Raw genomic sequence first — 144,179 nt, 5'->3', positions numbered from 1 at the left:
GCATTTCACCCTTTTCCTGACAGCTTTCTTCAGCTGGCTTTCATGGGTGCTGGCATCTGAACTTCCTGAGTCATTGCACAGCATCACCTGCTCCTCTGTCTTGCGGTTCTCCTGAATCAGTCCCTGGTAGCTTACAGACCTGAATCAGTGACAGCTTCCCACATGAGCATGAGGATGTTTCCTTTGTCTCAGTTTGGACTCACTCTGAACATTGCCTAATCCCAGTCCATTAGTGAATATATTGTAATTTAAACTAGCTGTTCACTAAAATTATATCAAAGGTGGTGCTACCTCCTGATATAACAGAGATACATGCTTCTCATGACAAAATGCCTGTGGAAGAGCTTTCTATGCTTAAAACCAAACAGGAAATAGGCAACAGATTAATTAAATAAGTAGGCATTTGTACAGTTTACTGTCAGAGTGTCATCTGGTTGACCATGATCTTTTTTTGGAATTACGAGAAAGCAATTGTGACATACTGGAGATGCTGAGGTTCTGTTACATGGCAGCTACACTTTTTGTACATAGAATGATTGAATCAACCAGGTTGGCTCTCCTGGCCACCTGGGCACACTGCTGGCTCATGTTCAGCCTATCAACCAGCACCCCCAGGTCCCTTTCTGTCTGGCTGCTCTCCAGCCACTCTGTCCCCAGCCTGTAGTGCTGCATGGGGTTGTTGTGGCCAAAGTGTAGAATAGAACCCTGCACTTAGCCTTGTTAAATCTCATCCCATTGGCCTCTGCCCACCCATCCAGCCTGTCTAGGTCCCTCTGCAGGGCCCTCCTGCCCTCCAACAGATCAACACCTGCTCCTAACTTGATGTCATCTGCAAACTTACTGATGCTGTGCTCAGTCACATCATCCAGATCATCAATAGAGATATTGAATAGGATGGGGCCTGGGTAGTTATTTGTAAACCTTTTTTTTCCCCCTCTTCCGGAGTTTCCTATGTTGCCTTAGTGTCTCTTTAAGGCTATTTTGTGGGAATAAAATGTTTAGTGCTGAAGGACCAGATCCAAAAATAGAAAAATAGTTCTGAACATAAGCAGCCATGTGAATTACAAAGCCTAATGATGACTATCATTATTAAAAATAGGAAATTATGGTAGAATGATAGTGAAGTATTAATTTTTAGTAACAACTTATTTGTTCTGTCAACTCTATGAAAAGATGTGAAATTGAAGGTGGTAAATTAAAAGTTTCCCACCACCAGGTTTTAAAAGCAGTACTCTGTGTGCACTCCATTACAGCAGAAAGTCTAGAGTATCCTTCCTTCTGGTTATTCTCATGACCAAATTATTTTACAAAAATAAATGCAAAATATGCAGAAGGGGACATCTGGAATTTATAAGCAATACCAGCAAAACCCCCTATTAATAAACTTGTGGGAGGTTTGATCCAATATTTATAGCCAATGCTGTGACTTGAAGGCAGCTCTTCCTAAACAATATGTAAGAATATTTCTGATGACGTTTCAGCCTGTGTGTCCTCTTTCTGGAGGGGTGGTATCTGGGGCAGATGTTGACGTTTCATTTTACAAGGCAAAGGGTCATGGAATGTTTTGAGTCTTGATTTAGGCCCTGGAATGAGCCCTGCAGCTGCTTGGGAAGAATATTCTCAGCTGAGAAGCAAAACAGTCTGTGGTCCTTAACCAACTCAAACATCAACATCTGATCTTCACACACTGGCATGAATGAAAGATTTTAAATCCAAGAATTGTACCATTTTAGAACTGAGTTCTCCAATGTGCCTTGCATTGTCATGTGGTTACTTCATAATTTTTAGTTACAAGTTGTACTAGGGATATTGTATTTACTTGACAAGAAAGGGGAAAAATAATTTTCCAAAGGGTTATAATTCCTTTTATATAGCAAGCATGTAAATAGCTACAGGGGTTTGGGTCAAAGACGTTAATAAAACTTTGTTTTATAGTAGATGAAAATTCAAAGAAAATTTTCTTAAAGATACTCCTAAAACTGATTAAACTTATGCAGTTTCAGAGTAACTACTTTGAAGCATGAATTTATCAAGTGTTAAAATCAGATTTATCATAGCTTTTCTTTGTTTTTTTACAATTACAATTGTTGAAGTTGTTGTAAATGTTGATATTAATTCCACTATCAGAACAGCTCAGAATCTGTCTAATGCATACTACAGATATGAATAACTGTTTGTCCAAAATATATTTTAATAATTTATTAAACCTTCTTCTGTTGCCTTTCGTAACTCTTCTGTGTTCCACAAGGGAAGAGTTTGCGAGCTAAGTCGATTTTCTGGATGACATACTAAGAGTCTTCCTACTTCATTTAGGCATGTCTAAATCTAAGCAAATCAATGTCAGTGTCCCTTTCAGTCCCCAAGATCTCCAGGAGAAGTTAAATGTGATCTTAAAGGAGGCATTTAAGATACATACAAGGAATCTTCTCAGTAGCTGCCTGTTTCACTACACTGGCTGTGAAGGAGGACTCCTCTTAGTTAATCAACTAAATTTAACTAAGCCTACTGTAAACAACTAAATTTAGACAACCAAATTTAGGTGGGAGGAATTCCTCCACAACAGTTTATATGCCAGTTAGAAATTATGATCTCACTGTCTTGGGCAAAAATGAAACAGGCTTGTTTGTCTTGGTGGAAGTGAAGGTATAGCATAAGGACATGTAGAAGCTTTCACAATTGCCCCATTCTGTGTCTGTTTGAGAAGCTATTGGAGACAGGCATTAGTCACTCCAATATGTTCTTCCTGTAATTCACTTTAAAATTGGTTGATAGTCATTACATTGGCACCTTGTCATGAGTAGATGATTTTCTTTGCCTGCATCCTCTCACTTAGGTTGGAATAGTTTGGTTTACTCTTAAACTGCACAGCCCTGTGTATACTTGCAGTGTGAATTAATGGCCAGGGATCAGGAAAAGTATGGAAATATTGCAGTTCTCCTTTCCAAGTGTGTTGACACTGGGCATGTATTGCTTGCTTTTTCTCACATATTATCTCTTACATTCCAAAGTAACTTTTGTAATAACTACCATGATGGCTTTGTATTTTAGGGTTTAGCTTCCAGGTATTCCAATAAGACAAATTATATATTTATATAAGTAACGTTTTTTTTTAAAATTTGTCAACTAGATCATTATGGAAGGTGTTGTTCAAAACATCTTGTTTTAGTTACCATTTTTTTTATTTACAAGCCTGGGATAGAGGAGTTAGAAGTGCTCACCAGTTGGCTGACAAAAGCTTAGAATTTTGCATTTGGCAACTGATCTGTTTGAGATGGAGAGTGATGATCTTATGGGAGTGTTAATTAATTATAGTGCATTACCTTGATACAAAGTGACAGCCTTTTCTTTTTAATGTTGTATTGCAAGTTTGATGGAATAGTCCTTGAAATTTCATTCTGCAAATGTTCAGCTATTTAAAAAGTCATGACTGGATCCACTTTAAAGGTTGTTTTAGCAGCAGGAATCGTCTTGCATCTCCTTTACCTGGCAACCTACCAGACTGCTTGACATCTCTGTCTTCATCTTCCAACTGCATTTACAAACTATGCAAGTAGAAGATTCAAGCCACATGAATGCATTTCAGAGGAAACAATCCATGCTGAAGATATATTTGATCTATATGATCCCTGTAATTTAGAATACTGCCATGTCTACTGAATCAAACATAAAAAAGAGCACAGCTCTCTCATGTGAGGATCTCTTTTCTTAGGTTTATTTTAGTAATAATCAGAAATAGTATCACAATACAATGTAGCTCCATTTAGGCATTTGTAGGTGGTGTGTAGAGAACATTATCTTAAGAAAAAGAATATACAAAGCATCTTTATTCAGACTCAACCTAGTGGTAATAACTAAGCAGATTTTATTCTAAAAAGGCCAGGTGGTACTACTTTTACAGATCTGTAGTTCCATCCAAAATGGAATGACCTTTCCTTGTTTGATGGTTATATTCTGCTTACTTGATCTGTACTGTATAATGTTTAAAATGCACAAATCCAAAATCTTTTCAATGCATGTTCAGAATCAAGATTACAGTCTGGCAAAGCAATGCTTTGCTATGGCCAGTTATAAGTGAAGAGTTTATAGGATATTGGTTTCTTGCCTTCCTTGCCTGATTTCTTCACCTAGGGATTGAGAGTTCTGTGCTTTATGGAATACATCTTTAAAGATCTGCCAGCTCTGTTCTGCTCCCTTCTCCATGAGGACAGTTTCCCAGGGGGTTCTACTGAGTAATTCCTTGAAGGGCTGGAAGTTTGCTTTCATAGAATCATAAAATCATAGAATTATTAACGTTGGAAAAAACCTTTAAATCATCAAGTCCAACTGTTAACCCAACACTACCACAACCATTAAACCATGTCTTGAAGTGCCATGTCTACACATTTTTTTAACACCTCCAGGGGTGGTTACTCCACCACTTCCATAAGCAGCTTGTTCCAATGCCTGGCCACTCTTTCAGTAAATATTTTTTTCCTAATATCCAATCTAAGTCTCCTGTGGTTCAACTTGAATCCATTTTCTCTTATCCTACTGCTAGCTATGTGACAGAAGAGACCAACACCCACCTCATTACAACCTACTTTCAGGTAGTCATAGAGAGAAATACGGTCTCTCATTAGCCTTTTCTTCTCCAAACTAAAAAATTCCATCTCCCTCAGCCACTCATTATAAGGCTTGTCTTCAGAACCTTCACCATCTTCATTGCCCTTCTTTTGTCCCTTTCTAGCACATCAATGTGTAACTAACACTGTGGTGTTCTGCTGGGCATGTAACAACAGACAGTGTGTTCCTGTTTCTTCCAGTATCCCCATCCAACTGAAAAAAATAGAGGAAAAAATTATATGTGCTCCAGATTCTCTTACCAACTGTCCCAAGGCTCTGAAGTGTCTTTATTTGCCCTTGGGCTACATGTTGCAGCTCCATTGCCACCCACAAGGAAGAGTAATAATGGGTAATACTCCAAGGGCCATATCAGGCTAGAATGTTTCCTGGTGATGCCCTTAACCCAAGTCCCAGGGAGACAGCAGACTTCCCTAAGAGGAGGGTCTGTCCAGTATATTGGACCCTTTGTTCTTCTCAGGAGGGATTCACCTACAACTATAATCCTTCTTTTTTTTCCTCATGGAGGTGGTTGTGATATGGGAGGTAGTTCCTGCTGACATTTGCAACACCTCTGGTGTAGACAAACCATCACCCACATCATTCATTGACTGACCTTCCAAATCCAGAGCCTCATACCTGTTGTACAGAGGCACCTGGTAAGGCAAAGAGGGCATTCTCCTGTCACCCTGAGCATGGACTTGCCTCCATTCACTCCTTTTGTTTAAGTTACTGGTTTCTGCCTGATGGGGGAAGGATACAAGATCCCCTTGGTCTTCTTGTGTCGAGGTGTTCTGGTTTTGGGGCTTTTTTTTTCATAAGTTCCTGCTTCTGTCTCAGGGAGGGAGAACATGGTTCCATCACTCAGTCTCTTTTCTTAGACTTCCCAATGGTCCTTAGCCTCTCTACTTCCTCTCAAGGCTCTGCCACCAAGCTAAGCAGACCATCTATTTTGTCACAGCTCACATAAGTGTTCTTGCTACTGCCATCATTTACTAGCTAAAGGCTCTGGCACTCCCTGCAGCCTGTGACCTGGATGACTGCATGTGTGGGAGGGTTGTGTGCACTGCCACATCAGTTCTTACAAAAAAAATACCTTTCTGAAAGTTAAGCTGCTCCTGGGAGAATAATGGCCACCTATTAAACTCACCTTTTAAGCTGGTAGAGTAGCAACACCATTCCTGTGCATCATTCCATCTATGTACTCTTCTTGGCTCTATTCTTTTTGAAATGCTGTCATTTTGAAACTTCTTCCTGAAGGATTTAAGTGTTGCAATACACAGAGGAAGAACCTATTCATACACTAAAGATCATATTGTCCTTTGATCAAGCCAAGTACTTCTTGAAAATGAACTCCATGTACCAGCCCCCAGAGCCTGTGAAAACAACTGCAATACTCTCAAGTACCAATGACCCAGGAGGGATGTTCTTACGTATTTAATGATCAGAGCAATTTCTGTCAGTGCTAGAGTTTCAACTCTGAAAACAATAAATTCAGTTTGTTGTAGCTGCATCTACTTTAGCCTGGTATCATATCAGCAGACTACCACCTAATTGAACCTCCTAATTTTCCTCCTTACATCATGCTTTGTTTGGCACTATGGAGCAGCCTAGAGCACGTGGACTATATTTCCCCACAGGACCCAAAGCTAGAGCATACACTCCAGTGATGTGCCTTCCACACTGCAGGTGCTAACACTCAGTTCTCAGGACCAGGATAGAGCTCATCTGAGGTAAATCTCCTGAAATACAGGGCTCTCAGCAATTTTGGTGTCATTCTTAGGTATCTGCTCCTACTGTTCTGCATTATTTGCTGAGGCAGATGCAGTCTCAGTGTGCCTATTCCTTTAGGCATCACAGCAAGAAAAAATAATGCTGAATCTCCAGTGCATTGTTGTGATCACAGAATGTTAGGGGCTGGAAGGGACCTCGAGAGATCATCCAGTCCAACCCCCCTGCCAGAACAGGATCACCTACACCAGATCACACAGGAACTCATCCAGCCGGGTCTTGAATATCTCCAGAGAGGGAGACTGCACAACCCTCCTGGGCAGTGTTCTGTCACCCTCACAGTGAAATAATTCTTCCCCCTGTTTCCATGGAACTTCCTATGTCTCAACTTCCACCCATTGCCCCTCATCCTGTCATTGGGCATCGCCAAGAAGAGCCTGGCTCTATCCTCTTGGCACTTACCCTTCACATATTCATAAGCATTCATTTACAAACATCGACTGGTGATCCACTGAAGACTTGCAGGTACTTAAAACAAGCACAAAGCAAGTCTCTGGCAAACTGGTGCCTATGCCTTGATTCTGTCACATGCAGATCTGCAGAAGGTGGTTTTCTGAATATACCCTGAAAAGCAGGGCTGTGGTCATGGCAGGCACAGGTACAGCTGCTCCTGCTTCCTCTTTGATAATTGCTCTTGATCAGGCTTGTTTTTACAGTTAAAAGAAATGTTGCAGTGTTTAGCTGTTTTAGCAGTTGCTCAGCTAGTGTCATCAAATCAAACTGAACTTGTAGAGTAGAAGTAGCTCTGGTCACCAGCCAATTTGATTCTTCACTTATACCTTCTCACCTGACACAAACTGAAGTTTGGTAGATAGGCTGCTAACAGTTTTTCTCAAGAAGACTGGCTTGGTTTCCTTTACACTTTCTATTTTTGGTTTAGTCTGGTTTTGGGTTCTGGTGGGGTTTTTTAGGAGATGAGATGTAGATGAAAGGAAAAGTTGGTTGAAGGTAAAGGTAAGGATAAAGACTCTTTCTTCAGAGGTGGCACATGAAACAGAAGTCATCTTTTGCTATCACCCCTGAAAACATGACAAGAAAACTCTGTGAATGCACTAGAAAGCTTGGCCCAGCATCCTTTAGCAGACAAGTAGTCAGTATGCCTCAAAACTTTCTAGTTTATAGATGTCATAGATGGAAACAACTTGGATGAATGTTTGTCAATAAGCAGGCTGTTAGTAAAATTTACTTAAGTAGGTCAATGTGAGTATAATTATAAGTAATGAGGTGAAAGCAAAGTAAGATATCAGCTAAATATCGGGAAAACATTTTGAATAGTGAAGTGTGTTGGGCTGTGAAAATTTCTCTTCTGGTGTTGAAATACTTGCATATGTGTTCATCATTTCTATTTTGTACTGTTTTGACTTTCTAATGTGGTATCATTATCACAGAATCACAGACTAGTTTGGGTTGGAAGGGACCTTAAAAGGTCATCTAGTCATGTATCTATGAAAATTATTGGGAAATCTCGGCACATCTGAGTTAGTCCTGGCAGCCTATATCTCTACTGGGGTAAATAGTGAGCTAAATATCATAGATCATAAATAACCAGATGGCAGCCCAGAAGGGCTCTGATGTCTGCTCAAATGTGAAGTAACAGGGTAGCAAACTGTGTGGGATGATGACACCCGCTTCCCTGCTAGCTCTTTGTGTCAAGGCAAAGCTTTAATTGCCCCAAAGTGGAGCAGTGCCTGCAACAGCCTCATACATACCAAGTGATGACTGATAATGTATTACCTCTTAATTTCCTCATGAGATATGGATTTAAGGGGAAACATTCTTGACCTTACTATTAGTAACAAGAAGTGCATGGCAAACTCTAAAATGAGTTGCATCTAGTATGTTGCTGGCATCTTTGAAGTCTCAGTCTTTGCCAACCTTCTGACACTAGGAAGACTTGCTCCTTGCAATCCCTCTGACCCAGTAAGTGGCTTTTTGTAGACTACACATCCAGGGAGCAGTTTGACAGTAACACCCCTGGTGTTGCAGCTGCCTTGCTGCACATAGTGTGTGTTCCTCCTTCCCTAGCAGACACCTAAATTCAGGGTGCTCCTTGGCTCTTACTAACAATTTATCTGACAGAGGATGCCTGCTATAGAGGCAGCCAGTTTCCTGCCTGGCATGATGTTCAGGTGAATTGACCCTTCTTTCCCCACCCTTCTTTTCGCAGCAGCCACTAACTAGAGGTGTTTGTAGTCAGCCACAGATAGTCTGTGAGCTGGAGCTTGGACTGCTGATCTAAGACACAGGATAGCTTACCAGCATCCCTGGTCCTTGGGCAGGTCCACACTCTGGATGTATGAAGCACAGAGCATGCCTTGCCTATCACTCTAGGAGGACACAGGTCTTCCACTGGGCTTGTATCGTAACTATTCGTTCCTTGTGGACATCTCTGACACCCTAATGTATTATCTGATACCTTTATGCACCAATATTCAGGTAGCTGAATTCTGCTCAGCATGTGGGGTTTGTCTCCAGAGCCACAGAGGCCCTACATGCAGGTGTCCAAAAGTATACTAGTTGGCAACATAGCCCAGAAGTGTTACAGCTGACTGGTGTGTAGACACCTAAGGTGAGTTGAATCACTTTGCAAGTGCTGCTAATTCTACAGACTAAAGCTGTGATGAAGTTGCCTAAAGGTAAGTGTCTCGTGACATATGAGATAGCATCCTGCTTGTCTCCTACCTGCGGACATAGAAGGGTGTACGCTTTTCAGCCAGTCCCAAGGGATATCTCAGGAATGTAGGATATCTCAATTTCATTAGACTCTCTGTTTAGAAAAATCTAATCCCATCCTGGCTATCCACTGACAACAGAGGGAGTTTAGGGATTTACCTCAAATGTCGATGCCTGCATTTAGACATTGAACGTGGGTGTCTTAACCCTGCACTGAATCCCACCCACAGTTTTTCCTCCAAAACCAAGTAGTCTAAGGACATGAGATTGCTTGAAGCAAAATGCCAAGAACTTGCCAGTAAGTGAATTTCAAATATATGCAGCACTTTGACACAGCTCTCATCCAAACAGTTGGTTGCTTTTCAGAGATAAATATGAATATACTTCTGGGGTCCCCTGACACTAGGTGTGATTCTCAGTTCTGTGTAATTTAGCATATTCAAGTGGACACATTCTGTTCCTTGATCCACTGCCCATTAGCTGCTGTTATTTTGTTACAATTTCTTTTCTGGTCCAATCCTGTCAGTTGCTAAGCCACTGCTAAAAATGGTGGATATTTTTTACTCTTACTAGTCACCACAATTTGCAGGATCAGGATAACCTTGTTCAGTCAAACTGAGCAATTGTTCCTGAGAAGAGGTTTTTATTACCAACTGTTTTTTTCTCCCTTGAGGTTGACCTTATGTTTTCAGACAATTAGCTTGATTAAGTTCTGCTTGACATGCCACTGTGCCGTGAGCATAATCTGCAAAGGTGATGTCCAGATTACACTACCCTTGAGTTAGTCCCACTTGCCTCAGAGTCTAAGCAACAGAGTGTGATTAGGTTAGAAAAGGTTTGACCCCTGATAAACAAAGTTGCTAATTTTTACTATAAGAATGGTTACTGCCAGTGACATTAAAGCTGCTTCCATAATTTTTTTACCCAACTGGATTTGAGTAAGCACTCAAGCAAAACACTTATAGTGGCAATTTAATTTCCTCCCTTATTCCAGGCAGTGAGTGTAGAGGATGGAGGGATGTGTGCATCAGTAACATGCTATCCTAGGCATCTGATAGCCCTAAATTGTTGCTGCTGTAAAAAAGATCACTTTGAATGTTTCAATTCTTAAGTTTTCTGAAAGGGAATCTTCTTTCTATTCACAAGCCTTAATTTTAAATGGAATGACTTTAATTTATTTGTCTGCTTTTCTCCTCAGAGCTCTGGTAGAAGAGTATCAACTATTTTTGTAATGGCTGATGTTACGTTAGGAATTCCTGATTATTTGCTAAAGGGTATTGCATATCTGGAGCTGCAGCTCTTGATGGAAAAAATGTCATTGGATAGTTTTAGATTTCCTTGAATAGAAATAGCTGGTGTTGGCCAGAACATCAGAGCACTAACCCACTTCAGTGGTGTGCAGTCTTCAACATAGCTGGCTGTGTCAGGCCTGATGATGGTATATGTCATATGGGACAGCACAGCCTATCAGGGACCAATGAAAATCTCTGCTGGGGTCACCAGTTCAGTTGTAAGGAAGCAATAGCTGGAGGGCATGTTGCTATAATGATGATACAAAACTGGAGGGGGTTGGCTGACACCCCTTCAGGCTGTGCAGCCATCCAATGTGACCTGGACAGGCTGGAGAGCTGGATGCAGGCAAACCTCAGGAAGTTTAATAAGGACAAGTGCAGGGTCCTGCATCTAGGGAGAAATAACAACAGGCACCAGTACAGGTTAGGGGCTGCCCTGCTGGAAAGCAGCTCCACAGAGAAAGATCTTCGAGTGCTGGTGGACAGCAAGTTCATGGAACAACAATGTGCTCTTGTGGCCAAGAGAGACAATGGGATCCTGGGATGCATCAGGAAGGGTGTGTCCAGCAGGTCTAGGGAAGTTCTTCTACCTCTCTACTCTGCCCTGGTGAGACAACACCTGAAATACTGTGTCCAGTTTTGGGCTTCCCAGTTCAAGAGAGACAGAGACCTGCTGGAGAGAATCCAACAGAGAGCCACGAGGATGATTAGGGGACTTGAGCATCTGCCTTATGAAGAGAGACTGAGATCCCTGGGGCTGTTTAGTCTTTGAAAGGGAAGACTGAGAGGGGATCTGATCAATGTCTATAAATATCTGAGGGGTGGGTGTCAAGTGGAGGGGGGCAGGCTCTTTTGAGTGGTTCACAGTGATAAGACAAGGAACTTGTCAAGGTTCAAACTTGAACATAGAAGATTTCACCTCAACATGAGGAGAAACTTTACAGTGAGGGTGACAGAGCACTGGAACAGACTGCCAGGGGGGTTGTGGAGTCTCCTTCTCTGGAGACTTTCAAAACCCACCTGGATGCATTCCTGTGCAGACTAACCTAAGTGATCCTTCTCTGGCAGGGGGGTTGCACCTGATGATTTCTTGAGGTCCCTTCTAACCTCTGATATACTGTGATACTGTGATGTAAGGGAAGATGTTACTGTCAGGCCACAGTAATGTTCCTTGATTAGTTAATGCACCTTCTGCACATGGAATTTCTAACAGAATCATCATTAGTTTTTCAGCATTTTCTTTGCAGTTTCATTTGTTCCCTGCTGTTCTCCCTATGTATCTACCTGTGATACTTGTGGGTTTTTTTCATCAGATCCTGATATGTCCACTCTCATCTACTTTGTAGACAGTTTCCTCTCATACTTTGCCTCTCCCTTTCACTCTAGCAAGTTTCCCTGGCAACTAAAATTCGTCTTGGCCTGGATTTTTGTTTTCTGTCTTGCATTTATTTGGAACCTCAAGACAGTTTGATTCTGTCGATCTCCCAAGTTCCAAAATCTATGTGTAAACACTTTGAGATACGTTCTGCTTTTACAAAATGGAGTTTTTTAAAAGTCTACACCAACTTGGATGGAACCTGATGTTATTCTTAAATATCATGTTAAAAGGTGCTTAAATGAATGTTTAGAACCATGATGCTTTGGAAAATGTGCTGATTATTCAAAACATTGTTCTGATGTCATATTAACACGTCAGTCTAAATCAGTGAGAAGTTACAGCTGTTAAATAATATCTAAACATATATTCTCTTCACAAACTTGCTGTTTTTTATAGGTACACCAAACTGTTCTCATTCATGTTAGTAATACTACTTTATCCCTTGCTCACAGGAATAAGGATTTTTGGTGGTTTGGGGTTTTGTTTTGTTTTTCACAAATGCAGTATCAAAACAGCATTATTTCAATTTCTTCCTGTTCCCTAAAGCCAGAAAAAAAGTTGGATTCCTTCTAAAAGGAAAAATGACAATGTAGGTAGCCTGTCTGTGTTCACTAAATATAACTTTAATCTTTCTTTTAAGCTGAATCCCAGAGTGACTCAGAAATCCAGTCAAAGAGCCTAAGATATTATTGTTTCCCACAAACGCATCATGAAAGTCTGTTGGGGAGTTAGACAAGTTATTCTATAAGCAGGTGCTAGAACAAGAAAAAAATTATATGAATTGTCTATCAGTAATTGTGGACTGAAAATCAGGATTTAAAAAAAGTTTTATTTTGCAATAATATGCTAGCAGATGCATGGAGCCAAAAAATGAATTACTTTTAAGACAGAGCACAAAGTTCACTTAGAAGTATGTAACAGTGTTACTAATATCTGGTTTTATCTTTCATTAACATGCATTGTGCTCAGCCTCATTTATTACACTCTTATCTTTAGAAGAAAAACAAGAATTTCAAGTAAAAATCCCATCACTAGCAATTGGGTTGGAAAGACTATATCTGTGTAATGTTAGTAGGCAGGGACTATGGAAATACTGGATGCATCTGCACAGTGATGATTAATTGTAGTGACTTGCACATATGTATTTGAAAGTCAACTCATTTATGAAGCTTATGGTCAGTTTCACCTCTTAGAAAACTAGGGATTCCTTCCCTTACCAAGCATAATGGTTCTACATATATATCCCTTGGACATGGGTGAGCTTTCATCTTTTATGACATTTCATGAGATTTCTAGTGGTCAGCAATGGTTTATTGTGTTGGTTTAGCACGGTATGTCAAAAGGGACGTGTGCTACAAATCATGGTGAAGTCCAGTACCTGCTACTACAGGTATTCGTACTTAGAAAGGAATTAGAGTAAGAAATAGGTTTCATACAAGAGAAATCTTTTCAAAGCAAGAGTGGCCCATAGCCTACAGTTGGGTTATTGCTGTATCTGATTTACAATAGTGACAGGAACCTGCATATCTTACATGTCAGGAAGTATTTCTAATCAAGGTAGGGGAATATCTTCCTTTGTACATGTTTCTTCCTTTGTACATTCTTCTTCCTTTGTTTCTGATGAAATGCCATTTCCTATCTGAAGTTTTTTCTTTTTCAGAGTGAACTTTCTCAACAGGTTTGGTTTGGAAATTTCTTCAAATGCAGATATTTAGGTTTAGATTCATATCAATCTATGCCAGGTCAAAGAAAGAAATGGAGATTTGGCTGAGTTGCTTGCAGCAGGACTTTCCTTGTCTTTCTTCACTAGCTTTAGGAGGAGTTCAGGATAAACATACTTTAACTTAGAAACATTAACAACCTGTCTAAAATTTAGGTAGGTCAAATATAGGCACAGCACCACTGAATGTGGTTAATAGCTACGATATTTACCTCTTATGTTCACCACTGTAAGATGGATGTAGTTTCATTTACTTGAAAAAAAAAAACAATAAACACCACAAAGTACTCTTTTTAGCCACTTGATGATGGCCTCTGTTTTGCTTCACTGGCAAATCTGATAAATAAAATGAACTAAAAGAAAAGGAAAGAAAGAAATAACAAAGTAAGGGCTCATATTTATGTTCCACCTGTCTCATCCAATACAATAAAATGGTGGTAAGTATATTTAGAACAGGGTTTTTAAGAATGAAGTTCATGCTGTTCACATTTGACATTCATAGCTACAAGAGGTCACAGAGTAGAAGACTTACTGAGTACTAAGCAAGGCAGAGACCTGGGTGATACATGTAAGTAAAGAGAAAACTGACTAAAACTCAAGCACTTGGGAGGAAGCTTTTTGTTGCAAGGCTGCATCGCTGCAGAATTAAGTGCATGCATCTTTTGCTTTGCCCTTGAGACCAGTAAATTCACTACTGGAGGAAGCAAAGTAGGAAAGGTTAGTCTAATCTACCTAGCACTGCAAATTACAAGATGAACCATTTATAGAATAATTTAAAAGATGTTGGCTTTTTTCTTATGCTGGAAGCTTATTTAATGAAAACAGCTCAGGGGGCAAAAAAATGTGTTATGAGCAGACTGAAAGGGATGATTATAATGCAGCCTTGAACAAGGCGATTGTAGCTCCAGAACTTTATAAAACAAAGTATCTAAGCATGAGATAGAGAAGTATTGAAATCATTGTACAGGAAGGCAGGGAAGTGTGTGTGGAGTAACATGTGCACTTGAGGTCACTCAGAAAAAGTCATGTGGCAAATACATAGTGCAAATATGGAATGAGACAGAAGATTCAATTCAGCTGTCCACTTGTAGATGCCTATTAATAGTTGAATGTGTGAGGGTACCAGGAGTTTGGCTTGTGACACAAGAGCTGGAAGGGATCCACATCCTTTCAGGGCAGGAGCTAGGTGACAGGAAAGCACCCTGGGACATTTCAGGTGGTATCAATATGTGAGCAACAGGTGAGAGCTCTACAGGAATAGGTTTGTACAGCCTGACAAAATGAATTGTAAAAGAAGAATAGCTGTTTCTCCAGATGTTCTGAAGGGATGATAATTCCGTCAGCAGTCCTAAACAACTGAATCTAGTTCAGATTGAGGAATTTTATCTTGTGAGAGAAATGAGATTCTGTCCACTGCCACTTACAGAAGTGGGGGGGTAAGGGAGTGGGGGGGCTGGTGGTGGTATTTAAACTACTTCTAAAAGGGATTCTGAACTGTTCAAGGAAATACTGTCTGAGAGAGCTGCCCATGATAAAGACGCTGGGTTTGGTGGTCGAGGAAGCTTCTACCGGTTCTGGCTTTGCAGGTCCAGGGAGCAATGCTGATTTTCTCTTGATCTGACCTATGACAGAGTCCAGATGAAGGTATTTGTAGTAGTCCTTAAATCTGTGAATCTCTCCTAGCATCTGAGCTTCTTGATAGTGAAAATAATGTTTAGAAGAGTTCATGGTAGCCAAGTTACATTTTGGTGAAATTTTAATAGCACTCCCTGCTCTCTTCAGCTTTTGTTTGACTGTGTTGCCAAGCAGGTATTCTCAAATTGAGAACTGTGTGCAGCTCTAAATTAGGTTAGTTTGTGTTTAGATGAAGTTGCCCTATCTGGCTCTAGGTGAAGGAAACATAACACAGATGCTTACAAATAAAGTTGCTTACTCCATAGATCCAGAGGTAAATCTGAATAATTAATTTTTAAACTGAGTGAAAACCTGTGTCAAGGACCTAGATTCATTAAGTTTTTCAGGGTGAGCTGTTTTTAAAATTTCTGTGTTGGAATGTGGTAATGCACCTTCTTCTGACCTTTTCCCACCCATGGAATAAAAGACAAACTTTCTGAAGGGTACTCAAGGTATTTTAGTTTACCAAGCTCACATGATTACTGCTAGGTCAGCGACCTATAGAGCACTATAACAGACAAGCCCTTGTAAGCCAGGGAACCTGCATGACAGCTTTCTGGTTTCACCACATCTTAGCAAAGAGAATTCTCTATTGTTACTACCTACATTATTCACTCCTGTTCTCATTTAACAGGAGACATAATCCTGAATTTTGATTTAGGCATATGCATAAATGACAGCTTGGAAATGCAGGCAAATTTTTGGAAAGAAACGTTCCCCTGGATTTTTGCAGCCTTATATAATATCTTATCGAGCTATTTATTAGGGCATGTTCTGTACCACACATTTAAAGGTCCTGAGTGACCGAAGTTGTCATTTTATGACTTCTGGAGAATTTGAGTTGTCATACTTCTGGTTTTCTGTTCTTTGAAATCTTTATTGCTACAAGGGCAGGAAGGGGTTAGTCATCACATAAGAATAGAATTTCCTGAGGAAAAAAAACCCAAACATTATTTTTGTCAGGCTTTGGTCCAAATAGTATTTAGCTTTCATTGTTAAGGTAGTTAACTAACCAAATTATGTGCTTGATTGATTTTAATAAAAATATTTTCTTAGGGTTTATAGACAATGGCTAACCATATTTTCTAGATTTGTAGAACTACATTTTGTGTTATCTAACTAATTGGGTTGTGGAACATTGTCTACTATCAAGTAACTGGTTTGCTTTGATATCAGTTTGATTTCAATGCGATTGATCATTATGCTTGACTTAAAGTATTATTATTATTGGTAGCCAAGTTTAGGTAATAAATTTCCCTGACTTTTATTTTAATATGAACACTTTGAGTAAAATATTTTAAAATGCATTGACTCATTTGTTTCTGAATAAGCAGTATAAGAGCAGAACCATTAAGGATCTGGGTGAAATAGGCCAATAAATTCCAAAGACTGAACAGTTCCCCCTAACTACTCTTTATTTCCTGCCAGCTTTTGTTTTATTTTAGTTCAGCCTCTTTCAAGGCTTTCTGCAAAATACACATACCACTTTGAGGGCAGCAGCCAGTACTGAAATGTTTACATGTGCCTATATGTTTGCACACAGATCTCTTCACAGATGGCTCTCCATTGACCCTAAACATTACTAAGTGTCTTCACTTCTCCTTAGGGTGGCTTAGTTTGTATGTCTGAAAATGGACCTATGTTGAAATGCTTTTATTAGCAAGTCTTTACTAAAGGGATTTGGGCAGTCTGCCCAAAACCTCCCTTTTCTGGCCAGACTGCACACTGCCTGGAGCTTCATCATGTGAAGCATGGGGAGGCATGTAGATCTGCATGTGAATATATCCTGAAGCACAGAAAAGTCATTGCCATGTGTAGCATAACTCCCATAAGTACTGCTCCTGTTCTGTATTTTCCTAGTTACTCTGCCTTCCCTCTCCTTTCCTCCTCAAGTGAACTTGTACAGTCAGACCCTTTCTGCCCAACCAGTCTGATTTCTCAGAAGAAACTGTTTACTTTTTTTTTTTTATTCTCCCATGCTTTCTTCATTTGGAGAGACTGCCCACCCTCTGTGAGCAGAGGACAGCCGACTCCCCGCATCTCTTGAGAAATATCACTGTTTTGCATGAATGTTGCAGAAACACATCCACAGATCATAACGTCAGTGCTACTGTTGGAAATTCTGGAAGAAGGCCTTCTGCATGGCCAGATGACACTGAAATCTTGAAAATTGTTTTGGAGAGCTCCTTGAATTTACCCAGGAGAATAACATCAGCCAAGAAGACAGGGAGGTCAGTTTAACTGGATGGTGCAGTCACTCATTGAGATCATTATCTGTGTTATTGCCTTCTCTGTCCTTCCCACCCCAAACTGGCTGCCTGCTGTGTTTTCGTGCTCCATCATTTAAAAGAACAAGTTCACATCCATCAGAGGAAAGCAGTCTTTCCTTTGCTCTGGTAGCAGGCTTAAATGCTTCAGTATTCCCCTCTGAGCAAGAACAAATAAGTAAGGCTTCAGGGTCATTCCCGCAGTTCCTCAAGGATATTTGCATACTGCCACCCATCAGCAAGAGGTAACTGTGCATGTTATTTTTTTCAAAGTGTGCCTCTTTCTAGTTTAAATAAACCCAAGAAGATTAATTTAATGTATACTGCAGAGCTATTACCATCTAATGATACTTCTGTGAGCTTGTGCTCTGTTTTTGTTGTTGGGGTTTTTTTTTTTTGTGTGTGTGTGTGTGTGTAGCTATCTGATTTTTCACTTACAAGATAGGTGATATTAGGCTTAGTTTTAGCTGTATTTGAATAAGCAAGGTCTTGAATACCTCTGATTTTAATAATTGCACAGATTTGCAGTACTGTGTACCTGGCCCCAAATCATCCTCTCTCTAAAAGATCTGTCAATAATTTTAGTATGTCTCAACAATATTTTTGCCAATCTCCTAAAACTAATCTTTTGATATTTGTCAAATCTCAGGCTGATTCCAGTCCTGACCTTAAGGGTCACTATTACAAGAAGAACCTGTCATTCTCAGCTAATATCTGATGTGATGCCAGCCCTAGAAGATGAAAATTTGTTCCCATTGGGTGTAGCCTAAATGAATTTGCAGAATGTTTTTCCACTATATACGAAGTACTATACTTTAACCCCCCCGCCCCCAAATTGTTATGAAATTACATGCTGTCTTAAAATTGACAAAAACCATCTAAGCAAGTAATCTGTGTCAACCACATTAAAGGTTTATCACGTCATTGTCAGCATTTGCACTCTCCTGGGACTTGATCTCTTAAGATGTTGATGTAAGATGCTGGTAGAATTTAATCTGCCATATATCCATTGTGTCTTGGCCCCTGAAAGTTGTTCTTTCTAGCCAATGTCCTTGCCTTGCTGATTGTGAAGCTGGAACACATATAATCAAACAGCATGACAGCCTGCCTCCCCTTATCTGCTGACAGCTGTGTCCTGTGTCATGTTCTTTTCTTTATGTCAGCTTGGATTACAGGGTACTTCAAATCAGAGCACAAACAAGGTTTAGTTCTATTCCAAAATCATCAACAGCCTTGTAGGGAGCATTTACAATATTGCACTGTTCAGTTTATCTTCTGCATGCATGACTCAGTGTTAAAGTCTAAACTGCCACTTCTGCTTTTGTTAGCTTTCAAGTCTGAGTCTGATCATAATTCTAAAAATGACAAATGACTTTCATTTAAGGACACAATTGCCATCTATGTATTGCCATCTATGACAACTGTAAAATAAACAGTGCTGGAAGGCAGGGATGGCCAGTGGAGCTCCATCACCTGCATCTGAAGTTGTTAGAACAGTCTCTGGGAATGGCATTGGCTCAAGCCAGTGAACATCTTCCTTCAAAAATTTCCAAGCATAGTTTAGGAGTTCTTATGGAACCCAAATTATTCCCACTAGACAGTTCTCATTCGATTGTCCTATTTTGGGACCAAGAAAGTTTAACAGTATAGGCACAGCCTATACAGTTAGCTTATACAATTTACCTCAGTGCTAGAGACATATTTGACCTATTTGTCTAGACATTTGGTTGCCCACTAGTATCTGGACTGATGCTGGCTTTCAGAAATCAAAAGTTTATCTGCATTTCCTTTGCTCTTGTTCAAATGAAACAGTCTATCCTGGTGACTGAAAGTGAAGGAACTTCATGCTTCTTTTGGACTGGGATTTATCAGAGCTAGAGTCTTGCTTTCAAAATTTCCCTTTGAACATCATTTTTACTGTGTATCAAGCAGAATTCTATGACAGATTAAAGCTGATATGTCACAGATCTATTTTAGAAAGAAAATTTCATACTTATGACTATAACAAATGTCAGAAACTTTCCTTGGCTATGAAAAGTGTGTTCTAGAAGATCACAGAAATCAACATGTTACTCACTTGTCATAAATGTTCTGGTTCCTGAGCAGGATGCTTCAATAGTTACTTCTTATGAAGTTTCACTTTTCCCCCCCTCCCACAATCTGAAAAACTCATGAGCAACATCAGATTTGTAGTTTTTATGACATTATAGAAAAAAATATATTGTTAAAGGATGAGAGAGATGATGTCAACAAACAAGGAAAAGGCTGAGTTACTCAATAAGTTTTTTGCCTCATTCTTCACTGTCAATCTTTCTCCATTCCCCCTCCCAAGTTGATGGACCACTAGGTGCAGACCACTGGGGTAAAGTCCCTCACACCATAAGGGAAGATCAAGTTCAGGAGCCCCTGAGGAACCTGATGAGACGCATCCCAGAGTTCTGAAGGAGTTGGCTGATATAGCTGCAAAGCCACTCTCCATGATATTTGAAAAGTCATAGCAGTCAGGTGAAATCCCTGGAGACTGGAACAGGGGAAACATTACGCCCATTTTTATAAAGAGTGAAAGAGAATCCTGGAAATTACTGACCTGTCAGCCTCACCTCTATGCCTTGGAAGATGATGGAACAGATCCCCATGGAAGCTATACCAGAACACATGGAGGACAGGGAGGTTATTTGAGATATCCAGCTTCACACCAAGGGCAAGTTCTGCCTATCCAACCTAGTGGCTTTTTATGATGGTGCAAGCATATAAGTGGACAAGGGAAGACCAACAGATGCCATCTATCTGTACTTTCATAAAGCCTTTAAAACAGTTCCTCACAACACCCTTCTCTTTAATTGGAGATCTATGCCTTTGATGGGTGCACTGTTCAGTGGGTAAGGAATTGTTTGGATGGTTGCACGCAAAGGGCAGTGGTCAATGGCTCAAGATCCAGATGGAGACAGGTGACAAGTGGTGTTCCTCAGGGGTCTGTATTGAGATCAGTGCTGCTCATTATCTTCATCAATGATATAGGCAGAGAGATTCAGTGCACCCTCAGCAAGTGTGCAGGTGATACCAAGCTAAGTGGTGCTGCTAATAGGACTGAGGGACGGGATGCAGGGACATGAGCAGGCAGCCTGTGCTTGCAGCCCAGAAGGGCAATCACATCCTGGGCTGCATCAAAAGAAGGCTGGACAGTGGGTTGAGAGAAGTGATTTTGCCCCTGTACTCTGCTCTGGTGAGACTTCACCTGGAGTGTCCAGCTCTGGGGCCCCTAACACAAGAGAGACGTGGACCTGCTGGAGTGGGTTAAGAGGAGGGCAACAAAGATGATAAGAGGGAAGGGGCACCTCACCTGTGGAAACAAGCTGAAAGAATTTGGACTCTTCAACCTGGAGAGAAGGCTCTGGGGAGACCTTTAGCTACATTTCAGTATCTGAAGGGGACCTACAGGAAGGCTGGGGAAGGACTGTTTAGAAGGGCTTGTAGCAATAGGACAAGGAACAATGGTTTGAAACTGGAGCAGGGTACATTTAGGTTGGACATAAGGAAGAAGTTCTTTGCAATGAGAGTGGTAAAATACTGGAACATTAGGTTGCCCAGGGATGTGGTTGAGGCCCTGTCCCTGGAAACATTCAAAACCAGACTCAATGTGGCCATGGGCAGCCTAATCTAGTTGGAGATGCCCCTGCTGACTGCAGGGGGGTTGTTCAAGATGACCTTTGAGAGGTCCCTTCCAACCCAATTCAATCTGTGTATCTGTGAATAATAATGTTATAGTAAGTCGAACTTAGTGATCAGTGTTTGAAATAAAGTAGCTTTAGAAGGGTAGCATCAGTGAGAATTTCAGAAACTGCACATGTGGATACTGTGGAGCACATTGTGTCCCTCCAGTTTGACCATCTGCTAAAGAAGTGTTGTGATTGAGTTTCTTTTCCTGTCTCTTTAAGGTGTTACAACATGTACGCACACTTATGGTGACCAGCAATAGAAGTGGCTTCTCATATTGGTGTCTGCTTTTGGGTCACTCCAATACTGCTCCCTCCCTGTTGCTCCTGGCTATGGTAGTATTTTGGGGAAGGGGACAGCATGCAAGGGAAATGCGAGTCAAAGTCCCCTGGAAAAACAGCAAGGATATCATCATGTATGTGGGGAAAGCAAATAAGGCAAAAGCAAAGGTTGGATAAACACCAATGGACTCTGACTGCATCCTTTGTCAGCTTTAGCTTTGATGGAAAAACTGTGTACCTGTGGTAAAATAGATGTGTGCCTATACACATGATATTGCATCAGAAGAAAATCTCTAGTGATTTGGTTTAGCATCAGTAAAATTGACGGTAAGAACTTATCTTCAGAAATAAATTTAATTACCAAATGATGATAAGTAGAGTGGAAATGCTAAAGATTTGCAAAGAAGGTGGAATGTTGCTATTCTCTATGAAAAATAGAGTCCCATGTAATTTGAAATTGTGGTCTGTATCAGGTGCAAATGAAACAGCCTGTTCAGAAAGGAATCTTTTCATGTAAGAATCAATATTCTGTCAAGGTAGTATGAATTTCTTCTTTTATATGTTTCTCCTGGTCAAGTACTAAATGATATTTCCTTGACATCTGCAGAGGGCAGGATCATTTTGGCTGGAAAAGACCTTTAAGATCATAAAGTCCAACCATTATCTAACTCTGACTCCAACCATTATCTAACTCTGACAAGTCTGGTGATAAACCATGTCCCTTATCACCACATCTATCTTTTAAATACCTACAGGGATGGTGATTCAACCACCTTCCTGAGGAGCTTATTCCAGTGTTAGATAACCCTTTCTGTGAAGTTTCTTCCAATACTCAATCCCAACCTCCCCTGCTGCAACTTGAGGCCATTTCCTCTTAACACTTGTTACTAGGGAGAAAAGAGTAACACCTATCTTGCTACAACCTCTTTTCAGATCTTTCCTAAGTCTCTTTTTCTCCAGATTGAACTTCATTTCACAGAATCGCAGAATCTACTCAGAGCCTTTTCTTACCCAGGCTGAACAACCCCACCTCTCTCAGTGTTTCTTCATAGGAGAGGTGTTCCAGCCCTCTGATTATTTTTGTGTCCCTCCTCTGGACCCACTCCAGTAAGTCCATATTTTCCTTGTGCTGTGGACTCCAGAGCTCGCTGCAGTACTCTTAAGTGGGATCTCACAAGAGCAGGGAGACAGAATCACCTCTCTCAACCTGCTGACCATGTTCCTTTCAATGCAGCACAACTATGTGACCTTCTTTGATGCTGTTTTCTTGTTTGTTTTTTTTTTTTTTTTTTTTTTTTGTTGGTTGTTTTTTTTCCTAGTTGTGGAAAAGTTAGGCTGCTTTATTATTTCTTAACCATTTTTGGAGAAACGTGCACTTTGAAAATGGATATATTTTCAGCTATGACATAATTATCTAGTAAAGATTATTTTGAAGCTTTTTTTTTTTTTTTTCCCCTGGCATAAATCTTAATCCTAAAACATTTCACATCTGGGTTTACAACTAGTCACTGAAATTTCAAAATATTCTTTACGTATTGGGGCTTATTTATTCAGATAATCCAGAGACATAGTATGATATTGTCCTGAAAGGTCAAACCCCCAAACATGCCCTAGCCCAGACAGTGGGCTAAGCACCTGTGAATTTGCTTACCTGGACAGTTCCTGGGGTCCAGGTGGCCAAGGTGAATGTATAGCAGGTGTGATTAACAGTGTAAGCACCCCTGAATGTGCTAACCTGGACACTTCCTGGGGTGCAGATGAACGTGTACCATGTGTAATTAACTTTGTAACACAGCTGTGAACTGTGTGTGCCCCTGGCCATGTTTGGATATGCCCCATCCCATAGGTCCAGTTATCAGGGTTCTGTGTTACCAAAGGGCATTCATTGTCTTGGGGCAGTATTTAAACCAGCCAAGAAGTCAGGCAGCTTGCCTTGTTCTCACCCAGACAGCAACAAGAGCCAAATGCTGCCCGAGTAGCAGCTGAAGAACCTGCTCTAGCAGACCAACAACTTCACCCAGGCCTTGCACCTGGACCAAGGCAGAAAGGGGAAAAGGGAATTGAATCCCAGAAGAGGCTACAGCCCAGCAAATAGGCACAAGAGAGAGGCCCTTAGCCCTCTCTGAGCCAAGGTCTGCTCGAATCATAGCCACAGCATCTGGGAAGATACCAGGCAGAGGAGCAAGTTGTGACTACCCAGCTAATCTGCCACAGAATCCCATTTGTAGGAAACCCACACATCACAGCACCTGTATTTCCAATTTGAATTGCTGTATTGGAAACATTAGATTTGTGTTTAAATCATTTAACTGTGTTGATATGTGGAGCGCAAGACCCACAACCGAATAATTGAACCTGTGAAGGTATTTTGTAAATAAGTTATGGTGGTGTTTGAAGATACCACTGCCAGGAAATATTAATTATAAAATATATAAAAATACACATTTTTATTACAGTTATATGATCTCGTCATACAAAGTGTCTGAAAGACTAAGCTTCTACCTTTCACACTTCGATCTTATTAAGTTTTAGCTCTTTATTTTTGAAAGTGCTATAGCTAAGTCCCCTGCCTGGATTTTTAGAGCATAAATTAGCACATCAGAGTACTGACCAATGTACTATCACTTTGTAAAAGAGTAGCAATTTCCAATTCTATCAGCTGGAACAGAAAAGTCCTCAAATGTCTTTCAAATAATAGTGATAATAATTCCTTTCAAAAATGCAAACTAACACAGAGTTTGTGCAGAAAGCAGGTATTATGGTATTTTCCAAATTTATCAGAAGAATTTGTTTTTCTTTACCAAATCCATTATATCTTTTTCCTCAAGTCAGAGAGGATTCCTCCAAATTGCATTAGTTATGGCACTTTTTAAATAAACCTATTTAGTATTACGAGGATGACAGGTGAGAACAGAACAATATGGAAGATAAATTATTCTCTTTGTCTTTAACTTTCACAGTCCCTAATTACCCTCACCAAGTTCATTAAAGAGACAAAAAGAATTCTTCCCAGATATAAATTTGTGCCCCACGAGTGCATGGCTCAGGTACAATCTGTCACATGGTGTTTATTTGCTTTCTGAAGGGCAATTATATTCCTGTTTTCAGGGCAAGTTATTTCATCTTTATCTCTTCTCTGAAGTATTTTTTATTGATGTGTCAGGAGTATGAACTTTGTGGAAGCTATAATTCCATTTTTGCTGAGTTTTGCACTATCAATTATTTCATTTCCTTCCCCTTGTGCTGGTCTAACACGCTTGACCTCTTGTTTCTGTACACTCTTGTTCCTTCAGAGGAACTCAAAGAAAATGGAGGCTTCCTTACCTCTGTGGTGGCTCCTAGCTCTTACAGCTCTCATAGTGTGCCTATGTAAATCTGTCATATGCATGCATTTACATGTGACAGCACAGCATCATTTGTCACACAACAGTATGAACTGTCATCTTTGGTGTGTGTATCACCTTCAAGGAGTGCACTGTACCAGCAGTCATTCTCTACTTTCTAATGGCATGTAAATATTTTTAGTTATGACAAAACTTTATTTATGGATAATTCTTTTCAGGAAGCGGTACAGGGTGAGAGAGAAAGACTAGGAGAGGACAGCAGTTTGGAAACATGCCAGTGTGTGTTTAATGTGTCTCTTCTGAAAGAGACAAGCTAAGCTTATATTTAATTTTCCCCATTCAAGAATCATGAAAAGGTAAACACAAGAGGTTCCAGCAAGTGTTTTCCTTAGGGCTTACAGTGAATCAGTAATAGACTTGCCTCAGACATCATAAAAACAAAGAAAGAAAAGAAATAAACAAAGTCATCCTAATGAAATCATAATAGATCCCATCTGTACAGTTCTTCTACCATAAGCATCTCTGTGATGTCCAATTCCATTGGTATGAATTAATTGTGGTTTAACTCCCAGCAAATGGGAAGGCAATGATCCATTTATTTGTTCCTCTGCTTTCAAGAGAGAGGAGTTTTTAGCAATAACCTCCCCATCCCAGTTGCAGCAAATCGTTTTTCTCAAGGGGTCTTGAGTAAGTATTTATAGGTATTAAAACCCAGAATAATGTTTATGCATTGTTGTGAGTAAACATGACATCTGTCTGACAGATAAGAAGTAGACCCCTTGCAAGAGCCAAGCTGCTCTGAGATGGAGTCAGGAAGGACATGCTTCAGCACCTGGAATGGTGCCTTTTATCTCCATGGCTATAATGGCAATATCAGCCCACCTTTCTTACTGCTTGTGAACATCTGCATTTAAGTCTGTTAATTTGAAGCTGAACATACATGACACTTTTTCCCTCTTCAATCATACTTGAAATTTTGGAAAGGAAGAATGATAAGCAAACACGTAAAATACAGTGCATTCTCAATAAGAGTGTGGTACCTCTGTTCCAGAGGCACAAAATTGTGCAATGAATCCATACTTTATTTTGCTTAGAGTGAGAGTAACAAAACATAATCAGACTGTGCAACCTAGCCCAGATGAGGCTACCATTTAGGAGGCAGACTTGGGAAGCATCTTGGAAAGGATTGCAGTTGCTCAATTCCTGTGTCTGAATATGGAGGGGAATTCTTTCTTATGTATCTCCTTTGATGTCTTCTACATGCTGCAATCCCTGTTGATCTGCTCTGGAAAACTACTTGCTAGCAATCTTTATACTTACCTGTGATTGTACTGCATAAGGAGACTGAAGTAGATGAATTACTATGTACCTCATAGTATTTAATTACATTTTTAATTAATCAAAACTTAACAATAATACAAATAAATGTATCTTTTCCAAATTACGATCTCAACTAAATTTTTTTTTTAATGCCTGAAGGAGATGGTGGAAAAGGCAGTGGGTTACTGCAACTTCCATTGTCAGATAAGAAAATGACAAGAAAGTATATATTTTTTTTTCTAGTAAGCTGTTCAACCTCTAATTGAACTGCTAAAGGAAGTATTTTTGTGCCTTGTTCTTTGAAGTGGAAGGTTTTTTCTTCTCTTTTTTCATTTTGGTTTTGGTTTGTTGGTTGGTTTTGGTTGGTTTTGGGGTTTTGTGGGGAGTTTCTTTTTTGGTTTGGTTGCTTGGTTTTTGTTGTTGTTGTTGGTTGGTTGTTAAGTAGAAGACAGAGCCAAGAGAAAATCATCCTGATAAAAGGAATTATTTTTGCAAAGTCCTTGCACAGGCAGAGGCATTAAATTCTTTATTATATGTAAGACTTCAGAGTTGTTCTGTAGTTGCAGTGTTTCGGTATTAATTATAATTTAGTTCAGGATCAAATCTATGATGATTGTTTACCAGTCCTGTGGAATTTATCTCATGTGGATTTTGTTTTTCCTTTCAGGCTCTAAATTCTAATCATTACTAATGTAAGTGCTGGTTAGGAAAGCATTTTATATGGATGTTTTTCTGATAGTATATGAAATTGAATCAAAATCTTGGTAGGAAAGCTCACCACTGAACTGTGAAATCTATGCCTGCCACAGAGAAGTCTGGGTATTTCAGCAGCACTAAGAAGATGTAAATGCTAATAACTATTCCAACTCTAACATGTTCTTTCTCCCCAAGCTAAAGAAAGAGATAAGAGAAGCTGCCTTTAATTGTCCACTCACAAGCATCAAGTGACATCTGGGCAGGTGTCAATTACCAGAGACATTTGTATGGAGGTACCAAATATTCACATGTCTTGTGAAAGCCTCAAGACACGCTGGAGTGCAGATGAGATGACTAGTATGTCTGGAAGAGGCCTTAGTAGCTTAGATGGGGCACTAAGCCAATCTCTAAGTCACATAACTGTTACCACAATCAAGCTTAAAATGTCTAAGTGCCTGGTAGTATATTGAGCAGCAGTAACTGTGTATGAGTATAGGTTTAATCTGTGGGAAACATGAGGCAGTGGAACTTCATGAAGAAATTAAGTGAAGCTACACATTTGTTGCAAACTACATTGTAGCATATCATCTCACCTTTGCCACAGTTTTAAGGAAAACATGCCAAGGAATGGTATGCTGACAGATACGATTTGATTTAGTAAGTTGCAGCAACTTGGTTATATGTTTTGGTTTCTGTGTTCTGCTAGCCATAATACAAGTTTTATTGATAGAGACCATCTTTCAACATCACTTTTAACTAAGTACTTATATACTGCAAATATTAATTTGGTGCACTGTTCTCCCAAAATACGTTATTGATTGAATCTTTCTTTTCATATTGCAGAGATAAAGTATTAGAATGGCATAAAATATGGCCCAGTTCTACTACAAAAGAAGTGTCAATGCTCCCTACAGAGATCGTATCCCTCTTCGTATTGTACGGGCAGAATCTGAACTGTCTCATTCAGAGAAAGCCTATCTGAACGCCGTGGAGAAAGGAGATTATGCCAGTGTAAAGAAAGCTTTGGAGGAAGCAGAAATTTATTTCAAGATCAATATTAATTGCATTGATCCCCTGGGAAGAACTGCACTCCTTATTGCCATTGAAAATGAGAACCTGGAGCTCATTGAGCTGCTCTTAAGTTTTAATGTGTATGTAGGAGACGCTCTGCTGCATGCCATACGAAAGGAGGTAGTTGGTGCTGTGGAGCTGCTGTTGAACCACAAGAAGCCCAGTGGGGAGAAACAGGTATGTGCAAGACTTCCTCTAGATTTCTAGACTGCTTCAATCAAAAGAGAAGAGTTGTGCAAAGGGAGAAAGATAAAAAAAAAAAAAACCAAAAAAAAAAACACAACCAACCAACCAAACAAAAAAACCAAACTAACCATCATTCTTGCACACAAATATTGAAAATCAGAAAATTAATTAATTTGGTGATTTATGCATTATATTTATCCCAGTTTAGATATCATAGAGTCATGGAATAATTTGTGTCAAAAAGGAGCTTTTAATGTCATCTAGTGTAATTCACCCTGCAATGGTCAGGGACATCTTTCACTAAACCAGGTTACACAACCTCATCCAACCTAACCTTAAGCACTTCCACGAAGGAGTTGCCCACAGCTTTTCTGGGCAGCCTGCTTCAGTGTCTCACCACCCTCTTTGTAAAAATGTCTTCATTCTATCCCATCTAAATGTACCTTCTTCCAGTTTAAAACCTACTTTCGTCACCACAGGCCTTGGTAAAAAAGTATCCATCTTTCTCATGAGCTCTTTCTATACAATGAAAGGCCATCATCTTCTCCAGGCTGAACAACCTTCAACACTCTTATTTTTTTACTTAAGGAATGGTGTTCCAGCCCTCAGATTATTACTTTTGTGGCCTTCCTCTGTGCCTTTCCAATAAGGCCATGTCTTTGTTTTGCTGTGGACTCCAGAGCTGGCTACAGGACTCCAAGTGCAATCTCACAGGAGCAGAGTAGCGAAGGCGAACCACTTCCATCAATCTGCTGCTCCTAAGTCTTGGTGTGCAGCTCAGGATTCAGTTGGCTTTCTGGGCTTCAAGCACACATTGCCATGTCTGGTTTTTCATTCACCATCATCCCCAAATTTTTCTCTGCAGGGCTGCACCCACTCCCTTTGTCCCCCAGTCTATATTGATACTGGGCACTGCCCCAACCCAAATGCAGGGCCTTTCACTTGATTTGTTGAACTTCATGAGGTTCACATGATGCCCACTTCTCAAGCCTGTCAAGGTCATCTTTACCATTCGATAAAATCTGCACAGGTCCACAAGGTTTATCAGTTTAATGTAGTTAAATCATGAGATCTAACTTCCAATAAGAAAGGCTAAAAATATCCTTCTTTCCCCTAGCCTGAATAATAAGAGTTTTCACTTAAAGCTGAGCATATAAAGCCAGAGTTGAGCTCACTAATTGATCACACATAAAATCCCCTTCTGGAAGACTGTGCATGAAGGAAGGCCACTATCTACACACTCGACAAGGCAACACTGGGAGACATGACATGATCAGATCTGTCTCCAGTAGTTGTCCATGCTATAAAGTACAGCTAAAATGGTGCAAACTCCTCCCTTTCTTCCTGTGTTCTCTGAGAGGAGAAAATTGTCACATAACAGTCTCATCCATGATGAAAGTGATACCTGCTCTGCTTCTCCTTGGGCTGTCTTGTGACATCTCTATCAAGTATCTAGCCTCTTGCATATCCTCCTCATTTTAAGAAACTGGTAGAGACAGGATAACATAGTCCATAAACTTTGCTATTCCTAGGACTCTTCCAGGAAAGAATGTCTTTAAAATTGTTATGATATTGTATTACATTTTTCATCTCTTTCAATTTTCCTGTATTACAGGTACTGTATTGGTGTATTTCAATGAATAATACGTTGAAATGATTACAACCCTTTCACAGATAATGCATACAATATACTTTAATTACAGTATAATGTACTTGCTATGGATAGAATTGCAGATAATAGGTAAAGAGTATAATTTTTGCTGATAAAATAACATGAATTCTATGTTCTTTTTGTTATGGAAAAAAAGAAAGAGAGTAAGTCTTTGTACAAATGCATGTGCCTGCCTTCTCATCTAGACAGTAAGAGCAGAGCTCCTTTATAATGACAACAGATTTATGACAGAGAAAGGGAAGTAAACTAGATCTACTTTAGGTTTGGCTTGTTTCATTTTTTTCTGAACTGAATGCAGATGAGAATACAACTTGTGAGAATTTCTCAATACAATAAATATATCAGGACCTATAAGGATCAGTGCACAGCCCTGCACCAACACAGTTAAACCACCTGTGTCTCCATTCTGGAGCCTCTATAGTGGAAGGTGCCATTTGCAGAGCAGAGTTCATCTCGCTTGATGGTAGCCATCTAAAGCTGTGTCTCATCTGATCTGGCTGCCTTGGAACCCCATACCAATGAAGAAGAATGGAGATTCCTGGAGAGCAATTCTTTCCATCTTTCTCAATTATTTGTCTTAAGATGGCATAAACCACTTTTTGTGCTATCTAGAGAGTCTGCAAATTCACCTTACACCAGGTGCCTAAATTTCACGCAGGTTTTTTAGTCTTTTAAGGTTACATTTTGGTATGTGCCACAGCTACTGTAATTGAAATGCCTGAATATAAATTGTAAAGCTTGTTTTAGTTGAGTTTGATGAGATAGCAGATGAGAAATACTTATTTTTTGGGTCTATACTACAGTGTTAAATTAGCCACAAACTGCTTTGCTTCAATCTAGAGGTTAACTCTCTGGCCTGGAACTTGAGTGTGTTACTTCTGTATCAAACTCCACTGCTGGCTGGTGTGAAGACCTCTGCCTCTCCTTCTCTTCCTTGGTTTCACTGGTTGCAACTGCTGAGGGTCTTGTCAACACTGACAAGCATGAAGAAGAATCATGAGTCATTTGAATAGAGACATCTGCTTTTGTGATTGTAGATGGCTAGGCTTGTCCATTGCAAATGCAACTATTGCTTTCAAGCCAGTGCTTGCAAAAGAATGGTCTTTAAAGAGATTATTTACATGTGCATGTTGTTGTTTGCACTGGGGACAACAAGAAGTATAAAGCTTCTATGATTGTTGTACATGTAGATAATCACATTGGGTCATTTTTGGGAGCAGGTCATGCTGAAGAGAATGTAAATGTGGATTGCATTTTTTCAGTAATGCTGCAAGTAAATACTGTGCATTTAATATAATCCACTGTGTGCATTTAATATAATCCAAAATAGCTGCTGGCTGGAAAAATTATTACAAAAAGCTAAAGGTCTAAAATCTGGATGCTGGTGTTCAGGCAGAAAGATTTTTTTTTTTTTTTGCCCCTGGAGAATCAAGTTCCTTTTGAAACTTGATTTCAAACTACAGCTTGACTTTTTTTGATTACTTTTATTTGTAAACATTTGAAATATTGTTTAGATGATGATTTATTTTCAGACTCTGCTTTTAATAACATGATATTTTTGCCTGTTCGGTTTCCTTTCTTTGTATAATGATGGTCATGTGTGGTAAAATCCTGGCGTATTGAAGTTAGTGGGGATTTTGCCTTTGATTCAGTGAGGTCAAGATTTGACCCTTTTGCTGTTTGGTGTTTGTTGTTGTTGTTGTTTTGTGGGGTTTTTTGTTTGTGGTTTGTTTTTGGGTTTGGTTATGGTTTTTTGGGGTTTTTTTTGTTTGGTTTTTTTTTTTTTTTTTTTTTTTTTTTTTTTGCTTTGTTTTGGTTTTGTTTTTCCTCCCATTATAAGAACTCATTCACAGAGAAGGCGGATAATAAGGAATAAGAAAAATGCATATGCTAAATAGTGAAAAGCTCAAGAAACAGTTTAGATTCTCAAATATTTTTAGTGGTGAAAGTTTTGAACATTCAAATGCAGAAAATAACCCAATAAGACTCATGTTTTGCAAGTAAATAAATTAGCTCTCACTTTTTTTTTATATGCATGAGATAATATGCTGTGGATGATGCATAGTTAATTTTAGCTTCGCCCTTATACAATAATGTAACTTTATTTGTGAAATGAAAGAATTTTCAAACATAGGATTTCCTGCATAATTCAAGACAGTGTCAGTCAGAAAAAAAATGTCCTCAACAGAAAGCTACAGTTCTTCAGGACAGTGGAAATTTATCTCTTGAAAGAATTGATTTTTCTTTTTTGTTTTGTTATAAAAGAAAAGAATAAAATGTAAGCATGTTGATTTTGACCAAGAATTAATGCATTTTGTTAAAATAATAATTTTTTTGCATTTTTGGAAGTTTTCCAATCAATGTCTTCGAAATTAAGAGATGCAAGTGAATGTTTAATACTTCATCCTCCTCAAAGAAACCCTCCAAACGACAGTCATATCTTGTTAAAGTAAGATTTAAACTCTCCGGTTTACTGACCACTCAGCTGTTACACTGGATGTGGTATCCATTCACGATGTGCTTTGCATTTCAAAGACCACAGAGGTTACAGTGTGTTTAGGCAGATCAATACATGGATACATCTGGTGCCACCTGGTGACTACAGATGAGGCATAGGTGTTTGACAGCTTTGAATTTCCTTTGACTCCTGTTACTCAGTTTGTGGGTGAAGCTTTTGTGGTATACATTAATACAACTCAGGAAAAGGTTCTTTTGTCAATTACATTATATTTGCCACGCTTTTTTTTAGCTGCACCAGCTAATAAAGTACATGTATAAAAGAGAGTAACACAAATTAAGGTGAAAGAATTAAGGAAACTTGTCCAAGTACTTTTAAAATGCCAGTTCTTCAAAGCCTTATGTTCTGAATTATCTGCCAAGTCACTTGTTGCTTACCCTGATGGATAATTGAGCACCAGATTAAGAGAGGGGAAAAAACCTGTTCTTTAAAGTTTAATATCTGCAGAAAATATTTTTGTCTTGCTAAATTGCATACAGCATCCACAAATGGGATGGGGGTTAAGTAGCATTTTTAAAAAATGAAAATGAGTAGAACACTTTTATCTGAATGATGGCATGCTCTGCTGTGCGACGAATGTGGGAATCAGTCTCTAGCAAGGTGGTTGACTGATCAGAACTCCATGTATATACAGAGAAGACTAAAGCATAAGTCTTCTAAGAATGCTACAGAGTACCTAAGTGAAACTGGAATCCTAGTTGTTAAACTTGAATCTGTGTGGCATTGTATTAGCTGACAGTCTAGATTTAGGGCATGGGAACCTGACTGCAAAGTTTCCAGGCACTGCCTGGCTAGCAGAAGCACATAGTGATGCTTTTATTTCTCCCTGTTCATTATTACATGTCGATCTTGTGATACTGTGGATATTTTTGTTGGTGAATACCCTAGGGACAGCTTTCTGCAGATGTCTGGAAAAATTACCATGCTAACACTGGACTGGCATTTACAAACATAAAGGAATTGCTAGAAAAGGGGAAACTTTAGGGCAGGGGGAGTGATAACTGTTATGTCACTGGTTCACTCCTTCTGTGGTGTGAAAGCCAGTTGTCATGGATTGAACTGAACCATGCTGCAGTCATGCCAGCTGCAAAAAGTGAAAGTGCTAACTGGAGAAAAATATTATGGGACTTGAAGTTCAGATTGTAGAATGGGAGGCTTCCTGTTCTGGTTGCTGCTTCTGGGCTCTGGGTTCTTTGAGTGTTTCCTTTTCATCTGGGATGTCAGCAGGACAAGGAGGAATGGGGGAGTAGTTTTCTGGTTTGGGCTTTTGGCTCTCTTGCTTCTGTTTGCTGCTGCTTTCTGCAAATAGGCTAAGGTAATTATGCATCTTGTACCATGTTTACCTGATTTTTGATCAGTAAACTCTTCTCTCTCTCTCTTTTTTTTTTTTTTTTTAATCTCAATCCCTAATTTTTGCGTGCTACTTTTCCCTCACTTCTGTGTTGGGAAAATAACCAGGTTAACCCACTGGTTTGGTTTGACCTGCTCTGATTCAAACCATAACACCAATTGCTGTGAAAACACTGCTGGGCGTAGAGGGAGGGTCATGTTAAGAAGGTGGAAGCTGGCAGACTCCAGCCCTTGCAGTTTTCTTCCAGTGAGTTTGGAACCAAAAAGCTAACAGCCATCAATATCAAGTTTGGGTGATAAATATCCTATATAGCAGATGACTCAGTCTTGTGGGTGCTTTGGATGTGCAGATCAAATGTCATCCTTACAACTGGCTTCCCCAGATGTGCTAGTGTCCTCAGAGAGGCTTCTATCCCTATCTCTTGTCCACTGTCCACTGTTTCTCTGTTAACAGCAAGATCTTTCTGCCTGTAGTGTGTCAGTTCCATTGTACATCACCTTCATTTCCAGTGTGTCCCAGCAAGGTACATAATATCTAAACTTTTCTCATCTTTTTGGTCAACACTGGCAAACAGTCAATGCACAGCAGTCAGTGTATGCTTTCTGATGCCCTGGCTTAGGAAACCTGTGTAGGAATTGCTCTGACTGACTCCACCTCTGCAAGAATGCTGTGAAATGTGTATTTCATTTCCTAAAGGGGAGACAGAAGGTCTTTATGATCAGCTTGACTCCTCTCTCCTTCTGTGCACTGTGCTCTCACACCATGTGGAAAGAAAAGAAGAAATTGCTGGCATAGTGCTGGAAGTAGGAAGCTGAAAAGAGACTCCTGCAACTTTCACAGCCTTTTTTCTTTCTTTGGGAAAACTAGTGAAGTCACATCATAAACTTTTATGCAAAATCCCTGTCTCCTGCTTACTATGCTATATACGTGTTGAATTTTTCCATCTCATACTTGCAACCTCTGTTTCTGCTGGGAAACCAAAAAGTCAGGCCTCAACTTCTCAATGTGTTGGCTTCTAAAAATGCAATTCCATGGTGTGACAGTAATTTTATTATTGTTTTTTGTAGATTTCCCAGCAGTATCTCAAAGGCAAAAAAAAAAAAAAAAAAAAAAAAAAGGATAAGTTCCATATGTTGTCTAAATACTGAGGGAAAAAAAATCTGTTTACTAGAATAGACAAAACCGAAACCCCTGACATGTCTTAAAATGTACAGAAAGACATTTCTGAGGGACTGAAAGATGCAGCATATTCCTTGGTGAAGACAGTATTGCATATGGGTACTAGAGACAGGGTATATGATGATGGCATGTAGTTAGGTAGTGGTAGAAGATACAGATACTAATTATCATCTTCACACCTTCATTTGTTTACTGCCTTTTCAAGGTTAGACATTAATTAAGACAGAGATGATCAGAGTAGGGATCATCAATGCCACCTGGTTACAGTGGAGCTGGAAATATCCAGATACTCCAAAATAACATATACTCACTTAAAAAAAAAAAAGACAAAAAAGAAAAACACTTCTCCCCATATTTCCTATTTTTTTCTACAAACATGGTTGGCTACTATTTGGATTGCACTCAGAGCTAGGGATTCGAGCTTTGATTTCACTACCAGGTTCTGATATTCCCTCATGAGATTTACCATTTTCTCTCCAGATAGTCCATGAGCAACCCTTCTTCATCAACGTTCACGGGCATTTTTAGTAGTCTCCCTGGACATAGTAGGCTTTACAACTGGGATATTCCTGAGTAGCTGGGTAATAGGTATAGTATGTTCTAGCCTTTATCCCTGAGGGAATGAACGGAAATGAAAGAGATGAAGCTTTTGGTTTGGGGGTAAGGACAGAAAGCTGTGATTTTATTACAAGGAAAATGCATCTGGAAGAGATAGGTGAGAGAAGTCACATGTAAGAAGGTGGCAGCTCTGATGTGATCTAGATGCAAATCCATGAATCTGACCCACCTAAACATATCCTAATGCTGGTGTATATCACATGCAAAGTGCTTGCCAGGGACATCTTAGCCATGCGTGCACAAGAGGAGGCAGGACATTTTGGAGTTCTCAGGCTCCAGGGAACTCTTCACCTAGGGAGGTATCAGTCCACCATCACACATCTGGGTGTTGAAAGAGCTACCAGAAAGATACAAGGAGGTCTGGCCAGCCCTGAATCTGGATGATAGGCAGATCAGTACGTCAGAGCTTGCTCTAACATTTATGTGATACTCAGTATGCTAGCAGCCACTGTGAATTCTTGCACTGGAAGAGTTATCCAGGTGGATCCTTTTTGAGAGGTAGTTACAGGTTAAAGTTATATTTTATAAATCTTGGTGCATTTAGGTGATTGATAATTATTTGCAGTGTGGGAAGAGAGAAGAGGAGGTGTTAACAATACAAATTGTCTTTCACTTGAATCTGCTGGATGCAGTTCTCAACAGAATAAACAATGATTGATCTTATGTCAAAATGTGTCTCAACATCTGTTTTTTTTTAGTAGTGTTGCCATGAAGTTTTGGAGAGAATGAAAGGATGTAAGAGAAGAAACAAGAGGAGGGAGTGGTCCCATGTGAAAGTGCATTAAGAATGTTATACAGCATAGTTTTTAGGCCAGTCAGTGAGGCTGCTACATGGATATTCAGATACTCACCTAAGCTATCTGAGAAGAGATGGAGACAGCAAGGCTAGACAGCTTTGCAGGCAAAGTGCCTTCAGGCTGGCAGCATTCCCAAAAATAGATAAAAAGTCTAAAGGTGAAAAGTCAGGAAAGAGCATGAAGGCAACACAGAGCCTGAAGAGTCATTTTCTATTCCTGAAATGCTGGCAGCATTCAGATTCTGCTCTTCTGAACGAGGTCCTATCTCCATGTTAGCTTCGTCATCCACTCTGTTCATTTCATGTTTCTAAATATCTTTGGCCTTCTTGAAATTGCCCTTTGAGGAGTCCAAGGATCCTGAGATGAAGCCAGTTCTCTTTTCTGTAGCAGCACTCATATTCTGACTCCAGACTCAGTCAGACTGCTCTTAGTACATGCAGAGCATATAGTCAGCTTGGGTCCATTACTTTCCTTCCGAGATTTACGGGATGATATAATTTTCCTAGCCCTGCATTGCTCCATAATCCAGAAGTATACATGGAGAAGTTTCTATGTTAGGGTTGTACTTTCTTCTGGTAACAGTGTGGGTCATATTGGAGGAGACAAAGAAGTATATGTAGGTTCTAGGCCCAATTCTCCAATGGTTCTTTACTAAAAAGCTCTTTTTCTAAAAGAAGAAATTCTTCACAGAAAGAGTGATTGGCCATTGGAATGGGCTGCCCAGGGGGGTGGTGGAGTCACCATCCCTGGAGGTGTTTAAAATAAGACTGGATGAGGCACTTAGTGCCATGGTTTAGTTGATTAGATAGTGTTGGGTGATAGCTTGGACTTGATGATCTTGAAGGTCTTTTCCAACCTGGTTAATTCTGTGATTCTGTGAAAATGTTATTTTGGATTTTTAGCATAGTTATTGAACTGCAACTTATATTTGTGACACAGGGGCAGAAAGGACAAGAACTACTTTATGGGCACTGCATGATGCCTTGAAGTTTTTGTTATCTAAACTTCTTTCTCCAGTGACTTCATAAGTATCAGTCACAATCACTTGTATAATGCTCTTCCTCCATTGAGATTAAAACGTCATTTTTGTTTTGAAAGTGTCTCCCACAGAAGTTCATGAACTAAGTGCCTTAATTTGACTGTTCTGATTAATTACAGTCTACTAGTAATGAGTGTGGAGGAGGCAATGTAAAGCTATTTTGTAGCTTGAAGTACACAGTCTTGAAGCGGAATGTGAGGACAAGAAGTGGTTCTTCCCACTCCTAGCTGCTTGGGTGGGTAGCTGAGTGTTTTTTTCCCCAGTGGCATCTGAAAATTAGAATTTTCTGACAGGTTTTAATATTTTGATAGACAGAGATGAATGGGGGAGGCTGTAGAGGGGATGTTCCAGTCTACTGATGAAATAGATATAGTAGTATACTGGTTTTAGCTAGCCTATCCATGTGTTCAGTCTCCTCTATAATCATTTGGACACATGAAAACTACATGCAATTTTTAAGGAGAGGTATACCATAAAGGTGGAGATGAATAATTTCATATGAGATGTAGATACAGATTTATGAAAGTATTGAGAGATGCTGGTTTCGTGTTAAAAAAAAAAAATTACAAAAAAAAGAGACAACAAAACCCCAAAACCTCCACTTGTCAGTTGCATCTTGGCAATAAATCCAAAGTGTCTGTGTTTATATTCGTCAGAGGTAGGGTGGGTGGCTGTGTAGAAAAACCTGTGACAATTACTAAAAAAAGACTCCAGAAGCTGGTGTGCCGGTGCCATCAAATAGATCTGCTAGATTTCAATATTGAGGTGTGCAGTGATTTGTACAACATGCACCCATCCCCTCCTAACACATGCTAAATCAGAACATTCCAAAGTTGAAGCAGTGGTGAAAGAAACATAATAAAACACTGTGGTGGGTTGAAAATTCTGCCACCAACATTAACTTTGCCAGACCAACTCAGTGGAAGCCAATGGAAGCTGTATTTACAAGCCAAACTACAATCTACAATGGAATGCAATGAATATGTACAAATATACAGTATTTACAATATTTACAGGTATTTACAATTAACAAACAGCACAAGGACCCCCCTGGCCAAAGGACCAGGGGAGCTGTAACAGCTTCTCTCTCCCTGCCTTCCCCTGTACACAAGGGAAGAGAGAGAGAAGCAGAAATAAATTAGACTTAGCCAAAATAAAAGTGATGCAGCCAAGGTCAATAAAGCCACTTAGTATCTCCCCAGCAAAGAAGTGAGAAGAGAGAAATTGTTTTGGGGACCAAATATTACAGGAGATATCCCTCCAATAGAATTGTTTAGAATAATCATTATTTTCCTTTTTACACCCAATAGTGATTTATTTATATTTTTATTACTTTCTGCTCAAGATCTGTGAAAAATTTTAAAAGCATAGTCTAAAACTACCACAAACACAGAGAAATGTGATTATGATGAGCCACTTGCAACAACAACAAAATATCTGACCATCACAATCCTCACAAATAGATTTCTGGCAGATAGTATTATTGAGCTTACACCAAGTCTGACTATGCCTTCATTTTAGCAGTTTGCTGAAGTTCAGAAACTTACACTCTTGTGCACAAGCTGTATTTTGGATTAGCTCCCAGAGACACAGGAAGGAGAAATAAAATGCTGGAGACTTTTGTCATCAGTCATGCCCAACAAATGCATGTTCTAAATCTACCAAAGCAAATATTATTTCCTATAATTCTACCTGAAAGCAATTATTAATTCACTTTACATTTCCTTTTCCTTCTATATTTTTCTTTTTCAACTAAAGGAAATCTATACTTTTTCACACCACGGAGGATCCTGAAGAAAATAATCAAATATTCTGCTTGTAGAATGTTTGCTTGCTAGAAGAAAACATAAAAATTAATAGCAGCCCACCACAATCTATCAAAAACAAATCTTGTCATAATAATATAATTTTTTATTCATCACCAGACAGCAAGCTCTGTATGTTGGGGAAAAGAAGCTTGAGTTTTGTAAGATTTTATAAACTGTCACTCAAAATATAGTCCTAGAAAACCATACTCAGAGCAGTTGCCTACAGAACTTGGTGAAATAGGATGAATGAATCAGACAGATGAAATGAGCAATTCTGCAGGGGGCTATCCCAACCCATATATCCAGTCACAGAATAACAGAGTGTTAGGGGGTGGAAAGGACCTCCAGAGATGATCAAGTCCAACCCCATGTTAAATCTGCAGACAAAGAAAAGCTGGGAGGGATCATAAGGCTGTTGCAGAACGTAATTAGAGCTCAGGGTTGTTATGGCAAACAAGAAATTATTTCTGTTAAAATTAAAACAGTTCAATAGACTAAGCATAAGGTTCTAAATAGAGCAGAAATAATCAGCCAATATACTGGAATTGAAAACTGTGAGGATAGTAGTTCTGCAGAGGGGATTAAAGCAAGACCAATAGAAAAAGACTGGACAATATCATATTAATGTGCAAAAGTCAATATTGTATTTGGTCATATGAGGATGAGCACTGATGGTAAGATATACATGAATTTGTCCTGTTAGAAGTAATAAAGAAATTGCAGACTTAAACTGCTCAAATGTAAAGAAAAAGTAAATATCAGAATCATTGTCTGGAAATCACAGAATCACAGAATCAATAAGGTTGGAAAAGACCTGAAGGATCATCAAAGTCCAACCTGTCACCCAAGACCTCATGACTACTAAACCATGTCACCAAGTGCCACGTCCAGTCCCCTCTTGAACACCTCCAGGAATGGTGACTCCACCACCTCAATGGCTGAACAAGTCCACCCACCACTATCAGTCTTTAAGAATAGATTGATCAAATATCTGTGGATATATATAATATCTAGCTGTACTTACATCACGTTCAGGGGGGCAAATGAGATATTCTGGCAAGTTCTTTCCTCCTGTCCAGTACATTTATTGCTGAATTCTTTTACTCTGTTTGGCTCAAGTGTTCTGCAGATGTGTTAAGTATATACTGTTCTTTGTATTGTGGTTATGCAACTCATCCTCATTGTTTAGAAAAGTGATGTTGGCTTCAGTGGTTTATTAAATGCTGTTTTCTTTCTTTTTCTCGATATGTACTGTGAATGCCTTTTGTGCAGTGTGGTTTGCTCAGAGGCTGGAAGTCATCAGTCCATGCTGTGGCTATTGTGACACAAAAATTGATTCATCTGTAATAGGAAGAGCATGAAAACACATTAGAGACCATAAGCTCACGTTTTAGAGTAGGTGTAACTCGTAAAAAAAAAAAAAAACAAACACAACTTCATAATGCTTGAAAACTCAACAACTCAACTTGTACTTGAAAAAAAAAAAGAAAATAATTCAGACTTGCAAATTTATCTTGGAAAAAATTCCATTTATACAAAAAGGCAAGCACTGAAGTCTCTTAAATTTGACAGTGATTCTGTATTAACTATAGCAACATCCCTGTTGCTATCATGTCCCACCAAAGCTGAAAGTAATTTTTCAGCAAAATAAATGGACATGATATTTCATAAAGCACTATTCTGTCCAGAAGGAAGTTATCCTTTGCAAACAATAATGCCTATTAACAGCAAATGAGGACATTTAGGTCTAATCCTTTAGGTCTAATCCTTCAGGTCTAATCCTTCATGACATGTGGGATGTGCTGAGAAGGTTTTGTAAGGAGGCAAAAATTGCAGCTCCCCACCATACCAACAGGAGACAGACAAAAGTCAAACTCTTTAACAGATTTAGCATTAACTGGTCATAGCTTCTTCTCACAAACCCTGGAAAATGACCATCATGATGAATTCAGTACTTTTGAAAAATACTTATCTTGTATGCCAGGAGTACAGGTTAGGAGGCAAGAGCTATGGTTAGCTGTGGGTTAGTTTTAGCAGGAGCTAACACAGTTGTCAAGTTCTGCATTAGTTCAGCATATGACTTGTGTCTGCTGAATAAATTATATTGGTCTGTATGCCAAGAGGAGTGTTTACCTTACCCAACCTTATCTATCTAAAAATAATTACCTGGTTTGGGCCACTTATCAAAGCTTCTCTCCATTAGGCACTTTTCTTGGCTGACTCAAGATACAGTATTTTAATAAGAAAACGTTAGGGATATTTTATAAATGTAATAATTAGAATTAAATTAATAAAATAGTATCATCACTATAATTTGATCTGAAACAATATGTTAAAGAATAGGTCCTTTTTATTATTAAATTATATAAGCAAATCTTGGAACAAATCAAGGTTTCAAGATAAATAAACAAATAATCTAGAATCTGTTGTTCAAAAATGTCCACACAAAACTATCTGCTTTTTATTTAGTTAGTTAGTTAGTTATTTTTACTATATCTTACTGGCATTAATTAATAACTGGCATTTCATCCTGGACTGATAAAAAGTTTGCTCAAAAAAGTGTATCCAGCTGGGAAAAGGTGTAGAAAGAGATGGTCTACCTAGGCAATCTAGAACTACTCACAGAACTGGTAACAAACCCTGTGTTCTGAGGTCCAGAAGAGTTGTCCAGTTGTTACTGCCTTTAGTCAGATATATGTGTTTTCTTCTCTTCAAGGAATCCTCAATTTTTCTATTCATAAGATAATTTGGAATCTGACAAAAAATACTTCCCTCTCAAAGCAGAAGCCCAATTCAGTCCTTTAATTTTGCTGTGAATTGCATCCTATAATTTAGCACAAGAAGGAGGTGTTATGTCCTCATGTGTCTATAATTCAGAATTTTAGTTTGATATCTTAATACATTTTATATAAGAATCAATATTTTCCTTTTATAAGCACACTTCATTTAAGACTCGGTATTTTATATAAGAACCAATAAGGTAAGCATCACTCAACCTCAAATAGTGGCTGCCCCATTTGTATATTTTCTTTCTTTGTGGTTAGACTGCAGAGAAGATCTGGAAGATGAACACTGAACACCTTCAAACGTGAAACACCAGCATGAAACTGAAATGAATGAAAATATTAAAGGACAATGTTTGTAATGAAATCTTATCTGCTGAATTTAGATGGGCAGTGTTTCAGATATTTAATTAGTATTCAAAGTGTGTCAGCTACTCCACACAGCTTGATGTAATCTCCGAGTTTCATCTTTTTCGGTTTCCTGGGTATCTAAGGATCATCAGCAATTGATTTCTCTATTTTGATGTCATAGGGACAGAAAATGTCTCAGACCTTATTGGCATTAATTTAGCCTAGATTTTTCTTTCTGTCAGAATAAAGGGCTTTCTCTTCACACACACCATACAAGAAACTGACACACATATTGAAGAGGGCTTTTTCACTTGATCTAAGTCTTATTCCCACTTACAGTAAGTGCAGGGAAAAGGAATACAACAAAAAAATCTCATGCCATGGAGCAATGAAGTGTACAGACTTCGTGCTGTGCTTTCTTTTCCATTTTGTTTTCTCTTTTCCTGCTCATCTCCACACAGATATGCATATGAGTATACACAATCACCAAACTGCTTTGCTTAGCCCTATAACTAGTGTTAAAACAAAAACATTTCAACAAAATTTAAGGAGGCAAAATTCATAATTCATTTGACCTTCCTAGACCAGCCTCACACTTTACATATTAACTCCAAAGTGACCAGCCTCACACTTTACATATTAACTCCAAAGTGTATAATACAGTTACAGCACTGCTAAGTCTTTGGAAGTCACAGTCAATGATTGTAAGACCTAGCAGCCTGTCATCCACCCAGAGTTTCATGAACATTCATACGTGAGTGTTCTGTCAAAACTTTAGATTGTGTGGCTAAAATAAACGTGTGCTGCTTATTTGTTTTGGCTTCTTTAAAGAGAATTATTTTTCAGTAGTTTGAAAGTAAAATTTATCATTAGTCTAGTGACTTCAGAGCAAGTACTCTGGGTCAACAGTTAAATGTTGAGTTACCATGAGTGCCATGAGAGTACTCAGAACTTCAAAAGATAAGTACTTCATTATGCTGTACATGAGGGAATAATTTGACCTCATTGCTTTGACATTGTGTACCTTTTGTTTAAATGAGTCGGGAAACTTAAAATAGGAGGTAAAGAGTCAAAGGTTAAACTCATGATGTAATTAAAGTTGCAGTCTTAACGTTTGCTTTGTAAATTTAAATGCATCTGTAAGTTATGCCTGAAATTATGTCATACATACTTCTATATTTGGCCAAATTCTGATGGTATGAATTCCAAAATGTATATATGAGCCTTATAGTTGAATTACCTTAAGATGAAAGATTGTGATAAGCTATGAGAAAAACAAGCATCTTTTGAGTGACTGAATCCCATGTAGAAGGCAGTCATTGAAGTGCCCTGTTGTTTGACACTGTGCCTGGTAATTTCTCCAAGGAGACAAGTAATGACATGTTAAGATAGCCTTCAGTTCTGTCAGGGCTCAAAACAAATATTTGTTTAGTACTGTCATAAAGTACAAAGATAATTGCATGCTAAGTGACAGAAGAATACTCTCAGCAGTTGCTGATTTTGGAGTTACAGCTTTGTATCCTTGAGTTTTCTGCCTTTGCATCTCTCTCCTTTATACCATGGAACTGTTACCCTGGGGCCAAGAGGGAATCTTACTAGTAGTAAGTAAAGGCAGCCATTGCTAAAGCACAATATGTCCCTCCCTGTACATGTTTTTTAGAGCTATGGCAGCCCAAAATCTCTCTTCTACTAATGCAATGTTTGAGTCTTTACTGCCGTTTTAATCTCTTTCTAGTATCAAAAGTACTCACCACAGCTGCAATTCAGAGAGCAAGAAAACTGTCTATGCATGCATGAGCTCTTTTTTTTCCCTATATAATATGTAAATAAAAGAGAAGATAAATCTAAGACTACAGTAACTAGTGAAGTTCAGGGTTGGATATTGGTCCCATTTTCACCACTGATACCACAGATAGGTGAGAAAACAGATACAGATTTCAAGCCCCAGTCCACACTGGTCATAGGCATCCCTGGATGGACTCTGCAGTGTTTAGCCTGAAGGTGACAGATGGCCGAGAGGTACCCTGGAAGAGACATGACAGAGCAGAGTGGACATCGCCAGAGGGTCCTCTGAGAAGACATATGCCCAGATTGTGTATCTTGTCCTCACCACATCTGAGACTGGGCACAGCATACAGACTTTGTTCTTGGTTTTGTACCTGCATGTCTCCCCCATTCATATGTACCTTCAGTATATTCCAAACTGGGGTTCCTTACCTCCTGAGTAATTTTAAACCCTTAATTTTCTGTATGCCTGCGCACATTACACTTTTTGTTTGCACCCCAGAATAAACAAAGCAGAAGCACCTCTCCTATGAGGACAGGCTGAGAGAGTTGGGGTTGTTCAGTCTGGAGAAAAGAAGGCTCTAAAGAGACTTTATTGTGGCTTTCCAATATCTGAAGGGGGTGTACAAGAAAGCTGGGGAGGGACTTTTTAGGGTGCCAGGTAGTGAGAGGACTAGGGGAAATGGATCCAAGCTAGAGAAGGGTAAATTCAGATGAGGCATTAGGAAGTTCTTCACCATAAGTTTGGTGAGACACTGGAACAGTTAGCTCAGGGAGGTGGTGGAAGCCCCATCCCTGGATGTTTTTAAAGCCAGGCTGGATAGGGCTATGGGCAACGTAATCTAGTGGAAAGTCTCCCTGCCTGTGGCAGGGAGATTGGCACTAGATGATCCTCGAGGTCAATTCCAACCCTGATAATTCTGTGATTCTGTGAACTTGCTGAGTAGCTGCTTGACTGAAAACTGCTGGTTGTAAACATTCTCCTGTAAGCCTGCAGGGAGGATTGTGAGGATGGCTGCTCCCCCTGCATGGGGTTATGGGGGTGGGTGGGCTAGCTCAGACATCCCACAGTCCTGCTCTGAAACAGACTCTGTACCAGCTTTACCCAGTGCCAAACCAAACATGTGTTTGAGCGGGGGAAGGGAAAAAAGAGATTTCTGCCTGTTGACTCCACATCCACTCACCTTCTCTTAATCCAGCACAGATACTTGAGGTCAGCAACATATTATGACTGGGTGGAGTTTTGTTTCCCTGGGGATATAGAATCCCAAATGTTGGATCTCCAGTCCTGAGTTTCCACCCCATTTGACATGAATAAGTGGCCACCTCCCAAAGAAATTCTCGCATTCAACTGAGTACATCAGGTCCCTGTTTTACAGCCCACACACATAGCATCTCTTACACATTGACACAGTCTAATTGAACTGTTTTACACACAAAACAGATAAAAAATGTATGAAATACACATTGTCTTCATTAGAAAGAGGAAGAAGAAAATTCATGATCTGTGGATTTTATTCACGGATTTAAATCCACAGAGTACCATTTATTTTCAGCTTACTTTCATTCTAGTTTACCTTTCCACTAAGTTTCTGTCTGATTCTGTGCAATTTATCTTTTGTTCTGCTTTTTTTACTCCCAAGACTCTAAACATAGCTGCTTTAAACTCGTTCTTACACTGTTCTCACATGCTTCACCTGTTTCCTGTTAACTTCTATTCTTAGCTATTTGTGTTTTTTCCACCTGGCAACGAGGTCATAAGACTTCTATCAAACATTTTTCCTCCTTCCAGTGGCCATCTATTTCCCTAGCCTTCAGATACCAATGTTTTCCCCTTTCTTCCTCCTAAAGGAGCATCATGCAAAGCACCTCACTGATGTGAATTGAGTTTTCACCTGATAATTGAGCTATGAACCAAAAGCACTCCATTGACAATTGGGCAATTACACTTATATGGCTTCATCATACTAAGTCTAATGAGCTGTCTTGCTCTGGTAAAGATTTTCAGAGTCTGTTATTGAAAAAATAAAGAAATGAGTTTAAGATCTACCAGCTTCCCCATTTTCCCATAGAGTGCTCGTGCATGTAAATGTAGAATTGAGCCCTGAGACATTAATCTCTGCAGCAGGTATCTTTGTGTCTCTACACAGTTATATTCCCAGCCTTCTCTTTCAGAAAACTTCTTTTATTTCTTGTTTACATGCCTATTTTATTTTATAACTATAACTTGTCTTCTGCTTACCACTTCCTTAAAAAAAAAAAACAACAACCACAATTATGCCCCCACGTTTCTGTTTTCCCTATAAAACTGAGATTAACCAGTGAGAGTCAAGAAAGCATTTCCATCTTGCTCACAGCTGGCACTTCAAGCTAGCTGACAGGAGCTTATGTGTCTAACTCTTCCTTGTTGGTCTAATCATTTGCTCCAACAAATCATCACCCATGGGTTGTTTATGTACACAACCTGCTCATAGCAATATATTAGCTGCAAAGGTGCTATCTTAGCTAATTGAACTGTTATGTTTAAAGTTGTTCCTTCAACTCTGTTCAAAAGTAAAGATCCATTAGTAAGTGTACTGCTTGGTATAATCTATTCATAGTCTTGTTTTCTGTAGTTCTTATTCAATGAAGAGGTTTGTAAACTTATTTTTGCTATTTTCACAGGTGCCACCAGTGCTTCTGGACAAGCAGTTTTCTGAATTTACACCGGATATCACACCTATTATTCTGGCTGCCCACACCAACAATTATGAAATCATCAAGCTCCTTGTGCAGAAAGGAGTGTCTGTGCCCAGGCCACACGAGGTCCGCTGTAACTGTGTCGAATGTGTCTCAAGTTCAGATGTGGACAGCCTCCGCCACTCTCGATCCAGACTCAATATCTACAAGGCCCTGGCAAGCCCATCGTTGATTGCTTTGTCCAGTGAGGATCCTTTCCTTACTGCTTTCCAACTGAGCTGGGAGCTGCAGGAACTGAGTAAAGTGGAAAATGAATTTAAGTCGGAGTATGAGGAACTGTCACGTCAGTGCAAGCAATTTGCAAAAGATCTCCTGGATCAGACACGGAGTTCAAGGGAATTGGAAATTATTCTTAATTACAGAGATGATAATAGCTTGATAGAAGAACAAAGTGGGAATGATCTTGCAAGATTGAAACTGGCAATTAAGTACCGACAAAAAGAGGTGAGTGTGCTGGAGAATATTTAAGCATATTTAGGAGTAGCAATGTGATAACAGTCTGTAATGCATCCTTTTAACTGAGACAAATTGCTGCTTATCTTTTTTTTTTTTTTTTGTTCTACAGAGCTCTTCTTTTTTAACTTTTAATTGAATGAATTTGAGTAGCTTATAGTTTGGTGTTATCAGAGTTTAAAATGTCCTGTTATAGCACAGATCTAAAGAAATGTTTTCTCTGGTGCACCTGAAAAGACATAGTCTCCAGTGGCTGTGTCTTGAGGAGCTCTTCAACAGTGGGGTAAGAAATATGCACAATATGCTGCAAATTGTCTTTAAGTCTGACAGAAACAGGAGGCTATGTGTTTAAATATCTCTAAAATGCTACAGGTACCTCTGTAGAGAGGTTTCTTCAAAAACACCCAGCTATTATAAATAGATACTGAAACATAAGATTAGTAGTAATGCATGACTTACCAAAATTTTGATATTCAGACTCTTTTTATAAAGGATCCAAAATGGAGATACCTGGGTTTCAGTTTCCATGACAGTGAAAAGTTCATGAGTTTGTTTCACTGATACAGATACTCAATGTCTATATTTCTTTTGAAAATCTCAAGTTCTTGTGTGTATGCAAAAGCAAAAGAATCAAGATGGTAAAAATTAGGAAGACAGTTCCCTTGATCCCTGATCACCATCATGTCAGAATGTGTTCTATCATCTCATTTGAAATTTCATCCAAAATTATCTGACATGTGGATCAGGCCAGCCTGATCTAGTGTGAGGTGTCCCTGCCCATGGCAAGGGGGTTGGAACTAGGTGATCCTAGTGGTCCCTTCCAACCCTGACTGCTTCTATGATTCTATGATTCTAAGTGTATAGGCAAGACAAATGCTGTTAATAATATGGTGAATGCCAAAATAAACTGTGTTATATTGAACTATTCTTTCTATCACTGCTAAATCTCTGTTCTGCAAAACATGATAGTAAATGCCCTAATATATTAAGTATGTTTAAAAGGTTTGCAGGAACAATAACAAAACATGTAATGATTCAGTTGTCCATTTGAAATACAATTTAGTAGTGCCAAGAAGTTATCATGAAGGTAGGGACCTGCTAAGGTACTGCAGGAAAAATATCTCAATTGGTCTCTAACTTCATAAGTTTTCTAATAAGCACTTTTTTTCTACAGAAAATATATTGCATAATTTCATATTTGGTACAATAATGTTTTAGGTAACATATTCACTGTCATCATGAATTGCTTACAGCAAATACTATTCTGGTCTTTTCTTAACAGCTACTGTTTTGTTTCCTGAAAAGCCAACCCAGTCCTACACACATCTAAGACATTCTAACTTGTACTCCTGTTTTCCAAAGGATTCATGAATTGAAAAGAAATTCAGACCTCTAATGTTTGTGGGTTGGTTTTGGGTTTGGGTTTGGTTTTTTTTTTTATTATTATTTTGTGCATGTGTTTTTTTGTTTGGTTGGTTTTGTTTGTTTGTTGTTTCATTTGGTTTGTGTTTTTTAACTTAAATACAAAGCTTGAGTTTTCTTGATTTGAGATAAAAACAGTGAGAGACATCTGTGGGGTGAAATGTTTTGATTAGTTGCATCTAATTTCCATGCCTAAATAAACTGCAGTAGTACAGCTGATTACACTTCACTGATTCTTCATAATAGCAAACATTAAAGCAGTATTCATTCAGAATAACAATTCCAGATCAGTGGATCTTTTCTTTTCTATAAATATTTCCTATTATCCCTACCACTTGTGTCTCCCTGAAATAAAATCAAGTTTTGTTAGGTACTTTTGATGTGGTTTTAAATTATTGCCTACTAAATGCTGGAGTGAATAGTAGCCACTGTTTCATCAATTGTTTTATTTCTGACTATTACAACAGAATTCTGGTAGGTACAGTTCTGAGGTCAAGAACCTTACCTTAGTCCTAACAAATGCATGGATTCTGTCTGTCCTGGTGCATATAGGTCATGATGAAAAGAGATCATGTGGGTCTTTCTGTTTCTTGTGTTAAGGATGTTACTGGAGCCACTGAAATCTCTGGAGATGCTTTTGGTCTGAGTGCTGAAGCCCAGTCCAGAGCACCAGGCACAAGCATATTGACCAACTCTGCTTAAACAACACCAGCCCCTTGATTGCCTTCTCCTCTCCATTTTGCCATGCTTGTTCCTCCCAGAGTCTTCCCTACCCTTTACCCTTACATTGACGATCCCATAATAAATTTTACATGATTCCACAACACCCCTTTTATATCCCATAACTTTGAGTTTCCCATAAGTCCCACGAACTCATTCAAATGTCACATAATACTTGTGATAATGAAGTTTTTCCCTCCTTATGATCAATTACAAAGTTGAGGTGACCCTCCTTGAGGCACTCATGGCTGTTTTTTAGTGGCCCATTTGCCAGAGGCTAAAGAGTCATGGTCTTCATCATTGTCTCTATTATACTCTGGTTCTCTGTGAAACTTATCAATTTATCACTTTCTTGCTGTTTTTGCTGTTTCTGTTATACTAATTAACCCTTAACTAGATAGTTAAATGAACACATTTCATACACCCTTACATTACAACTATCCATGATAAGCTTGAGAGCAAGGAGCAGAGGCAACTTATAAATCTTTAAAATGGGAGGAAAAAAAGGGTCAGTTGGGTTTTAAGTAACCCATTAATAATGTTGAAAATACTGGTTTGAAGCTATACTTTTGCTTTTTCTTCCCTGTGTGTCTCAGCCACCAACAGTTGGTTCTCCATCAAAGACCTTTTTGTTATGACAGGAGCAAACGTATTTATGGGGTTTTGATACTATCAGTTCTAGTTATAGTCTTTCCTTCTCTTAACTTTCCTTATATGTCATGAAATAATAACAAAAACCCCAACCCAAGCCTCTCCAACAAGACAGCAAAACAAATACAGTGAATTGTTTCCCATTCTTGTCTTACCACCCATCCTTAACATCTCAACCTTTATTGAGGACATTATAATGCTGTGTTGTGGCTAAGGTTAGGGCAATCAGGTCTGGTTGTTCAGAACATTCAGTCTAAGTCCAGAAATTGCAGCTAAAAGTAACAGGACAATTAAGAATGAGGACAAATAAAAAAGGAACACTTGTTCTTTTATTTTGTTTTTACAATTAATTTCTCAGGTGTTAATGATTACTTTTTTTTTTTCTTTCAAGCAGGAAATAACAAAGAAATAATTAGCAGTAATTCCTCTTGTCATTAATAATCAAGTAGATATGAAACACGTTGGAACTAAACCTTGTAAAGGACTGGAGTAATCTTTTAATTGTATAGGTTGGTTTAATCTCAAAGTGCAAAAATGGGTAGGAACTGAGAGTACTTGAAGAACCAGACAAGTGGATGGTGAAGAAGTTCATTGTATAAAGAAGGAAAGTTGACAAGCAAGAGAAAAGATAATCATCAAGCTGGGAGCTGTTGAGGAGCTTCCAAAATGATGTGATATTTGATCAAATGTGGGTCTAGATCTACCTTGTAATGAACAGAGAAAGGCTCTCAAAAGTGTAATGATAAAGCAGTACTCAGTGTGGTGGTCTGCAAGCCCCTGGTGCCATCTCTGTATTATCATCTATGGAACTGAAGAAAGCACATTCATTCTCAGAGCTGTTTGCATTGTTCATGGTCACCAGATTGCCCTGACGTAGACCTCCACAGAACCAACAAGTTAATGCCAGTTGGATTTGCAAGGTGCTTATTTTCTACATTTCCATTTCTTTCACACTTGCCAAAATACTGTGATCCTCACTCATGTACTGCCAAAAGGCATCTCAGTGGTATCAATTCTCAGTGCATGGAGTCATGCCAGAGGGAACCTTCTATGTATTATCAAGATCATACAATCATCTATCTTCTTTCATTAATGATCAGTGACATTGGAAAAGATGTATAGTTTAAAGTTTATACTCCAAAATAATGTCTAGCAAGACTGTGGATAATATCTGTTCTCAGCTGGGTGGCAGAACCACATAGTTTCTGCCAGTACATATATTTTGTGTGCTTATCCACGTTGTTTTTTGGCATAGCACGTTGGGCAGAACACCCAAGGTACCCTTTTTTTCCTGTTCATTTTGCACCACTGCAGCTGTTTGATTATAAGCAAAGACATGCTGGCAATGCTTATGGTGCCTGTTTCTGACACCTACTGTTGCCTGGACTACAACTAGCAGCGGACAGGAGATTCCCTGAAGTCATGCAGCCACTCTGCATTGGGCATAAATATTTTGTTGTCTAATTATCTACTGTATAATATAATCTGAACTAAGGGAGAGTTTGGGTTTATGGAGGCTGTCACAATTTCATTGTGCTAGATTCTAAGCACACAATGAGCAATCAGAAATAGTTTCCTGTTTTCCTGAACCACATAAAAATGTCATCTCATTCAACTACAGCTTCATTCAAGGATGTAGAAGGGAAGTCTCCAATTCTCTGTATGATTCACAAGCAAAAGCTATTCTACCTGTGATAATAATGTGGCATTCTAAGTTCAAGTAAATTGCAAATCCCTGGTGCAACAATGCAATTAAGTATCAGAGAATAGTAGCAGTCTATAGTAATTAGCAGACAGTCATCTTTGACACTGTCTCATATACACTGGGAGCTTTTAATAAAGAAATCACAGTAAAACTCCAGTGTCTTTCACTCTTCAGTTAGCTTTGGTTTAGTTTTGGTTCCTTTTGGTATTATGCATATATCTGCACATACATGAAAAAATGCTTACTAAAATTGATTTCTAATTTTCCCATATATGTGAAATAAAGGAGTGGGATTAATAGACTGAAAAAAAAATATCCTCTGGTTTCACAGTAAGTATAATTAGTGAATTTCTCATCTTGCTTCATGCTAACTGGCCCATGACATGTAAGCTATAGCTGTATAGCCTCAAACATAGTAGCAGAATGAGGTCATAGCTGGATGTAAAGTAGGTTGACTTTAGCACATTTCAGTTTGACACTCTGGAAACATTTTAGTAAGCTTTTATTCTGCCTTTAAAAATTAAAGTAAACGTAAAAGTTCATCCATCATCCATGTATGGTTATTTATCATGTTGAGGTGCAGATAAAGAAGCAAGATCTAAATTTGCTAAAAGTTACATTCAAGAAGGACATTTTTCTTGATCCTGAATTAACATTTTCTAAGGTTTGATTTAAACCTTCAGAACCATTTCAAAATTTTTATTTCCTTTTTTCAGTACATTTCTATAGAGCTGAATAATGTTTACCAAACATTTGGCTGTTTAACTACTAAAACTTTCCCAATACCTCTAGTTGGTCTTCTAGTAGTTCCCACTTCCAAGGGACAGGCCCTGGTTTTCTGGGTCATTAGCATCTACCTGTAAGAGCCTGAACTGGCAAAGCAGCAGAGTCAAAGATGGGGAGTGTGTTTTAACAATGTTGACACAGTTGAAGACATTTAGATTTAACAGGAGTACAGGCTTTTTAATAAGAATTTTGGGGGAATAACTCAGGGAAATCAGCTTCAGACTATCTTGCTCTCTTGCTTACAAGTGGACAAGTGAGGTAGGACTCATCCACATAAGAAACACACATCATGGATGAACTGTTTTTAACCTAAACCTATATGTTCCCATAAAACACACAGCAATGATTAATGATATAAGCAATAACATATAGTATTATAGTATTAGTTGGTTGATTAAATCTTAAATGCAATGACATCATATTCACATTTCATAGACCAGTTCTTGTTTTCTAGGAAAATGGTGCTGCAGGATTAAAAAAAAAGTTGTTTATTACTGAAAATAAAAGCCATCTGCTTGCTCCTGCTCAAAAGAAGACTTTTCAAAATGCAATCATTAGCTTTCTGTGCAAAATACAACCCAGTGAAATGGAAATGTTTCACAATAATGTCATAAATTCAGTAAAATTTTCAGTGAAAACATGTCAAATCACTTTAAATCTGTCATTCCCTATTGATGTCTAAACATTTCATTTCAGGAAAGCAAAACATTTTGTTTGACTGCAGTTTCTTCTTTCTTCACTTGGACTTTAACATTTTTAACAATGCAATGCTCATACCTAATGTAAGCCATAACATATTATTATACAAAGCAGCATAAACATGATAGAAAGTAAATTTTGTTCCCTATGAAAACTTAATAGCTCAAAAACACCCAGATAAAATAATTTTAGATTACTGAAATAAAATTTCCATGCTCTTAGTAATGTTATTTTGATGTTTAAAGTGACATTTTTATTGAGAAGGTTGGCTTTTTAATCAGACATGGAATATGAAATCTGTCTGTAAATGCTGGAAATTTCTGTAGAGCTCCTTTGCCAGTAGTGTAATGAAAGAGACTAAGTCAAGCTTTGTGACTCTCAGCAAAAATTTTCCTTTTGAATCACAGATTGATTTTGACCAATCATTATAATGAATCCCTCATTAAAAGTCTTTTGGATGCAAAAAACAGAATTATTGAGTCTGCAAGCAGGAACGACTTTGGGAACACAACATCTAAGAATCACCCTGTGTTCAAAAAAAAAAGAGAACACACCTGAAAATAAACACAAACACAACAACCACTTTGTATGTGAATATTTGTCAAAAGACTGGAAAGGTGCAGTCAGAAGTCTCCATGCAGAAAATAACAAAACCCCACAAAAAAAACGGACTCTGGTAATATTTGGACATTTTTAACACCAAAGGAAGATGTGTTTAGTCTATGACTCACATAACTGAGAGGAGTGATGTATGCATGCTTTGGTCCATGTCTCCAAAAGACTCATTTCTGCAGACTCTGAGCCATAGTATTCAAAAAGTTTGATAAACATTTTTCTAGGCAAGAGCAGGTACTCTAAAACAGGTCATATGTTTGCTTTGTAAATCATGTAAAAGTCTCTGTGTTTATAGATAAAGACTCCACAGATTGTGAAATAACATAAATTATGTAAGTACCTTATGTGCTACACATTAAAGTCTTACTCTAATTGCTTATCTATTACCTTAGAACTGAATGAAAAGTAGGTGTCCCCGTGGAAGCTGCACATATTGCTGCTAGAAAAAAAAATGTTCTTTAATCATAGGGTGGGAGCACATCTGCTTAACACAGCATTTAATTGTGCCTACATTTTAAATAGATTGTGAAGCAATCCTACTAAGTATGTGAGAAAATTCCTTATTCAGTCAAAAGACAGAGACATGCACAGAGGGAGATCCTATCTGCTCAAAATAAGACATCTAAGTTAACTCTGGAGACATCTCTCTCTGCTCCCTTGGCTGGGTAAGGGAACAGGGCACTTCAGTTAAAAGAATTATTTCACTAGACTTTGAAAATGTAGATACAGGTTAGCCTGCTTATTGCAGCAGCTGCAGTTTCTACCCTCTGGTAACAGAGATTCAGATTCTGAATGCTCAGAGCCAACATAAGGGGAAATGAATCTCAGCCCTAACTTTTTAATGTTTCAGAAGGCATCAGTAACTTTTGAATGCTGTATGGCTCACATAAGTTGCAACTTATTCGTGTGTCTTTTTGTTTTGCACACTTGCCTAGAAGTAATTAACTCAAAGAGGAGACTTGCCGTTATAGAAGTACAGAGGAAATCTCTCGCTTCGGTTCCTTTTCTGCATCCTCCTTAAGAACTGTTGCTGGGATGTCTGCCTTAAGCAACCAGTAGTGCATATCCATTGCCAGCTGTTCACAGCACTTCTCTTATGATGTTAATGGAGGCAACAGAAATTGGCTTTTCATTTGAAGGAGTCACTACTCACGCTCCTATAAGCTTTACAAACCTGGGATGGATTTAGCATTATGAGCTACATTTTTCTTTTCTGCTCACAGTAACAAAACATTTGCTTAACAAACAAGTTTTTAGAGAAAAAGAAATCTTGAACAAGATGAATAGATAAGGTAGTGCACAGGATTTAATTTTGATTGGGTATCCATAACTGTAGGATACAGTTTCCTCTTTCCTCTCTCCACACACTTGCTGAGGATCTGGCTGGTCTTGCTCCCCCTGCTTCAAGAGCACCTAACCCAGAGCTCAGATTAGGTAGCTTTGCTGGGTGATGAGCCCCAGACTGAGCTGTGGTAGGATTTGCATCTACTTGTTGCCTCCATAACTTTCCTAATAATTTCACTCACATTTATATAGTGCTAAATTTACAGGACCCAGAACAACTTAAGAGCAGTGTGAACGCATGCTGAACCACAATAAAGAGAGGAGAGAACTGAAAGCATGTGTTTCTTTCAATGATGTTTTTATTAAATTTGGTCTCACAGTAATGGAAGCAGACCATTCAGGGGGTTGTATGTGCTGCACATTGTGCTTTGCAGGCACACTGAGGAACGGATCTGCTTACCTGATATATAACTGCTCTCAGTTTTCTTGCTGCTTAGGGAAATGCTTAGCAATCCCCAGACAAAGAATTGAGATCGCAGACTCTTCCACTACACATCACACCCCATGCACTCTGTGTTAACAGCTGTTTCAGGGTTTCAGCAGATCAAAATTCTCCTTTCTACAGTAATTTGCATTTCCTGTGTCATGCATCTCAGTCTTGTGTGGATGTCTTGAATATACTTCTAGATGTCAAACGGTAAGAGAGGTGTAGGAATTAAATCTGCTTTAAGGTCTGTCTGTTGTTTAAAGGTGAGTTAGGTGGGTAAGCTCCTGTTGCATTCAAATTTACAGTCAATGGATCCTAGAACATGATCCGGATAAACAGTCATTAGCAATCAAGCTGTGTGGTGAGGCAGACATGGTAGAGGGAAGGGATGCCATCCAGAGGGACCTTGACGGGCTGGAGAGGTGGGCCCATGACAACCTCATGAGGTTCAATGAGACCAAGTGCAAGGTTCTGCATCTGGGTGGGGGCAATCCCAAGCACTTATATAGGCTGGGCAGTGACTGGCTTGAGGGCAGCCCTGAAGAAAAGAACGTGGGGGTGGATGGCAAGCTCAACATGAGCCACCAGTGTGCGTCTGCAGCCCAGAAAGCAAATCACAGCCTGGGCTGCATCAAGAGAAGCATAGCCAGCAGGTCGAAGGAGGGGATTCTCCCCCTCTACTCTGCTCTGGTAAGACCCCACCTGGAGTACTGCATCCAGTTCTGGAGCCCCTATTACAGGAAAGATCTGGACGTGCTGGAGCATGTCCAGAGAAGGGCCATGAGAATGATCAGAGGGCTGGAGCACCTCTCCTGTGAGGACAGACTGAGAGAATTGGGGCTGTTCAGTCTGGAGAAGAGAAGGCTCTGAGAAGACCTTCTTGTGGCCTTCCAGTATCTGAAGGGGGCCTACAAGAAAGCTGGGGAGGGACTTCTTAGGGTGTCAGGTAGAGAAAGGACTAGGAGGAATAGAGCAGAAATAGAAATGGGTAGATCCAGATTGGATGTTAGGAAGAAGTTTTTCACCATGAGGGTGGTGAGACACTGGAACAGATTATCCAAGGAGGTAGTAGAAGCCCCATCCCTGGAGGTTTTTAAGGCCAGGCTGGATGTGGCCCTGAGCAACCTGATGTAGTGTGAGGTGTCCCTGCCCATGGCAGAGGGGTTGGAACTAGATGATCCTTGAGGTCCCTTCCAACCCTCACAATTCTATGATTCTAACCTAAGTTGACTTCCTAAGCACAGCTGTTTGGTGTTGTTTGAGACAACCAAAGCTATCTGGTATGAATAAACACAGACAGTAAAAATGGCACAATACCTACAGGAGATGTGTGCCTTTCTAGACCAGGAACCACAAGCTACAATACTTCAGCATATCTGAAACAGTACAATATGTTTGTGTGTATGTAACTGAATTGTATATGCGGATGTAAGGTAAATTTCTTCTAAGGATCCATGGACTGGATTAAGTAAATAGTCACTGATGATGGGAACTTAGTTAAGTAAGGCCCACTACTTACATGCCTAAAATTGAAGTGTTTCAATCTCAAATTAGATCCCTAGTCTGTGGTGGTCATTCATGGAGAGGAGTAGATATTTCCAGAATATGATTTTGTTCTTCTAATCTGAAATGTCATTATTTAACCTTGGCAGCTGCCTTTGGCTGGTGACGAGAGATCCTGATGACTGTTTTAGACCTCATTGTCTATAGCTAAAGTTATAATGGGATTTATTTCCACTTGGGTGTCGATTTTTGCCATATACAAAGTTGCTCAGTGATGTTGTCGTCTACTAATGGTAACACAGGAAAGAAAACGTCTCCTGGCATCACCATTTTATAGTGTCACTTTCTACTCAATACAGCAGTATCGAGGAGAACAGCAACTGGCAGTGTTTCTTAGAACTGTCACACAGCTGTGTGATTTCATAAGGATTGTTTCTTTTCTTTACTGTACAGTGACTGATCACTATTCTTGACCAGTTCATACAACTGTGTCCCCCCATTCTGGAGGGGTGGGTTGCTTTGTCCTCTGCATTTTCAGCTGAACACCTTGACTGTGCTAAGGTTTGATACCAGGGTAATGTAGTCATTTAAATTAGAGGTTATTCTAAAAAGTTATTTAAATTAGAGGTTATTCTAAAAAGTTAACTTTAAGGGCTTCATTGGAAGCCCTGTTATGGTTCACAAAAATACATGACTCAGTTACACAACATTTGACATTAAGTCAAGCTGGAAATTTAACAGAAGGTAAAAAGGTTTGAGGCATTGATAATAATATTAGTTCAAGGCTTAGACTGTTCTGCCTTCTTAATAGCATGCAGATAGAAATTAGAAATAGCTATTCCTATAGTGTGCTTCTGCTATGAGTGCCTGACTCATTCTACATAACCTCAGGTGTTTAACTAAGGGAGACACATGACAACTAAAGATTGTACAGGCTAAGAAGAAGGTAGAATCCTTTCAGAAGAGTAGTCTATAGTTTCTGGAAATCAAGTAACAGTGGCCAAATGCTAATTTTTAAAAGATTTTGTATTCCATTCTGAGAACTGGAAAAGCTCCTTAAGCTGCCACAGAAGAACCTGTTTACAGGAATTTCTTCTAATGCATTGTGTGATCTGAGGGCCTGCGTTATCAAGTGAGTTCTGAGAGAAACCCTTAGCCCTTAACACCTGTTATTATTATTGTAGCAGTACTCCAGGGATATTTCACTTCACAGATAGTTCAATGAATTTGAAATAACCAAGCACTGTGAATTTTCAAATGATTAGGAAAGGAAAAAGGTAGATCAGTATAAAATTATTTATTGTATCAGAAGATAAAATATGAAAATGATCAGCTAACAGAACTTTTTTCCCTAGAAATGAAAAACAAATATTTAGTATCAGAAATAAAAGTGGTAAAAACAACAATAACAACAATTTAATAATGGACTATTCAACAATTGTATATTATTCTTCCTCTACCAGCTTTTCAATAAATATGATGATACCACCTCAGAACACTTAGATGAAAATTATTATCCTATAATTTTCAAAAATAATAACAACATTCCCTTCTTTCTTGCTTTCCTTCATTCACAAACACAGTTAATGTAAATTGACCATAGTTGTAAAGCTGCCAACATAAATATTCTGCCAATACAAGCATAAATATTATTCTCACAGCCTTGAATCCTTTGGCTGCTATGCTCCCTCTGTTTCTGAGGAAAACCTGGGTTTTGTAACAGGTCCAGCAGTACAGTACTTCAGAAAAAGAAAAACATTTCTGCAAGGCAGTAGTAAGATATACCTGCCATCAAGTCTTCTTTTCAAACAGGAGGAGAGTTTTTGCCTCAGTGAGCTGTCAACATCAGAGAATTAAGGGATTTGTGTGTCAGATCCCTTGCTGGGATTTCTATAGTTCCCCACAAAACCCGCCCTGTTGTTGGATTATCTCTGAAGTTCTGAAATGAAGCACTAAAGGAGCTCACAGTTAAAACAGTGTACTGCTGCTGTTTCCCTATACAATTACAAAGTAATTCAGTTGGCATTATAGCTTAGTTCCCAAGTATGGATTTCTGCCTCTCACTGGGTCATTTGGATACTGAAGCAATAGCAATTTTGTTGTGTTGATGGGGGTTGAAGTCGGGAGCACAAAAACCTCTGTTGGGGTTGGGGCTAACTGACACAGAGTAGGCAGCAGTAAGTAAAGGAGAGGAACAGGGATCTCACCATTATCACCTCAGCAAGGGAGTGTTTTGAGAGGGGTGTTTGGTAAAGAAGAGGTCTAGATTCCCTGATTACAGTATTTGATAGCATGAGAACTTTACAGCTGCAAGCTGGATGTCATGGAGAAAAATAGATACTGAGCATGACTCCAGCTCAGGAGGCCAAACCCAGCCTGTCTATGGGTCAAGGCAGAAATCTTCTAGCTGGTATTTTTTTTCATTAAAGCCTGCATCTTATGTTTGAATGTAGGGGACAGGAAAGATACACATGCAATCTAATTTTAAGTTGCACCTCACATAGGAACTTAAATGTTTTTGTAGGTTTGACTGAGATTGTTTTTTTCCTCTGTATTCACTTGATCAGGATATATGTGCTTAACACTACAGAAGAATGCAAAGGAAGCAGAAGGAAATGTTCCTTCGAGCATCAGTGAGCTATTTTCCACCTGGATTAGAGAGCAGCTCTTTCTTAAAAATGTACCCTTTCTGACTTGCCAGAGCAGAAGCTAGGGCATGCATGTCATGCTGGCAGTGACAACAGCCTATGGACTGTATTTCTCTGACAGTGAACAAATTGTATGTGATCTGTTGAGGAAGAATGTAGCCTCAAATCCCCAGGAACTGAAAGACTGCCTTTGCTTGTATCATTCCACAAGTGCTTTTCCACCTCTAGCTTTTTGCAAATGGTCATTTTCTTCTACATTTTAAAATAAAATATATTCCCTTACCTGGAACTATAAGCCAATATGTTCTACTCCATCTCCATGAGCAATAAAATTGGGCAAACAAAAACATCTCCCAAGTTATACAGTTTCTAGGAGCATGCAATGAATTTTAGAAATGCCAGTCTAACATTTTGTATGACATAAATCAGGAAAATATTGTGCAGGAAACTAGTCTTGAGACACTGTTTGTACTGCTAAATGAAAGCAAACCATAGCCTGACCCAAAGACTAAGTGATGCTAAGGGATGTGTTTGCAAACACAAGTTGTAGATTTTCCTTGCATAGAGCTAATTGCAGAGGTCAAAACTGGAACCAGACAAGAGCAAATATGTAATGGGAATAATTGGTGTCTAGTGCTCAAACTCAGTTACTCTTTGGTTTCTTCGATGTAGATGTAGCCTGAACATCTCTCAAAGTGACACATATGTAAAACTCAAGTAAACCATTTTTTTTAATTCGTTCTTTCATCACTCATTCTCCATCATGGAAGATGCCAGGACATCTCTATGTATTGGAACAGTGAGAGTAGCTCCAGATTTTCATTTGAGATACTGAACTCAAATGTTTTGCTACAAATGTCAGAGCTTCATAAGGGAAAAGAAGTAGCCAAGGACTGTCATTTCTTTAGGCTGGCAGATGACGGGTGTGCAGAATTTCATTAACAGATGTTGTTGTAGACATCTTCCCATTATGGGAAAGCACACTATTTGTTAGGTCTGTTCACAATAGAGGGTCATTTTGTTCACCCACAAGCTATTCTTAACTGTGAAGGAGTTTTTGGAGAGAAAGGATTTTGAACAAGAAATTATACTCCCTGCAGTTCTTTCCAAGATTTGTATTCTGCGTTAAATCTGTAGAAGCTGTACATGGTGCTTGAACTAGCCGTTCAAGATCAGTGCCTCCAAACTCATTTAAGGAAAAACTGGGAAGATTAATTGTATAGCTCATGAAAAAATTGATAAACATCTTGTGTGAAGGCCAGAAGGAAGATTCCTGAAGGCCACACTTGACTGATACATTTGATGCATCCACTACAGACTTACATATATTTCTTCTGCAAATGGTCTCAGAATAGTACTCACTGAGCTTCACTGCCAAAGACTTGTCATTTCAACTTAGTCTTTATGCAAGAACTGCATGATTAATCTGATTTCTCAGCTTTTAACATTCTCAGATAAACACACAGCCAAGTTAAACAAGAGGAATTTAAAGATGAAAGCATTAAAGTATTTGAAGAAAAAGAAAAGCAGATCGAGTGGCTATATGCATCCTGTTCCTTAGAATTAATGAAACTACAAAGCCAGACCTCCCTACAGCATGTTGATAAAGAACATTCAAGAGAAAAAAACATGCAGTTTATTACTTCATTTAGTTTTAATTCCTTTGTAATCAGTCTGTGTTTTTATTTTTCTCTCATCCCTCCAATTCTATATTCAGTCAGCTTTCAAGTGAGCATTATGCTTTCCAAAAAAAAAAAATGGATTCACACTGATTTTTTTTGGAAATTCAACATCTTCAGCTCCAGTAAAGCTTCACATAATAAACAGCCATTCTAAAGAAAGTGGAAATCATGGAGTTCAAAATGACTGTGCTGGTTTTCTTATCAGTTGGCTAGAGCAGCATAAGCTCAGAGTCAAGAACAGTTATATCCATTTTTCACATCAGGATGCAGAATGGCATCTTGTAAAGCTAAACAAACAGTGAAACTTCAATTTGCCTGGTGCTAATGGAAGATGATTACCATTGTTTTTACAAATAAAGTTAAATAATGTGACAAAACATCAATGCTCCAAGAAAGTTTTTCTTCCCAGAAACAGACGAAGAGCCTGGAAATGGAGAAAAGAAGGGGAAAAATGTTTGTAGTCAGGTTTCTTTCAAATAGCTCAATACCCTGCATAAATCTGAAAGGACGTCTGAAAAGGGGAAATGGAGCTAAGAATGTCTCTCTACCTTGTTTTGGCTTCTGGAAAAAGCTGCACACAAGGAACAGAATGGTCTCCAGTGATGCCAGTAGAAATTCTCAGATGAGGAAGCAATGCCCAGAGGAAGAAGCTGTCTTTTCTAGTCACTTTCCTACCCTTCTCTCACTCAAAGCTTTTCCCTGCTTACTTTTCTCCAATTAAACTCTCATTGTGTGCTGTGCTTCAGTTGCTTTCAACATATTTGCAGCTCCCTCATTAATTTTGACAGGTTGGTTTGCAACTTTTCCTTCTGGAGGGATGGCAGCTACAAAAGTGGACAAAGTGGGACAATGAGCTGACTTTGAGGGAACTCACTGGATCTGTCATATAATGAGACTGCAATTTAAATCCTTGTCCCTTCTGGCTGACCAGGGAATACTTAGAAGCCTTACTAACACAGGACACAAAGCCAATCTGGATGCAGCAACATGCTGCTGGCAATGTTAGTCCAGAGCTGTGTTTTTTGGTTTGGTTTGGTTTGGGTTTTTTTTTCCCTTCTCTTTTACAACCTCTAGGGCTGACATCAGACTATACAGTAATTGTTTCCAAATAAGTTTGTGTTGATAACATGATTTATATGAACTATATACTGTGAACAGCACATGTGATTTCTACCTGTGTTAATACAGAATCATAGAATCATGGAATCATAGAATGGTCCAGGCTGGAATGGATCTCCAAAGGTCTGACCTCCCCACAGTCAGCAGGGACATCCTTAACTAGACCAGGTTGCCCAGGGCCTTGTTGAGCCTCACCTTGAATATCCCCAGGGAAGGGGCCTCAACCACTTCCCTGGGCAAGCACAGAATTGTTTTGGTGGGAGGAGACCTTTAAGATCATCAAGTCGAACTGGTGACCCAGCACTAAACCATCTCCCTGAGGACTGCATCTACACATCTTTTATATACACTTGTAGGGATGGTGACTCAACCACTTCCCTGAGAAATCTGCTTCAAGTGATTTATCACCTTCCTGTGAAGATTTTTTTTCTTAATATCCAGCCTCAACCTCCCCTGGTGCAACTTGAGGCCATTTTGTCTTGTTCTACCATTGTTACTTGGGAAAAGAGATTGATGCCCAGCTCACTACAACCTCCTTTTAGGTATTTGTAAGGAGCAATTGTCTCCCCTGAGCCTCCTATTATGAGGCTAAATAATCCCAGTTCTCCAGACCCTTCACCAGCTTTTTTGATCTTCAGACATGCTCCAGAAACTCAAATGTCCTTGTAGTGAGGTGCCCAAAACTGAACATAGTATTTGAGGTGTGGTCTCACCAGTGTCAAGTACAGAAGGATGATATTAAGTTACTTGAAATATATATCGATTTTGGTTTTCTAAAATGAATTTAGACTTTTGAGAGTATAAACAAAATGTTTTTGTATTGTCAATTTATTCAGTGTTAAAATGAATACTGGGAGAATGATCAGCTATTAGTTCTATTCTCTTACCAGTTAATTTACTTTTTTAGAAAATAATGACAACAAACTTGATGTCAGAGGTATCTAGAAATCACCTAACAAACATTTTTATTATTATACATTTTTTCCCCTCAAATGTTTGATACAGTTGAAATGGTTTCTTGTATTGTTTAGCAATAATATAGTTCAATGGTATGACAAAGACAGGTTCAGCCTCTTTTCAAAGGGATTAACCAATGGTGAAAAAAATCTAAGTAATACCTTGTACTCCTAGAAAAATATTTCATTCCTTAATAATTAAATTCAAACCTACAAATACAATTACTATGACTCTTAGAAAGTGTTAATGCAGTAAGTTTGTAGGGTCATAAAAAATACTTTTGTTATCTCTCAAGATCATCTGGTCCGACCTCCTGGTCAAAACTGGGCTAATGTGGAATATAAATCAGTTTGCTAAAGACTTGCTCAGCCAAGTTTTGAATCTTTACAAAGATGGAGGTTCTGCATCTTCCCTGAACAGCTTGTGCCAGTGCTTAACTATTGTTTTAGGGAATAGTATTTTCCTTAAGTCAAAGTAGATTTTCACAGAATGGCAGAATGGTCTGGGTTGGAAGGGACCTCCAACGGTCATCTAATGCAACCCCCTCTGCAGTAAACAGGGGCATCCTCAACTAGATCAGGTTGCCCAGAGCCTTGCTGAGCCTCACTTTGACTACAACCACCTCCCTGGGCAACCCGTTCCAGTGTTCCACTACCCTCATGCTAAAGAACTTGTTCCTAACATAGGATCTTGTGTCGGTGTGAGCTGAAATTCCCCCCCCACCGACAATAACCAGGCTAGCCCAGTCTGGAAGCAAATGAAAAGCTGTATTTACAAGCAGAGTCTAAAATCTACAATGAAATGCAATGAATATATACAAATATACAAAATTCACAACATTCACAAATATATACAATCAGCAGAAAAAGCACAATCGATCTCCCTTTGCTTCCCCCCAAGGGGACCCTCCCAAAGGGGCCTCTCTCTCCCAGGAGCTTCCCCCCCAGACCCCCCTGGACAGAGAAGCAGAGTTAGTTAAGCAGAAAGTTGTTAACTTAGCTGCCAAGGTCAGTGTGTTATCTTCAGCCAGAAGAGAAGAAGAAACAGCAGCCAGACAGCCCAGCAACTGCCCCCACTGCCGAACGCAGAATGTGCAGAGTGCCTACTTTGTTTTGGGTAATAGTTCTTAAACATTTCTATCTATCCAATGGAAGTGTTTAGAACAATCGTTATTTTGCTTTCTTACACCCAATAGTGACTTATTTACATTCTTTCACTTTCTCTGTTCTGAACTTTGCAAGGAAAAATTAAAAAGACAGTTTCAAACCATCACAGATCTAGATTTGCTCTTCTCTAGTTTGAAGCTATTGCCCTTCATCCTATCACTACAGGCCTTTGTAAACAGTCTATCTCCATCCTTCTTGTAGACTCCCTTCAGGTACTGCAAGGCCACTATTAGGTCTCCCTGAAGCCTTCTCTTGCATCCCTTGGTGCAGCTTATGATCATCCTTGGCCTTTTTATTGTGCTCTACTTCTATCCATAACCTCTCATTTGTATAAGACAGCAAGTGAGTTCCCACTATGAGTACACCCTGCTCCCTTCTTCTGTCCCTGACCATCTTGGAGGCCAGCCCCACAACCACTTGGAGATGCCATGTTGGACTCATTTCAATCTGTTCATGTCCCTGTTGCAGTGAAGGACCCAAAACAAGACACAACATTCCACACGTAGTCTCACAAGTGCAAAAGAGAGGAATTATAATTGTCCTTGGCATGCTGGCAGTACTTCAGTTGCTACTGCAGCTCAAGTTGTGCTTTTGTACTGCATACACCCAGTTACATTCAGCTTCTTGTTTACCAGTGTCTCCAGCCTTTTCTGCAAAGCTACTCCTTAGATGGTGAATTCCAGCCTGTATTGTTGTACAGAGTTATTCTGTCCCAAGTGTAGTACTTTGCATGTAAATATCAGTCTTGACTATTTTTCATTTGCTGTGCATGGAAATACACCAGCTATGTGTGCAAAAAACAGGGATCCTGTGTAACAGAAGCAAGGTCATATTGTATTACCTCTGCAGATACTTATGGGGTTCATTAATTGTTTTTCCATAGAGAAGTATTTTGGACTGAGGTGAACTTAACGCTTGCCCAAAATGGGGATCAGAAATATTATACCGGTATCCCAGTTCTGAAGTTTGAAACTCATCCCAAAGACCCCCAAAAATGATTGACTTCTCTTTACCACTGGGAAATCTAACAAGGATATTCATATGTAGCTGGTCCCTAAGAACTGCATTTAAGTTTCTGTTGCTGTTGCCTTTTCAAAGCAATTAATCAGAATCACTGCAATTCCAGTTAAATTTTGACTTATTTAATAGATATATTTAATATTCTGTGCTGATTCATTTTATTGAGAAGGAATAATGAATCAAATGAAGAGAATCTGCTTGTGTGGATGTGGCAAAAAGGAAATTTAAAATGTTAGAAACTGCAGTGTCATTGTTTGTGTAATATTGTTCATTAATCCTTTCATCTGTTTTGTTTTGTTTTGTTTCGTTTTCTTCCTCCTCATAGAATCATAGAATTATTAGAGTTGGAAGGGACCTCAAGGATCATCTAGTTCCAACCCCCCTGCCATGGGCAGGGACACTTTCCACTAGATCAGGTTGCTCAGAGCCACATCCACCCTGGACTTAAACACCTCCAGGGGTGGGGCTTCTACCACCTCCCTGGGAGACCTGTTCCAGTGTCTCACCACCATCATGGTTGAAAAACTTCCTAACATCCAATCTGAATCTACCCATTTCTAATTTTTTCCATTCCCCCTAGTCCTGTCAATACCTGACACCCTAAGAAGTCCCTCCCCAGCTTTCTTGTAGGCCCCCTTCAGATACTGGAAGGTCACAATAAAGTCTCCTTGGAGCCTTCTCTTCTCCAGACTGAACAGCCCCAACTCTTTCAGTCTGTCCTCACAGGAGAGGTGCTCCAGACCTCTGATCATTCTTGTGGCTCTTCTCTGGACATGCTCCAGCATGTCCAGATCCTTCCTGTAACAGGGGCTCCAGAACTGGATGCAGTACTCCAGGTGGGGTCTCACCAGAGCAGAGTAGAAGGCGAGAATCCCCTCCTTCGACCTGCTGGCTATGCTCCTCTTGATGAAGCCCAGGCTGTGATTTGCTTTCTGGGCTTAAAGTGCACACTGGTTGGCTCATGTTGAGCTTCTCATCCACCAGCACTATGTTTTAAGTTAAATAGGATAATTAGAATTTAAAACCTACCTTGTATTTGGTGCTTGATGAGAGCAGTTTACACTCTGGATATTATGATGAAGGTATCTATGCAGTGAATTTGTTTTGCACTAAGGACCTGACCTGAAGCAGGTTGCTGTGATGATACACAAGCTGGCGTGCTCTGGTGCTCTGACCCTGACTGAACTGACTAGTTCCCTTAATGATACAGCTGCAAATAGAGCTGAGGAAAAGCTGACCCAGTGGTCTGGGACCAGCAAAAATTAAGATTATAATAAAAGCTTGCTCTAGTGGGCACTGAACTGTGACATGATGGGCATTAGAAGATTCACAGTAATTAGCACAGGATTCGGGACTTCTGGCCTGAAATGGCAAACAGATGGTATAACTATACCCAAAGGAGTCCAGAACATGGTCCCTAGGTTTTTGAATGCAAAATGTGGGGCTGATCTGGTTAATAACATTAAAGCATTTAAATTACAATTGAGTGGATTTTTTTTTTTTTCTTAATGAAAGAGTTCTCAGAAAATAACTGCTGAAAATATCATCTTTGGAGGAATATATGGGAAAGAATATGCAGTGGTGTCCCTACAGGGAGAAACAATGTACCAAATTAGGAGTCTACTTAATGAGGTTGGGACTTGAATCTGTCATTAGTGCCAAGCAAATATACTTTTCAGAACTAACAGACAGAGAATTTTGACATCTAAATCTGAAGTTAAAATAATTGAAGAGCTTGGGAAATATCTAAGGGAATATGTAAAATACAAAAAAAAAAAAATTAAAATGTTCTGGAGAAAGAACTAATTGGGCTTAATTATTTTTGAACTCGAACACAATCATTGGAAAATGTGTGTGTGACAAAGGAGCAGACCTCAGAGCTAAGGTTTCCTACCATTTTGGCTGCAATGGCAGTGCAGAATAGCACTTAAAACAATACTAAGAAAGTTCACGATAACCATTTTCTCATGCTTCCTTCCCCCTAAAAGTTCTTTAACATTCATCTGTTAGAGAATGGTTCTTTGCATTACAGCATAACTCACTTGTGCATAAGTCAAAACTAATCACTTTCCATTGACAGCTTTCATTTCTAAATAAAAAGTCACGTTCTTTTTCTACCTAACATATGCTAAACCACCACCTGACCTCATGGTGTAAATTTAATTGGGACCTCAGATTATGTTACATTTCTGTGTAAGTATAAAAAATTAGCACTCTATCACAACTGGGTTTTTTAAATATCTTTGCAGATTTCCTAATAAAATGAAGGCAATACTTTAAGGCAATACTGTGAGACACTGAGGAAATGACTTGACTTGTTATTGAGCACCTCTCCTATGAGGACAGACTGAAAGAGTTGAGGCTGTTCAGTCTGGAGAAGAGAAGGCTCCGAGGTGATCTTATTGTGGCCTTCCAGTATCTGAAGGGAGCCTACAAGAAAGCTGGGGAGAGACTTTTTAGGATGTCAGGTAGTGATAGGACTAGGGGGAATGGAATAAAGCTGGAAATGGGGAGATTCAGGCTGGATGTGAGGAAGAAGTTCTTCCCCATGAAAGTGGTGAGAGCCTGGAATGGGTTGTCCAGGGAGATGGTTGAGGCCCCATCCCTGGAGGTGTTTGAGGCCAAGCTGGATGAGGCTCTGGCCAGCCTGATGTAGTGTGAGGTGTCCTGCCAATGGCAGGGGGGTTGGAACTAGATGATCCTTGTGGTCCCTTCCAACCCTGACTGATTCTATGATTCTACGATTTTGATGATATATTATTTATCAAAATAACTATTTTTATAAAAATATTGTTGTGATAAAGACAATCTACAGTTAATAGTACCCTGTGTTATTTCTTCATCATTTCCATTGTCTGAGGGATACATGTTATAGCAAATCTAAAGATCAGATTTAATCAGCAGTGAAAACGAAATTCTGGGCTATGTATCTGTTTGGATATCACTAGTGTCAAGCTCTGTCAGATTATTTTTGCTGGCACTGTGAATAGTTTCTGATTTTCACTAGTCTCAGGAAAGAGCCAGTTCCCAGGATGACAATGAAGAGAGTGAATACCAAAACATTTTCAGATGGGCAAATTCTATGAAGAAGCTTAAGTTATGCTAGGAATAATATGCAGGAATAATCATTGCAAAACCCCTTGCATAATTACAAACTGCTGGAAGCTATTGGAAACTGATGTAAAAATAAAAACTTGCTGATTGCTAATTATGTGAAGACAATGTCAAAGACAAATAATACAACATCATACTGACAGTACAAAAGCTACTTTGAATAGTTTGGAATGTAGTATCTCCAATTAAGGAAGAAAAAAATACAGTGAAAATATTTTGGCATAGGCAGTGGAGAATTGGCAAATTAATGTTACAGAGTATTTCTGTTTCTGATAGTTGTAAAATATTTGTGCACAAAATTTATTTATTTATTTTTTAGCTCCCAGTTCAGAGATGACTTATAAGTCTACTTAGCTTTATTGTGTGATCATAATAAATGCAATCCCATCCATTTATAGAGGAAGTATCATATGGCTTTTTGCCATCCAATTCTACAGTTCCTTTCTAATGGAAAACTTTATAATAATTAGGCTCATTTAACCAAAGAATTTTGCCATAAAGATTTTTTTTTTCCTATAGAGAAGGGCATTTTAGTGGATAAATCAAAATGTGTAATAAGAATTCAGGATAAGAATAAGAATAAGAATAAGAATAATAAGAAAGAATAAGAATAATAATAAGAAGAATAACGATCAGTAAAAAAAGATGTTATTCACAGATAAACTTACTTGACTTACATAGCCATATATGACCTATGAAAAATGCCTCTGAAAGAGCCTGTAGAGGCAGCTTTTACACTGTATGTCCCAGGAAGACTTCCTGCAGAGGCAGCTTTTACATTGTGTGTCCCAGGAAGACTTACTTCCCTGGCTCCAGTTCCTGTATGTGCTCAAATACTTACTATTGATGACAAGATATGGGTACAAAATGTCTTCCCCTCATTTCCACCAGAAGAAACAGGTCCACAAGGACAAGAAGGGAAATACAGTATGCAGTAATAAGCTCTTCTCTGGGCAGCTGAGGAACAAGACTGTGAGGTTCACCCCTGAGTACACTCTTCTTCCACCAGAGTACCCCAACTGTTCCCCATTCAAGAACTTCATTCATTACTAAGCAAACACAGTAAATGTAGGCAACACTACTGAACATATTTCACAGAATACAATGATAATCTCTCAACCCACAAGAATGGAGCAAGTAGTCAAACTTGTGAAAATTAATTTGGACATTTTTAATAATGCCATACAATTCCTTGATAAATGAAGCATAAAACCATAACTATAAAAGTGTCAGCAAGAGCTTTAAGGCAATATTCCAGCTGCCTGAAGAAGACACTTTGGAGTGGTTCATAGTGCAAGTTATATGACCCCTGGAGTTCAGAACTATAAAGAAAAGGCTGCAGTAAAGAGACATATTTTTATTGCTTCAAGGCATTAACTAACCTTGCCCACAGTGTTGTTGGATAAAAGCAACAGCAGAAAACTGATATATGTGGACATTTCAAAAATACAGTATATCATTTGTAAATGCAGTGTTGTGATTTCTGCTACAGAATCTTGTCTGCAGTACTAGGGCAGCTTCCTGCTGCCTTCAGCTCTTAAAGTGCTGACATAATATTTCATACAGTTGCTCCATGCTACACTATTAGTTGCTTCTTATGTGTTGTTTAGTACATTACTGATGATGCTCTCCTCAACTCTAGCCACATCACAGTATCACAGTATCACAGTATCACAGTATATCAGAGGTTGGAAGGGACCTCTAATTTGGTTTAATTATTTTTGAACTCGAACACAATCATTGGAAAATGTGTGTGACAAAGGAGTAGACCTCAGAGCTAAGATTTCCTACCATTTTGGCGTAATGGCAGTGCAGAATAGCACTTAAAGAAAATAATACTAAGAAAATTCATGATAACCATTTTCTTTTATTTCCTTCCCCCTTAAAGGTCTTTAACATTCGTCTGTTAGAGAATGGTATCAGGGATAGTTGCCTTGAGCTGCTTGTTTACTTCCTAGGAAGGTAAAAGAGCTTTGGGTTATGAACTTCTCTCCAGCCTGAGTGGCTGAAAGTTTTAGATCTACCCCTTGTATTTGGCTATTTCCTGTTAGCAGTTTTTCCCCAGTTCCTCTCTGCAAGCTGGTGATGTCCTCTCTGCCTTGTGACACAGTATCACAGCATATCAGAGGTTGGAAGGGACCTCAAGAGATCATCAGGTCCAACCCCCCTGCCAGAGCAGGATCACTTAGGGTAGTCAGCACAGGAATGCATCCAGGTGGGTTTTGAAAGTCTCCAGAGAAGGAAACTCCACAACCCCCCTGGGCAGCCTGTTCCAGTGCTCCATCACCCTCACTATAAAGTTTCTCCTTATGCTGAGGTGAAATCTTCTATGTTCTAGTTTGAACCCATTGTTCCTTGTCTTATCACTGTGAACCACCGAAAAGAGCCTGGCCCCCTCCACTTGACACCCACCCCTCAGATATTTATAGACATTGATCAGATCCCCTCTCAGTTTTCTCAAGACTAAATAGCCCCAGGGATCTCAATCTCTCTTCATAAGGGAGATGCTCAATTCCCCTAATCACATTAAACATATAGTCTATGTTAGCTTTCTCTTAGATAATCTAACCAATGCTAAAACATACTTTTGAAGACAAGTATGAAAGCTAATTTCTTTTTAAAAAATGACTCCGCAGTGTCTGGCATTTGCAAAAGCTTTTTGTGCCTCAGAAAGCAACCCTTTAACACATCACACCTTAGAAACAGTCACAACATGGCAAAGTTTAATATTGGTATTAGGAGACAAGAAGCAATTTTTCAAGCCTACTCAGAAGTGCTTTCTGTATTAACATTGAAAGTTTTGTGTATTCATCTGTTGAAAGATTAGAACTAAGCAGCGGCTGCCCACACAGTGTGGAGCGCGCTCTAGATATTGAGTCAGCAAGCATCTCCTCATGGCATGAGGTACCTCAGCATCAATCCTGGTCTACCCAGCCCCAGGGAAGATCAATATTTGGTAGACTCAGGAAAAAACAAACCAAAACGAACAAAATAAACCCCAACCCCCTTTTACTTAATTTCTTCCACATCACAGCCATTGTTGTCAAGGAGTAGGCTCCCTATGTCTACCATCAGCCTTTGCTAGCCACTGGAAATTGTTGCTTTACCTGGGTCCCCAACACAATGAGGGTGGCTCAAAGGTGTTGAGAAAGGGGACACAAGACTTAGGAACTCATTACTTTTATATGTGTGAGGGATAGGCAGTAGGAAGATATCATGAAGAATGGGAAACAAACTTATCTGGCACAATCCAGGGGTGGGGAGGTGGGGGAGTGGAAATTTACTCAGAAATTAACCCACAAATCATACTTTTTCACAAGTCAAGCAAAGCACTAATCTGTACCTACCAAAACAAATTGAGGTAAAAAAATGTAGGGAGACTTCTATTACAAACATAGCAAAAATATAACTTGGAAACAATCTTCTCTGACTGCATGCAGTATTATTCCAGACACCTGTATCTTGACAGAAACACTCTGAAAGTTTGCAAATGCAATTTTCCTATTGGGAGAGCACACTCTGTTACTCTTCTTTAAGGTTACTTTCAAGATGTTTATGGCATGAGTACATTTTCTTGTATTTCACAACAGTCAGAGGCAGCTTCAGTGCTGGTGTCTCACAGGCAAATATATCTCTGCTAAGGACATTGGCATTTCAATAATGTACACTAGGTTTGAATTTGGCTCAGGTTAACCTTTCTGACAGGTTCCAGAAGGATATATGTTGACTCTCATTTCATTCCAAACTAAATAGCATTTTCTACCAGTAATAATCCCAGGAATTTCAGAAACTCTTTGAGAAGTTACCTATTACTCGTCCCCAAAGGAAATTGGCTCCTCTGGTTATAAGTATTATTAAAGTAATGTAAAAACCTAAACTAGGCATATTTTGTAAGAATTCAAATCCTACCATTATTTGGTATAAATTAACAATTTTATTATTTAACAAGATTAAGAAGTTTCTGCACAGCTTTATTAAGTCATCAGCTAATGTATGCATATATGCATATATGCATTGAGTTTGCATGTCAAGGTTTTGGTAGCAGGAGAGCCACAGGAGTGATTTCTGTGAGAAGCTGCTAGAATACTCCCCCGTGTCCAATGGAGCCAGTGCCAGCTAGTTGCAGGATGAATCTGCTGCTGGACAAGGCTGAGCCCATCTGTGACGATGGTAAAGCTTCTGTGAAAACACATTTAAGTATGTGGGGGAAAAAAACCACAGCAACCCCAGAGAGGAGTGAGAATATGTGAGAGAAACAACTCTGTAAACATCAAGATCAGTGAAAAAGGAGGGGGTGCTCCAGACCATGGTGAGGCAGGCTGTCTTCCTGAAGCCCAAGGAGGTTATCAGTGGAGCAGTCTGCAGAGGAGATGATGTTGAAGCAGCTGGATGCACCTCTAGGAGGCTGTGATCCCATGGGAAACCTGTGCTGGAGCAGGCTCCTGGCAGGACTTGTGGCCCTGTGGAAAGAAGAGCCCATTCTGAAGCGGCTTTACTGGCAGGTCCTTTGACAAGGCTAGGCGCAATGGATACAAACACAGGATGTTCCTCCTCAACATGAAGAAAAACTTCACTGTGAGGGTGAGGGAACACTGGAAACAGTCTGCCCAGATAGGTTGTGGAGTGTCCTTCTCTAGAGACTTTCAAGACCCATTTGGATGTGTTCCTGTGTGACCTTTCTGGGTGATCCTGCTTTGGCAGGGGGGTTGGACTTGACAATCTTCCAACCCCTATCATTCTATGATTCTATGATTTGTAGGCTGGTGGGATGCTGGCAGGCAACACCTGGGAAGGACCCACAATGGAGTAGTTCTTGAAGAACTTTAGCCTGTGGGAAGGACTAATATTGGAGAACTGATTCCTGCAGGACAGACCCCATGCTGGGGCAGGGGGAGACTGTGAGTGTCCTCCTGATGAGGGGAAAGAGCAGCAGAGACAACTTGTGATGAACTGACCATAACCCCTGCCACTGGCAGGGATAAGGTAGAGAAAATCAGGAGTGAAGTCGAACCTGAGAAGAAGGGAAGGGTGAAGGGAGGTGTTTTAAGATTTGGTTTTATTCCTCATTATCATACTCTGGTTTGATTGGCAATAAATAAAGTTGGGTTTTTTTTCCATTTTGAGGCTGTTTTACTTGTGACAGAAATTGCTCCTAATCTTGACCCATAAGCCTTTTGACATTCTCTCCACTGTGAGGAGGTGAGTGATAGAGAAGCTTGGTAGGCATGTGGCATCCAGCCAGGGTCAACCTACTACCGAACATAAGGAAAATACTCTTCCTCTTCCTCTTCCTCTTCCTCTTCCTCTTCCTCTTCCTTTCCCTTTCCCTCTCCTCTCCTCTCCTCTCCTCTCCTCTCCTCTCCTCTCCTCTCCTCTCCTCTCCTCTCCTCTCCTCTCCTCTCCTCTCCTCTCCTCTCCTCTCCTCTCCTCTCCTCTCCTCTCCTCTCCTCTCCTCTCCTCTCCTCTCCTCTCCTCTCCTCTCCTCTCCTCTCCTCTCCTCTCCTCTCCTCTCCTCTCCTCTCCTCTCCTCTCCTCTCCTCTCCTCTCCTCTCTTCTTTTTTTTCTTTTTTTTTCCTGTTTTACAAGGAGTACTGAAACACTGGGGAATCCTAGTGCTTGGTTCATGTTGTGCAAGCACTATTCAATGTGTCTGTAAGAGTTTTGTCAGTATGAAAGCACATAAGCCTGATTTTTAAAGAATTAGCAGGGACACACTCAGAGTAGTTAATCTACCGCTGTGGAATTCAATTTCACTGTTTACAGATCTCTGTCATGCTTTTCATTTTCATAGTGGCTTCTACCTCATGTTCTGTGAATTATCCACAAATGTTGCTGCTGAAATAATGGAAGTATTCATGAACTTGTTTTATAGTTTGAATTCAGCTTTTGAAGTGTATATGTTTTAGGGTCTATTGGTTCCTTGTGTACTTCAACTAATGAGAAAGGCAAGCTTTATTGTTAAAGTGAATTTCAATGGCTTTATATTATACCTTTTGTACTAAAGGAAGAGCAAATCACCTAGCCTGTCTTACTGGTGTTCTGAGGCTTGCATAGGCTGTAGGTTTCATTGGTTTGTTTTTTTTTTTTTTTTTTAATCTCTATCCACAGGTCATTTGTTGTAACATACATGACGTGGAAATAACTTTAAAGGGGTAACAATAAACTAACCATCTTCCATTCTTTTTCTCTCTGTAGTTTGTTGCTCAGCCCAACTGCCAGCAGCTGCTCGCATCCCGCTGGTATGACGAGTTCCCTGGATGGAGGAGGCGACACTGGGCTGTGAAGATGTTGACATGTGTTGTCATAGGACTTCTTTTCCCAGTCTTCTCTGTGTGCTACCTGATAGCTCCCAAAAGCCCATTAGGGCTGTTCATCCGAAAGCCATTTATCAAGTTTATCTGCCATACTGCATCCTACTTGACTTTTCTGTTCCTGCTGTTGCTTGCTTCCCAGCACATTGACAGGTCAGACTTGAGCATGCAGGGACCGCCACCAACCATCGTCGAGTGGATGATATTACCGTGGGTCCTGGGTAAATGTATTACTAAAGACAATACAGTGAAAAGTGTTTTAACCCTTGTGGTTTTGGCAGGCATCCCTGAGACAGGAAGATAGAGTGCTGTCAGGAATTATTGATCTATCAAACAGGCAAATACTCCATCTCCCACAATATTAGCAAGAGTAGTAGATAACTTGGGAAGAAGTAGTAGACAACTTGAGAGGTGACCTCATTGCTGTCTACAACTACCTGAAGGGAGGTGTAGCCAGGAGGGGGTTGGTCTCTTGCCCAGGCAACCAGCACCAGAACAAGAGGACACAGTCTCAAGCTGCGCCAGGGGAGGTTTAGGCTGGAGGTGAGGAGAAAGTTCTTCACAGAGAGAGTGGTTGGCCATTGGAATGTGCTGCCCAGGGAGGTGGTGGAGTCACTATCCCTGGAGGTGTTCAAGCAGGGATTGGACGTGGCACTTGGTGCCATGGTTTAGATAGTCATGAGGTCTTGGGTGACAGGTTGGACTTTGATGATCCTTGAGGTCTTTTCCAACTTTATTGATTCTGTGATTCTGTGAATTTCAAAATCCAATGTCACCACCTGACATATTACAGCGAGGAAAAACAAAAAATACCAGGGGTTCCATTCTGTGATTAAGCAGTGCCCCAAAACATATTTACCAATACTCTGCTCAATATATATTTTATCCAGGCCAAAAATTGTTCTGATTCTTCAAGGATCCCTCTGCCACGATACTTATTTTACATGTATTAGAATAAGGCACAGCATCATTTCTGGAGTGCTATCACTAACATCAGTTACCTAAAGTATGATATCCTTCTTTTTAATATGACAGACCTACCAAGTGCAGATAACCCTGACCAGCATTTTTGAGTATTTTCTTTAAACACACTTGCAAAGTGGTTTTTTTTCTGTGCAAAATCATTGATGAGAATATTTCACTCAAATTCAAATGAAATATTTAATATCCAAAGGAATATGAAAATCCCCTAACATTAAATGCCAGAAAGGTAAGCACTGTGTCCTGGTACTTTAAAATAAAAATTTCAGTCTGGGATTGTTGAAAACCAACTTTTTGTGGGCCATGCTGGTCTTAAATATCTTCCTGTGTGATAGATGGTTCAGTGCTATCAGATTGGACTATCCAATTCCTCCCTAACTTTGCATGTGTCATGGTTTTACATGGGTGCCTGTAAGAAACCATACAGAGGACCTCCAGGAGATCCAGATAAGTCCATGAGATGGACCAGAAAGTGTAATTTTTGTTAATTTCATTCCCAGAATGCCTTCATCTAGACTTTATAAGGGAACAGCCCAAGATGCCTCTTCCCTTTCTCCTCTTCCTTCTTCCCTCCCAACGTGGCTCCCTTATCTCCTGTTTGGTATGGGGGAGGATTTCAACTTTGAGCAGCCTCCTAGTGGCTTAGGCCAAACTAATTTTAAGCTGCATCATTTCAGGCCTGGGGGTGGGGGGGGATGTTTACCCTGCTAGCTGGTATCTCTCTTGATGTGGTGTGGTCTCTTCCCTTAGTTTAGAAACAACTGGTTCAACTTGTGTCAGGCCAAATATATTTGGTCTTTACTGAAACAAAATTGCAAAAGGAGGATCTTAGTAACTTTAACTGCAAAGTTAAATTGTCACCACATAGAGAAGTCAATGCTCAAACTTTTCTGAAATGTTCTGGTGGTGTTTTGATACTGTTACTTCTCCCAGAGTTTCCGTTAAGTTGCTGTTTATCTTCAGTTTTGCATTTTTTCCCAAACAGCTGGCATTTTTGAGAGCAGCAAAACTGACAAGGCTTTTAGCATCATTCACGATATAAAATTTACAGGACAGTGCTAAATTTTTAATACACTAATTGACCTTGCTTGATATTCCATAGCAGAACGAGCCAGTGACTTTTCCTTTATATGTGACTATTCCTTTATATGAAAGGCCTCGAACACAAGCCCTATGAGGAGAGGCTGAAGGAGCTGGGATTGTTTAGCCTGGAGAAGAGGAGGCTCAGGGGAGACCTCATTGCTGTCTACAACTACCTGAAGGGAGGTTGTAGCCAGGAGGGGGTTGGTCTCTTCTCCCAGGCAGCCAGCACCAGAACAAGAGGACACAGTCTCAAGCTGCACCAGGGGAGGTTTGAGCTCGAGGTGAGGAGAAAGTTCTTCATAGAGAGAGTTGTTAGATGTTGGAATGTGCTGCCCAGAGAGGTGGTGGAGTCACCATCCCTGGAGGTGTTCAAGAGGGGATTGGACGTGGCACTTGGTGACATGGTTTAGTAGCCATGAGGTCTTGGGTGACAGGTTGGACTTTGATGATCCTTGAGGTCTTTTCCAACCTTATTGATTCTGTGGTTCTGTGATTCTGTTCCTTGACAGAGCACTGCAGGAAGCAGGAGGCAGGGCTGCATCTGTGATTCACTGAAGAAAACAAGAATGCTGAAAACTCTGTATGCTTACTTATCAGGAGCCCCTACGAAGCACCTGTGTTCCACCAATTGTAGACTCACAGAATGGTCTGGCTTGCAAGGGATCTCCAAATATCATCTACTCTAACCCCTCTGAATTGAGCAGGGACATTCTCTGCTAGATGAGGTTGGCCAGAGCCCTGTCAAGCCTCACTTTGAATATTTCCAGGGATGGGACCACAACTACCTTCCTGGGCAACCTGTCCCAGTTTTCCACTACCCTCATAGTAGAGAACTTGTTTCTAACATCCAGTCTAAATCTACTCTTCTCTAATTTCAAAACATTGCCCCTCATCATGTCACTACAGGCCTTTGTAACCAATCCCTCTCCAGCCTTCTTGTAGGTCCCCTTCAGATACTGGAAACCACTATTATAACTGCTCTCTGAGATTTCCCCCAGCAAAAAAAACAGTCTGCACCAGCCAGTAAGGTGTGTTGTCCTTCAATGGGCGGATACTGCCACTAACATTAAAAGAAGCTGATGAAGGAATTGATCTAGTAGGCTGTGGAGAATATTTCCTACAGACAAGTTAAACTAACTTAACTGAGTGCAATTCACATTTACATACTTTTTTTTAAAATTGCTCCAGTAAATTTTCCTAGTTTTGTACCTTCAAGAAATAAGAAAATAGTGTAAAAATCATTAGTGTGATATATTGCTTCCTTAGAAATAAGTGCTACAATGCTGAGGAGGAACAGGTGCCTCTTTTGTGCTGTCCCATGCCCAAAGATTATGTTGTTAGCTTTTCTGTCCAGCCTTCCAAATTAGCAGGTGGTCAGGAGCTACCCAATTCTCACAGGATCCTGAGGTTGAAGGATAATAAGAACAAATGCATAGCTGACACATGGACCGTGATACACCGAAGTGGACTTTATTGTTAACCTATCTTTGTAAAAAAAGAAATTAGAGCCCAGAGAAAAAGTCACAGTATGAGAAAGGCAAGGGCTAGTTTCAGCTAAAGGCAGTTCTAAAAGTTTGGTGACTAGCTTCTCTCCAGAAAACATCCAGTGGGAGGAGGAAGAACCTCCACTGCTCTCAAGCTCTGACACTGTTGTTTACTTAGGAAAGGGCTTAAGTAACTCAGCATGTCAAAGCACTTGTTTGAAGAAGTCATTAGCCCTGAGAATTATGACTATCAGGATGACCATCATTTCTAAAAGCAACAATAATATTTGCAGTATAGACTGATATGATCAGATTATGCCAGTACTGCCTATGCTGAATAAGACCTTCCACTGCAAGCAGGTCAAGTCAAAGGAATTGGTTGCATACACAAATACTCAGGAGCATGAAGAAAGAGTGATAGTCAGATACCATGTTGTCAAATAGCTTCTTGTTAATCTAGACTAATTTTTAGAGGAACTGTGCCTTCCAAAATCTCTTTCATCTAAAATGGTGTGTTACATACAGTAATCTCCACTTCTTCCTGATTCGTGGTTTCTTGTAGTTCCAGTTCCACGTTTGTTAAGTTCAGTTTTCAGACTTTGATGGCTGCACTCAAATGAAAAAGCCCCAGATTCACGCATTGTAATCTCAGGCAATTCATTAGGTATCTAGTTTCCCCTTGGAAACTAGATGGATGGATGGAGACAGATGCACATCTCCACAGGACATTGTAGCTTGCAGTGTGAGCACTTCATCTTTTTCTCCTGTGTTGTTTTGTTGTTGTTGTTGCTCTTTTGTTTGTTTGTTTGTTTGTTTAAGAAATGAATCTCAGCCAAACCCTGCTGTTTTCATATTCACATACATGCAAACTGCAGTCTAGTAACCTTTTAATAAAGTAGCTTTATTAAGTCCTTATCAATAAGCTAAGGTTACTTTCCAAGGTCACATTTTAGTTTGTCATCAAATCTCTTCAAACTATACAGTTATGTAGTATTTTTAGACAGAAAAATGCAGCACTCTTGAATTGCACAAAGAGATGCCAATCTGAGACACATAGATACATATTTGTATTGTCTGGATGTAGATGAAAAATGGTGGCATCTGAGACAAAACTGATGTGGCTTTAGAGTTACAGTTTTTCTCTGAAATTGGAAACATGACTAAGCAAACACTTTTCCCAAACCAAGAGGTATCTTTCAGCAGCTACAGCATCTCAAAAATTTTAAGTTTGAACAGAATTCTTTGTTTGTCTTTCTCTTCATTCAAATAGGTCAGCAGGTAGTTTGCATTTTAATAGCTGCCTCCCTTAAAATGAAGGGATGAAGAGAAACTCTCTTTTCCAGGGTTCTCATTGACATGAATTTCTCGTAGAACTGAAGAAGTTCCAAGATTGTCCGTAACAATCTCATCTTGCCAGCAATAAAGCAGTAATTAGCATTTGCCTACTACTGTGTAATAGAAGGCTGAATGCACATAATTAGCACTTTATTAAAAGTGTCACTAGAGTAGGAAGCTCAGAGGAAAAACCTGTATTGGGCTACATTTCCATGGAGACTACGATTTTACATTTTAAAAGTCTTATAAGGAAAATTCTGCATTAATGTTGTTTTTTACATGGTTAGATGATTACACAAGTAATGTCACAGTATATAGTGACTGTCCATGGAACATTAAGTCAGTATAACAAAGCTAATGTAGCTTTAAGAAGCAGTTGGGGAAAGCAGTAAGAAGAATCAGAATCTCCTATCCTTACATTCAAACAAATAAGAAACAAACTTTTGCTGGTAAGAATAAGATTAATTTTGTTCTTCTTATTAGCTCTTGATTCAGATTTTTCAAACATGCCAGATGCTTCATAAACATAGGCCTGTTTTGAATACTTCAGACTCCATCACCCCTGAATAAAAATAGGGAAAACAAGAACCCCATCTTATGAAAAGAAATGAGGAAGAACAATGCTTTCCATCATCAAATTCCCCATCCAATTTCTGAGTGGCCTCAGAGCATGGTGAACAGTGATGCAAGGGGTAAATCAATTAAGACCCAAGGTCATTCTCTGTATGCCTTGACTGCAGCTCATGTAAGGATCATATTGATCCCTATGGACTTTTCATGCCTGTTTCTCTGCCTTGAACACTAGTCTCAAACCTAACACTGACCGTGCTAAATGTCCTCACAGTGGCCATTTGTCTCACCAGAGAATGCTACAAAATTCAGAGGGGAAAGCCAACAACCAGACAAACTAAGTTCTCAGTAGATGTTTTAGAAGCTCCCTGGCCAGTTGTTTGGTGTGACTACAGCAGAAAGAATGTTTTCTAAGCAAATTTGTTTTGATGAGTTCTTTGTTCTTTTATGGGCATCTTTAAATGTTCATCATAATTATGTTGTTCAGAATACTGCCTGGAGCAGGAATACAGCCTTATTGGATCTCTTTAACAATGCATTCCCCATTCTTTCTGTCAGAGCCCTTTATGCTTTAGAGTATGTGAATTTGTAGAGAGTGATGATGTTTGAGTACTGTGCAAATGGCAGACATTTGTGGTCAACAAACTGCTGGTAAGGGAGTGTCATTCTTGTCATTACTTAGCACAATGTACATCCAAAGCAATGGCACAGCAAGACACTTCAGAAGAAGTGATCATAGAGATGGTGAGTACACTATGCATTGTCTTATCAGTATGGTCAAGAAACTGTTGTGTAAAAACCTAAACAGCACAAACTGGTGTGTTCCATGGAGCAGATATAAAGAATATTATGGCCATCAAGATGAACCATTATATAACTAGTAGTGACAAATAAAGTACAGAAGGGGAACATAATCCTAGACAAAGCTGAAACACAACTTCAGTCAGAAAGAAGGATAATGTGTGTAATGACACATATTCAAGACAACTTGGTCCATACTGCTGCTCAGTATGGGTAACTGCACAGATGGATCAGATTTCTCAGGTTCTCATCTCATCATATCATTAATTTCTCCAGGAGTATCCACATCCAACTTATTCTACCACCTGGCTCAGCAACCTAGGCCTGTGTCTAGCTACTGGTGATATTTTTCTTGGTATCAGTTGGAATATCCCATGTTACAACATGCTGCCATTACCTCTTGTCCTTCCAGTGTGCACCTCTAGGACAAGTCTATCTCCATTTATTCATAAGCAGCAATTTCACTAGTGGCTGACAGCAATATCCCCTCATCAATGTTTTCTTCTGTAGGCTGCACAAATTCAGCTCCCTGAACCTCTTCTTGACCATTGTGTGGTCCAGCTCCTAATCAGCCTTCCACAGTGTTCATTTCAATCAGTTAATGTCTCTTCTTTTTTGGGGGATCCCAAAACTAGATCCAGTAATGAAATTCTTTATTTAAATATCAGGAAAGACCCTTCTTGTCAGGAATGTCTGAATCTTGCCACCTACTTATAAGTTTACCAGCTTTTAAATATTGAAGATTAACATTTTCTGTATAGAAATTATTTTATTGTATTCTTTGGTTGTTGGTGGTGTTGGCTGATGTGTGTTTTTGTGTTTAAGGTTTAATCTAGAGTGGGTTTGCAATTTCCAAAACTGAGACTAAAGGAAAATGTCTTGTTTTGATTATGATAAAAAGTCAGGAGACATTTTATTCAGTAAAACACTCTAATGGCACCATGACCAGTTCAATATGGGTACATATATATTTTTTGGTATTCTAGTTAAAATCTATCTTAAATATGAAAAGCCTTTGTAAATGTGTCTCCACCTAAAACGGATCTACAGACTCTGTTTTTGTTCCTAAATCCCATCCATAATGTTTAAATCATCCTTAATAAGTGGCTTTTAGTCCCAGTGGAAGAGATTTGATCTCTGGACAAAGATGCTTGTGAATTTAGCAAGCCTGGAAGGTTTTACTTTATCTGGTCCTCAAATCCTTTCCCTAAGCATTCAGGATCCAATTCAGTTTAGGCTACATGGAACAGTGCTCTGCCTATCCTTGCTGACCTTTTACAGTGTTTAAGTAAAGCACATAAAATGAAAGGAGTTCATAGATTCATAGAATGGTTTAGGTTGGAAGGGAATCTTAAAGATCATCAAGTCCCAACATCCCCTTCATGGACACAGACATTTTCCACTAGACCATGTTGCTCAAGGCCTCATCCAACCTGGCCAACACCACTAGGAAGGGGCATCTATCACCTTCCTGGGCAACTTGTTCCAGTATCTCACCACCATCATGGTTGAAAAACTTCTTCCTAACACCCAATCTGAATTTATCCATTTCTAATTTTTTCCATTCCCCCTAGTCCTGTCAATACCTGACACCCTAAAAAGTCCCTCCCCAGCTTTCTTGTAGGCCCTCTTCAGATACCGGAAGGTCACAATAAAGTCTCCTTGGAGCCTTCTCTTCTCCAGAATGAATAGCCCCAACTCTTTCAGTCTGTCCTCACAGGAGAGGTGCTCCAGCCCTCTGATCATTCTTGTGGCCCTTCTCTGTAAAGAATTTCTTCCTAATAACCAGACTAAATCTCCCATCCTTAAGCTTAAATCCATTCCCTCTCATCCTATGTCTACAAGTCCTTGTAAAAGGTCCCTTCCCATCTTTCTTCTAGGGCCCTTTCAGGTACTGGAAGGCAGCTATAGAGTCTACCCAGACCCTTCTCTTCTTTAGGATAAACAACCCAAACTCTCACAGCCTAGCCCCATAGGGGAGATGCTCCAGACCTCTGATCATCTTTGTGGCCCTCCTCTGGACCAGCTCCAGCCACTCCATGGCCCCGTTATGCTGTGGGCCATGAAAGCAGAGTAGATGGGGAGAATCGCTTCATTCATCATGCTGGTCACACTTCTTTTGATGCATCCCAGGATACGGTTAGCCTCCGGGGCTGTAAGCGCACGTTGCTGGATTATGCTGAGTTTTTCATCAACTGACACCCTCAAGTCGTTCTACTCAAGATTGCTCTTGAGCAACTCCTTGCCCAGCCTATATTTGTGCTTGGGATCTCACCATCCCAGGTGTAGGACCTTGCATTTGGCCTTGTTGAACTTGGGCCCACCTCCCAAGCCTATCCAAGTCCCTTTGGATGGCATCCCTTCCCTTCAGCACGTCAACCAGCCCACACAGCTTGGTGTCGTCTGCAAGTTACCTTTCTTCACAATGACTCTGAATTTTCCTTTTGCATACACTTTTATAGCTATGGAAAATTCCTCTCCCACAGTCAATTCCTTAGAACTGCAAACAAGGACTCTGCTTTTACAAGCTAATATAAACCAATCATATATAGTGAAGTATTCAGTGCAATCAGATGTTTTCTTGCAATCACAGTATTTTGCTGACAGAAGCAGGTTTTGGCAGGATTGTAAAATAATCTTTGAACTTCAGTCTTGTTTTCAATTGAGCTTCAAACTGAGTTTTAAATTGTGCTAGCTCCTCTTGCATTCAAATATTTCACAGTTTAACATTATGATCATAACTTGAGAATAAATAACAGAAAAGTCTTGCAGTGGGTGTGCAAAGCCTAGTTTTGATACCTTTGCTTCCCAGCAGGGGTCTTCAGTATGGAGGTTAAGAACACCTGTTGAGATTTTTGTCTTTTTCCCATTTTCAGCAGGAGTGGTGAATGTTCTACCCCCTGTACAAGTTTTAGCCATAAAGCTGCAGAGCCAAACATTGGCACTACTTGTGGTGAATATAGTTTAAGCATTTCAGGAAAGGAAGATGTTTTGGATGCTGAAACTCAGTCCATGTAGACATGTAACTGAAGCCCTGAGATAGTTTTCTAAGTGCTGGTGAGATGCAATGTTTCAAACTCATTCCTCTTTCCTGTTCTTGCTGTTACTCTTGCCTAGGTTGCAGTATTCATAGGCTGTGGACCTTAGCTAGGAGCTTGAAACTCAAAATGCACATAAAATGCAATTTATGGGGAATTTAGGTCTCTTGCATGTTGAATTTTACTTTCAGTATTATCTACTTAATTTACACATTGAATCATGGAATATTTCAATGACTATACTGCTTCTTGGGACTAGTCCTCCAAGTATGTGTAGATCCTCAGTACTGAAATGTTCAAATCCTTACATGCCTTTTAATAAGAGAGAAAGGGATGAGCAATTTTCTGCATTGCTAAATATCCACTTCTGACCTTGCCTAGAGCTGCACATATGATGGCAAGCTGGTCTGTGTAGGAATCTCAGAGATTTTGAGCTGTTCTTTTCTGTTTCATAGAGAAGCTATACATTCATTTATTCTGCCTGCAGGTCTTGTATCCCCTTGTGGATCTAAGCCTTGTGTGTGCTTGTAAACTGTGTTTCTTACTGCTAACTACCTGATAAGAATATCTTTGTTATATTATTCTAGCAACACTGGGAGAATGTAGTAAGTGCTGGTAAATTTAAGAAACATGCAGATGTTTGGAGATACAACACTTCAATGAATATTAGATTGTGCTACTCTACACGTTGGATATGTGTTGCTTTATAAATTATCCTATGGTAGTAGGATAATAAGCCTTGCTTCTTAACCTCTCCACAATATTTTTGTGGAGGCAAGAAACTATTTTCTGTATTAAATCAATTTTGATAAATACATTCCACAAAGAGTTTCAATGAAACCGTGAAGGTTAAGGGATAATGAGTAAAATTGTGCATGCTTCACCTCTCATGTAAACCTGATGAGCTTAATAGAGATTTATTAGCATTAAATGAGCATATACTTGAAAGAGAAGTATAGACTTTTATGCAAAGGTACCTGAGAGGATGGACCACTACTTCTAACTGGCTAAATTTCTGTCTATATTTAGGTAGCTGTCCATAGCCCTTTACCCCAATCTCAGACATTTAGCAAATTTGATTGTTAGGAAATTAGGAGAAAGAAAGAAAGAAAGAAGAAAGAAAGAGAGAAAGAGACAAAGAAAGAAAGAGAGAAAGAAAGAAAGAAAGAAAGAAAGAAAGAAAGAAAGAAAGAAAGAAAGAAAGAAAGAAAGAAAGAAAGAAAGAGAAAGAGAGAAAAAGAAAGAGAGAAAGAAAGAAAGAGAGAAAGAAAGAAAGAAAGAAAGAAAGAAAGAAAGAAAGAAAGAAAGAAAGAAAGAAAGAAAGAAAGAAAGAAAGAAAGAAAGAAGAAAGAAAGAAAGAAAGAAAGAAAGAAAGAAAGAAAGAAAGAAAGAAAGAAAGAAAGAAAGAAAGAAAGAAAGAAAGAAAGAAAGAAAGAAAGAGAAGGAAAGAAAGAGAGAAAGAAAAAAAGAGAAAGAGAGAAAAAGAGAAAGAAAGAGAGAAAGAGAAAGAGAGAAAGAAAGAAAGAAAGAAAGAAAGAAAGAAAGAAAGAAAGAAAGAAAGAAAGAAAGAAAGAGAGAAAGAAAGAAAGAAAGAAAGAAAGAAAGAAAGAAAGAAAGAAAGAAAGAAAGAAAGAAAGAAAGAAAGAAAAAGAAAGAGAGGAAGAAAGAAAGAGAAAGAAAGAAAGAGAGAAAGAGAGCAAGAAAGAAAGAAAGAAAGAGAGAAAGAGAAAGAAAGAGAAAGAAAGAAAGAAAAAGAAAGAAAGAAAGAAAGAAAGAAAGAAAGATAGAAGGAAAGAAAGAAAGAAAGAAAGAAAGAAAGAAAGAAAGAAAGAAAGAAAGAAAGAAAGAAAGAAAGAAAGAAAGAAAGAAAGAAAGAAAGAAAGAGAAAGAAAGAAGAAAAGAAAGAGGAACATGGTCCCATTCCTGAAGTCCAGTGTCACCATCAGTGTCTACAGTCCACAGATATGAAAGGCTATGGTGCATGAGCCTGAAATGGTTTGAATTAATATCTTTGATTAATTTGAGCTTTATTAACCTTACTAGTCAGCTCATATTGAGCATAACAGACAATCCAGGATTACAATTTATTTTCATATACACTGCAGGACATAAACATTTTTTCTCAGTTTATATTCCTATTCTTTACCAAACCTCTGTTTTACAGAGGGGAAAAAAAAAAAAGAACAAAAACCCACAAACCCCAAACAAAAAAATGAACCAAAAGAACCCAAATAAACAAAAAAGCAAACCAAACCAAACCAAGAAACACCCAAACCAAACCGAAACAAACCACAAACAAAACTAAAACAACAACAAAAAAGAACCACAAACACACACAAAAAAAGAAACCAGCATAAAAATAATACATAATCAGCAGCAAATACTCTCAGATGGATGTATTTCATCCAAAAGCTCAAATGCTCCATAATCCTTGTATTGTTCATTACCTTTTCACTGCACTCCAGAGACATTACTAAACTAATCTTCCATAGGAGAAGGTATTAAATTGAGTTGTGCAGATAACAAAATAAAGACAAAGAGTGAACTGAGGTTAGATATTAAGTGTTCTCAGTGTTGTGTTCAGCTTGTTTGATTATAACTGTCAGTGGCAGGGAGATAAATAAGTGCTTCTGACCATGTCATTCCCAGCTCTTTGTGTAAGCTGACACAAGACCTAACACTGTACACAGCTGTTCCCCTCCCAGCCAGCCAGTTCTCTGTCCCCAGGGGACTTCAGAAGGCCTGCTTTTGATTTTGTGCATGTTCCCTTGAAATAGCTGTATTCTGTCACTAAAAGGTGCCTCAAAGGTTATGAACCCTTGAGTTATACTAGCATGTCTCTCCATTCATCTTGTTACCTTCATTAGAGATCAGTTCATCAACCCAGGTGTAAAACAAAAGAGATATTTCAAACTTTATAAATGCTCACTGGATTCCCTAGAATGAGTTTGCTTTGGCTCAGAGATGATTAGCAGACTGTCTCACTTGTTCAACCTATGATAACCTCTAGGTCACATAGTAAAGCAAAGTTGGTTTTGTCAGTTAAACTGCTTCACAGTCCAATGAAAATGCATTCTGCAAGAAACGTACTAGAAGGTTGTTTTTGAATTTGGCGTGCAGAGGTTGAACCTGAAGAACCTCCTTCTTCCCACCACTTAATGGTAAATGAACAAAATTATCACAGAGCAACCAAACTTCTGTGGGAAGAGTAAGGCCAAAATTAACTAGGGATCCACAAATCCTTTTAAAACTGAAAATAGCTCAGGATACTTCCTTTTGTATATATCTGTGACAAATCTTGATATTATTTACTGTCAGAATTTAATTCTAATTATAAATAACAAAAGAAAACATTGTGGAGAGGGCATAACATTTTTGTGAATTTCCACAGTTGCTGGAAAACTGTTATTGTAGCTGCTGAAGATTCAGTAAAAGGTAGAAAATTAGACAAGGTGTGTGTAAGTTTTTTTTAATCTTAATACAGTTTTGAATGGATTTTGTAGGGGAGTTATTTCTTTGTGGTTTCTTTCTTTTGCATGGGAACGAGAGACTTGTTCCTAGGGAGTATAATTACAAGGAGCAACTTAATTCAGTAGCTGTGAATCGATTATCAGTCACTCAAGATACATAAAAAAATTTTACCATGTGAAAGTTATCTACCAATCATCACAAAAAAATACCGTGTCCAACCCAAGGCTATATCTGAAGGGACAGAGAACATTCCTAAAAGTAGTGAGCTACTGCTGAAAGGCTTGCTAAGGGAGTCTTACAGAATGAACAGAAAAGTAGGTCCACATTTTTATAAAGGCATTTCAGTGTCTAAATGCTAAATATTTCAAGACAGGAAATACAGCTTCAAAATCTGCCTATTGACACATATATAAAATAAAAGCTAGTGTTATCAGTGTATATGTGTTGATATATCTTCATATAGAAGAATTCACACATTGTTAATACACAGTATGTGATAGCCATTCCTCAAGGATGTTTTAAAAATATTATAATGTAACTTTACTGGAAAATGTTATTTTTCTAAGAAAATTCTTTTATTTCAGTGCCTTTTGTTCTTCAGTAAGAAATATTTTTGATTTCTATCTGTTTTGTTGGCTTGGATACAATTTATTTTTATAATATGTAGGGCTTATTTTAGAAGAAGTTCATCAGTGTTCAGAAATATTTATTGCAAGTTTGTTTTAGGTGATCTATTTTAGTTCCTTTCTTGCATCAGGCAAACTGAACATCAGTCAAATGGTTTGCATGTACAATGTTTCACAGTGATATACAAAACCTTTCCATCGTGTCTGTCATCCCCAAGGCCTCATATAGTCTGTGGGATTCCTAACCTGAATTTATGTCTATTTCATCTCATTAAAACCACAGGGTGTTTAATTACTTTTTTTTTTCCCTATCATCTCAGGCTCTTTCAAAATATCCATGATGTTGTTTCTCTTTTACTGCTCCAGTATCTAGTTATAAACAATGTGATGAAGTCTTGAAAGTCTCAGCTTCAAGTTTTCAATTAAAGTCCTTGATTAATGAGGTGGAAGAGCTGCATAATGTTGATAATTTCCTTGCAAGTGGCAATAAATTATAAGAACAGATTGATGGGAAATGGATAGCTGAGGGTATTAAGAGGCAAGTGTGGAATATAGCTGGTGTAAAGAGATAGGAAGGACACAGTGGGAGCAGAGGCAACCAGAATACAGCAAGCAAAGATTATCCTGCTAAAACACTGAAATCTGCTCCCAGTGGAATTATTTCAGCTAAATACAGGCACATGGAAGTTAGACATCAGTTTTAATTCAGCCTGATCCTCAATGGCTTCCTTTTCAGTCAATGGGAAGATTGGCCCATCTGCAGATAACAGGATTATTGCCTTGTAGCTGCTTGTTTCCTCCTAGGAAGGTAAAAGACCTTTAGGTTATGAACTTCTCTCCAGCCTGAGTGGCTAAGACTTTCAGATCTACCCCTTGTATTTGGCTATTTCCTGTTAGCAGTTTTCCCCCAGTACCTCTGTGCAAGCTGGTGATGTCCTCTCTGTTTTGTGACACAGTATCACAGCATATCAGAGGTTGGAAGGGATCTCAAGAGATCATCAGGTCCAACGCCCCTGCCCGAGCAGGATCACTTAAGGTAGTCAGCACAGGAATGCATCCAGGTGGGTTTTGAAAGTCTCCAGAGAAGGAGACTCCACAGCCTCCCTGGGCAGCCTGTTCCAGTGCTCTGTCACTCTCACTGTAAAGAAGTGTCTCCTCACGTTGAGGTGAAATCTTCTATGTTCTAGTTTGAACCCATTGTTCCTTGTCTTATCACTGTGAACCACCAAAAAGAGCCTGGCCCCCTCCACTTGACACCCACCCCTCAGATATTTATAGACATTGATCAGATCCCCTCTCAGTCTTCTCTTCTCCAGACTAAACATCCCCAGGGATCTCAGTCTCTCTACATAGGGGAGATACTCAAGTCCCCTGATCATCCTTGTGGCTGGCCGTTGGATTCTCTCCAGCAGGTCTCTGTCTCTCTTGAACTGGGGAGCCCAAAACTGGACACACTATTCCAGGTGTGGTCTCACCAGGACAGAGTAGAGGTAGAAGAACTTCCCTAGACCTGCTGGACACACCTTTCTTGATGCATCCCAGGATCCCATTGGCTCTCTTGTCCACAAGAGCACATTGTTGTTCCATGCAGAACTTGCTGTCCACCAGCACTCTGAGATCTTTGTAGAGCTGCTTTGTTGAGACATCATCTTTCTTGCTACTAAACACACAGGTCTTACATGAGCACTGTCAACACTGCTGCTTTGACACATTACTAAGCAGGCAATGTCTGGACTCTGTATCTCTTTCCTACCAGTAACAGCACACCCATTAGACAGTCTTAGACATTAGACACTCCATGTCTTCCTCACATCAGTTCTTACTCTGGAATTGCTCAAAGGTCTCCTTAGATAATAAAGTCAGGTTGTGTCCACTATCCATAAGTCTTCTAAATAGAAACAGAAAGCATGGAATATCACAGAGATAATGCTGCCCTGGTCTCTGAATGTCTTTTTCTTTCTTCCTTTTTTTTTTTTTTAATAGATGGATTTTCCCAGTCCTTTCCTGATTCTCCCATGAAAGTAACAGTACATAGCTAACATATTATATCAGACCCTGTGAAAATAGGAGCTCACTGACTTGTTTCTTCTAACCCTTCCTTTTTGAAAAAAAGTACATGTATGATCTACAAGACTTCTAGACCTCTGGCTATGAGATAACAAATTAATCCTAAACAGCACAATTTGGAATCCCTGAGCTTCATTGCTCAGAATAGCTCTGTCGTGTAAACTCACTAAGCCTTAAAGAACTCTTCAGCTTTGCCAAAAAGAAGCTCCAAGATTTCAGAGTACACTTTTCTAAGACAACCTTTCAGGCACATTTTGGAAGATTTACAAGAATCCAGACATTCCAATTCTTCCTGCATTCATTGCTCCAGTCCAGCATCTCTCAGGATACCAAGCCACAGAGGCCTGGTACCTACAAAGACTGGTCTCAGCTTTCATGGTGAGATTGTTCTGAAGTTGAGGATTTTGATAATCAACATTAGGACTTTGTATCTTCAAAGATTTGCCTTCAAAAAGGTATTTGGAAAGCTCTACTATGCATGAACAGATTATTTGTCTGTCACTGTCAGCCTAGCTGCAAGTTCTTTGGTGTCCCATAAAATCTCAGTAATGGTATTTATACAGAATCATAGAACCATAGAATGCACTGGATTGTGCATGACCTCTAGAGGTCATCTAGTCTAAGCCCCCCCTGCAGTAAGCAGAGACATCCCCAACTAGATCAGGTTGCTCAGAGCCCCATCAGGCCCAACCCTAGGGATAGGGTCTCTACCACTTCCCTGAGCAACCTGTTCCAGTGTTCCACTGCCCTCATAGTAAATAACTTCTTCTTTAGGACCAATCTAAATCTACCCTTCTCTAGTTTAAAACCATTGCCCCTTGTCCTAGTTCTATAAGCTTTTGCAAATTAGAAGTCCTGAGGTTTCTTTAGGTCTTTTTCAGGTACTGGAAGGTTGCTATGAAGTTTCCCCAGAGCCTTCTCTTCTCCAGGCTGAACAGACCCAACTCCCTCATCCTGTCTTCATAGGAGAGGTGCTCCAGCCCTCTGATCATCTTTGTAGACCTTGTCTGGACCCTGTCCATCAGACCCCTGTCCTTCTCGTGTTGAGGGTCCCAGAGGTGGACACAGTGCCCTGCGCAAGGTCTCACCAAAGCAGAGCAAAAGTGGCAGAATGAGTTCTCTCAACACAGTAGACACAGTTTACATGCAGCCCAGGATACAATTTGCCATTTGGGCTGCAGGTGTGCATTGTTGGCTCATATCCAGTTTTCAATCCATGAATATTCCCAAGTCCTTTTCCACAAAGCTGCTGTCTATGACATCCTAGCCCAGCCTGTATTGATAATGGGGACTGTTCTCACACACATGCAGGACCTTGCACTTGGCCTTGTTGAACCTCATGAGATTCACCTGGGCCCACTTCTCCAGCTTGACTAGACATTCTTCAGTTAGGAAAAAAGACTAAATGATCACATCTCCAGAACAACCTACAAAAATATAGGATTTCCATGTTTCTAATATCTTCTGTTCAAGAAGAACAAGCCCTGCATCAGGATGTACATAAAGAGTTGTCTTGAATCAAGAACAAAATTAGAACCACCACCAGAGTGTACTCTGAGCTTTCAGCTGCCAAATGACTTCAACATTGCTGGTAGCTTGGGTTAGTTGTGTTTCTATTTGAAATACAATATACAATAGCCGTATACTCTCTTCCTCTGTTATATAGTTGGTCAGCATTTCTCTGTAAGTGTCAAATTCACAATTGCACTTTATTTTCTGAAGCCCAGGAAGTACCTGGAGAAACAGCCTGGCTTTTCACTGGCCAAACAGATCAAATGCAGCAGCATTACTCAGCATTTCTTTTTCAAGAGGCACACAATTCTATTAAATTTTAGGCAGTGCCACGGAAGTGTGTGATGCTGAGCAAGTCCTAGACAGTGCAGGCCTGTTGCTTTTGTGTCAGTTCACATCTTTGGCTGTTTGTGAATCATGGAATATCTTGGCAGAAGATTAGTGAACCCTCAGCCTCTCACTTAAACATTCATCTCATTAATCATCCCAACCTATTTCTGCTCTGCTTTTAAAGCATATTTTGAAGGGAATGCTTAATTGATGTACTGCAAAAGAGTTTATTTCATTCTGTCGATGTAGGCATTTATTCTCATGTAGCCTTTTTATTTGGGGATCTTGTATAAGTGCAACTGTTTTCTGTGCCATAGCAGTCTTCCCAATGCAAGGTCCCGGGGTTACATATGTATTATTAAAAAAAAAAAAAAAAAAGGAGCGAGGAATTTTCTTTAACAGTGTGTTACATAGCCTTTGGCTCCAAGTCTCCACAGATTCCAATGTCACAATTGTGATTTTTTTTTTTTTTTGCTGTTCTGCATGTGGAGCAGGATGTGATCCAGAGCAGTGTCTGAATGTTAAGGGTATATTGCAGCTAACAAAACAGCTGCTTATGTGACCTGATCATGGTTAACAGAATCACAGAATCATAGAATGACTTGGATTGGAAAGGACCTTCAAAAGTCGTTTAATCCAACCCGCTTTACCATAAGCAAGAACATCGTCAACTAGATCAGGTTACTCAGAGCACTGTCCAGCCTGACCTTGAATGCTTCCAGGGGTTGGGCTTCTACCAACTCTCTTTTGACAACCTGTACCAGTGTCTTACCACCTTTATTATAAGAAATTTCTTCCTTGTATCTATTCTAAATCTACTCTTTTTAAATTTAAAACTATTAATCCGGAGTGTCTCCATCTTTTTTATAAGACCGTTTAAGTACTGCAAAGCCTCAGTACATTCTCCTCAGAGCCTTTCCTTCTCCACATTGAACAACCCAAATTCTGTCAGCCCTTCTTCACAGGAGTGGTGTTCCATCCGCCTGATCATCTTTGTGGCCCTCCTTTGGATCCACTCCAACAGGATCTTATTATGCCTAAAAGGCAGGGGAAAGCAAGCAGGGATAATTTCCAGTGCATATGTTGCATGTTGAAAGTTGGAAGGGACTGTGGAAGGAAGGGGAAGTGAGACCTGCTGTCATCACGTCCATACTGTGTGTCAGGAGTGACCAGCAATTTGAAGAGTAAGTGAAGTCATTTCACGGACTGAAATGAGCAGGCATTTAGGAGCCTGCTTAGTAGGCACTGAGACAAAATACTAAGGTTCAAGATGACTTTAAGCCCAGACTAGAGTGATGCACAACTCTATAGGCCCCTGCACAAAATCTCTTCAGCATTTCTGAAGGAGCATATGATACACAGATGGTGAAAAGCCATGCTGAATCTCTACATCTATATCTGAGAGACTGCCTCTTTTATGGTGAATTTCGTCCCTTTAAGGAGAGCAAAAGTGAGAAATTCCTTTAAGAAAATAATAAAATGTGAAAAAAACAAAAGTTTTATTGGTGTTGTTATGAAAAAAAAAATCTATGTGGATAGTATCGAATTAGCATCGAAATTGTTCCATATTGTTTTATCAAACCATATCATATAATCATGTGGAGTATCTTCTGAGAGGTTTTAATGTATATAGCATCAAAGAGCCTCCACATAGTTCTCACTGGAACTGTTACACCAAGTACACTAGACAGCTTGCAAACCTTCCCACTGGGATTGAGTATTCCTGTATCACTTTGTGTCCAGAGCAATGCATGCTCTGCATGCCTGGAAACAGTTTTGATTCCTTCACATCCCAAAGGAAGGAATAAAATTTAAAAAAATTAATAATAATAAAAAAAGAAGTTCTGTTGGACACACTACTCTTTCCTATGGAAAAAAAAAAAAGGGGACTTTAACTCATCATTGACAATGTTCTACTGACACAGACATTCTCTTCCTTATTTGTGAGCTACAATTGAAATAAATTAACACGTTAAACTGACTCCTGCAGTCATAAATTTTCCAGTTTGAATTATATTGCCGCAGATACCAAGGGCAGAGTTGGAAGTGGTGTCCGGTCTTAAGACTTTTTTTATACTTATTAGGATACAATAAGATAGGTGATTGAAGAAAGCCAAGCAGATTTTTTTTTTTTGGTTTTGCCTGACAAATTAATTCCAGAAGCATTAATGGGAAGATAAAATTTTACCTAACTAGATATGCAATTTAGAGCACTTACCCACCTTCCTTTTATGATTAATGTAAGGAGAATCAATCCACTGTGAGATAAGTGTCTAGAGTATTGTAATGGTTTAGCACCAGGGCTAACTCAGTCCATGACAAGTAGTCACAGCTGTTTTAATTCAATATTCATGCTTAATGGATTATGTTCTATTTACAGGTTTTATCTGGGGTGAAATTAAACAGATGTGGGATGGTGGACTACAAGACTACATTCATGATTGGTGGAACCTCATGGATTTTGTAATGAACTCCTTGTACTTAGCAACAATCTCTTTAAAAATTGTTGCATTTTCAAAGGTAATTGTTTCTTAATTCAGAAAATTGTTTAAGGTAAATTAAATTAGGCTTCTTGAAACTTTCTTCTATACTTGGAGATTCTAAGGCTTGGCAATGCAAGAGATTTACGAAGTGCTCATTGCATCTTCTGTAGCTGTGGCAAGATGCTAGACCAAGATAAGAGCGAACAAACCATTGTGATTTGTACTTTTTTCTTCTTCACCCAGGAAATCTTTTGTTATGTGATTCTGAACAGTAATACTGTCTTTTTCTTGGAAAATGGAAATCACTGTAAATATTTAATAATGTCTTTACAAAATTACGTTTTGAGTTACTTTGCCTATTTCTCAGTAAGATTTTTTTGCCTCAATACAATTTTGCATACACAATTTTGCAAAACTCCTGAACAACACCAGAAGAAAAATAGGTGCTCAAAATTAGAGGGGGAGGGGCTAAAGAGTAATCTTCTAATTTTCCTTTGAAAATTGATGATAATTGCCACAAGAAAAAGTAAAGCTGAAAGGGATAAAATGGTATGTCTGACTATGTTCGTTTTCTCATCCTTTTCATGGACTTTTTGTGAATAGCTTTATATTCCCTCTGTTTGAAGTATATTCCAGCAAAACAGCCCTTCTTTCCAAAGCTATGGAACACATTATATTTTATATGTATTCAACATGAAATCATAATATGACAGAAAGTCCTCGTAAAATGAAATATATTAATCAAAAAATGGTCTTAGCTCAAGGAAACCACATCTGAAAGCATTCTCAACATCTGTCATGGAGCTCCTATCACATCCAAGTAAAACTAGCAAGCCCGTTTTTTACTGACTACTATGATCAGCATTTTATACCAGCTGGTTTAGGTTGCCTGCCACCAGCTACCTTTCCAAGATCTTTTTGTCTGGGAAAAGAGGAGGGGAGGGCCATCAAGTAGCTGGTTGCAGCTCCCTTTCCTCACACAGCAGATATTTCTGCTGCAGCCGTGCCCGAAGCATAACAGAGCACATAAACCTGCTAATTTAGATCATCTTTTGTCTATTCACAAAGGTTCACAAGTCAGCTAGCTGATCAGGGGCAAGAGTCAGCAAAGACCTGTGATCTCTTGGCACATCAGGTTCCTCCTGTGACAGAAGGCTGCAAACCTTTGAGAGTCTTCTGACTCAAAGAAATTTGGAGCTGTTGTCTGAAAAAGCAAGACACTCTCAAGTGTGAGGACAGCTGCCATTTGAAGCTAATGAAATGTCTTTTTACACACACAAAGATGCTGTCTTGGTTTAAGGCAGGGCAGATCCTCTATTTCCCTGAGAAGGACAAAAGAATGACACTCACACAGATGGATTGGATAGTGATGGAAAGTTTAAATGGAGAAGCAATTGGTGTTTTATAAAAACTACAAAGCATAGTTGCAAAGATATCCCAAAGCATACAGAGTCCCTTATGCCACACCCAAAGGCCTCCCAACACTTCCCTTCTCCTCACCTGAGGGTCTACCCAAAAACCCCCAGGGCTCTTTCTTCCCCCCCACTGCGAGGCTAGTCTCAGGCTGGCCAAGTCTGAGACTGCCCCCCACACACGCTTCTTCTCCTGGCATTAGGCTTAGACTAAGAGGCCTTGAGATACTCCCCTACCATTACCCGACAGGGAGCATCTCCACAGGAGCAGAGAGGGGAAGAAAGAGGCAGAAAATGACTTTGCAGGTGAATTTATAGGGTACAGGATTTATGGGTAGAAATGCTACATTTCCTGTGCCCACCTTACTGGGTTGGGCACTTATGTGGCAGTAACAGGAGGCACCCAGCCTCAACTGCCACAGATGCCTTATAAAGTGACTTGGAAATAAATAGCCATTTCACTGTCCCATGTAACACAGCAAGCAGTTCGTTGATAATGCATGTTTCTGAAGCCCTGGAGATGGGCAATTAGTCACTTCAGAATAATATTAATTAGAAGACATTATAATCCTTTCATCTCCCCGACAGCTTCTGCTTATGGTAATCAGATTCCAAGGTGACAGTGTCTGGGATAATGTGTATCCATTAGTCTCTAAATTACTGCTTGCATGCCAGTCATAATCAACACAGTGCATGAAGCACTATCTTTGGTTCCATGGTGTTTTTTTCTTTTTTACTGCATGTGCAACCACAGTAGGCAACTGAAACACATGATGATGCAATGAACAGTGATACAAATGTAATTTAATACCCAGCCACATTTCCTTCAAGTATCTTCAACAGAGATCCCCACCTCCCTACACCCGATGACACTGAGACGATGCCAAATGTTTTGATGTAAAGCTTTTATTTTCATTTCCCAAACCCTGAGAGACAGGGATTTGGGTTTTGTTCTTATTGTTTTTTCTTTTCTTGTTTTTTCTTTTCTTTTCTTTTCTTTTCTTTTCTTTTCTTTTCTTTTCTTTTCTTTTCTTTTCTTTTCTTTTCTTTTCTTTTCTTTTCTTGTATTTTCTTTTCTTTTCTTTTCTTTTCTTTTCTTTTCTTTTCTTTTCTTTTCTTTTCTTTTCTTTTCTCTTTTCTTTTCTTTTCTTTTCTTTTCTTTTCTTTTCTTTTCTTTTCTTTTCTTTTCTTTTCTTTTCTTTTCTCTTTTCTTTTCTTTTCTTTTCTTTTCTTTTCTTTTCTTTTCTTTCTTTTCTTTTCTTTTCTTTCTTTTCTTTTCTTTTCTTTTCTTTTCTTTTCTTTTTCTTTTCTTTTCTTTTCTTTTCTTTTCTTTTCTTTTCTTTTCTTTTCTTTTCTTTTCTTTTCTTTTCTTTTCTTTTCTTTTTTTCTTTTCTTTTCTTTTCTTTTCTTTTCTTTTCTTTTCTTTTCTTTTCTTTTCTTTCTTTTCTTTTCTTTTCTTTTCTTTTCTTTTCTTTTTTCTTTTCTTTTCTTTTCTTTTCTTTTCTTTTCTTTTCTTTTCTTTTCTTTTCTTTTCTTTTCTTTTCTTTTCTTTTCTTTTCTTTTCTTTTCTTTTCTTTTCTTTTCTTTTCTTTTCTTTTCTTTTCTTTTCTTTTCTTTTCTTTTCTTTTCTTTTCTTTTCTTTTCTTTTCTTTTCTTTTCTTTTCTTTTTTTCTTTTCTTTTCTTTTCTTTTCTTTTCTTTTCTTTTCTTTTCTTTTCTTTTCTTTTCTTTTCTTTTCTTTTCTTTTCTTTTCTTTTCTTTTCTTTTCTTTTCTTTTCTTTTCTTTTCTTTTTTCTTTTCTTTTCTTTTTTTCTAAGAGTTTTTCTGTGCTTACTGAATCAGATATATTTTATGTCCCATTCTTAGCTATATTCTGCCTTCTATGAATCAGCTCAAGCCACCTAAGAAAACAATTGACTTCCTTGAATAACACTATGAGTGCCCTCATACTACTCTGCTGCATAACTGTTCCCTGAGAAAAACAGGGAGAGCCCTTTGAGGCTCTCTGACTGACACAGTAGTTAAGCAGGTAGATATTATAGCAAGTGTTGGGACAGTATAAAATACAACAAACAATGCCATTTCAGGATGAGGGAACTGCTAAGATAACTGAGTTATCTCTTTCATTGCCAGTGTTCAAATAAAAGGGGTACATCTCATATTTTTCAAAGAGCTATGTTTTTGTCTCTGTATATCAGCATGTGAGGTCTTTTGATATTATCCAGTATATGCACTAAAAATGTTTTCTCCTTGATAAATAATGTCATTATATGTATAGTGGATTGACACATGTTTTATGAGAGTATAAGATAACAGATTTTAAGTAATAAGTCTGTTTTGGTGGAAGATTATAAATGCAAATTGTTGTGTTCTAAGAAAAATGGTGAATTTTTTATGTTTTTGGAAGAAAATTTATTTTCTGGTGACTTGATAGAGTTAGATAATGGTTGGATTCCATGATCTTCCATGAGTGTCTTTTCCAACAAAAACAATTTTATGATTCTATGATTCTTATAAAGCTAAATGCGTTACTAACTTATGTGCAGACCCAACTTGCATAATCTTACAAATTTGTTAAACTTGAGTGCTGGACCTAGTGCTGCTTGTTTCCAATTCTGCTAGAAATTGCATGCAAGTTCGTATTTCTGATTATGTGTCTCAGCCACTGATATTGAAAGCTAGTAGGGAAATTGCTTCCTATTCAAGGCAAGGACTCAAAAGTAATTAAAAGTACATTATTTGTCTCAGTATTTACTGGCTTAATGATCTCTGTGTCATCTATGCTGCTCAGTAGTAAATAAGATTATATTTCTCTTCTGCCACTAGTTCTGTAGAGGCAAATGTCTTCTTATGTTTGCATTGTAAAATGCTTTTTAATGGTGTTTCACCAGATTCATGCACCATTTACAAGACCATTTACAGGACAAATGTCCATTTACATAGGACTATTAACCCTCCTCCCTCCCTGAAAAATTATAGACTTGCTTCCTCAGTTTAGATACTGTTTTAAAGGTCTTTGCTAGGATATCTCCCTGCCTTCTTCTTACTGCTGCCCTGAAATTCAACACAATGATTGCAAAGATTGGGACATACATTTTCAAGTAAGAAGAGTTCACATTCACATATGACCTTTCAGGAAAGGATTTTGCTGAAATGGATATTATCTTTCTTTTTGTTATCAAAAGCAAGTGGGTCACATTTGACTAAGGTCCAACAGCCCATTAAATGTTCAGGTAGCCTAATCTACATGTCGTTTGATCTCTCATGGTGCTTTCATAAGAGTTACAGTTCATTACTTTTGTTTTCATGGAAAACCAGTGTTCACTCAGCTTTTTTCCTCACAAGAGGTTCTGATATCAGATTTCCATTTGAATTCCTTTGAGTAAGGATCAAGAATTATTATCTTGTATTCCCTGGGTGACATCACACAATTATATATTTGCTTTGAAACTCTACCACTAGTATGCTGCTCAGCTTGTTTTCTGCTCTTTTCAATTATGCATTGATGTGCCATGTACATTTCCTTCAATGAACCAAGGACAGGTATTATTTAATCACATTAATCAAATTAAGATTTGTTATGTGTCAAAAGGTTGCATTTACATTTGAAGTGGGGACAGAAATTCAGCAGGGTCACAAAATGGTAAAAGAAAGACTGCAAAGTATCAACATAATGATTTACAACCAGCTCAGTGTTGCTCTAATAGCTTTTATCATTTTCCATTTCCTAGAACAATAACCATTTGTTTATTCTATATAGAACAGAAGAACATCAACAAGTATGAGTGAGAGAACAAACACTTCAAGTCTGTATATTGTGGGTTGTTTGGTCCTAAAATGTAGTTTTCTCCTCTTTTTTTTCATATTTGCAATGTTCCTGGTTTCCATATGCCTAGGATTTTCGCTCCACTTTTTTATTTTCATTTTCACATGTGAGATTCTTTGTTCTCTTGGTTCTTTGATATTTCTATATTTCCTTTCATCATCCCCTAGTTAGTGGAATCACTAGGGAGTTATTGCCAAAGTCCTCTTATACTAATTTTCTTTGTATTATTTGCTGTCTTCTTTCAGGTAGTGTATTTTGCAGATAATTTTCAAACTTCTCAGGTTTTCACCTGTCTCACTGTTTCTCAGCCAGCTGTTTCCAGTCTCTTAAATCTCTTTTCAAACTAAAGCAACAGCCCTCACTCTCTGCTTACAACCATGAGAACTTTTGCACTGTATCCACGGATGCAGGACACACTATGGCCCAAGCAAGGCAGGTGCAGTTAAGCTGAAATAACACAGTTATGCCTTTGATTGCTCTTTTAGAAGAGGCCATTTGACCTTTTCAGTTTTGTGTCTTGATCTAAATCATCGGAGATAAAACCCTTTCTTCTCACCTTTCTTCTTAACCTCATCACTTCTGTCAAAGATGACAATGTATACTTCTTCTCAGACCACAAGTATAAGACAACCTCTCCCTTACCCCAATACTCAATGAGGAGAAACTTAAGAACATCTGACCCGTTTGGGATATATACTTTCCCAGTGCTCTATAGACATGCCCATTTTATTTGCCTGACTGTAAAAGAAGCTGACAGAAAGCACAGATGTGACTGTCCACACTGGACTGGTTTAACTTGATCTTTGCTTTCTTACTATATCATATGCTATCCATGTTCAGAGTCCAGTAGTCCCATGTTTTTCTCAGAAGTTTATTTCATTAGATTTTTTTTTCTCTGCTTGTTTAACTTCTTTGCAATCTGCCACTACTTGCCTTCACCTAAAATATGTCTGCAGTTGGATGCTTTCGATCATCTACCAAAAAGTCCATCTCCTCTAGTTTCCAGTATTTTCTTTATTTTTTTCATGAATATATTTTCCTTTTCCTGCCCCTCCCCCCCCCAACATTCCTTGAATACTTTTCCCTAATCTGATCTTTGGTTATACTGACAATTGCTCCTAGTAATTTAATAGGTGCAATTTTTCACATACTAGGGTTGTAAAGTGCCATCAGAATTCACAATAATATAATTTATAATATTATTCAAAGAAAAATATTATCAAAAACATGCTGAGGAGATCTCACATCTCTGTGCTTTCACCTCTTAGCTGATGTCTTTGGTAACTCAGTTCTGTTTTCTACTGCCTTTTACTTCAGCACTCATCTTGAATCAATCAGAACTGCACTTGGAGCAATAGCAGGTGAGGCAGAATAGCATGTCTCTGGAAACTACAATGTCAAATGCCATGAGACTTCTACAGCATAATCGTTAGAGAGAGGATAGTCTAATGGAGAGAGTACTAACCTCTGACTCCAGAAGGTCTGGATTTAATTCCCTGCTCTGCAGAAAGCAAATACCACAGGTTGTTGAAATGTAAGTCTGAGTAATTCTTAATTCTTTAACAGACAACTGTTCTCCAGTTTTGCAGTTGTTGCCCCCCTGTCCCCAAGATTGTCAGATGCCATGGCTGCTTCTCTATGAGGGAATAAAACAGTGCCAAGGATTGCTATTAAGCACTGGTGCTCTCTCATTTAACACTGCCAGCTGATTAGACGAACCCCAACACGGTGAGGTCCTGTGCCAACTACTACTGTCCAAAAGAACTCTGAGTTCTCATCTGTACTTTGAAACACAGAATTACAGAATCATAAAATGGTTTGCATTGGAAGGGACCTTTATAGGTCATTTATTCGAACCCCCTACCCCTTACAAAGAGCAAAGACATCTTCAACTAAATCATCTTGCTCAGAACACTGCCGAAGATGACCTTTAATATTTCCAGGGATAGGGCTTTTACCACCTCTCTGAGAAACCTATTCCACTGATTCACCACCCTCACTGTAAAAAATTGCTTCCTCCTATCTAGTCTAAATCTACCCTCTTTTAGTTTAAACCATTATCCCTTGTCCTATCACAACAGACCTGACTAAAAACCCTCTCCATCTTTCTCCTAAGAACCGTTCATGTATTGAAAGGCTATATAAGGTCTCCACAGAGCCTTCCCTGTTCCAGGATGAAGAGCCCCAACTCCATCAACCTTTCTACACAGGAAAGGTGGATGACCTGCTTCCCTCAAGCAGCTCAACTGCACTATCCATCTTGTTGTCATCTGCAAATTTGCTGAGAGTGAGTGAATTCAATCCCACTATGTCACTGATGAAGATATTAACAGTACTGGTCCCACTACAGACCCCTAAGGGACACTACTTGTCACTAATTTTTCTTAGAACATTGAGCTGTTACCCTTGATGAAGCCATTCTGGATGTCTCAGATCACCTCCCTGTCCTCCATGTGCCTTAGCATAGGTTCAAGGAGGATCTGTTCCATGATCTTCCCAGCACAGAGGTGAAGCTGACAGGTCAGTAGATCCCAGGGTCCTCCTTTTGACCTTTTTAAGAAAATGGGTGCAACGTTTCCTTTTTTTGAGTCACCAGTGACTTCACCTGACTGCCACGACTTTTCAAATATCATGGAGAGTGGCTTGCAAACTACATTAGCCAATTCCCTCAGGAATCTGAGATGCATTTTGTCAAGTCCAATATGTTTCCATATTTTCAGGTGGTCCAAAACTACTCTGAGAGCAGTTGCTTTCTTTGAGGGTGAGTATTGTGTGGAAATGTGATGCCTGCCTATGCTGCTTCATCTGGCCACAAGAACACTGAAAAGTACCTTTTCTTACTACTATGAGCGTGCTCACCAGCTCTGAAGGATGCATGTGGGTGATGTGGACTAAGTAAATACAAGTAAATACAGGCCACACTACAGTCCTTCTTTAAAATCTGCTTAATATTAAAGAATGCCATGATTGTAGAGTGCTTCACAGCATAGATTCTGTCCTCTGATATATTCTGTGAAACGGATAAATGAGCCCAAATTAATAATAATGTCTGCCACAGTAGTTAAGCATTAGTTCAAAGTAGTATCTTTCATCTTCAAGAAATTTTTCGGTAGAGCTTGAACAGTGAAGACACATAGCTCCAGGGATCAGGCTCTTTGATAATGAAACACACAAGCAGTTTGCCATGGTTCATTAATAAAGAGCTTTTTCATCCTTAGTCTAATATTAGTGATTAAGTGATATAGTTATCCCTTGATTAAATGTTTTTTTTTTTCAACTTTCCAGTGTTCTTGCATGTTTCTATCCATCATTGTCATATCTGCACTCTTTTTCAAGGAAATAATTTTCCTAATTTTACAGCTGAAATTTTCTATAAATCTGAAACCCTGGGTGTTAAAAACTGTTCCTTTTACTCTGAATCAGAGTTGTTAAGCTTCCTTTTGCTACTGTGAAAATTATCCTAGAATCCTAGAATTGTTGTGGTTGGAAAAGACCTCTAAGATTGAGTCCATTATAACCAAATGCAAAACACAGGCAAAAAAACCCTAAAAATCATAGACCATCCTGCTGATAAAAATGAAGGTCAGGTACATGGGTACTGACCCATGTAGTTTTTGTTTTGCTAAAATAAAAACTCTCCCGAGGATGTGTTGCTTTCCAAATGATGTTTGGTTTTATTGTGCTATCTACAGATTAACTGAACTGAACATGAAGAAACTGACATACTTGTCTAAGTATAACAACAGAGGATTCATTTCTTCCCTTCTGCTCCTTTTCAGTATAGTGGGTTAGTTCCACGGGAGAGCTGGGACATGTGGCATCCAACCCTGGTGGCTGAGGCTCTGTTTGCAATCGCAAACATCTTTAGCTCCCTGCGTTTGATCTCATTATTCACGGCAAATTCTCACCTGGGACCTCTGCAGATATCTCTAGGAAGAATGTTGCTGGACATTTTGAAGTTTCTCTTCATATACTGCCTTGTGCTGCTAGCTTTTGCAAATGGATTGAACCAGCTGTACTTCTACTACGAGACAAATGAACCTGGCAACTGCAAAGGAATACGATGTGAAAAGCAAAATAATGCATTTTCAACGTAAGTAGCTGATCTGTTTCTATCCTACCCCTTTGCCTTCAACATTTTAACCACACAGATATTGTTCACAGGAAAGAGGCTGTCTGCTTTCTATTGGTATTACGGTGATGTCTTGACGGACACATAGAAAGTAACCCTAATAATAGAAATAAAATAACATTGCATCACCCTGTAATAATGTTTTACCCATGCCACAGTGAAGTCTGTACAATCCTAGACACCTCCAAAAGATGAAAAGATAAAATAAAGTGGAGAGGGAGATAATATGAGATTGGGAAGTATTTATTTAGAATTAAGAGATAAAAGGTCATCAGATCAGAGCTTTCTTAGTCAGGTAGCTGTCGCTCTGCATTTCTTCCATGTCTGTTTTTTGGTGTTAAATGAGCTCAGTGTTCTAAAACATGAAGATTCTTTGTAAACATGATAAACTGAGGCAGGAAAAGCATTCACTCTACGCCCCTACTGAGCTTGAGTCTACTCTACACAATATATATACTGTATTCTCATTTCTGGTTTAAGTTTTATTTATTTTTTCATTCATTTAAAAATATTTTTTTTTACTCTGTTTTGTAGTTCATCTACAGTACCAAAATACTAACCAAATGAATATTATTTCTCTATCTCATCTTTCAACTTGAACTTGATTCAAATTGTTGCTAAAAATACCTGTCACTTATTACTTTCTACGAAGCATGTCTAAGCTGTTTTAAAAATACATTTATTACCAAGGCCTTCCTTCTCAAAGTAATTTTTTTTTTTAAAAGAGCATCTTTTGTAGCATCTGAATCAAGTGGCTTTGCTCAGATACAGTATAATTCTCTGTTGTATTAATAATATCTTGTGCAGGCCTAAACTTTGCGTGATGTGAACAGAAAAGTACAGGGAAATGTTTTAAAGGTGAAAGTTAAGGGAAGCAATATTATTCATCTGGGAAATAAGGAGGACAGAATCACATAAACTTTGAGGTTGGGAAAGACCCTCAGGATCACCAAGTCCAATTGATAACCCTACTCCACAAGTTTTATTTTTCAGAGCAACTTGTTTGTGTTTTTAATGTCTCCATTCTTTGCAAAATAAAAGATATGCTAATGCTGGAGAAGAGGAGGCTCAGGGGTGACCTCATTGCTGTCTACAACTATCCAAAGGGAGGTTGTAGCCAGGAGGCGGTTGATCTCTTCTCCCAGGCAACCAGCAGCACAACGAGGGGACACAGTCTCAAGTTGTGCCAGGGGAGGTATAGGCTGGATGTGAGGATGAAGTTCTTCACAGAGAGAGTGATTGTCCATTGGAATGGGCTGCCCAGGGAGGTAATAGAGTCACCATCCCTGGAGACGTTCAAGAGAAGACTGGATGAGGCACTTAGTGCCATGGTCTAGTTGATTGGATAGGGCTGGGTGATAGGTTCGACTGGATGATCTTAGAGGCCTCTTCCAACCTGGTTGATTCTATGATTCTATAGTACTGTATTTCTAATCATACAACTCCTTTTATCTCAGTGGTCCTCAATACAAACCAGAAATTGCATAAACTGACAATATCCAAGTAGGTGTGAGGATACCATAATTGTTTTAACATCCTAGTGAAACACAGTCATTAAGTTGCTGTTGGATCTTTATTCTATCTTCTATACTCAAGGCAGAAGGTCAAAACAAAACTTGAAAGGCAGATGTCCAAAATAAGGTCTCTAAAACTTTATTTATCCCTCAGAGGTTAGAACAAAAATCAGCCTTTGACTCCCAGGCTTATTTATAGATTCAGTATTGTATAATTAAAGGCTAAGATTAATTAATTGTATAATTGAAGGCATTAAGCCATTGTTCCCTTAGAGAGAGATTCTGTATGTGTTGCCTATATTGTGATAAGTAGCATTCATCTCAATCAAGTCAAGGACTTTTGTGCATTTGGGGAAAACCAAGCAGTCAGAAAAGTACAGGTATTGTTATTGTACAGCTATTCCTTCTGGGTTTTGTTTTTCAGATTATTTGAAACGCTGCAGTCATTGTTCTGGTCTATATTTGGACTCATCAATCTCTATGTGACCAATGTGAAAGCAAGACATGAATTTACTGAATTTGTTGGGGCCACCATGTTTGGTACCTATAATGTAATCTCTCTGGTTGTTCTACTCAACATGCTGATAGCCATGATGAATAATTCTTACCAACTTATTGCTGTAAGTTGTTCTTTATCCTTAGATAATTTATAATATATACCATCCCTCTGTTCCTACATCTCATTTTCCTGGCAGTAAATCTTTTTTACAGACAGCACATAGGAGCAAATTATCTAATTTGTCCCAATTATTTTGTACTGTTGTGGAATGGCACAGAAACCAGACTCCAGATAGATTGGGCAGAGGGGAATTTCCCCACAACTCTGAATGGGAAAGAGGTGGCCCTGCTCCAGAAGCCAGCTCATAGGTTGAGAAGATTACTCTGAAGCTGATGGCAGGTGATATGGATTACAGCCCTGCCCAGGCTGCAGGACCTCTCCCAAGAGCCTCTGAAAGATTGTTGTGTCTCTGCTTTATTTTTAATACATTACATTTATTAATGTTTAAAAGACTGTTTTGTTTTATTTTTTAATATAGTGTGAATATGCAGTTAATAAAAATTGGATATCCATGTTTCATGGTGTGGTGGTTTTAAGTCCCACATTAACAACACATGGACGATTCAGCAACGTTCTGCTTTCTCCTTTAATGAAAACTGTCTTTATCCTTATCAGAGCTATTGGCTTCTTTTTATTTCTTAGCTGTCTATTTACATGACTAATGAAAAGAAGCACTGATTCATCATATCATAATTCAAATATGATCATGCAGAAAGCAAACAAATGAAACTTCACAGTCTTAAGGTTTTTAAATGTGCCTTTTTTTTTCTAATCTGGCAATTACAAGTTTTTCCACAAAAGAAATACTGACTACATGTTTAGAGAAAGCTAGTTGGCAGTCTGATACACAGTATCACATCTAAAACTCAGACTGCATGGAGAATACTTTTCCTACTAATTCTTCTAAATTACTGGTTTCTTTACTTTATATCTGACTAAATATTAAAGGCTAGGGCTTGACCTGTACTTCTAAGTTCTTGGCTACTATTGTTTGTTGTCCATATAGAATATTAGTTATTTCAACTTCTTTTTCGGGTGCTAAGATTAAGCAATCTTTCCATGGACTTTAGTTTAAATTCTTATCAAGCATATCAAAATTATACAGCATTATATAAAAAACAATAAAATTAAAAGGAAGACAAACAAAACAAAACAAATGAAACAACCAAAAAAGCCAAAACCCGCCAAAACCAAACCACCCCACAACCTGTTCCAAATACATAATTCTGAAGTAGGAGGGGGAAAAAAGATACTTGACCCAACAGTTTTAAGTAGCCTCATAATTTCTTGGGAAACCTATTTTGTGAGTTTCTGGGACTAGTAATTTCTAAGAGAGCGCATGAGATTTACAGACTTCTTGAAGCTGCTACACAGCAGAGTAATTAGACCGATCTTTCTGGAATAATAATGAGCTGCTTTTATAACAAAACATCTCTGTCAGAAATGTAGCATTTTTTTCTGCTTGTAATTATCCATTGTTTTTTTGAGACACTTAATTATTTAAAAGCCTGTAGCAAAGAAAAAAAGAAAGGTTGAAAGTGGAGATACACTGTACGTATCTATCATCTCTTTACTGAAATAAAGCATCTGAATTTTGCTTTGTGGTAAAGACCTTCTGTTAAAAGAAGATGCCAGCATTTCAATAAGAAAATTCATTAGTATTTCAGGGTTGCTCTAGTTTTAGGTTTTCAGATGTTTCACCTCCTTGATTACAGCAACATTTGTTCTGGGGCTGTTTCTTGTGTGCAGGATCATGCAGACATTGAGTGGAAGTTTGCTCGAACAAAACTCTGGATGAGTTACTTTGAGGAAGGAGGAACTCTGCCCACTCCTTTTAATGTCATACCAAGCCCAAAGTCTCTGTGGTATCTGATCAGATGGTTATGGAGGCACCTTTGCAAGAAAAAAATAAGAAGAAAGCCTGAAAGTTTTGGAACAATAGGGGTAAGTCCCATGTTTTACTCTGCCTGTAGTCCTTCTTCTTGCTGTATAGGTGAACCTTTCTTGGCTTTACAGAGCATCAGAACTGTCAAATAATGTGCATATGCTTTAGAGAATAATTATAGCAGAGAATGTTTAATTTTTTTATATCCATGTCAATGTATTTGACTGAAAAGAAAACGTCATCTTATTCTTGTGCAATGAAAATATGAACCATGACTGTGCCTCAGCTACAGGTAATGCAAGAAAAATAAAAAGCAGTACAGGCACAAGAGATCAAATGTACATACTTGTCTGCCAGTCCCAGAGGTGTGCTTGATGATCTCCAGCTTAAGTGTCACAGTTCAAGTATCATTGACATATCATGAACAGACTCATGTATAAAGTGTCTGTTACAGGATATTTTGTCTCTTCTTGTCTCTCTCTTTCTCTCTCCATTTACTGAAATCAGTTTACTATAAAAGCATTCTTACCAAAAGCTGTTCCCATTAAAGAAAACATTTTGAAAGTAACAGCAGTTACTTGAATTGGCAGGTAGATTTCTTTCAGAATCACATAAATACTCTTTTCTAATAGTGCTGATTAGCAGTGGAATTTCAGATAAAAAAGAGAGAAAAAGACACACAAGGGGAGCAAGAATGGTGTTGCACCTGGGTTCAGCAGATGCCTGTGTAATATCTCAGCCACAGTCTCTCACTGGTAGCTGCAATGGGTAAAGCTGATTTGAATTTGTCTCTCCCAGCTTTATCCAGTTGAGATAATTCAGTCAGCAACACAGTATTTCTGTATTGCCAGAGGAAATATCCAGGAAACAACCTAATCCACCAACAAGTAAATCTCTCTAGTTATGTTTTCTCCATTTGCCATAGAGAGACTAAGTCACTACCTTGGTAATTAGACTACATCTCCAATATAAACAAAATATTGTGGCTGAAATTTGGATAATGGTGCTTTCCCTATAATACAGAGATTTGGCAAAAGTAAGTATTTTCCAAGTCTGTTAGGAACTCAGCAAAGCAGTAAGAGCACAAGAATGTCATGTGCAGGTAAGGGGAAGAAGAAAGTTATAGTCCTCATGCTCTTGACACTGGTAGCAAAACTTCCATTCATTTCAATGAAGCTGGAGGGTATGAATACAATTATTTGCTGAGCTATCTACCTTTTCTTTGCATTTTTTCTCAGTTTCTTGAGAAGTGAATAATAAAGATAGGGCTTTACCTCCATATTCTCCCGTCATATCCTGACATTCAGTTTAAACACCAGATATACTTGGAGCAACAACTTCACAGGGATGTACAGTTACATGGTGAACAAGAAGCTGGACATGAGCCAGCAACATGCACTTGCAGCCCAGAAGACAAACTGTATCCTGGGCTGCATCAAAGAAAGCCAGCACATCAAGAGAGATCGTTCTGCTACTGTGCTCTACTCTGGTGAAACCTCACCCAAGGTACTGTATCCAGCTCTGGAGTCCTCAGTACAGGAAGGACATAGACCAGTGGGAGTAGGTCAAGAGAAGGGCTGTGAAGATGATCAGTTGGCTGGAGCAACTCTCCTATGAAGACCCGCTGAGAGAGTTAGGGTTCTTCAGCCCAGAGAGGAGAAGGTGCCAGAGACAACAGTATTGGAACTGAAATACTGAGGCAGTATTTCAGTATCTGAAGGGGACCTACAATAAAGCTGGGAAGGGATTGGTTACAAGGGCATGTAGTGACAGGATGAAGGGCAATGATTTTAAATCAGAGCAGGGCATTTTGATTGGACATTAAGAGGAAATTCTTTACAATGAAAGTACTGAAATACTGGAACAGGTTGGCCAGAGGGGTGGTAGAAGCCCCATCCCTGGAGATATTCAAGGTCAAACTTGATGGGGCTCTGAGCAACCTGATCTAGTTAAAGACGTCCCTGCTCACTTCAGGGTGGTTGCACAAGATGACCATTGAGGGTTCCTGCCAATCCAGTGAATTCTATGATTCTGTAATGATCAGAGGCTGGAGTACCTCTCCTATGAGGACAGACTGAAAGAGTTGGGGCTGTTCAGTCTGGAGAAGAGAAGGCTCTGAGGTGACCTTCTTGTGGCCTTCCAGTATCTGAAGGAGGCCTACAAGAAAGCTGGGGAGAGACTTTTTAGGATATCAGGGAGTGATAGGACTAGGGGGAATTAAATAAAGCTGGAAGTGGGGAGATTTGGGCTGGACATGAGGAAGAAGTTCTTCCCCATGAGAGTGGTGAGAGCTTGGAATGGGTTGTCCAGGGAGGTGGTTGAGGCCCCATCCCTGGAGGTGTTTAAGGCCAGGCTGGATGAGGCTCTGGCCAGCCTGATCTAGTGTGAGGTGTCCCTGCCCATGGCAGGGGGGTTGGAACTAGATGATCCTTGTGGTCCCTTCCAACCCTGACTGATTCTATGATTCTATGATAGAAGAAAATAATATAATAGATATAATGTAATGTAATGTAGTGTAATGTAATGTAATGTAACAACGCAGAAAACTAATTCACAGTTCCTAAGCTGGTGAATGGATTTTATCCTCTTTGTTGAAATACTCTAATCAGACTTATTGCAGTATCTTGATCTTGTTGGCCAGTATCTACTCTGTAAAAGTAAAATAATCTTCACTTAGCTGTCATACTTGTAGATAGGAAAGAAATAGCCAGAACAGGAATCTTATAAGAATGCAGATAAAATTGAAACAAGTAATAATGTACAAGAAAGAAGCATTGAAAATAAACACAAGAAAACTTAATTTTAGAAAAGCAGTGAAGAGAGACAAACAGTGATTCAACTAGAAATAAAAGCAAAAGGCATGACCTAGCATGAATGGCAAAGAATTTCAAGAATAAACCATCACTGTGTAACCTAGAAAGGAAAGAAGTAAATGCAGAGACCAAGAGGAGGAGAAACTGTGAGGTTTTGCTAGAAAGAGAAAATCAAGGGAGTGATGAGCTTGTGTGTGTGGGAGAGTGGGCAATGCTTCCAGGCATTTGTTAGACATTTGGTGGAGATGATTAGTTAGTGGAAACTGATACAGTGATATTGAGTTAATGGAGCGATGCCAGTGTAAAGCAGCTGAGGATCTAGGGCTGGTTAACACAATATCCCTATTTGACTGTGGCAGATCCAAAATACTCTTCTACATCCCAGCAAAATCCTCATGATAATACTTTCTGTCAGTCTTTACATTCAGGATAAGAAATTTGGACGGTTTTGTCCTTTTTTTCCCCCCCTCTCTCTCAAACTGCAGCCCTGGGAGTAAGTTCATTTCTGGCTCTGTGAAATAATAAAGAAAGAGATAGGATGCTCTCAACCTTGTGCTAAATGGCAAGGCGAGAAAGGCGGTTTCAGAAATATCACTCCCTGGTTTCCAAGGCTGCCTCCTGCAGGGGTACATAAACACCAACTTCTAGGAATTAGCAGCTTGTGTTTTTGAAAACTGGTATAGCAAAATCACAGGGCAGGGGGACTATGCAGAGTTGGTGGGGAATTTTTCCAAATATGATTTTCTATTTTATTAATTTAAAAAATAGAAAACCCTTAGACTCTAAATTGTCTCATAAATGAATATCATTTTCAAAAAAAACTGGGAAAGACTTTGCAACTTCAAGATGGAATTTCTGTTTGGAGTCAGAAAGATCAACTGCCAATTACTTGCAAATAGCAAATACCTTGGGCTAAGGAAGACTCAGATTCATTTCTGTTCTCCACTGGATATTTAGCTATTTACCCCAAGCAGAACAGCTCTGACAGGAGAGATTTCCATCTCAAAATCATTAAGACCTCAGGAAGGAGTTCTCTTGGGAAGAACTTCCTTATAACTAAATGTGAACTACTAATTACTGAACTTTTTGGGAGTGGAGGACATAGGTGACGGAGAGATGTAGGACATTTTTTATTGTTTTCTGTACAGCAATTTTGTTTTTAAATGTGGTTTGGTTAGAGAATATGGCAATCTCAGTCTATGAGACAATACAGTCATATCTGTAGTTTCTACTACAGAATAGGTACTTCGCTGCAAATACAACTGAAATGCCTCTGAAGCAGAGGGTTCACCAGAAAAGCCATCAGGGCAACAAGACTTCTAACTGCCTGGAACAAGTGAGTGGATTTAGCTGACCAGGCAGGTTTAATCCACGTATCTGGGCATCTCATAAAACTACAAAGTTCCTCATCTATAACAGAAGCCCCATTAAGGCTATCTGAATTTCAATCATTTTGTAATTTCTAGGCCCGGTTGTGCATCAAAGCTCCAAGAAGGGATAGGATGGGGATATGCACTGTGCATTCTGACTTCCACATTAGGAAAACTTGTCCATGTCCATCAGCATGTGAGTGCCACTATTCACTCCAGCAGCCATGTCTCCATGCAGTTTGGATAGATGTAAACCAGATGCTGTTAACTGGGTGTTCCCCAAGAGGTTAAGTCATCAGTGAAAACTGGGAATGCCATGGTGATTTCACACTGTGTCCTGGGAGAATATGCTGCTTTCTGGCTTTGAAAAACTTATTCCCATCATTCAGAGCTCAGCCGTCCACAGATCAGACATCTACAGCTCAGCCTTGGGTTCCCAGAACTTTTTCAGTTGTTCCAACATACTGCATCACAAATTAAATGTAGAAACTCTGTGCCTTTTCAAGCAAGGGGAAATGAAGAGTTTTCTCTGCCTTTTGTTTGGGGGTCTCAGGAAACAGCTCTCTGACTCCAGATAACTGGAATCTTCCCTGTAATAACTCTGGCCTCAGAGCTATAGGATAAGATTTGTTAGGACCTATTTCTTTTCACTGAGACCTGTGTTATGAACTCTGATTCCTCCCCTATGATCAGTGCTGGGAGGAAAACACTATAAACTCATTTTCAGGCTCATTTTATTCCATTGGCTCTATGGATATATGGATGCTGTGTGTCTGTACGGCAGAGCTCAGATTTCAAGGTGTTGTGAAACCTCTAAATGCCAACTTTCCTAGTAGAAAACTCTAATCAGTGATGGTGTACTATAGTGTTTCCCAGTAGAAAAAAGCAATATTGTGCGTCCAAACACTGTGTCAGTGCTACAGGATATGAAACAGATGATAGACACAATGAAGCCGGCTTGTTAAAACCAGTATTTTTCAAGGATTAGGTGTAATATCTACATAAGAAACCTTAGTACCTAAAAGCCAAGAATAATGAGCAAAGAAGGATTCAAGGATGCATTAAATGTGTCACCAACAACCCACTGTAAAAATATAGATACAAGTACACTTGAAAATTCATGCAGGCAGAGCACATAATGAAATGGTTCAGGGTCAGGATGGTTTACAGAGAACATGCTAGTGAAAGGATGTATCTGTCTTGCATGAAGTAGAAAAATGTCAGTAGAAATAAGTCTGGCATGGTTGCTTTGGAGGACCAGCTGCAGTGCTGCTTAGAATAAATCTACCATGATAAAGAACAAGGTCTGCAGGGAGGTGAAGTGCCTCTGAAGAGAGGTCTTTTAATGGCTTCTCCGGTTGGATGGCAGTTTTGTGGTTCTGCTGTCTTTTTTTTTTTTTTGCAGTGGGACAGCTGAAGCAGTGGGTGGTGGAGTCAGGGGAAGCTTTTTCACACATTTTTTCTCCAAAGCAGCACGCCACCCAGCCATGCTGATGGCAGCTTCTCTAGCCTCAGCTACTGATGAAGGAAAGCCAAGGATGCTTACATGGGATTTACTAGTACTTCAACTCTTCTATTAATCAGACAGAGGTCTTCCACATTCCAGATTTCAGCACAGAGTTGTTTTATTTCATTTTGACATATCCCTGGTACACAGCATTGTCTTTAGCTATTATCAGAAAGTACACCTAAAACTCTGAAATAACCATGTTTGATGTTTGATATACATAGATAGCAAGTCTGTTACCTTTGTTAGCTGACCTTTGCAAAAACCAAATGAATAATGTCATTCTCTTGAATAGGCTGAAGTTTTCCCAAGTGCCCAAGGCCTTTGGGTGTCTCAAGGCTACTCCTGTTGGCTATCTGAAATCCATTGCTGTTTCAGAAAAGAAGAGATATAATAAAAGAAACCCAAACCCTATTGGAATAAATTGTACTGTTTACCTCAAATTACATTCCACTTTATGTCTGAGCAATCACTCAAAAATGTTTTGCCTATAATTTTAAGTATTTCAGAGCAGGAAATGGAAAGGCTTGTCAGTGATGTCTTCAGTAATTTATTTCTTTTATGCATCTGGTGTTTAGATAAACAGTTACCTCTTTTCTAGCTATACAGATTTTTATGCCATTTTCCCAAGCAACCTACAGAACGATTATTGTCATTCCTCAGAGAAAATATCCTTTCTCCTTCTCCTGTTTGTTCTCCAACAGGGAAATGATGCTACTACTAAGTCAATAGAAGTGTTTTATATTTTCTTGGTAATGTGTGTTATTTAAAGTTGACCAAAGAAATGGAAATGGAAATCAGTAATGTGGAGTGTTTGTTGTACAGAATCATAGAATCAGCCAGGTTGGAAGAGACCTCCAAGATCATCCAGTCCAACCTATCAACCAGCCCTATCCAATCAACTAGACCATGGCACTAAGTGCCTCATCCGGTCTCACCTTAAACACTTCCAGGGATGGTGACTCCACCACCTCCCTGGGCAGACCATTCCAATGGCCAATCACTCTGTGAAGAACTTCTTTCTAATATTTAGTCTAAACCTCTCCTGACACAACTTGACACTGTGTCCCCTCATTCTGTTCCTGGTTGCCTGGGAGAAGAGACCAAGCCCCACCTGGCTACAACCTATCTTCAGGTAGTTGTAGACAGCAATGAGGTTACCCCTGAGCCTCCCCATAGGGCTTGTGCTCCAGGCCCCTCACCAGCTTCGTTGCCCTTCTCTGGACATGTTCCAGTACCTCAACATCTCTCTTGAATTGAGTTCCCAGAACTGGACACAGTACTCAAGGTGTGGCCTGACCAGTGCTGAATACAGGGGAAGAATAACCTCCCTTGTCCTGCTGGCTACACTATTCCTGATACAGGCCAGGACGCCGTTGGCTCTCCTGGCCACACTGCTGGCTCATGTTCAGCCAAGGACCACCTCTTGGGGAAGTCTCTTTGTCAACACAGATGAGTTCTTACCCTTTTTATAGGATTCATCTTTCAAGATAAGCAGTACATCCCATAATTCAAGACAATCTTTACATTTTGTAGACCTTTAACAGTAGGCAGTTTGAAATCAAATGCAAACATTAAATTAGAATTCCTGCTTTACGAAAGATAAAATTTTGACAAAAACACTTCAAAGTAAGTAATTTCATGTTATTGAAGTTTTGGACTGTTTAAAGAGATTTTCTTCCAAGCAATACAAATTGCTAGGAATGGCATAAGCAGGAAATTCAAAGGAATTATCATTGCTAGTAAAACCACTATTAAAGCTTCCAAAGGAAATTAGTACCCCCTTTAGAAAGTGGTAAAAGCATCCCTTTCAAATTCATGACCTCGCACAACATTGTCTTCAGAAAAGTGTTTCTTTCCTTACTAGTATTTTTAGCCAGATTTAACTTGTATCCCTTTGTCAGACATAGTTTTCAGCACTTCATTATACACATAGCACAGCAGTTACTTGAAAAGAATTTTGAACAACCACAAATTAGATGATGACCAGTTAGAGAAAACTGGCTCGGCTGAGAACTAAATAAGGACAATGTGAACATCAGTGTTGTTTTATTCATAGTGAATAGCTTGAATTTCAGGTGTGTTTAAGCAAAGATTCATTCTACTTTCAGCAGAAATCAAAAGGTGCTTATGAACTGGAGACTGAATCTGAATGTTTAAACAGGAGACAACTGATAGGGGTAATAACTTTGATAGGTTATGTGTATGCCTCATTCCCTGCACCGTACATACATGTCTGTATATGAAAACACCATTAAATGCTTTTTTATTTTCAGCTACTCAGAGGTATGGATTGGAAAAAAATTGTGAAGTGCAGTAGAACTGCTGTGGACAAATTACTACTCCCTTTTTTTGTTTTGTTTTGTTTTGTTGTATTTTGTTTTGTTTTGTTTTGTTTTGTTGTGGTTTGGTTTGGTTTGGTTTGGTTTGGTTTGGTTTGGTTTGGTTTGGTTTGGTTTGGTTTGGTTTGGTTTGGTTTGCACAGTCATCTCAAATAGCACTTGCTGACATTGTGTTGAGTGGAAAAGCCACAGTCTCTGTTTCTGAGAGTTTCAGAATAGGTTGCATAAAAGTGATAAGCCTGGATTTAGCTATTTCTTTGTATGGACACTAAATTAAATCATAGAATCACAGAGTGGTTTGTGTTGGAAGGGACGTCCAAAGGTCATCTAGTCTACTCCCCCTGCAGTGAGCAGGACATCCTCCATTAGATCAAGCTGCCCAGAGCCCTGTCAAGCCTGACCTTGAATCTCCAAGGATGGATCCTCAATTACCTCCCAGGGCAACCTATTCCAGTATTCCACTACCCTTGTGGTAAAGAACTTCTTTATAATTTCAAACCATCGCTCCTCATCCTATCACAACAGGCCTTTGTTAATAGTCCCTTTCCAGCCTTTTTGAAGGGTCCCTTCAAGTACTGAAATGTTGTTATTAGGTCTTCCTTCAGCCTTCTATTCTCCAGGCTGAACAACCCCAGTTCTCTCAGTCTGTCTTCACAGGAGAGGTATTCCAGCCCCATGATAATTACTGTGGCCCTTGTCTGGACCTGCACCATCAAGTCCATGTCCTTCTTATGCTGAGGGCACAGGAGTTGGATGCAGTACTCAAGGTGAAGCCTTAACAGAGCAAAGTGGCAGAACCACCTCTCTGGATCTGCTGGACACACTTGTTTTGATGCAGCCCAGGATGTGATTTGCCTTCTGGGCTGCAAACACACACTGTTGGCTCATGTCCAGCTTCTCACCCACTGGAACTCCCAAGTCCTCTGCAGGGCTGCATTCTATCACCTCATCCCCCAGCCTCTATCAATAATGAGAATTGTTCATTTATATAACATTTTACTGTAAACATAAGCCCAGCAGACAAATAATTGCAGAAAATATCCTGCAAGACATGAATCAGCATGTGTTTTATTTATAGGAGCTATTAGCTTTAGCCAAAGTGTGTTTCAATTACACCTTCAAGTGTTTTTACCTTTACTTGTGAGTCAGATCCTGTTCTGAGAGCCATGGATTCCCTCAGCGCTCTCAGCAGGAACGAAACATCTCCACCATGTGGTCAACTGCGAAAAATGAAAAAATAAAAAAATAAAATAAAATAAAATAAAATAAAATAAAATTTTTAAAAGCAGCTGAGGATGAGTGTATCAGCTTTCCCACAGCAGCCTTGCCCCCTCTGACCTCAGCAGTGGGCAGGCGTGCTTGTCCCTTCACCCTTAAACACAATGAGTTTCCATCTTTGCATGAAAAATGACCTGGGAAAATACTGAAGGTGCTTATTTACTCCACAGTGACTGTTCAGAACAATTAGGAAATAATGATTTTCTTTTTTTTTTTTTTTTTCCCCAAGCTCTACTGGTTTTAGGGCTATGCCTTGAAAATTTCATACAGATTTCAAGCAGAAAAAGTAAAAGAATGTAAACAAATTACTATTGGGTGTAAGATAGGAAAATAATGATTATTCTAAACAATTCCATTGGAGGGATAAATCCCTTAGAATTGGTTCTCAAAACAATCTTTGGTTCTGTTCATCAGTCTAGCTGGGTGTTCTCTTCTTGCCTTCTATGCTGGGAGATAACAACCTTGCTGGTCTTGGGCTGAGTGCTAACACAAATTTCTGCCTCTTTTCTCTCTTCCTTTGTACAAGGGGGGGTAGGGAGGAAGGAGAAGGGGGAACCAGTTTTTCTTGATCTCTTTTGGGGCCAGGGTTTTTTTGTGCTGTTTCTGTTAATTGTAAATACCTGTAAATGTTGTAAATACTGTATATTTTGTATATATTCATTGCATTCCATTGTAGATCATAGTTTCCCTTCTGAACTGAGCTAGTCTGGTCAAGTTAATGTGGGAGTGGGATTTCAACCCACCACGCAAGCCCAACCACACAGCTACTGCATCCCTCAAATGAATTACTCAACAAGAAATGAACTCTGAAGTGTAAAATGGTTCTGAATACAGGGAACATGGTAATCATCAATTGCTGATCAAATTCAAGTAAAAGATGATGGTGAAAAAATACCTTACTGTGCCTGCCTCATTATGCAACTGAGGCCAACTTTAACAGGTCCCTTGGATGTCCTTTTATCCTATTTTAAGATGCTGTAAGTGTTCTGTTTGGTAGAAATACAATCAGTGCTCAGGCACCTTCTTTTCTTACCAGCAGCAGATATAAGAATGCAAGTCAAATTTGTCTTTCACCAGGCAGGGATGATTAAGGTAGAGAATAGGGAGATGTGACTCAGTATGTTATTGAGGACAACAGTTATTCAAGGACTAATTCAGGCCTTTTTCTCCCCCCCACTCCCTGCCCCCCCCCCCCCCCCCCCCCCCCCCATCTTCTTCTGGACACCCATTAGATACAGCAGTGTAATCTAATACAAAACTTGCTTGAAACCTGCACCATACTTTCGTCCTACCTCATTTCTGTTTGCTATTCCTCTTCAGAGGACTATCCCTCTTACTCTCCCTCCTATCAACACTAGGCTTTGTACTGCAAGTTAAGTTTCTTTCTTCCATAACTCTCTTTGTAATTAAGTGTTTATAATAGGGAACTGAGTAGAAAACTTTTTCTCTGATATGGTTTTATAGTGTGAGTTTTGGTTATCTCTGTCTTAAATGAGACATTAGGAACCATGGCAAGAACCATGGCAAGTGTCTTGCTAACACTATGCTTATGTCAAGTTTCTCTCAACTCAGTAAAATATGCTTCAAGTCTGTGCAAGTGAGTGACATGATCACAGTGTTCTCCTTTCATCTCAGGTCAGTTGCTTCGAGGCTCTGCAAGCAGAAACCTGTCTGCCCCCACTGCAGCTGTGCCAGTGCTGGAATAGCAGCACATTGGTGAAAATGTAGAAAATCCACTTTGCCTTCCCAATAAAAACATTACCCCTTCTGTGAAGCTAATGACAGGCTTTGCTTCAACACTGCCATTTTTCAACAGACTTTGAACCACATCTCTCAGCTTGGTAGATATTACGTTTTGCACAGAGATGCTGTTTTGCTGTGCTTTAAGTTTTTTTATTATCAGACAGAGAATAATTTTTTGTTGATGTTTTCTCTTTTTCAGAGGCGTGCAGCTGACAATCTGAGAAGACACCATCAATATCAGGTACAAGCCATTGTTTATTTTTTGGGTAATCATTTTTCAAATCCTACAAAACGTTTCAATAAAGGGGGAAAAAAAAGGAAGAACTTCATGAGAAAGCAGGGAAGAAAATAAAAATAGGGAAAAAATATGCTCCTTAGCAAATGAAATTTTTGGTGTTCAAACAAGAGCGTTTGAGAAGCAGCGTTATTTACCTTTGGCTTGCAAAAAGATATTTCCTAAAGCAATAATATAAAAAAATCAGCCAGTATTTTGCCCACTGTAACATGGATCACTTTAAAAAAATCCCACCTCCCTGATGGAATTCATCAGGATCATATGTGCAGCTCACAGACAAGCTTCATCAGAATCTTCTCTCCATCTCTCTGACACTGGTCCCCCATAAACAACTTCCTGCCCTTTAATAACCCCTCTGCCAGTACAGCCTGTAAGGTATTCTTCTTCTCCACCCTTCTGGCTTCAGCCTCTAATTTTCTGAGAATATTGTAGCCTAATAAATAATTTTCAGATTTATTTTCAATTTTTGTTGTGTTAAAAGGGTTGCATGTTAAACAAGATGTGAGCTGTATAATTTTGGGCTTGGTACCTATGGATTCCTGTTGGGAAATTACTGGTTAAACTAGGATTTCTCTAATCTGGAGAAGAGACAGCTGTGGGAAGTACAACAGGGATCTATAAAATCATAGGGAAGGTGAACGCACAGCAGCTGTCTTCTATCTATCCACAAACTGAATACCAGACATGTACTACACTGCTCTAGCAAGGCTGTAGGCAACACTTTGAGGGAAGTGATTGTTCTTCTGCAGCCCACATTTTTGTAAGAATCTATCTGGAACAGTGTATTCTGTCTTGGGCCCCCCGCTAGAAGAGAGATGCTAACAAACTGGAATGAATCCAGTAAAGGGCCACCGAGATGTTTGGAGGGCTGACATAAAAGAAGCTCAGATTTCAACCTGGAGTATGTGAAGGGGGATCTAATTGCTGTCTTCAATAACATAGTGGGTGGTTAGAGAAAAGAAGAAGACACATTTTTCTCAGAGGTGCATAGGGGGAAAAAAAATAATCAGTGGACACAAATTATGGGAAGAGAAATTCTGTAAGGGAAATCATCATCCCACTGAAGGTAGCTCAGGGAGGCTGCTGCATCTTCACCCTTGGAGATATTCAGCACTTGACTGGACACGGTCCAGAGCTGGATGGGACAGCCTGCAGGCACCTTTTCCAAACTAAATAATTTTAGGGCTCAGAAATAGAAGGCAACAGTTGAAACTATCAGAGAGTGGGATAAAAATAAATAAAACTCCAAATGGAATCTTATTCCAGCTATACTTTGGAATTTGTTGGCAGAGGATTTGTGAGTGCTGGAAGTTTACATGAGTCTAAAACACACAGGGAAATCTGTCACATCCCATTAAACCTAGAATGTCATTTCAGATTCAGAGTGTTTCTGAACCTCACATCACAGGAGGCGGACTTACAGTCTTCACGAGGCATCAGCGAATGCTTATTATGAGATTGCATGTTCCTAGCATAAGACATATACCTTTAATCAACTTAATACAGCCCTTCTCAAGATAATTAATCTCACCCTTTCCATTAAAAGCAGAACAAATTTTCAACAAGATCGAAGGTTTGTACATTTTTGTCATATTCCTAAAGCACAAAGAAGTCCAAGCAGGTGCAGTGACTGTGGTTTAGTAACTAATATCAAGAAAGATAACACAATATTTTATACTTTCAGGAAGTTATGAGAAATCTGGTTAAGAGATATGTTGCAGCAATGATAAGGGATGCTAAAACTGAGGAAGGACTGACAGAAGAAAATTTTAAGGTAATTATTATTATTTATATGCTTATCTCTCACTCCTCAGTTGTTTCAGGTAGAATATGACTTCCTCCCTAGAGTAATGTTGGTGTCCTGATGGACCACACGGAGAGAGTACTGTACATTTAAATCCAAGTGTCCTTCTCTCTTTAGCTGGAGCAATTACTTTTGCCAGCTCCTTAGAATTGTGCCCATGTAAGAGGACACCAAAGTGTGGCTAAGTGTGTGCAACAACATACTGGCAAAAGCAAGATGTAAATAGTTTCACCACCTTAGGGAAACACAACTTGTGTTATAGAATACTGCTGTGCATTTATTTGTATACAGAGCATCTTTTATATGGCTAACAAGATAGAAAACTTAAATAAGCAGACAAATATTAAAACCTCAGACAGATGAAGGGAATACAGACATATGTATCTCAATGCTTACACCCATCACTGTTTATTTCTAGCATCAAACATTTTTGTTACTATTGGCACCTCCAACTCCAAACATTCAAAATCATATTATGCACCTCAACTTACACGTGCAGAAGGTACAGCCAGAGCCTGAGCTAATTGCTTAATCATTGCTTTGCTCAGATCATCTTGAGTACCATGACATGGCATGTACAGGACAACCATGCAATTACCCCAGTCAGAATGGGTTTTATGAAAGGCATGTCCTGCTTGACTAACCTGATCTCCTTCTATGACAAGGTGACCTGCTTAGTGAAGGAGGGAAATGTTCTGGATGTTGTTTACCCAGGTGTTAGTAAAGCCTTTACAACAATTTTCCACAACATTCCCCTTGAGAAACTGGCTTTTCATGGCTTGGATTGGTGTACTCTTCACTGACTGAAAAACTGTTTGGATGACCAGGCTTAGTGTGTGGTGGTGAATGGAGTTAAATCCACTTGGTTGCCAGTCACAAGTGGTGTTCCCCAGGGCTCAGTATTTGGGCCAGTCCTCTAATATCCTTATCAGTGATCTGGACAAGGGGATTGAGTGCACCCTTAGTAAGTTTACAGGCCACATCAAGTTGGACAGGAATGTTGATGTGCTTCAGGTTAGGAAGGCTCTATCGAGGGATCTGGACAGGCTGGATCAATGGGCCAAGACCAGTGGTATGAGGTTCCACAAGGCCAAGTTCTGGATCCTGCTCTTGGGTCAAAATAATCCCACACAACACTACAGGCTTGAAAAAGAGTGGCTGGACAGCTGATCAGTAGAGAAAGACTTGTGGATAATAGTTGACATGCAGCTAAATATGAGCAAGTACTGTGCCCAGGTGGCCAAAAAAGCCAACAGCATCCTGGCTTGTATTAGAAATAGTATGGCCAGCAGGATGAGGAAAATGATCATGCCCCTTTACTCATCACTGACAAAGCTGTGTGTCAAATACCGTGTTCAGTTTTGGGCCCCTCATAGCCAGAAGGACACTGAAATAATGGAGCACATCAGAAGATGAGCAACAAAGATGGTGAGTAGTTTAGAGCACAAGTCTTATGAGGAATGCTTGAGGAAATGGGGTATTTTGCCTTAGCAAAACAATGCTCAAGGGAGGTCTTATTGCTGTCTATAACTACCTGGAAGGATGGTGTAGCAATGTGGGGGGTGATCTCTGCTCCAAGTAACAATTTATATGGCAATAGGAAATCACCTCAAACTGTACCAGAAGAAGTTTAGATTGGATATTAGGAAAAATTTCTTCACTCTAAGGTTTATCAAGCATTGAGACAGGGGAGTAGCAGAGTCACCATTCATAGAATCATAGAATGCTAGGGCTTGGAAGGGATGTCCAGAGATCAAGTCCCACCTGCCTGCAAGGCAGGACTGATTAGGTCAACAGGAACACATTCAGGTGGATTTTGAAGATCTCTAGAGAAGAAGACTCCACAACCTCTCTGGGCATCCTGTTCTAGGGCTCCATAACACCCAGAATAAAAATAAAAGTTTCTTATGTTGTGATGGAGTTTCCTATGATTGAGTTTACATTCATTGCCCCTCATCCTATAACTGGGTATCACTGAAAAGAGACTGGCTTCATCCTCCAGACAGCCACCTTCAGATATTTGCAGACCTTGACAAGATCCCCTCTCAGCCTTCTGTTACCCAGACTAAACAGCAACAGCCTTTTCTTGTTAGAGAAATGATCCAGTCCCTTAATTACCCTCATACCTCTCTACTGAACTCTCTCCAGTAGTTTCCTATCCCTCTTGAACTTTCAAAAGATGTAGACTGGTGCTGAGAGAGTTTACTGGTGGGCTTGGCAGTGCAAGGTTTACAGTTGGACTCAATGATCGTAAAGTCTTTTCCAACTCGAATGATTCTATGGTTATCTCTTTAGAGGCAAGGTGTCTTCTCCTGAGACAGGCCTTTAAGAAGCAAAGGTTACACTGGCATTAAAACAGCCTGCAGTGATAAACTCAGAATTAGCTGCTAGTGGCTGAACATTTAGTGGAACTGCACGAAGGAAGCAGAAGGAACTCTGAAGGAAGCATGCACATGTGTATGCCTTGTGTGTGCACATGTCCATGTATATATGTGAGTAAAGGATGGTGTTAAGAACTGATCAAAATGCTGTTATTATGGTGGTATAATACTGCCTAGCACATTGACTATAAGTCTTCAAGTCGTTCATGATCCTTCCTCCACTACTGTCAGTGAGGAGTCTGGGCTAAGGAATGTTTGCTTTCAAGTTTCTCCTAATAAAATTGCTGATCACTTTTCTATCTCACCTGGAAGATCCATTAAACAGCCTGTGAAGCATCTTGAAGATGCCAGCTATAAAACAGAGGTTGAAGTTTATTACTGATCCCTGGCATAAGCCTGTATTTTTTTCTTTTTTTAATTACAATAGGAAAAATCAAATTAGTTTTCATGTTCTGACATTTTGTCTTCCTTTCTACTTTTTAGGAGTTAAAACAAGATATTTCCAGCTTTCGTTTTGAAGTCCTGGGTTTGTTAAAAGGAAGCAAGCTGTCAAATTTGCAGTCTGCAAATATGAACAAAGACTCTGCCTCTCTGTCAGAAAATGAAGAAAATAGTGAGAGTGAAGGGACCAAGAAAGGAAAGAAAAAGGCCTTCAGCCTTTTTGACATAACAACGATGATACACCCAAGATCTGCCACTATTGCCTCTGAAGCACACAACGTAAGCAATGGCTCAGCAATGATGATGTCAGAGTCCACTAAGGAGAAACAAAAGCGTGTGAATTTTGTAACAGACATAAAAAATTTGGGGTTATTTCACAGACGATCAAAAACAAAGTCTATGGAGCAGAATGCAAATAAAATATACACTGTTTCTGAAGAAGTTTCCCGTCAACAGGCAGAACAATGTGAGAAAACTGCTGAACTGGAAGAGGGAGAACTGACCATGAACTGTGAATTGAACATCCAAAGTCCTGATGAAACATGTATGTTAGCTGACTCACAAAGTAACGACGACTCATTGGATTCACAGGAAGAAGGAAGTGTTTGTGCTTCAGAAATGGAGAAAATGGAGTTACAGAACTCAGAACCAGCTGCACCGCAGGATCAGTTGGACAAGGTGTTGGACATTAGCATTGACTGTGATGGCAAACAGGAAACAATTGATCAGGGAGATTATGTGATAACAAGGTTGTGATGCTTACAGGAGGAAGCATTTACAAATACATGTATTTTGCATAGTGCTTGGGGTGGGTGGGTGGGGAATGTTTTAAGAATTGCATTAGCAAATGCAGAATTACACTTTATAGTACTCAACTGTGGCACATGATCTTGTAACATAGTAGTCAAGAGAAAGATAATACAGGGACTTTCTGTTTTGTAGCCTGCTTTAGCTTTCACGATTTGTTTTACATTTTTTTAATAAATGGAAGCATCTTGTATTCTTGTACTGTTGCAATAACCCACAGAAACTTTTTAGCTATCTTTTTCAATTACAACAAATGCAATTTCTCTCATATGATAGTTGACTCCTATGATAACTATTTTTCTATGCAAATAAAAAGTAGCTTAAGAGACTCGTAAGCCTTTATTTAACTTTGTAAGTTCTTAAAAGATTCTGGGCACCATAATAATCATAAGAAGCTCCTGTCAGCATAATTCTTGTCAAGCTATTAGAATCATTTATTTAAATTGTTAGAAACTTGATTTGTTTCAAAGGCTATACAAAATAAAGTATATTCTTTTATTTATTGAAGGAAGATGATACCTGTAAATTATGAAAGATTATTTAATTGCAGCTTCTCCCTCCCAGCAAGAGGATTATCATCGTCCTGATACTGTTGTTAGAAATGCATTTGCAGGATTAGAAGATTGTAAAAATGTTCTTCTAGTAAAAGAAATACCTGTGACTTGCTAAAATTGATGTGGGATTACTCCCTGGAAATCCATAATCACAACAGTTACTGCTTTTTCAACCATTGATTTTTCCAAACATGGACAACCTATGCACTTTAATATTCAACTGCTTATTAGCTTTTGCCTTCACAATATTCTTGTATTTGCTAAGAGAAAGATACTTCAGGAATAAATGAACACAACAATGATCCCCTGAGTACTTTGAAAAATGTGACCATTTGTCGAGATGTTTTTAAAGGCAAGCCTTAAGAGAGTTTCTTTGACAATTTCAGAGTTTGGGGGAACCTGGTCAGAGGTTTTATAAAAAATACTTAGACATATAAATGTATAAAGAAAATCTAATAGTATTTTTCATAACTGATGAGTGACTTATTGTCTTAGTCAAAACCAGTATTTTTAAAATTAAACAATTTGTTTCTTTTTAATCAATGACTGGTGTCCTACATTATTAAAAATGGAATTTTGCAATTGACCTGAGTGACCATCCTCAAACTCTCTACACCGTTCTTCTCTTTCCTTGTAAACATATGAATATACTACATCAGTGTGACCATTTCATTCTTTACTTCTCTAGCCCTGCCTGCCATGATAGATTTTATCATTTGTATTAGCCTATATTAAGGAACATCCAGATGCATAGGGTACACTTACATTCCAGACAAAATCCATCATGTGTAACTTCCACTTCGTAGGACTTGACCTAAGCCATACCATCCTGGATCAAAACTATCCTGGTACTGAATTGTGTTTTGAAAATCTGGACAAACACCTCTCCCCTCTATGCTTTTGGGTGAGTTTTCCAGCTCTTTACACATATACTATTCTTTCTGAGTTCCTATACTCTAAGCCCCTTTCCTAAGCATCTATCTGTGCCATGGCACCTGGGAGAGAATTACTTGAAACAAAATGTAAAGTATGAGCAGTAACTGGAAAACAGTTTATATATCTTTGCAAAAATGCATTCAAGTCACATTTGATTGCTAAGATATGGCTGATTTTCATCTTGGCTTCTTGACTTATCTGTGGAACCCCTCTCATTCATGTCACTCTTCTTGACTACTTTAGATTGTGAGCTCCTTGGGGCAGGGCCTGTAGCTTTTCTGTTTGTAAAGCATCTGAATTCTTACAAGCATAAACAGAAACGAATAATAATGTTGGAATACTTTCATATAATTTTTACTTGGCCAACTCTTTTAAAAAGTTCTCTTTTCTACTGTAACATTTGTGAAAAGAATTACACAAAGCCAATGTATCAGATATTGTCACAAAGTTCTCTGTATCCCGGGTAACAGTCCTTCTCCATCACTGATTCACTTTCTCAGTCTTCATTGTGGTCTGTACCACCTTGCAGTCTTAAGATTATTATCCCTTCAATAGTCAAATTCCAAACAAAGAGTCCTTGCTGAAAGAGCTTTCAGTTCATTCCAAACACTATGTGCCTGAGCAGGATATTTATAATGAACCAGTACCATTACCAGATCAACTTCACCACCACAGGTCTAAGAGCTCTGTATATTATTCTGCCATCATAAAAGCCTGTTTCTCCTGTGTATGAAGTTCCCCACAGGGCAAAAACACAGAACAGTTTACCTGAAACATCAGTGATGCTGTCACATAATGACATCACTGTACTGGGAGTTGGAGTAGACAAAAACAGAACAGTAAAGAGAACTCAAGTAAGCAAGATACATGGGCATAGGGCCATGGCATTGTATTACATAGCAATAGGTGGTCAGTCTTTTGTTGTCTTTTTTTCTTTCCTTTACAAATAAAGATGGAAATGAAGGTCTATTAAATAAAGCATACTTCAAATCAACATTTGCTCTATTTTTATGTGATTCTTAGATATTACAGCCTGACGCCGATAAGGATATGGTCCTGTTCCATTTAAATTTAATAACAAAAAACTATCTTATTCTTGGAAAGCAGGTAGGAGTCCAAAATATACCCAAATTTGAAATGATAGTGGATTTCCATTGCTTTGCAGAGAGCCAAGAAAAAAAATCCTCTTGCTGGATGCCTCCAAGAAAGCATACATGCCAAGAAGGATTTAGACGTGCAGAGAAAGGTCTTCCACACTACTTTATTAAGCCTTGCAAAGATGAGCATACTTTGTCCTTAATAAAAATTAAAGGTTCAAACTCATCTATCCCTGCCTGCAGGCTCCATTAACATCAATATAGGAACAGCACCAAAAAAAAAAAAAAAAAAAAAAAAAAAGACATGAACCCTTATGAAGGACAGACTTTTGGAACAGAACTTAAAGTCCTGAAACATTTCAAGGAGTTAGGAAATTATCTAAATAGAAATGGGTGTAATCCCAACCCAACGGGAGGTTGTTTAGAATGCATTTTAGAAAACATTTTTGTAACATTGATAGTTTTAATTGGGTTTTTTGGTTGGTTGGTTTGGGGTTTTTTGTTTGTTTTGTTTGTCTTGTTTTGTTGTTTTACTGGACTAAACCTGAGCTCCCTTTGCATTTTAATCAGCTCCTGGAGAACAGAGAGTGCAGACAGCAGAGCAGGACTTTTCTAGTCTGTCACACCTGGGCAAGAGCTAACCTGAATTCTTGAAACCCAGTCCTCCAAATCACAGTAGGTCTGAACCAAAACAGACTGGGTAGTGGGTATCTTTATCAAGACTGGTTTGAATTCCACACTCCCCAGGCTACACATGGATTCACAGTCATAGGTCAGTGGTACAAGGACTGCATGCTATATTCGTATCAGAGGGTTCAGACTGCAGGGCCCTGTGAGATGGCTGCAGGTCAATTCACTACTTGTATGTGGTTTAGTATCACCAGAGAGCAAGACTCTTGAAGGAGAGTCATGGCTCTACAGTTATTTTTAATATTGTTTACTTGGTCCACAGATTGAAACTGTTACATTTTGAAATATTTGGCCAAAAACCTCACAATTACTGCTTATATGATGCACTTAGTGCATAACAGTTGGGTTGGTTTGGTTTTGGTTTTTTGGTAGGTCAGGGGTTAATAAGAACTGCTATAACTTTTCTAATTTGAGTTTTTCTGTGAGTAATTAGTGTCTAGTTCCATCTTCATCATAACTATAATTGCTGAGAGCATAAAAAGCGAAGAAATTTCTGGTATTTGGACACCAAAAGGTTCTTAACATTTCAAACAAGAATGTCTTCCCTAACAGCATCTTTGGAGCAGTATTTCAGGAGGAGAATTTTTTGCATAGCTTCCTCACAGGAATAAAGTGTAGACAAAAGACACAAATAAATTATTATATATCAGTCTCAAATTCTGCTATGCATTTATTGCAGGATGTAACACCCCATTTCTTCTCTAAACCTCAGATTAATATTTAATCAGATTCTGGGAAGTAGCATGAATGAGAGGAGGATCATGCTTAAGGACTGTGATGAGGGAATGAACATGGTTCAAAAAAACTGGGTATCAAGTTTTCATCTAGGAATACAGAGGTATGATTTGGACAATGACAAAATCCATCTTCATTTTAAAGTCTCTTAAGAGAAACTGGCATCTTTAGTGAATAGGGCAATCTCAGAAAACCCATAGCATTGGTAATTGTAATTACAGTGGTAGTGATTACAGTAGTAGTAGTAATAACAGTAGTAGTAGTGATCATAGTAGTAATAAATATAAGTGTAATAATATCAATCCTATGCAATTACCTTTAGGAAGTGGACCTCCTCAGTTCTAATCCCTGCTCTAAATTTTGTCTGTTTTCCATGTTGGGCAAGCATTTGATAATACCAGCAAACTGTCCTTGGTGGCAGCTCTCCTCCAGCACAAGTACTCTAAACTAAAAATCTGTTTCTCTGTGTTTCTGCTCTTTGCCTAACTGAAGCTTTAATTATGGACCATACATATGCTGCAGCAGGAGCAGATTAGAGATCCTATGAGACAGTTTATGGTTAAGTAGTTGGACATACTCCAAAATAAATTGCTACATTAAAAAACTAATTTGAACCCTCCAGATATCGAAAGGAACTGAACTCACTGAACTTCATCAAATCAAGTTCACTAACCCCCAATTTAGTACTTAAGAAGCTGCCTTATTTGTATAAATGTAAAAGAATGGAGCAGAGATGGCTCTTCTTTAATATTAACTAAAAAAGGTTGCAGCCTTCAACTTTCATGCACATAGGACTATAAGACAACTGAGTCATACAATATTCTTTGATTTTATCACAGGTCACTCCATCACCTAATTATCTTCCTAAATCAATAAAATACTCTGTTATTGTCAAATATACTCATGAAACATTTATACACATGCATAATTTCAAATGCTTATATTTATACCTCTTGGGCAGTCATTGTCTTTTAACTGTAAAAATTTTTCTCTGTAAATATTTGCTCTTCTGACTGAACTCTTCCCTTTCAGAATGGGTTTCTTTCATGGCAGTATAAACCATTCATGCTTTTTTTTTTATTTTAACTGAAATTTTCAGTTCTCTTTCATTGACTGTCATCATTACAGTCAAGTGCTGCACAACATTAGGTGTTCACAGTATCACAGTGTATTAGAGGTTGGAGGGACCTCAAGAGATCATCGAGTCCAACCCCCCTGCCAAAGCATGGTCTCTTAGAGTAGTCTGCACAGGAATGCACCCAGGTGGGTTTTGAAAGTCTGCAGAGCAGGAGATTCTACAACCTCTTTGGGCAGCCTGTTCCAGTGCTCTGTCACCCTCATTGTAAAGAAGTTTCTCCTCATGTTGAGGTGAAATCTTCTATGTTCAAGCTTGTACCCATCTTACTACTGTGCACCACCAAAAAGAGCCTGCCCCCCTCCACTTCACACCCACTCCTCAGATATTTGTATGCATTGATCAGATCCCCTCTCAGTCTTTTCTCAAGACTAAACAGCCTCAGGGATCTGTCTCTCTTCATAGGGGAGATGCTTAAGTCCCCTAATCATCCTTGTGGCTCTCCATTGGATTATCTCCAGCAGTTCTCTGTGTTTCTTGAACTGGGGAGCCCAAAACTGGACACAGTATTCCAGGTGTAGTCTCACCAGGGCAGAGTAGAGACATCCCAGGACACCATTGGCTACCATTGGTGTTGCACTGTTCAGTACTGCTGTGGGGTTTTCAGTATTTCCTTTAGTCCTATGTAATCAAATACCCTTCTATGGTGGTAGTAAACTGATACATGCAGAAGCCAACACATTTTTTTACTTTCAAACGCTGTCTGTAGCATTGGACTAATTTTCTTTCACAGAGATCCTTGTCTCCATGTATTTTAGAGCAAGTTTAGATAGCTATGACTAGAAATCTACCTTTCCAATACCTGATAGATGAAATGAACACCAATTCTACATGGTGTTTCATTACCTTCTATTTCACCTCTCTGCTTTGACCATGCAATTGATGATGATCTTGTTGATAATGCTGTCTCTTTAAGGCAACATACTCCTTATAACATTTTAAGATCATCAGAGCTGTGCTTGCAGTAGGGACAGAGAAAGTATCCAAGATGTAAAATAAGAGTTTTCAGAAAGACTGAATCTCTACAGACACCAATGCTGTCTACATACCATTACTAAATTTTCTAGTCTAGAGATTTCTAGTGGAACCTTATACATGCAGAACTCATGGGAAATTCTTCCACTGCATGAAATCAAGGTTTAGTTCATAAAGGATTCCTTTTTTTTTTTTTTTAACAGTGGAACAGAAAAAAGTAACAATAGCACTATCTATATTTGTTTCACATGCTCAACTTCAAAAAAAACTGTGACATACACAATGAAATTATTCCATCAATGTTTAAACAGGCAATAAGTGTCCATGGTTAGTGAAACAATCCATGCATTTCAATTTAGCAAGGTAGTGAAAAGATTTTTTTTCTCCTACAATAAAAATATCTTCACTGTATCCCAAAACTCCACTTCACATTTTAAAAACAAACAAACAAAAGAAACCCTCCCAAACCCCAAATTAATAAAAATCCACAGATTTTTCAGATTTCAGACATTTCCTGATTTTTCTTAGTATGATTAGTACTCTAAGAACATCTGAAAGGACTTAGCTTTCATAAATTTGATGGACAGCACAGGCTGCTTCCTGAATTTGACGAAGTGAGAAGAGTAACTGCAAAATCACTCATGCTTGTTAACAATAATGTTTTTAGTATAAAAAAAATGCAATTTACAAGATGGGAGATGAGTACATCACCAATTTCTGAAAGTGTCAAGTATGTCCTAGAATAAATACAGTATGTATTCATACATATGCAGAGAAACTCATTAATTACTCCATATATGCTTATTTCTGCAATAATTTTTATTCCTTTTTCTTCTTCTCGTCTTCCTTACGTGGCAATTTGCTTTTACAGAGAATGTGTTTCTTCACCAGTAAAGACATTTTTTCACAATATGTTTCTCAAAATAGACAGTGTGAACCAATAGTATAATAGTGCATGGTGCATTATCTGGAGTATAACCTTTTGTCCATCTGATGGTTTGCTGGAAATAGTTTTGTTTGGATGAATTGCATGTGAGACTGCGAAACATAGTTCTTCCATATCAAAAACATGAGTACCCAGATACAATTACTAAAGCATTCCGTACTAAAACATGAAAATAATATATCTCCACGACTAATTTAACTGAATATTGGTTCACCCCAAGAAAAGAAATTAACTAGAAAAATGAATATTGAAGGAGATGCTTTTGAAAATCAAATTAGACAGAGTGCAGTGTTTATTAGTTCCCTTCACTTTTATTAAGTAAAATAAAAGGTTTTGACTTTTCAGCATCCATTTTTAAAATTATACATTTCATCCTTCATTTGCTTTGCAAGATACCCAGACTTTGTATTTAATAATTAATAAGAATTTCCTTAACGGAGAGGCTATAAATCGGGAGACCTCATCCAAGGACTCATTCTGTTGAATTTATTTTTACAGAATTGTAACTTCCCGAGATATAAAAGTGTCTGGCCTTTTTAAAAATTAGTTTACAGTCCTTGAATTAGGTGGCTCTAATACAAAGTAATATCCACATGGACAAAAAAAAAAATCACAATTTCAGCCTCAAAGAGATATGCTCTGTTCATTTTGAGAATCTAAAATAGCATTTTGCTTTCAGGAGAGAGGGTCATTGAGTATCATTTACAGCTATTTAACAGTCATGTCTAGAGAATAACAAAATATATACAAAAAACAGAAAGAAAACAATATATGCTGGAAAACCAGAGAATAATCCATGTTTCAGTATTTCAGCATTAGACTTCTGTTTAAAACAGGCACACCCAAAAGGTCAGTCCAAATATCCAGACTTTTAGAAAGTCGTACTCGAACCCAAATTTGGCCCAAATTTCCCCAGAGACAGGAACACTGAAAAAGTTTATTCATTAAGGACCATGTACGGAGGGGAAAAAGTACTTAATTTTGGGAGCTACATATTTGTTTGTTTGTTTTCTATTTCTGCTGAACACAAAATAACCTCTGGAACCTGAAGTATTCCCACACACACTCACACCCTGAAGCTGATGAAGAGAGAACCAGATGTATGATACTGAGCCAAGATGCATCCAGCATGGTCAAGATAAGTACGCGATGAAAAGACCAAGTGAAAATAATTATAAAGCTGGAACTTGCTGTTATTATTTCAAAATCCAGAAGTTTTTATATGAAACTACAAAGAGCACAATCTCCATGGGAAATCAATTTTCCTCATAAAGGCAGTATTAAAATCTCATTCAAAGTTTTTGTATTAATGAAATTCTGAGATCTCCCTTGATGTTTTTTAAGCAATCTTCTATGAAACTGTCATCAGTGTTAAGAAAGCATAATAACATTGACTTATATGTTATCCCTTGACAGTGTCAAAGCAATTCTTCAAACTAGAAGTAACATTTCAAGCTTTATTTTGGCTTATTTTTCTCTCTAGCCTGTTTCTTTTTCATTTTGAAGGGGAAAAAAAAAAGAAAACCAACACATTTGGAAGAAAATCTTTATTTACTTCAGACAAAAGCAACTGTCCTATTAAATAGTGAGATAGGCACATTTTGGAGCAAGATGGAACAGATCCTCTCTCTTCATCTGTTTAAGATAATGAATGTGCTAAGAGCTTTAGAAATAAATTACAAAAATATGATGATGTGTTTTTGCTACATCTACAGTTCAAGACTGCAGCCTGTTGGAAAGATTTATACTTGCAGCTGCTGCAGTTGAAATGCAAGGCTGAGCTGCACGATATGAACCAGGAGGGCTATATCTCTGTTCCCACGCCATCTGAGTGTAGTGAACAGAATTTATGAGGAAAACACAGCATGCTAAGTCATGCCCTCAGCACCTGCTTCATAAATCACACAAAATCATGCAGCTAATGTTTCTTAGAAATAAATTCAATCCATAAATGACATAGATGAACAGTGTAAATACCTCTAAGTTTACTTTCATTCTTTCTTTTCTGGGCTTCTCCCTAGTATTATAAATAATTTTCCCTTCTGTTTCTATTTGTATTTACTATTGACACTCTATCCTTCTAAATTCAGTCCTTCAGTATCTCTTCTTCTTCTTCCATCATTCTTTTCCCCGTTTTCACATCTTCTAGTCTTATTTTTCCTCCTCCCTTCTCTGTCCTCAATATTCACTCAGTTATGTCAGTTGATCACTCACAATTCTGAGCTAGTATATTCACTCTTCATATATCACAAAAACATGAAGCCATTCTTTCAGTCTGACCAATCCATGGTTCATATCACATGTTGTGTGACCTGAAACTACTTCCTTTAATTGTTTGTTAGTATTAGGCAAGAGGCAGAACACCAAAGAACATTTTTATGTCATGGGGTCATCATACTACATGACCATTTTTTATCTGACCTTGGATCATGATGCATTAAACAAACACTACAAATATTAAAGACTACTCTAAAATCATAGGAAGAGAGAGAAGGAAAACATATCCCACTGAAATTGCAGCTGGAATTTACCTCCAATACAGCTTGGTTAAGACATCTAGCCTAATACACTCACTCACACATCTGCTTTTTAATAATTATAAGCAATAACAGAGTTAGGATTGTATTTCATCATTCTAATTTCGAGCTTGGGGCCTATTTTGTGTTTATGACTCCCTATCTAAGGTTCATACTGATGCTTTCAGACAGAACCATTTCAGTTAATGGAACGAGGAAATGAACATGGCTAAAGGTTTCTCACTAATCTACTAACTGATATTTGTTTCCTCTTTAATCCTTTTTAATACAGAATTGTAATTTTTTTAATGAATTAAATAAGATACTCTTTTTATTGTTGTTTTGGTTTAGTTTCATGCTTTGTTTATTGGCTATGAAACAAAGTTTTCTCTTTCAGCTCTTTCCCAGAAATGTTCTATCTTTCCACTCCCGGGAATATCTTGTATTTCAGTAGTGTATTTTCTGTTCTTAATCATGTTTAGTTTGCTAATCATGACTTTGTGATCTTTGTATTTTTCCAGTAAATGACAGACATGTTTAGGATGTGTTTTTGATTTAGCATCAAGGCAGTGAACAAGCATGTACTTTTATATTCAAGCATGTTTGCTAATACCTAGACCTTTTCACAGAGGTTCTTGAAATGAGCACAGCAGAGGAGAAAGTAACTTTTTTTTTTTATTGCACTATGGTCTTGTCAGTTAAATAGTGAAATTCAAATACACTGACTTAGACTCCAAGGTGATGACTGGTCCTCTTTCCAAAATATTGGTAGGCCTATTTTTTAAAGGGCATTAATCTCAGAACAGGTTCCAATTCTTGCTTTTTCTGAGAGGCACGTCTACAAATAGATTGCTCATATTTCAGGGGTCTTAGGCAGCACAGAGAAATCACAGGATCTTAGGGATTGGAAGGGACCTCGGAAGATCATCTAGACCAATGCCCCTGCCAGAGCAGGACCACCTAGATCAGGTCACACAGGAATGCATCCAGGTGGGTTTTGAAAGCTGTCTCATTCACCATTTACATCAAGAAGTTACTACAAGTGCACTGGAGGAATCTCCTGGACTGTGAAAGGCTGACTGAGTAGGCTTTCCAGCAAATATGTGGGTAGTTAAAATTTCCCCTGAGACTGAAGGCTTGTAATTGTGAGGCTGATATCCGCTGCCTGTAGAAAGCCTCATTAACTTCCCCATCCTGATAAGGTGGCCTGTAATAGACATACACAACAGTATCACCATGCTAGCCTGCCCCTTAATTGACACCCACAAACTCTCAGCTCTCTCCTCATCCAACCCTGGGAAGAATTCAATACATTCTAGTTTCTCTCTCATGTAAAGAGCAACTCCATCACCTCACTTTGTTGACCTGTGTTTCTGAAAAAGGACTTGAGCTGTCCCACCACGTGGCTGTAACTGTCACCAGAAATCTTTCACTCTTAGGTGAAATATATACTGTTAAAGAAAGCCAGATGTCTCAAACCCCAGCTAAGCACCTTGAACAGCTTCTCTGTTTCTTCTTGTAAAAAAAAAACAAACCAACCGCAAAAAAACCCAAAACCAAACCAAATCAAACCAACAAAAAAAAAATAAAAACCACAAAAAAAAACAAACACCAAAAAACCCCCCAAACCCACCCTGATATTTGTTAAGTAGAACAACTCTAAGAAGAGAATCTAAGAAAGATGCTTATTAATATGATAGTCTGGTGGATTTGGCCTCTTTCCCAGCTACAACATAGTGCCTCTGATGGAACTTTAGCATAGTATCATCATCAGCAAGTAGTTAGATCTTCTCACTGACTACTAGAGTTTTCTCAGCATTAACCTATTCTGGTATGAAAGGCTAAGCATAACCTAGGTCTATCTGGGAAAAGGCTTGGCTTGCAGAGAGTTTGTTTCCCTCTGGCATGATTAACTTGAAGCTGCACCTCAGCCCAGGCTGCAGAGTGCTCTTTATTTATGAAGAAAGGCAGCCACTGAGGAGCTGCTGTGACTGTCAGCAGCACCTCCACAGGAATTCAAACCCACAAATATTTCTGGAAGTGTCCCTGCCCCACACACTAAATCCCTGGGAACACAAATACATCAGATGCTGAGTATTCATTTCAATTCCTTAGTACAAAAAAAGATAAGAGGTGGCTTAAATTATTTCTCCCTTGTCCTTTTTTTCTGCCTTAAAAAAAAAAAAATCAAGATATTGATATTCAGTGTTCTGTGACATAGAAAGAGTTCTTTTTGTGGCATCATATTACTAGCTTGACTTTGCCTTTGCCTTTGAAAAAACAAAGCTATGAAGAGATTTTGGTGACTGGCTTTTCCTGCTTTAGTTTTTTTAAATTACTTATTAGTCTGTGATGGCTTACTCTTAATGGTTATCAAGAACAAATTATTGCCTACTTTAATAATTTCAGTATTGAAAGCCTCTTACTGAATTTTCAGACCTTTGTAGAGAATGTACAGATCTCCAGGTAGTATTAAGGTAAACAAAGAAACCTTTTAGAACATCTGACAGTCTTACATATGTTCATGATACAGGAATCTTTTAAAATTAGGTAGGATAAAATAGATTATAAATTAAAACAAATGATTTATACATCCCTAAAACAGCAGTCCCAGGGGGGGGGGAAGAGGGAAAGGGGGAAGAGGAGGAGAGGGAAGGGAAGGGAAGGGAAGGGAAGGGAAGGGAAGGGAAGGGAAGGGAAGGGAAGGGAAGGGAAGGGAAGGGAAGGGAAGGGAAGGGAAGGGAAGGGAAGGGAAGGGAAGGGAAGGGAAGGGAAGGGAAGGGAAGGGAAGGGAAGGGAAGGGAAGGGAAGGGAAGGGAAGGGAAGGGAAGGGAAGGGAAGGGAAGGGAAGGGAAGGGAAGGGAAGGGAAGGGAAGGGAAGGGAAGGGAAGGGAAGGGAAGGGAAGGGAAGGGAAGGGAATGCCTGAAGCATTGAGATAACTTTATATGTCTGAGACCAACACATCTGGAAGTTTAGGACATATTTCCAAAACAGTTCTAGGACACAAACTTGCCATGCTTGTAATAAATTTGCCTGAAAAACATGTATTATCTTTATTTAACAAAAACAAACAAACAAAAAGTAATAATTTTTAAATTCTACCCTTACTGATTCTTATTTATTTCAAAGTATGCTGTTATTTCAGAAGAGTTTTGGCAAAAAGAGGTTTTTTGCTCCTGAAAGGAACTTACTCTTACCAAGAATAAACATCACGCTTAGCTTTGCACATACAAGTACTCCCAATGAAGTTGAAGATGGATTGAGCTATGGATTGGATGCACACATGAGATTTCCCCTTGCAAAATCTTCAGGAAGAGGTCAGTACATTATTATTTCACCTCAACATGAGAAGAAACTTCTTTACAGTGGGGGTAATGGAGCACTGGAACAGGATGCCCAGAGAGGTTATGAAGTCTCCTTCTCTGGAGACTTTGAAAACCCACCTGAGTGCATTCCTGTGTGGACTACCCTAGGTGATCCTGCTTTTGGCAGGGGGGAGGTTGGACTCAATGGTCTCTTGAGGTCCTTTCCAACCTCTAATGTACTTTGATACTCTAGTGTCTCATGTCAAAAGAGCATCATGATTTAGCTTTATGGAACTAAATGCAGAACACTTTAAATCTTGAAAATGCTTTGCTTTATGGAAACAAAAGGAAAAACTTCCCCTCAAAAAATGCCCAGAGTTTTGATAGAAAGCTACAGGCTTTAGCTCTAATGCTCAGAGATAGTCATGGTTTTGTGCTAAATAATTTGTTGTGATGTTTCTGAGTTTTGTCCTTTAGCACAAATATCTCCACAAGCCTCTGAGGAAAACCAGGAATGTGAAATGTAGTCAATATTTACAGAAAAGACTCCCAAAATTTCTCAGTACTGTTCTATTTGTACTTTCTAATGCAAAGGACTTATTTCTACCTTTTGTAATGAACTTCTTCACAGTGCATTAGGTCTCACTTCCCTAAGGATATATAGAAGTCTAGAATGATGGTGATTTACTCTTTTCTGCTTGTGTTACATTGCGCAGAATTCTTCTTATTCCTCAGTGCCTACTCTTAGGTAGCTATTAAAGCAAAAACAAGATCCATCCACGGGCTCTGCTCAGAATTTAGATCCAATATGCTGTGCATTGGAAATAATATCAACAGTGTGAATTCCCTGTACTGCTTTATGTTGCAAGCATAAAGATACAATACTTCAGCTTTTAACAACGCTAATTTTTAATCAATTTCTTTCTTCTCTCTCTATGCTTTTCTCTTAGTTTACAAGAAAATAATCTGGGACACCAGTATTTGGATAATATTAAGGGTGACTACATTTGAGCTCAGCATCCACCTATCCTTCTGGTCTATTTCCCATTAATCCTTAGGTGTTACAATAATATTTCAAGCTTTCCTCAAATGTAAGAAAAGCAAGTTGGAGAAATTTCCCAGTCAGGCTCTCTCCAGTTTGTCTGTTTTTTGCTTTTTTCTGATCACTGATTTAGTTTTGTCTAAGAGATTGTAGAGGTAACTACACTATACTTTACACACAAAATAATCACTTTTGCATATTTTAATAATATCTGGTTCCCATTGTGAGTAAAGACAGCTAGCTGGAGAGCTGTAACTAGCGGAGTCCTCCAGTGATCAGTGTTGGGTCTGGTCCTGTTCAACATCTTCATCGATGACACTGATGAGGGGACAGTGTCTGCTCAGCAAGTTTGCTGATGACACCAAACTGGGATGCTTGGCTGATAAGCCTGAAGGCTGTGTAGCCATTCAGCAAGACTTGGACAGACTGGAGAGATGGGCAGAGAGGAACCTAATGAGGTTCAACAAGGATAATTGCAGAACCCTGCACCTGGGAAGGAATAATAAACTGCACCAGTACAGGTTAGGAGGAGATCTGCTAGAGAGCAGCCCTAGGAGAAGGACCTGGGAGTCCTGGTGGATAACAAGTTATCCATGGGTCAGCAATGTGCCCTTGTGGCCAATGGTATCCAGAGGTGCATCAAGAGGAGTGTGTCCAGCAGATTGAGGGAGGTTCTCCTCCCCCTCCACTCTGCCCTGGTGAGACCTCACCTGGAATATTGCATCCAGTTTGGGCTCCCCAGTTCAAGAGGAACAGGGATCTACTCAGAAGAGTCCAAGAAAGGTCTACCAGTATGATTAAGGAACTGGAGCATGTGCCCTATGAGGAGACGCTGAGAGATCTGGGGCTTTTTAGTCTGGAGAAGAGAAGACTGTGAGGAAATTTAATAAATGTTTATAAATATCTGAAGGTTAGGTGTGAAGAGGGAGGGGACAGGCTCTTCTCAGTTGCACCCTGTGATAGGAGAAGGGGCAATGGATATAAACTACAACACAGGAGATTCCACCTCAACACGAGAAGAAACTTCTTCACTGTGAGGGTCACAGAGCACTAGAATAGACTGCCCAGAGAGGTTGTGGAAGTCTCCTTTTCTGGAGACTTTCAAGAACCATCAAGATGCATTCCTGTGCAAACTGCAATAGAATCTTTGGTCCTGCTCTGGGAGGGGAGTTGGACTTGATGGTCTCCAGAGATCCCTTCCAACCCCCAACATCCTGTGATCCTGTGACTACAAGTTTGTAACCGGGAAATAAAAAACTTTCCTCATGTCAATTCTGCTGTTAAAACGGGGAGGAGAACAAGATATTATTACAATAATGTCTCCATGACAATCCTTACATATCATAGGCATAGAAAAACCATTACAACAGAGAAGAGGATTTCAGGACATTTTTATAGAAATCTATTTGATTATCAGTTCCCCTGTACCAAAGTGGTAAGGGAAAAAACCAACCAAACAAAAAACAACAAAAAAAAGAAAACACCGCACACAAAAAAGGAGAGTCTATAGTGTTTCTGAATGATATCATTGAAATTGTGTTCTCTCTTCATCAAGGAGTACCTGAACTGTTAAATGTTTATGATATACAACCTCCAAAAGTATTGGGTTGAGAAGACAGATTTAGATGATTCCATAGGATTATTAAAAACAAACAAAAAACCAAAACCAAAACCAACAATAATAAAAAACCCAAACCAGCTCAGCTTTTAATTGCTTACATAAAGATTTTTACCATGAGTGTATTAATTGAGCTTGTAATTATAATTCATAACACAAACTTGCACGACTATTTCCCTTATTGCTCAAGCCATACATTTCCTGTTAGGTTATTTAAATTATTTAAAGTTAACTAGGTTACTAAATCTGGCTGTAGATTACACATATATATATATATATATATATATATATATATGTACATATATATGCAGTTTTTCCTGTGTGCTCAGTGTCCAGATCTGAACTGTGTGGTGTTGATTAGCTCTGAGGAGTCACACAAGATTTGTAGTGACTGATCCTTGTTAAGCTTTCACCTATATAAGGCAAAGTGTTCAAAGCAGCTTTTAAAGTTCATTCACATCTACAAAGTATTATAACAAGTCTGTTTTAAACTGTTCATTGGAAATAAATTTCTTCCATGTTTGTGGGCTTTGATTATATTTTTCTAAAAAAAAGTGTTCAGATAATTCTAGTACTTATTGGAAAGTATTTTGGTTTAGCCTAATATCCATGCCTGCTCTTTGGATGTGAAAAAAGATGATGTAGAAGTAACACAAAAAATAAACCATAGTGAACTGAACTTGCTTAAAACACTTTCATGTTGATTTACTCTGTATGTTAAGTACCTGGAGTCTGCAATAATGAAAGGGTAATTTCTAACACTTGAAACTGAACCATTATAGAAGCAATTATCCTAGCTAAAGGTTTATGTTTTTATACCCAGAGTTCAAAGGGAGTGTAATATGATGTCTCCTTCGCTACATTTGCAAAGAGGAATAAAAGGTCCATTACAGGCCTTGCAGCAACATGGCATTAGGCTTAAATCTGCCAAGATTTCGTGCAAGTAAGATTTCATGCTCAAATCTCCTGGGATTTGTTGCCATTTGTTTAACAATAAAATGGTTATTGAACTTTTATATCCCTGTTTCATCAGTTCAGAGAAACAAATCATATTCTGCTCTGTACAAGAGTCAGCTGAGTCTCTGTAGATATTCATTGGAAGAACTTATAACTGTTTTTTTAAAAGCCATGTATCTAATTGGAGGATGTAAAGACAGCAAACTACCATTGGTATGTAGTGAGGCAATGAGCAACAACTGAAATGCAAGAAATTCCATTTAAACAGAAAAAAAAAAATCACTGTCAGGGTGATCAAACACTGGAACAGGTTTCCCAAAGATGTTGTGTAGTCTCCATACCTCTAGATACTCAAAACTTGACTGAACACAGCTCTCAGTGACTTCATACAGCTGGCTCTTCTCTGAGCAGGAGATTGGACAAAACAATCTCCAGAGGTGCCTTCCTGCTTCATTCTTGATAGCTCTATTCTTTTAAATCTGAAGAGTTTGAAATTTGAACAGTACATTTGGGAGAACTGCTATATGAACATACCCTCTCTACTGACAATTTCATTACTGATTCTTTAGGTTTGCAACATGGGGAGTTCCTGGAAGTCTCCAAGAAGGAAAAAATGAAGAGTTTACTTGTAGAGAGCCCAGAAGTAGAGTCTTGATTTGTCCACCAACAATCATAACTGTGTAGTGCCTGGTGATGAAGTCTGTTTTGTGGTAAAAAACACAAGGAGGTAAAGCCTCCTGTGTACCATGGACAAAGGTACACAAAATGTTATCTCTGAGGTCAGGGAAGCCACATGAACAGTCCTAAGATTCTCCACGCTTGGAAACCCATTCTTCCTTGAGAGGTCTGCGTCCAATATGATCAACTCTTCCACTCTGAGAATGTGCCCTCAACACAGGAGATGAGAAGGGTGGTAGGAAAGCACCTGATTCTCCCAACCTGAGAAACTCTTTTTGACTGAACTAGTTACATACAATTTTGTGAATCTGAGGCTAAGAGAAATACAAAGGTTTTAAACTCCATAGTATTTCTATTACAGCAGACCATGTTCTCCAGATAGCCTGTAGTCTTTGTCACAAACCATCATATGACAATGTTTAAGTTAACTATTATTTATAAGATACAATGACTCATTTAAAACTCTTGCTATTTATTATGTCAGAGGATACTTATTTACTTCCTAGAGAACCCCTGCCACAGTTTAAATATAGCTTTTTTTACTCTCATTCCAGCATCTGCAGTCTTAGAGAAATGTTTACTTCCCCAATCAGTAACTTGATAAACCTACAATGTACAAAACAAGTTAAGGAAATCTCTGCTCTGGAACTTGCCCTTTGTGTCTTTGATATTCCTCTTTGATATTTATGCTCAGTCACTTATTTTTAACCTGAGCCAACTACAACTCAGCTATAAAGCCAAAGAGCAAAATAAGTTAGCTTATTCAAACCAACAAACAAACAAACAAAATCCTATTTGCTAAATAAAGGGGTGTTTATCTAAAAACAATTTTAAAATACCCAAGTATATTTAACCACGATGCTTCCTTTTATTCCATTCAACTCATATCAAATGGCCACTTAATTTTTTGGTAATGACGAAAGGAACTTCTCCAACATGTTTAGTTTGTATATTTGGTTCATCACTAGGTTTTAATCCTCCTTCACATGACACTTATCAATATTTATTAACTACAGCAATTAGGTAACGGGTAAAGGCAAGATACCGAATTGACATTAATTGTTGCTTTCAGTTTCCATTTATAGCTTATGGAAGCCAAACCATAGTACTGGCACAGACTCAAGGAAGGGCAGCTTTGCCAGTTCTCAGGAGTCCCAAAGGGCTAAGCAATATAGTCTGAATACAAACCCCTACAGGTATAGCTCCTCTGATGCAGCCTGAGGGCTGTAAGAATAATCGAAGCATATCTGTCTGGCTGCTCATCATTACTGCCCCTTGATGTTCCTAGGACAGGAATGTTTCATATGACTTTGAATTTGGACAGTGAGCTCGTTTTAGCACCTCTAATTATATGTCTAGAGTAAGACAAAAATGTTTTCTTTACACAAAGAGGTGGACACTTTGCTGAATAGAAGAACACTTTAGCTTTAGTTCATGTTTTCTTTTACTGATGGTCAGAATGTGATTACTCTCGAACAGTAAGAACACACAAATAGCCTTTCATCTTCATTTTATTTTGCTGTCAAACTTCTTTGCTTTTCAGGTATCAGTCACTTACCGTAGGGATTATTATTTAGCAAACAGGCTTTCTAAGCTTCAGATTTCCACAATCTCATAAGGATTTTCAAGTATTGTTCTGTACTGAAAGGTGGCAATGGGAGCAATCTTCTCTAGTAATCTACACAGAAACATGAACTCTCACACACACACACACTCTTACATCTGGACTCTGCAAGAGATGCCAACAATATCATTACAGCCTAGGACCAGTTTGAAGTTCCTTACCTCAGCTGTGTTTGCAGAGTATATTCTACCAAATTCACTTTCCATAATCACTCTCTGAAATTCATCAAATAAACTTTTGCTGTTTCCAGGAATTGCTTCTGCAAAGGAACCTTGCCTGCAGAAATAATCGCAACGGAAGCACAAGCCTCATGGCTTTAGATATTCATGACCTATAAAGGCAGGCAAGTGTTAACCCTCAAATTAAAAAGAAAATACATAAAACAATGTGGAAACATAACTTGATTGATTTATTTGCTGAAATACATGTACATATTTAATTTTTTGTTTCATAAACTATACAGCTCCAGGGTAGGTGCTGAAAAGATACCTAG

The 144,179-nt window shown here is 38.9% G+C and overlaps 1 protein-coding gene across 1 annotated transcript; it reads left to right on the top strand.

The window, feature by feature from the left end:
* Positions 1-27,619: 27,619 nt before the first annotated feature.
* Positions 27,620-124,826, top strand: TRPC4 (transient receptor potential cation channel subfamily C member 4). The gene is made up of 10 exons (XM_054390991.1): positions 27,620-27,997; positions 46,572-47,090; positions 74,873-75,209; positions 94,667-94,806; positions 103,786-104,099; positions 106,077-106,272; positions 107,961-108,155; positions 119,349-119,390; positions 121,129-121,218; positions 124,113-124,826. Exons 1-10 carry the CDS (start codon positions 27,620-27,622, stop codon positions 124,824-124,826), a joined length of 2,925 nt encoding a protein of 974 aa, XP_054246966.1.
* The last annotated feature ends 19,353 nt before the right edge of the window (positions 124,827-144,179 follow it).

Source organism: Indicator indicator, chromosome 1 (genome assembly GCF_027791375.1).
Source record: "Indicator indicator isolate 239-I01 chromosome 1, UM_Iind_1.1, whole genome shotgun sequence".
In the NCBI taxonomy this organism is placed as follows: Eukaryota; Metazoa; Chordata; class Aves; order Piciformes; family Indicatoridae; genus Indicator; species Indicator indicator.
The sequence above is the reverse complement of the archived record's forward strand: the minus strand, read 5'-3'. Positions and strand labels throughout refer to the sequence as shown.

What these genes read in the sequence shown, in the direction of transcription:
- TRPC4 (XM_054390991.1), top strand. Translation starts at nt 27,620, where the DNA reads ATGGCCCAGTTCTACTACAAAAGAAGTGTCAATGCTCCCTACAGAGAT. An exon ending in GATATTACCGTGGGTCCTGG is followed by an intron (nt 75,210 to 94,666) that starts GTAAATGTATTA and finishes TTCTATTTACAG; the next exon opens with GTTTTATCTGGGGTGAAATT. An exon ending in GAAGACACCATCAATATCAG is followed by an intron (nt 119,391 to 121,128) that starts GTACAAGCCATT and finishes TTATACTTTCAG; the next exon opens with GAAGTTATGAGAAATCTGGT.